Below are 144179 nucleotides of genomic sequence, written 5' to 3'. Positions count from 1 at the left end.
ATGTATTAAATTGATTGAATATTTACCAGGTACGCATACACGAAGGAGATGCACTGGCAGCATCTTAAGGATATCCGTGTGAATAAGCCAAGTGCAGTTGAATGGCTTGATCAGTTACCCAAAAAAATTGGGTACAATGCTTCGATGAGGGGGAAACATTGGGGACATATGACTAAAAATTTGACTGAGTTGATCAATTTCATGTTAGCACAAGATATTTGTCGGTATCATCGTTGGTTGAGGAGACACACTTCAAGACTGCAAAACCTTTTGCTATCAAGGGCTGACAAACTTAGGAAATGATCAATTTCAGCTCGCAGTATTTCGAAGTCGTCTCTGAGACAATGAATTGCGGTCAATAAGAATCAAATAAACACATTGTTAACAAATTCGACAGACATAGCCGCACCATTATTGTAACCCAAGCCCCACTTCAAACACCCAAACCACCTGAAAGGTTTAGGGTCATGTTACAATCCCAAAATTATGATAAACACTTATTGCGTTATCACGTAATGGCTGCCTATAAATCTGTCAATGTTGATCTCATACCATGTGTCGTAAAAGTTTTTAAGGGTTTCCTAGATTAACAATTATAGAAAACCAACAGGATCTTGAAACCTATGATTCTCACAAATAATATATGATAGATAAACAAAGCGTACCTTTCTCCATAACGAGGCTTCTCTCCGCTGCACTTTGATTTCTTGAAAGAGGAGAGAAACAATATTTCACTCCCTTGATTATTATTTTTGTCTCTCTATGTTTGTGATGGCTATAGATTAGAGAGAACACTTTTTTGTCAGGAAGGAGACCTTATTTCACGTTAGTAGGTATTAACCCCCTTTTATAATTACTACTCCCATCAAGTAGCAGTTACTTTTAGAAACTTCTCCCATTTAACCCAATTACAATTTAATCCTTAATTATTATTTATTTATTTATTATTCCCTACATAAGCCATATGCCCCTCACACGAGACATTAATTCTAACATTCTCCCATTTGACTCATGTGACATTACTAAACATTATGGACTAAATAAATAAATAGATTAAACTAACATAATGTGCATTAAAAATGACTAAACTATTATATACATTGAGTACATCATAATTTCATGATTAAGAATACGAGCCAATTTGAGTCATGGTGGTTGTCAATCACTTAATCGACATAGTCCCTTCCACGTACTACAAACTAGTCTTCTCCTTAATATGATCATTAGTTAGGAGTACATAATTGGTCCAACATAATGTCTTTATTCAAGAAAAAACTTGTTAACATTACTCTAATACAAATATGCATGCAAACATAGAGAATAGATAATCAGAAACATATTATAAATGAGCTCAAAGTGTCACTAAAATGCATAAGATAAATTACACTTAATGATCATCAATAACAATAATACTCATACTTTCAGCATGTTTTGTAAATGTCTTGGGCGATAATCCCTTATTCAAAGGGTCAACTATCATAAGATTTGTGCTAATATGTTCTATTGACACTCTTTGTTTTTGAACTTTTTCTTTCACGACAAAGTACTTTAATTCCATATGCTTAGCACCCTTATAGTACTTGTCGTTCTTAGAAAAATACTACCGTGGAGTTATCACAATACATTTTCAGTGGCTTAGCAATACTGTCGACAATTACAAGCCCTAAAATAAAGTTCCAAAGACAATTAGCCTGAATTGTAGCCTCAAAACATGCTACAAATTCAGCCTTCATGGTAGATGCAACAACAACAGACGCATTCAGAATTGCTTGCTTTTGTTCCATATCATTTCTAGAACATTGTGCGAGACTAAATTTGTCTCCTTTCTAAATTGGAATAGGTGATGTTGAACACCTTTCCATCCTAAATCTCTCTAGTACTTTATTGATATATGTTTTGAGATAAGCCTAACAATCCTTGTGATCTATTACGGAATATTTCTATCCCTATCACATAGCTTACCTCACCCATATCTTTCACTTCAATGTTGCTAGAGAGAAATTTCTTAGTCTCATGAAGAAGACCAAGATCGTTAATTGCAAGCAAGATATCATTAACATACAAAATTAATAAAATAACCTTGCTCCCACCAACCTTCAGATATATACACCAATCAACAATATTTTTCTTAAATCTAAAGGAAACAATGGTATCATTAAACTTTAAATACCATTGGCGGGAAGCTTGCTTAAGACCATATATTGATTTCTTTAATTTGCACATCATGTGGTGAAGAAGTGTCTTTATAATCAATGCCATCTTTCTGAGTAAATCCCTTAGCAACAAATCTAGCCTTGTAATGTTCAAGGTTGCCATGAGAGTCATGTTTAGTCTTGAAGACCCACTTACAACCAACTCTCTTACAACCCTTTGGCAATTCTACAAGGACCCAAACTCCATTATGTTTCATGGAATTTATCTCTTCTTTCATGGCATTTAACCACTTATCAGAATTATCACAACTTACAGTTTGTGAAAACGAAACTGGATCATCACCATTAATGCTTAAGTCTATTTTTGTTTCATGTAGGTATACCACATAGTCATTCGAAATAGTTGGTCTCCTTTCTGTTTGAGACCTCCTTAATGCTACTTCTCGTGGTTCTTCCATAATAGGTTCATTATGTATCATGGGCTCATTATTGTGTTATGCTTCTTCATTATTATTTGTAACAACAAATAAAGGAGCAATCACTTTATTGCTAGAGGCACAAGCTAAAGGGACTTGCACTATAACTTCTTTAATTTTCACTTCTCGTGGAACTGTACTCCCACTGATTTCACCATTTTCAATGAACCTTGTATTTCCAATTTCGACAATTCTCATACTATGATTAGGACAATAAAACATATACCCCTTTGACTTTTCTGGATAACCAATGAAATATCCACTGATTGTTCTTGCATCCAGTTTTCTTTCTTGCAGATTATAAATCCTTATTTCTTCCTGACAACCCTAAACATGCAGGTGCCTTATACTAGGTGTCCTATTTGTCCATAGTTCAAAAGGTGTCTTTGGAACTGCCTTACTAGGAACCCTATTCAACAAATACATGGCAATTTTCAAGGTATACATGCACAAAGATACAGGTAAAGTTGAATTGTTTAACATACTCCTAACCATATCCATTAAAGTTCTATTATGCCTTTTTGATATACCATTTTGTTGTGGTGTACCAGGCATTGTGGATTGCACACAAATGCCACGTTTCTGAAGAAGCTTAGCAAATGGACCTGGGTGTTGTCCAATTTCATCATATATTATGTAATACTCACCACCTCTATCAGATCTAATAATTTTCATCTTTCTATCTAATTGTCTTTCTACTTCATTCAAGTAAATTTCTAAGGTATCCACTGCCTAAGATTTCTCATGCAGTAAGTAGACATAACCGTAACGTGAATAGTCATCAATAAAGGTGATAAAGTATCTTTCCTTTCTGAAAGAATTAACATCAAAAGGTTCACAAATATCAGTATGCACAATTTCAAGAAGCTGAGTGCTTCTTGTAGCTCCTTTCTTTGTATGTTTTGTTTGTTTTCCCTTAATACAATCCACACAAATATTTAGATCCATAAAATCTAGATCAGAAAGAATTTCATTCTTTAATAATCTTTCCATCCTTTCTCTAGAAATGTGACCTAAACGTTTATGCCACGAGAAAGCAAATTGTTCATGCACCAAATTATGTTTAATGCCAACATCATGATGCAGAGTTAAAACGATTTTAGCATACATACCATCTAATTTCAATTTATATAAACCATCACAAAGAACACTAGTACCAATGAGATGATTATGTTTAAATAAACTGAAACATCCATTACCAAAATTAAAAGAGTATCCAGTAAATCTAAATGATGTTCAGTGTTGAGTTTTAAACAATAAGTCTCGACTGCTTCTAGTAGAGCTTTCACTCTATTCCCCATGAAGATAAAGTTCTCATTTGGGCTTATGGTTTGGATTGTAAGGAATCCCTACATAGTATTAGAAACATGAGTCGTACATCTAGAATCAATCTGCCATGTATTGTGGGGAACTTCAGTTAAGTTTGATTCAAAACATACATGAACATTAAGCTCACCTTTCTTTTCAAATCAAGACTTACACTTTAGGCAATCCTTCTAGAAGTGTCCAGATTTCCCATAAAATTGGCAATTATTGCCCTTTGATACATTCTTCTGGATTTGCAAAGAGTCGTCATCGATCTTTAATGACCCTTTGCCTTTATCATGCTTCTTCATAAATTTCTTTTCAGTTCCTTGATTCCCTTGGTGACTTACATAATGGACTGAGTGACTTCCTTGATTCTTAAGCCTCATTTATTCCTGAACTTACATATTATGCAATTCATGCATATTCCATTTATCTTTCATGGTATTATAGCTCATTCGGAATGAACCATACTTAGATGGTATTGAGTTCAAAATAAACTGAACAAGGAAGTTGTCATTCATAGTCATTCCCAAGGTCTTAAGTCTTGTTGCAATGTTCGTCATCTCAATGACATATTCATACATAGTACGTGAATCGTCAAACTTCATGGTGGTCAATATACTCATTAATGTCCCAACAAGAGACTTATCAACTGTTTGAAAGCGATCTCCCACTAATCCCATAAACTTTTTGACACTTTCAATTTTAGGGAGAGTTGTCTTAATACTGTCTGCAACAATCATTCTCATCAACATTAGGGTCAGTCTGTTAGATCTTTCCCAAGTTTCATAATGGACTTTCTCTTCATAATGAAATTCACATAAGTGTTTTGAGACATAAAACACATGTCATACATATGATTCGTTCAGATAATAGTCAATGTATATTAATGCTCTCCTTTGGGTGATATACCAACACACAACATACAAACATGATTATGCTAATAAAACTCTTAACATTATTTGACAATTAAATATGTACCAATTAGTAGTACCTATTACCTTTGGGTATATAAATAAAACCAATGATACACATAAATCTCTTACAATTATATTCATTAATTATAAGAACAACTAATCAACCTTTGGACGATCCATAAATGCCTTATAACAATGAATTTCAATGTATCCATAAACCAATAATCATATAATTTAACATCCATTATTCTATGAGTAATTGAAATAATCATTAATTTAGAATTAAATAACTTTATAAATTTGACCACTTTGGTGACTAACAAATTCATCATACATTCAATTCCAACCAAATTTGTAGCCTACACATACTTATTGCTATTAACAATTTATAGCCATTTTATTAATTTCATTTCAGGTCATAAAATAATACTCACATTTATTTTTCTTCTGCATTCAAGCATGTTCAAGCAAATATGTAGCATATACATATTTATTGCTACCGAAAATTTCAAAGCATTCACGTTAATTTAATTCCAAGACATAAATCTTCAATCCTTTAATGACATTCAACAATAATATTTGAAAAAAAAATGAGCATATGGATTGAGAATAGCAAAATGGAGGTTGGAATAACAATTACAAGAATAAATCCAATTACTTTTAAAGGTACATTGATGATAGAGAGAGGGATTTCGTTTTTTCTTACTTTTCCTTCAATTAAGATAAAAAAACAAAAAATGCACATGGCAGCAATCATACCGTGCCCATAACTCCATAACTGGATCTTCACGATTAAAATTCGTGAGCTAGATATGTTTTCATCCAAAGTATAAATAATTAAAGCTCCAAATAAAAGAATTCTTAAGGAATTCACATTCTGCAAATTCTCAAATGAATTTACGTGTACGTGATGTTCATATATCAATCAACATAAAATGCAGTAGTGGAAAACATTCACGTACTTGCATTGGAAAAACATATTATCAATAATTTTGATTTTAAAATTAGGGTTCATACAATTTGGGGAGAAATATCGTTAATGGAGAATCATAAATTCAACAGGATCTTAAAATCTATGATTCTCACAAATGATAGATAATAGATAAACAATGCGTACCTTCGTAATGAGACTTCTCTTGAAAGAGGAGAGAAACAAAATTTCACTTCCTTGACTATTTTTTTTTGTCTCTCTAGAGAGATTAGAACGAACACTTTTCTATCAGAAAAACGGACCTCATTTCATGTCAGTGGGTAACTATGATGCAATCTTCCCTAGGAAGGGACCAGTCACTAGAGCCATGAGCAAGAGGTTCCAAGAGGATTGGGCTAGAGCTGATGAAGAAGGCCCTAGGGTTCTCATGAACCTCAGGGTAGATTTCTGAGCCCATGGGCCAAGGTTGGGTCCAATTATCTTTGTACATATTAGACTAGGATGTTATTATATTTGGTCCTTGTATTTAGGGCTCCCTAGAAATATAGGATTTTCCAGCCCTTGTATTTTAGGGCACCTAGACTAGTTTTTGTATTAGGGGTAGTTTTATAATTTCACATGCACTAAGTGAATATTTGATGTGTGTGGTTGGAAATAAATTTAATTGAATTGGTAGAAGCCCAATAAATTTTAGAGGGGGAGGTGAGCATTTGCTTACTACACCCCATTGCCACATCATATAGTCACACATTGTGCATGTCCTTCATGCTTTACATGCCTCATGACACCTAAGCACACTTAGTGGAGAATCTTGGAATTGATCTTGGATTAGTGGGCTGAACCATCACTAAAATTCACTAATCATAATTAGTGAAATTTTGGCTCCACAAATTCAATTTCAAATTCAAGTGAAATTTGAATTGAAATTAAAATTTCCCTCCAATTTTGTGTGACACTTAGGCTATAAATAGAGGTCAAGTGTGTGCATTTTTTTTAACTTTGATCATTTGAATATTAAACTTCAGATTTTAGAGCTCCTTTAGAGCACAAAATTTCGTGCTCTTCTCTCCATCTCCCTTCATTCATCTCCTTCTTCCTCCAAGCTCTTATCCATGGCCTCCTATGGTGGTGAGCTTCTTGTAGACTCATCTTATCCTAGAAGTGGCGTCTCCTCTCTCTCTTCCTTCTCTATTCCGCTACCATTCATCTTCCAAGAAGCAAAGGAATCCATTGATGAAGAAGATCCTAGGCCTATGTCATACCCTAATTTCGTCCGGGGACCATTGTTTCGTGGCATGCAACCTTTGTTTGACCGCTTCGAGGTACTTGGCACCCTTTGTTGCACAATATGTGAAGTTCCGAAACATGCCGGAAATCAAAAGGAAGCATTGTTACGCAATCCGTGAAATTCCGTAACATGCCGAAAATCAAAATGGAGTATTGTTACGCAATTTGTGAGTTTCCGTAACATTTCGAAAGCTAAAAAAGGAGTAATTACATGACCCGTAAGGTTCCATAACCTTACGGAAAGAAAACAAGTATCGTTACGAAATTCGTAAAGTTTCGTAACGTTACGGAAAAAGAATCACCAAAAAAAGCAAAGGGGGTGTATTTAGTAAAAAAGGGGTGCAAATAGCAACCAGGCCCACTTGGGCCTTCCAGGATGTTCCTCCAGAAGGCGGTTGCTTCTGGATGAAGCAACCTGGCTCGCCTGGACGAGCTGGGTGGCAAGCTCCTCCCCTATTTTCCTATAAATAGAGGGAGGAGTGAAGAAGAAAGGGGTTTAACCTTCTTGGCATTTCGTAATCACTTAAAATTAGTGAGGAAAATTGTTTCCGTGAAGAAAATCCAAGCCGATGCACTTCCGTAACGTTTCCGTGGGTGATTTCGTGAAGATTTTCAACCGTTCTTTGTCGTTCGTCATTCGTTCTTCGTCGGTCTTCGGTCTTCAACCGGTAAGTTCCCGTAATTGAACTTTTCAATTTATTCTATGTACCCTTGGTGGTCCCCATTTGTTTCGGGTACTTTTATTTTCGTTTCATTTACTTTCCGTACCCCCTTTTGACGTGCTTCAGTCATTTACTTAAGTCATTTTCTCGCCTAATTAAAAAATAAAATAAATTTCCACCGATCATTTGATTTGTAATATCCGCTAGTTTCTGTTAAAATGAAATCCAACCGTTCGGTCATGCCGTAACCACGTTGGAAACCAAAAAGAGGTAAAATAATAATATAATAATCAAAAAATATCTTTTAGTAAAATAAACCAAAAAATCAATCGGACGTTTCTCTTTGGGATTTCTCTTTCTTAATTGAATTGACTAATAACTAAAGTGAAACTAAGGCTAAAATCAACTTGCAAAGTCAAGCTCGTCCGCAAAAAATCACTAAAAAGGATTTTAAGGTTCAATACCTCAGTTTTTCTTACCAAGTAAAAATGGATCATTTTTAAGGTCCAACGCCTTAAAAAGACCATATTCCAAGTAAAAAGAATCGCTTCATTCGCCCTTTAGAAAGAACTACGTAGGTTTGATTTTCTCTTCAATGAAGTGTATGTAGGAGCAAGAGCCCCGCTTTTGTCGACCTCAAAAATAAAAAAGAAATAAAGTTTAGGTACACAATTTCACTCAATTCTAAAATTAAGGTTGTTGTCCTTCGAGACAAACGTGAGAGGTGCTAATACCTTCCTCAAACGTAAATACAACTCCCAAATCTGGAATATTCTTCATGACTGGTTTCCTTCGGTTTTTTCGACGTTTTCCACAAATAAACGTTGGTGGCGACTCCGCGCATTTTCCTCCTTTGGAAGACGCACCTGTGAGCCTCGCCTCGCTCGCCTGCAAAAGGGTAGGTTGCGACAGTTGGCGACTCCACTGGGGACTGTTTTTGTGAGTTAGGCTTATTTTAGGAAAGTGTGGAATTGTGAAACTTTGTGTGTGCATTTTTTTGAACTGTGTAAATATAATAAATGTTGTCTTTTCCACATTTTTACACTACATTCTAAGCACCCACGGGTTTGAGTAAAAAGGGGCCCTATACCCGGGTTCATGGAAATCTAAGGAGTGGAGGTGAGTCTATGGTCATGCTAGGTCTCCGACTTGCTTGATAATAGTGAAACCTCGTCTAGAGCTTTCTCTCTTTATAATGTGTTGTCGCTGGTATTCCATATCGCCGCAATATTATTACCTTGAGTGATGATACCTCTAGAAAACAGCCATGTGAGATATGAATCGTTGGGAGTAGTTGTTAGAGACCCCTAGATATTATCCTATAGGTCCCCAAATAGGGGCATGGAGCAAACACACCCTGTGCCATTTGTTCTCATGCATTCTTCTGCGAATAGCACATAAATTATAGTTTTGCTGCATAGCTAGTGATATTTTGTCTCTTTAGAGTAATGCGTCACTTTTTAATGCATACGTTGGGCCGCCACAATGCCTAGAACGTAGTATTAAAATTATGGATCTTTTTCGGTCTCGTATGTGTAAATTCCCACTTGTTTTTCTTTTCTTTTCATGCATGCGCATTGCATCATTCATATCGGAGCCTTGATTCACCCCTTTTTTAGGTAAATGATGGGGACAAATCAAAACGGAAAAAGATTCTATCAAGTCAAGATTAAGGGCCTAGATGTCACCAGCCTTAAGGAGTTGGGACGGTTGATGGGACCCCTCCAAAGGCAAGCCTTCCGCAAAGTGTACGGAAAGATTTTAGATTTGACCACGGCAGAGGTATTTACGGAAGCCGTTGTATCCCTCGCCCAATACTATGACCAGTCGTTGAGATGCTTCACGTTTGGGGACTTCCAAATAGTGTTGACTATTGAAGAATTTGAGGAGATATTAGGATGCCCTCTTGGGGGAAGAAAACCGTATCATTTCTCCGGGTTTCTTCCCTCCTTGAGCAAGATTGCAGCTGTGGTCGAAGATTCGGCGAGAGAGTTGGATCGTATGAAGCAAACTCGAAACGACGTAGTGGGCCTACCGCGGAAAAACTTGGAAGGTAAGGCAAGGGATATGGCGAGTCAAGAAGAGTGGGTCCCGTTTGGGGATATACTAGCTTTGCTAATCTTTGGGGTTGTTCTCTTTCCGAACGTGAACGGTTTGGTGGACCTAGCCGCAATTGATGATTTCCTTGCATATCACCATAGCAAGGAAAGCCCAGTGGTAGCTATCTTGGTGGACTTATTTGATACATTTGACCGAAGGTGCGAGAAGAATAGCGCACGGATTATCTGTTGTTTACCTGCTCTTTGTGTGTGGTTGGTTTCGCACCTATTCCAACAAGACATAAGGCACCCGTGTCCGCTTCAAAGTTATCGCTCGTGCGTCGAAAAGAGAAGAGTAGATTGGGACCAATACTTGGTTGGGATAGAAGGCAGCACAATCAACTGGTTTCCTTGATGGAAGGAAGGAAAGGAGGGAGTTCTCTTCTCATGTGGGGACTACCCAAATGTTCCGTTGATAGGGATGAGGGGTTGTATTAGCTATAATCCTGCACTTGCCATAAGACAGTTAGGGTACCCCATGAGGGGAGCACCGACGAAAGAGAGCCTTTCGCCTTTCCTTGTCAGAGATTTCGGCGTGCAAAGTCTCAAGATTGTACAAAGAGTCCACAAGGCGTGGGAAAACCCGTTAAGGAAAGATAAAGAACTTAGGGGCATCCATAATGGCATCATCGGTGGTTATCATGAATGGCTAAGAGTTCATACACGAGGGTTAGATTGGCTCTCCAAGTTGAAAATTATTAACGAGGAGAACTTCGAAGCTCCGGAAGAGGATGAAGAAGTCCAAGCTCTAAAATCAGAGCTAGGAAAGGCAAGACTCGCCAATGAAAAATTCAAGTTAGTTGCTACAGACATCCGGAAAGAGTGTGCCAAATTACGAGAGGAAAATGCGGCTACCGCAAGAGCCCTCGAATGAAAAACCAAGAGGGATCGCAAGGAAGAGCATGGCCGAGATAAATTCCGAGGAGCTTTGTGGGGCAGCAACAATGAGCTCAAGCTCCGGAGAGAGGAAAGAGACCAGTCTCAAGTACATGGCATGGTCTTAAAGGAAGAGTTAGTTGCTTGCTTAAGATCCAAGAGGAGTTTGCCCCAACACTTAGAAGCCACGGAGCAAAGCATGCTAGCTATAATAGGGCAGTACAAAGAAGAGTTAAACCAGTCTTTGACCCATGAACAAAAACTAGTAGAGGACTTCGCACAAGCGTACGCCGAGAAGGAAGCAAGAGGGAGGGTGATTGATGCATTGCATTAAGAAGCAACCATGTTGATGGATAGGTTCACCTTGACCTTAAATGGAAGTCAAGACCTCCCGCGACTACTAGCCAAAGCAAAGGCCATCGCTGAAGTGTGTTCAGCCCCAGAGGAAATTCACAGGCTAATCAATTACTGTCAACACATGATAGATTTAATGGCCCATATAATTAGAAACCATTAGGTTCTGTTGTAACACTTTTGTATGATCTTGGCTAGATAAAAGCTTTTGTTCCTTTTTTATAAAAAGAGAAGTTCTAAAACTCATCACGTTGTCTAAAAAGCCTTGAGGTGGATCCAAGTGCTCTGATCATTCATTAGCATATTCATGTTTTGGTGGCATACTCACCACTATTTGTTTCTTTAGGGAACTCACCATAACTAAAAAAGCGCAAAGGCACCCCTATAACACTCGATCTAGAAGTAAGATGGATAACAAAGAGGGAGTGCAAGAATAGATGAAGGCCGACCTATCAGCCTTAAAAGATCAAATGGCTTCTATCACGGAGGTCATGCTAAAGCTTCAAAAAAACTATAGAAGATAATGCTACGGCGGCCGCTTCCAATACAGCTAGGAAAGCGGAATTGGTGCTACAGCCCGCAATAAACTTGGGCTGAGACAGAAATGCGACGGGTTTCAATCGGAGGTATAGTCCTCAAGCCTACCCTTAAGGTTTGCCTCCGGACTTCACTCCCCGTACCGCTCCAGAAGATTTGAGCCAAGCCCCTACCTTCGAGGGGCAGCTCCCTCCTCATGCCGACTATCCTCTGCAAGAAGATGATGAAGGAGATGCCCATTTAGGCCCTCTACTTCCCCTCAAGGATCCAGCCCCCCATGAGTTGCCCCAACCAAACATAGTCTGCCCCATCCCATCTCCATCCGCACCTGTTAAGGAACTCGTTCCCTTTGCAAAAGACAAGGGAAAGATTGATCTACTTGAAGAGAGGCTGAGAGCGGTAGAAGGCCTCGACAACTATCCGTTCTCGGATTTAGCGGATCTGTGTCTGGTACCTGACATCATCATTCCTCCCAAGTTTAAAGTACCAGATTTTGACAAATATAAAGGGACGACGTGTCCAAAAAGTCATCTTCGGATGTACTGCCGAAGGATGGAGGCATATTCTATGGACGAAAAGTTGTTAATGCACTTCTTTCAAGACAGCTTAGCCGGAGCAGCAGTGGCGTGGTACACCAATCTGGAAGCTCCTCAGATCCGGTCATGGAAAGACTTGGCAACTGCCTTCATTAGGCAGTACCAATACAACACGGATATGGCTCCTGATCGGAACCAACTTCAGAGCATGACCAAACGGGAACATGAGTCCATTAAAGAATATGCTCAAAGGTGGAGAGACCTAGCAGCCCAAGTCGTCCCGCCTATGACTGAAAGGGAAATGATCACGATTATGGTAGATACGTTGCCCACGTTCTACTACGAGAAGCTAATAGGATATATGCCGGCTAACTTTGCAGACCTCGTCTTCGCCGTAGAAAGAATCGAGTCCGGACTGAGGAAAGGCAAGTTTGAATATGCCTCCAGCGTTGCCCCCAACAACAATAGAAGAGCCCCAGTGGTGGGCACACGGAAAAAGGAAGGAGATACCCACGCGGTCACCACCGCCCCAACATGGATGAAAACGCCCCAAAATGCCCAAAACTCATACCAACATAACCACCCGAACTTTTCAATCCGAGCCGAAAGTTCCCTCCCAACTCAAGTGGAAGGGCCTCCCGCAACAGAAAAAATGCCTGCCAAACACACAGCTCTAGCCATTCCCCAGCCAGCCAATAATACAACTCCTGGCGCGAGCTATAACAATGCACGACGCCCCCTGAGAGACGAGTTCTCTCCTGTTCCCATGGCGTATTCCGAGTTGTGGCCCTCATTATTGGAAAATCATTTGGTAGTGGCCATACCCGGGAAGGTCTTCCAGCCACCATACCCCAAGTGGTACAACTCAAATGCCACATGCGCATACCATAGTGGAGCCCCCGAACACAACATTGACTCTTGCCTGCCATTCAAGTATAAGGTGCAACACCTAATAAATGCCGACTGGCTATCATTCCAAGAGGAGGGCCCCAACATTTAAACCAATCCACTAGCCAGTCATGGAGGAGCTAGCATGAACTCCATCGAAAAGGATAGGCCGTCAGGGTCAAAAAGATTAGAAGATGTGGCTACATCTAGACGCTTCATCTACCAGTCGCTGCAGACAACATGCATGGTCTCTTGTGGCGGAGGCGAAAGTGATGAATGTCTGTTTCATCTTGGGGAATCAAACGACATGGAAACCTGCCCCATGGTGGAAGAGTTACTTCGAAGGCTCATGGACTGGGGGCAGCTCGAAGTGTCCGAGGGAGATAGGGAAGAACCGCAAATTTGCATGCAGTCGGAAGAAAGGAGGGTTCCCCCAACCCCCAAAGCCCTAGTAATATGTTTCACTAGGAATGTGACCGGATCCAGGCCCATGTACCCCCCGACAGCGCCCAAGCCAACGCCATTTTCCAATCAAAGCAATAAGGCCGTTCCATGGAAGTATACCCCTCCCACTTTTGGAGAAAGGGCTGCAACCGAGGCTGACTCCTTGTCAGCCATGGTGACCAACATTACCGGCCTTAGTGGCGTAACCCGCAGTGGCCGGGTGTTCGCTCCCCCTCACTCGGCGGAATTGCCCTCCAAGGGGAAAGCACCCATGATCCAAGAGCCCGCAGACGTGGCCACACCCTCAAAAGAAGTGGATCCTCTGGTGGTAAAAGGAGTTGAAAAGAAAGAAGGTCTTCAAGGAAAGGCGGTGACCTTGGAAGAGGCTCATGAGTTCCTTCGTCTCATCCAACAAAGTGAGTTTAAAGTAGTTGAGCAACTGAATAAAACTTCGGCAATGATCTCTTTGCTCGAACTGCTCATAAACTCTGAGCCTCATCGTGCACTATTGGTAAAGGTCCTCAACGAAGCCCACGTAGCACACGACATCTCAGTCGAGGGTTTTGAAGGCATTGTTAATCATATAACTACCAATAACTACATTGTGTTCGCGGAAGAAGAGATTCCCATCGAGGGGAGAGGGCACAACAAAGCTCTACATGTGTCTGTCAGATGCATGGACCATGTCGTCGCTAAGGTGCTCATCGACAATGGTTCAAGTTTAAATGTGATGCCAAAGACCACCTTGGAGAAACTTCCTTTTAATGCGTCACGTCTAAAACCAAGTTCGATAGTAGTACGAGCCTTTGACGGTAGTCAGCGGGAGGTGATGGGGGAAATCGACATCCCCATTCAGATAGGCCCCCACACTTGCAATGTGGTTTTTCAAGTGATGGACATAAATCCCGCCTACAGCTGCCTTTTGGGGAGACCTTGGATTCACACGCTAGGAGTGGTCCCTTCGACGCTTCACCAGAAATTGAAATTCGTGGTTGGTTGACTGTTGGTAATAGTGTCGGGCGAAGAATATATGTTGGTAAGCTGCCCCTCCTCCGCACCATATGTAGAAGCAGCGGAGGAATCATTGGAAACAACTTTCCAATCCTTCGAGGTGGTGAGTTGTGCCTCTGTGGAAACGAGTCCGTTGCTACCTTGTCTCTCTAATGTAGCCCTAATGGTGGCACGGGTGATGCTCAGGCATGGTTATGAGCCCGGAATGGGTCTGGGCAAGGACAGCCACGGGAATGCCGATGTGGTCAACATTAGGGGGAACTCGTACAAATATGGGTTGGGGTATGAACCCAGGAAACCGGGAAGAAGGAATGCACCGTCAAGACTCCGGGCAGATAGGGCATGGCCCGGCCATGTTAGCCAGTGTTTCACAAGTGTCGGGATAATGTTCGAGGAAGAGGTGGCGGCAATAGGAGAGGAATCTCTACAAGATCCGCCAAGTTTCGTGCGACCATGCCATCCCAATTCCCAAGTAGGGAACTGGTGCGTGATGAGTCAGTCGGAAGTCTATACCGCTAATTCAATGTAATTAGAGGCTATAGATTCCTTTCTCTTTTGTTTTGTGAAACCTACCTTATTAAATAACAAAGAGATCTTGTTTCATCTATTCTTGCGATTCCACCTTTTTTCATATCATTTTACATGTTTTTGTTTTTTGTCTTGACTGGTATAGATGTGAGGGTCGATTCTTTGAGGATCCTAACAACGAGGGTTTGATAATCGATTTTGACCGAGAAGTAAGTCAAACAATAAACGAAGAAGAGGAAGAGGACATCCTTTCACCAGAGTTGGAGAGGTTGATCGCTCAGGAAGAATGCGAAATGAAGCCTCACCAAGAGGAAATCGAACTGATAAACATAGAGACCGGGGGGGGGGAAAGAAAGAAGTGAAAGTAGGAACCAGTATGACTGCACCTATCCGCCAAGGTTTGATAACCCTTCTTGAAGAATATCAAGACATCTTTGCATGGTCGTACCAAGACATGCTAGGTTTGGACCTCGACATTGTGCAGCATAAGTTGCCATTGAATCCTGGGTCTTCCCCGGTTAAGCAAAAACTATGAAGGATGAGACCCGAAATGTCTTTGAAAATTAAAGAAGAAGTGAGAAAGCAGTTTGATGCGGGTTTCTTGGCTGTAGCTCGATACCCGGAGTGGGTAGCCAACATTGTCCCGGTCCCAAAAAAGGACGGCAAAGTACTAATGTGCATAGACTATCGGGACTTAAACCGAGCCAGTCCTAAAGACAATTTTCCCTTGCCACACATTGATATACTGGTAGATAATACAGCCAAGTTCGCCCTTTTCTCCTTTATGGATGGTTTCTCAGGGTATAATCAGATAAAGATGGCACCCGAAGATGTGGAGAAGACTACTTTCGTCACCCTATGGGGAACGTTCTGCTACAAAGTGATGGCCTTCAGGCTGAAAAATGCTGGGGCAACCTATCAGCGTGCCATGGTAGCGTTGTTCCATGACATGATGCATAAAGAGATAGAAGTCTATGTAGATGACATGATTGCCAAATCTTGGACCGAGGACGAACACCTCGTCAATCTGCGTAAGTTGTTTGGAAGGCTGCGGAAATACCAACTGAAACTAAACCCCGCCAAGTGCACCTTCGGGGTGAAATCGGGGAAGTTATTGGGATTTATCGTGAGCCAGAAAGGGATAGAGATAGATCCCGAGAAAGTGAAGGCCATTCTTGAAATGCCAGAACCACGCACGGAGAAGCAAGTTCGAGGTTTCCTGGGCAGGTTGAATTACATCGCGAGATTTATCTCGCAACTCACCCCTACCTGCGAGCCCATCTTCAAACTATTGCGTAAGAACCAGGTGGTCCTGGGGAACACTGACTGCCAAGAGGCCTTTGAAAAAATCAAACAGAGCCTCGCGAATCCCCCAGTGCTCATGCCACCTATAACAGGAAGACCTCTTTTCCTGTACATGACTGTGTTAGATGAGTCTATGGGGTGCGTGTTGGGTTAGCACGATGACTCTGGGAAAAAGGAACAAGCCATTTACTATTTAAGCAAGAAGTTTACCGCCTGTGAGATGAATTACTCAATGTTGGAAAGGACGTGTTGCGCCTTGGTATGGATGTCACATCGTCTTAGGTAGTACATGCTCAGTCATACCATGTGGCTTATTTCCAAAATGGATCCCGTGAAATACATCTTTGAGAAACCGGCCCTCACGGGACGAATCGCTAGGTGGTAGGTACTACTATCTGAATTCGATATTGTGTACTGACAATGGCACCAATCTGAATAACAAAATGATGCAGGAAATGTGCGGGGATTTCAAGATCCAGCATCATAACTCCACCCCTTATCGGCCAAAGATGAACGGGGCTGTGGAGGCTGCAAATAAAAATATTAAGAAGATTATTTAGAAGATGACGGTGTCATACAAAGATTGGCATAAGATGTTGCCTTTTTCCCTACATGGATATCGAACCTCGATACGAACTTCTACTGGGGCAACGTCGTATTCCTTGGTTTATGGGATGGAAGCGGTACTCCTATTTGAGGTAGAGGTCCCTTCCCAGAAGATACTAGCGGAATCGAGCCTAGAAGAATCAGAGTGGGCTCAAACACACTACGACCAACTCAACCTTATTGAAGGTAAGCGTTTGACGGCCATCAGCCATGGGCACCTGTATCAACAAAGGATAAAGAACGCATTCGACAAGAAGGTACACCCGCGCAAGTTCAATCAGGGGGACCTTGTCCTGAAAAAGATATCCCACGCTGTTAAAGATAATCAAGGGAAGTGGGCCCCGAATTACGAAGGACCTTTCGCTGTGAAAAAGGCTTTTTCTTGGGGGGTTTGGTGCTCACCAACATGGATGGCGAGGAGCTACCCTTGGCCGTGAACTCCGATGTCGTTAAGCGATATTACGCTTGAAATCTGGGGCAATGGAGGAAACCGCTACATGTTCTTTTTATTTTTGTGTTTGTGTTCTTTTTGGTTTCCTCCAGGGATTCCTGTCCGCCGTAATTGTCTCATCACAGTTATTTAAAAGAAGAGAACATGGGTCTGAGGCTTCAGTCCTCACTTTGGTTTTAAACCATGTTCAGTTTGTAAATAACTTGAGCCCTTTCGCTCAGTTCATGGGGTACCACAAGCGCTTAATTAAAACTGAACCTAACCAGCTTTCACTAAGAGGATTATTGCATTTGAAAACATTCATGCATACACATACGCATGCATATTTTGTGATAACAGGGGCAGAATCGTCTTAGGCAACAGTCAGAGGTCGAGACAAGAATTTATTTTGCCCCAGATATCAAGATCGGGCTCGCACGATGAAAAGACCATGTTGAGACACAACCTTAAGCTACTTTGAGCCTTGGCCGATGAAAAGAATCCTCATCCTTTCCCCCGAAGAAAATGACAGCAGAATCTCCTCAAGGGAGAGCGAATAACGAATGCTAAAACCCGAATTCCTAATCAACGATCGGAAAGGAAGAAATGAAAAGAAAGAAAAGATAAGAAAAAGAAGGATTCCCGGTCGAAGATCGGAAGAAAGTTAAAAGGAAAAGATCGGAGGAAAAAAGAATAATTCTCGATCACTAATGGAAAGCAAGAAAGAGGACAGGAGATCTTCGGACCAAATAAATTTTCGGTGAGGTAAATAACCGCCGACAAAGGGAAAACCCATTTTTAAAGTGGTTCTTCCTTTGGGATTGCCATTCAAAGTCGCTCTCAACTGGCGATATCCCGCCCCACCTAAACAAAGAGGAAAAGATCGAAACACCCAGCTTCCTCTCCAAAACACTACCTTCGAGAAAATCCTATTGATCCGTGATCGTGCGTGTGATCTTTTGGTTCGATAGGAAATCATGTGCAAAATAAAGTCATGGTGCAATTATGGTTTGGGATTAGGGTAAAACACTTGCCTGTGTGAGCTTTTATACACTATGAGTGAGTTTATTCCCAGTTTCAATTTGACCCGATGTTTCCCCTGAATGTTCATTTAAAAGCTAAATGTTGACATCCTGCCCTTCATTTTTGGTTACAAGGAAAATTACTTTTGGCACGGGTATATTGTTTCTCTAAGATATGGTGCTCTTGCGAATGATTTATTTTTCCTTGCTAAAGCATGTTCTCCTTTTTAGGTGAAAAAACCCGGTGGACCATTCGGTCCTGCCAACAAATCTTATCCGGAGCCCCATGAATTGATTGTCATTCATGCATCCTCCACCATCGAGTCTGGCGCCCCACGAATTGATTGCCTAGCGCTGTTTGTCTATCCTCCACCCTCAAATCTTATTCGGAGCCCCATGAATTGATTGTCATTCATGCATTCTCCACCATCGAGTCTGGAGCCCCACGAATTGATTGCCTAGCGCTGTTCGTCTATCCTCCACCCTCAAATCTTATTCGGAGACCCATGAATTGATTGCCAAGCGTTGTTCATGCGTCCTCCACCATCGAGTCTGGAGCCCCACGAATTGATTGCCTAGCGCTGTTCGTCTATCCTCCACCCTCAAATCTTATCCGAAGCCCCATGAATTGATTGTCATTCATGCATCCTCCACCATCGAGTCTGGAGCCCCACGAATTGATTGCCTAGCGTTGTTCGTCTATCCTCCACCCTCAAATCTTATCTGGAGCCCCATGAATTGATTGCCTAGCGCTGTTCATGCGTCCTCCACCATCGAGTCTGGAGCCCCACGAATTGATTGCCTAGCGCTGTTCGTCTATCCTCCACCCTCAAATTTTATCTGGAGCCCCATGAATTGATTGTCATTCATGCATCCTCCACCATCGAGTCTGGAGGCCCACGAATTGATTGCCTAGCGCTGTTCGTCTATCCTCTACCCTCAAATCTTATATGGAGCCCCATGAATTGATTGCCTAGCACTGTTCGTCTATCCTCCACCCTCAAATTTCATCCGGAGCCCCATGAATTGATTGCCTAGCACTGTTCGTCTATCCTCCACCCTCAAATTTCATCCGAAGCCCCATGAATTGATTTTCATTCATACATCCTCCACCATCGAGTCTGGAGCCCCACGAATTGATTGCCTAGCGCTGTTCGTCTATCCTCCACCCTCAAATCTTATCCGGAGCCCCATGAATTGATTGTCATTCATGTGTCCTCCACCATCAAGTCCGGAGCCCCACGAATTGATTGCCTAGTGCTGTCCATGTATCCTCCATCGTCCTATTCGGAGCCCCATGAATTGATTGCCTAGCGCTGTTTATGTGTCCTACATTATCAAGCGGGGAGCCTCCGGTGACTGGGAAATATGGTTTTTTGTTATTTTCCCGATCGGTTCCTTCGCCAAACATGTGTATATTATGTTATTGGTGTTTTTGTTGTTTGTGTTTGCTTTGTGTTGTGCAGAGAAAGAAGAAGGGGAGACGGGAGTCGTCATAGACTAATCACGAAAAGGACGAAGACGGACGAAATCAGTGTTTTATCTTTGCTTTCCTCTTATCTCCGATAAAAGGTAAGTAAATAGGGGCAACTGTCATACCCTAATTTCGTCCGGGGACCATTGTTTCATGGCATGTAACCTTTGTTTGACCACTTCGAGGTACTTGGCACCCTTTGTTGCACAATACGTGAAGTTCCGAGACATGCCAGAAATCAAAAGGAAGCATTGTTACGCAATCCGTGAAATTTCGTAACATGCCAGAAATCAAAAGGGAGTATTGTTACGCAATCCGTGAAATTTCGTAACATGCCGGAAATCAAAAGGGAGTATTGTTACGCAATCCGTAACATTCCGAAAGCTAAAAAAGGAGTAACTACATGACCCGTAAGGTTCCGTAACCTTACGGAAAGAAAACAAGTATCGTTACGAAATTCGTAAAGTTTCGTAACGTTACGGAAAAAGAATCACCAAAAAAAGCAAAGGGGGTGTATTTAGTAAAAAAGTGGGTGCAAATAGAAACCAGGCCCACTTGGGCCTTCCAGGATGTTCCTCTAGAAGGCGGTTGCTTCTGGAGGAAGTAACCTGGCTCGCCTGGGCGAGCTGGGTGGCAAGCTCCTCCCCTATTTTCCTATAAATAGAGGGAGGAGTGAATAAGGGGTTTAGCCTTCTTGGCATTTCGTAATCACTTAAAATTAGTGAGGAAAATTGTTTCCATGAAGAAAATCTATGTCGAGACGCTTACATAACGTTTCCGTGGGTGATTTTGCGAAGATTTTCAACCGTTCTTCGTCGTTCATTGTTCGTTCTTCGTCGTTCTTCGGTCTTCAACCGGTAAGTTCCCGAAATCAAACTTTTCAATTCATTCTATGTACCCTTGGTGGTCCCAATTTGTTTCGCGTACTTTAATTTTCGTTTCATTTACTTTCCGTACCCCCTTTTGACGTGCTTCAGTCATTTACTTAAGTCATTTCCTCGCCTAATTAAAAAATAAAATAAATTTCCACCGATCATTTGATTTGTAATATCCGCTAGTTTCTGTTAAAATGAAATCTGACCGTTCGGTCATGCCGTAACCACGTTGGAAACCAAAAAGAGGTAAAATAATAATATAATAATCAAAAAATATCTTTTAGTAAAATAAACCAAAAAATCAATCGGACTTTTCTCTTTGGGATTTCTCTTTCTTAATTGAATTGACTAATAACTAAAGTGAAACTAAGGCTAAAATCAACTCGCAAAGTCAAGCTCGTCCGCAAAAAATCACTAAAAAGGATTTTAAGGTTCAATACCTCAGTTTTTCTTACCAAGTAAAAATGGATCATTTTTAAGGTCCAACGCCTTAAAAAGACCACATTCCAAGTAAAAAGAATCGCTTGATTCGCCCTTTAGAAAGAACTACGTAGGTCTAATTTCCTCTTCGATAGAGGGTACGTAGGAGCAAGAGCCCCGCTTTTGTCGACCTCAAAAATAAAAAAGAAATAAAAGTTTAGGTACACAATTTCACACAATTCTAAAATTAAGGTTGTTGTCCTTCGAGACAAACGTGAGAGGTGCTAATACCTTCCTCAAACGTAAATATAACTCCCGAATCTGGAATATTCTTCATGACCGGTTTCCTTCGGTTTTTCCGACGTTTTCCACAAATAAACGTTGGTGGAGACTCCGCGCATTTTCCTCCTTTGGAAGACGCACCCATGAGCCTCGCCTCACTCGCCCGCAAAAGGGTAGGTTGTGACAGCCTACAAGCTCCAATGGAGCTTACATCATGTGATATCAGGAGCATCTTCATCTAGGTGATGTTCTTTTGCTTCCTCTATCTTTTTGTTCAGTGAATTCTCTTTAATTCCTTGTTCTTTATCTTATTCTCCATGTATATCCTCCATTGTCCTATGGTTTGGTGCTATTTAGAGTAGATTAAAAAAAATAAATCAATTAAATCTTAGATCTACACTTGTTCTTGCATTTCTATGGTTCAAATTTTGTAGATCTACTCTTGAATCACGTTTTTGTGTTAATTTTAGGTTCTATCATTTTTCTTTCATAATATTCTTGTGCTGAACCTTAGATCTAAATTTTCTTCCAAAATATTGATTAGAAACAAAAAACACAAAAATCTAAGTGTAAATCAATTAATCCATGTTGTCTTAGAGTCATGTTTAGTCATAGTAATTGTCATATTATGTTCTAAGTTTGTGTTGAATTTTTATTTTGTTGATTGAGTTCTAGATACATTTGTTCATGTATTCTTGTCATTCTTAGCCTATCTTTTGAATTTTGAGTCTAATTCATGCATGTTATTTAGTTCATAACATGTTCTAAATCAATTCCTAGAAGTAGTTTTGTTGTTGAACTCTTTTTTTTCTTGTTTTCTAAGTTCCTACATGATGCCTATGATGAAGTTGAGTTGTGGTGCTGAGTTGTGGCTGGATTTGTGAATCAAATAAGTCTTAAGATCTCTTGAATTATTTTATTCAAGATAATTGAGCATAAGCAAACACAAATTGTAACTATCCAAGCCTTAAGCAACATAAACACTACTCTTGATTTCTAGGTTGAAATCGCTGGTGCTGGCAGCTTGAACATACAAACTTGTATAAATTACTGGGAATTGGTCACTAAGTTTTTTGAGCATAAATTTTTACTTAATTTTCTAGACATCTGGACCAAAATTATAAAAAAAGAACCAAGCGATTTGGATAAAAGGGAAAAATAAGAAAAATCACACAAATTGGTAGAAAAATCAGTGTCTAGGAAAAAAAAAGTGAAAGGGAAGTGTGCTTGTTGTTTTGGCTCAAAATTTGTTCTATAATTGGTGCCTATTTTATACCAATCCTAGTTCTGAAATTTCAATTGAAAATTATTGTGAAAACAAGTGCCAAAACTAGAGGTTTCTTGAGTCTTTTTTTTTTTTAGTTTTTCTACTCTACTCCAGAGCCATTCTAGGTTTATCTTTGAGTCTCAGCTTACTTTTGTGTGCTTTTCATTGCTTTAATTGTTGAATAATCCTTGAAAATTTGTCTTGTTGAAACTCTATTGGTTTAGCTTTCATTTCATTTTTTTTGGTCTTTGGTTATTGCTTGTCTCTTTGTTTCCTTGCTTGTGAGTTGCCATATAGGGAATTGGAAAGGAGGATTGGTGTCATACCTTGAAGAATTTGAGTCAAGAAGCAAGGGACCATCCACCTTAAGAGCTATTGGACTAAGAAGCACTCCAAATTGAGTGAAACACCAAAGAGAGAATAGCCACCACAATTGAGGACTTTTTTTTTGTAATTTTGTAATTGGCAATTTGCTTTGCTTTCAAATTTTGTAACAAAAAGGCCTTTCATTGGAAGTAAGTTAGGAGCCTCCAATAGGTCACCCTACTTCCATTTGTGTGTAATAATTTTAGGCAATTTTCCATTAGGATAGTGAGTGTTTTGTTGGGAACCTTAAATGAGGTCATCCAAACACTCTTAGCAACCGCCTAGTTTGCATTTCTTGCACTTTAATTTCTTGCTTACTTTCATAGCTTATTTCCTTTACCCTTCATTGTCAAACCGCCTAGATAGCTTGCCTTTTACCAATTAGTTTTTACCTTATCTTTCACACCTCTTTTAGTGTTTATTTTGACTAGTTTCAACCATAGTTTCTTTTACCTTTTGTTTTCAAACCCCCAACAAGAAAGAACCATAATTTAGGAACCAACATGAGTCTTCATTCTTCATCTAGTGTTAATGGTGAGGGTTCTACTCCTAAGGACCCCTTGTATAAGATATTAGATGAGTTGAGATCCCTTAAGTTGTGGAAAGAAAAACAAGAGAGAAAAGAAAAAGGTAAAAAAAGAGTGGAAGAAATAAGTCAAGATGAAAGAGAGGAAGAAAGAAGAAAAATAATGAAAGAAATGAAAAGAGAAAAGCATGCCTCCTATAGTAGTCATGACTCTTGCAAGAGTTTAAGTGAAGAACTTAGCAACTATTTTAGAGGGTGCCATAGTTCACATACTAAACATCCCTCCCAAAGAAGAGAAAAGGAAATAAGGCCTCAAGAGGTTAACATTAGCCTCCCATATTTCCATGGAAAAGATAATGTTGAGGCCTACTTAGATTGGGAAATGAAGGTTGAACAACTCTTTGCTTGCCATCATATTAGCGAAGAAAGAAAAGTTCCATTGGCTACCCTTAGTTTTAAAGGGTATGCTCTCTATTGGTGGACTTCCCTTGTTAGGGAACGTAGGATTCATGGGGATCCTCCAATAGAGTATTGGAATGATCTTAAGAGTGCCCTTAGGAAGAGGCACATTCCCTCCTACTACGAAAGGGAGCTTATGGACAAGTTCCAAAGGCTTAGACAAGGGAGTATGAGTGTTGAAGAATATAGACAACAAATGGAACTACTCCTTTTAAGAGCTGGACTTAGGGAGGAGGAAAAAACAAGCATAGCTAGGTTCCTTAGTGGGCTTAATATGGAAGTAAGGGATAAGGTTGAACTCCTTCCATATAAGGACCTAGATGAGTTAGTCCAACTTTGTATAAGAGAGGAGCAACAACTTAAAAGAAAGTCTTCTTCAAAATCTTATGGCTCTCACTCTTATCCAAGGAAGGACCAAGCCCATGGAATTTTAGGGGCTGCACCTTTAAAACCCAAGGAAGATAAGAGTAAGACCATAGAGAAATACACCCCTAAGACTAGTTCCCAAGAAAGGACTAGCAACATTAAATGCTTCAAATGTCTTGGGAGAGGTCACATTGTCTCTCAATGCCCCACAAAGAAAACCATGATCATGAGGGGTCAAGACATTTATAGTAGTCAAGAGGAGACTACTTCTTGCCCTTCCTCTAGTGGAAGTGAAGATGAAGTAAAAGGGAAAGAGTCTAGTGAGGAAGTCTACCCCCATGAAGAAGGTGACCTCTTAATGGTTAGAAGGCTCCTTGGAGGTCAATCTTGTGATCTATCTCAATCCCAAAGAGAGAGCATCTTTCATACAAGATGCAAAATTTTAGATAAAACTTGTTCTCTCATTGTGGATAGTGGATCTTGTTGAAATTGTTGTAGCACAAGATTAGTTTCCAAGTTGAACCTCACTATCATTCCCCACCCAAAACCTTATAAACTTCAATGGCTCAATGAGCAAGGGGAAATGATAGTTAACCAACAAGTGAAGGTACCTTTTTCCATTAGGACATATAAGGATGAAGTTAATTGTCATATAGTTCCCATGGAGGCAGGGCATATTCTTTTAGGAAGGCCATGACAATTTGATAGGAAGATCATTTACAATGGCCTAACTAATGAGATTACGCTCACCCATCTCGGCACTAAATTTGTGTTGCATCCTCAAACACCTTCACAGGTGGCCAAAGATCAACTAACTATGAAAGATAAGAGGGATGAGGAAGAAAAACTAGAAAAACAAAAGAAAAAGAAGGATAGTAAGGCTTTGTCTTCAAAGGCCAAGGGGAAGGAAAAAGAGGAAAAGGATTCCTCCAAGAAGATTGTTAAGAAGGAAAATCATTTTGCAACAAAAGGTGATATTAAAAGAGCACTCCTTCTTAAACAATCTTTCTACCTTCTCCTATCAAGGGAAACATCCCTTAGCACTGCCACAATTCCTACATTTGAGACCTTACCCCAAAAGGTACAAGAACTCTTACATGAATTTAGTGATATATTTCCCAAAGAGATACCCCCTAGGCTACCTCCTTTAAGGGGAATAGAACACCAAATAGATCTAGTCCCAGGAGCAAGTCTTCCTAATAGGCCAGCCTATAGGACTAACCCTCAGGAGACTAAGGAGATAGAGTCTCAGGTTAAAGAATTGTTGGAGAAGGGTTGGGTCCAAGAGAGCCTAAGCCCAAGTGTTGTGCCAGTGTTGTTGGTGCCCAAAAAGGATGGTACGTGGAGAATGTGTACAGATTGTAGGACCATGAACAGCATCACTGTAAAGTATAGGCACCCCATTCCTAGACTTGATTATTTGCTTGATGAGTTGCATGGTGCCAATATATTTTCAAAAATTGATCTTAAAAGTGGTTATCACCAAATCAGGATGAAAAAGGGTGATGAGTGGAAAACCGCTTTCAAGACCAAGTTTGGTTTGTATGAATGGCTAGTGATGCCTTTTGGCCTCACTAATGCACCAAGCACCTTTATGAGGCTTATGCATCATGTCTTAAGGGATTTCATAGGTAGATTTGTAGTTGTTTATTTTGATGATATTTTAGTGTACAGTAGGAGCCTAGATGATCACTTAGGACATCTCAGGCAAGTTCTTTCAGCCCTTAGGAAAAACACCCTCTATGCAAATATAGAGAAGTGTGCCTTTTGTGTAGATAATATAGTTTTCTTAGGTTTTGTAGTTGGAAGAAATGGGGTCCAAGTGGACCCTGAGAAAATCAAGGTCATCCAAGAATGGCCCACCCCAAAAAGTGTGGGAGATATTAGGAGCTTCCATGGGTTAGCAAGGTTCTATAGAAGGTTTGTTCCTAATTTCTCTACAATTGCATCACCTCTCAATGAGCTGGTGAAGAAGAATGTGGCATTTACCTGGGTGAAAAACAAGAGCAAGCCTTTGCTTTGCTCAAACAAAAGCTTACTAAGGCACCTGTTCTAGCTCTTCCTGACTTTTCTAAAACTTTTGAGCTAGAATGTGATGTCTCTGGAGTGGGAGTTGGAGTTGTATTGTTACAAGGGGGGCACCATATTGCTTATTTTAGTGAAAAACTTCATAGTGGCACCCTTAACTACCCCACCTATGATAAAGAGCTTTATGCCTTAATAAGAGCCCTCCAAACTTGGGAACATTACCTTGTTTCCAAGGAATTTGTAATTCATAGTGATCATCAATCACTTAAGTACATTAGAGGGCAAAGCAAGTTAAACAAGAGGCATGCAAAATGGGTAGAGTACCTAGAGCAATTTCCATATGTTATCAAATACAAAGAGGGAAAAACAAATGTGGTAGCTGATGCCTTCTCTAGGAGACACACATTGTTTTGCTCCCTAGGAGCTCAAATTTTAGGATTTGATAATATTAGGGACTTGTATACTTTAGATGAACATTTCTCTCCCATTTATGAGAGTTGTAGGGAAAAGGCCCAAGATGGATTCTATTTGGTTGAGGGGTATTTGTTCAAAGAGGGAAAGCTTTGCATACCCCAAGGATCCATTAGGAAATTACTTGTGAAAGAGAGCCATGAGGGTGGGCTCATGGGCCACTTTGGGATAGACAAGACCCTTGTCTTACTCAAAGAAAAGTTTTATTGGCCCCATATGAAGAAAGATGCCCATAAGCATTGCACTAGGTGTGTGGCTTGTTTACAAGCCAAGTCTAGGGTAATGCCTCATGGGCTATACACACCCTTACCCATCCCTTCTACACCTTGGGTAGACATTAGTATGGACTTTGTCCTTGGGCTTCCTAGAACCCAAAGAGGTGTAGAATCTATCTTTGTGGTGGTGGATAGGTTTAGCAAGATGGCACACTTTATATCATGCCACAAGGTGGATGATGCTTCCGACATCTCAAAACTCTTTTTCAAGGAAGTTGTGAGACTCCATGGTTTGCCTAGGACCATTGCGTCAGATAGAGATGCTAAGTTCCTTAGCCACTTCTGGAAAACCTTATGGGCTAAGCTAGGAACTAAACTTCCTTTCTCTACCACTTGTCATCCACAAACAGATGGGCAAATAGAGGTAGTGAATAGGTCTTTATCCACCCTTTTAAGGGCTCTTCTGAAAGGCAACCATAAGACTTGGGATGAGTATCTTCCTCATGTAGAATTTGCCTACAACAGGGGGGTTCATAGAACCACCAAGCAGTCCCCTTTTGAGGTTGTCTATGGGTTCAATCCCCTAACACCGTTAGACCTCATTCCCATCCCACTAGACACTTCTTTTATACATAAAGAAGGGGAATCTAGGTCAGAATTTGTAAAGAAGTTGCATGAGAGGGTTAAGAACCAAATAGAGAACCAAACAAAGGTGTATTCAACTATAGGCAATAGAGGAAGAAAAGAGCTAGTTCTTAATGAGGGTGACTGGGTTTGGCTCCATCTTAGGAAGGATAGATTCCCTACAAAAAGGAAATCCAAGCTTAGCCCTAGAGGGGATGGACCTTATCAGGTTTTGGAGAGGATCAATAACAATGCCTATAGGTTGGACCTCCCAGATGAGTATGGAGTCAGCACCACTTTTAACATTTCTGATTTAATTCCTTTTGCAGGTGGAGCTGATATTGAGGAGGAGGAACTAACAGATTTGAGCTCAAATCCTCTTCAAGGGGAAGGGGATGATGCAATCCTCCCTAGGAAGGGACCAGTTACTAGAGCCATGAGCAAGAGGCTCCAAGAGGATTGAGCTAGAGCTGCTGAAGAAGGCCCTAAGGTTCTCATGAACCTCAGGGTAGATTTTTGAGCCCATGGGCCAAGGTTGGGTCCAATTATCTTTGTACATATTAGACTAGGATGTCATTATATTTGGTCCTTGTATTTAGGGCTCCCTAGAAATATAGGATTTTTTAGCCCTTGTATTTTAGGGCACCTAGACTAGTTTTTGTATTAGGAGTAGTTTTGTAATTTCACATGCACTAAGTGAATATTTGATGTGTGTGGTTGGAAATAAATTTAATTGAATTGGTAGAAGCCTAATCCAATTAAATTTTAGAGGGGGAGGTGAGCATTTACTTACTACACCCCATTGCCACATCATATAATCATACTTTGTGCATGTCCTTCATGCTTTACATGCTTATGACACCTAAGCACACTTAGTGAAGAATCTTGGAATTGATCTTGGATTAGTGGGCTGAACCATAACTAAAATTCACTAATCATAATTAGTAAAATTTTGGCTCCAAAGTTTGGCTCCACAAATTCAATTTCAAATTCAAGTGAAATTTGAATTGAAATTCAAATTTCCCTCCAATTTTGTGTGACACTTTGGCTATAAATAGATGTCAAGTGTGTGCATTTTTTTTAACTTTGATCATTTGAATATTAAACTTCAGATTTCAGAGCTCCTTTAGAGTACAAAATTTCGTGTTCTTCTCTCCCTCTCCCTTCATTCATCTTCTTCTTCCTCCAAGCTCTTATCCATGGCCTCCTATGGTGGTGAGCTTCTTCTAGACTCATCTTCTCCTTGAAGTGGCGTCACCTGTCTCTATTCCTTCTCTATTCCGCTGCCATTCATCTCTTAAGAAGCAAAGGAATCCATTGATGAAAAAGATCCTAGGCCTACAAGCTCCAATGGAGCTTACATCAAACTACTGCTCCCATCAACTATCATTTACTTTTAGAAACTTCTCTTATTTAATCCAATTATAATTTAATCATTAATCATTAATTATTTATTTATTAGTCCCTACGTAAGTCACATGCCTATCACATGAGACATTAATTCTAACATGTGCCACCGTTATTTACTTTATAGAACATTTTGCGCATGTCTAAGACGACAACTCCATTGGTTTCCACATGAATTAATGTGGGCAAGAATATGCCAGAGATAAGTGGGGTCCTCATCCAAAGAGAATGAGGGATGCAAAGGATTGTTCGGTTTCATTCCTACTTAGATGAATGAAGAAGGGAATGAACAAGATACTAGAAAAAGTATGAAATCTACCGACAACAAGGCCAAAAAATTATCCTAACATACCTTCATCTTCAGTTTTTTCCTAAAACAACTATTATTGTTTATAAATTTTATTAATGATGTAATATATTCTTCTATAAATAAATTGTTCAATAAAAAATATTATCATTTAAAAAAATAAATGACATAAAAAATTATATTTAATAAAATAATAATATTAAAAGTTTTAATTATTTTATTAACGCAAAAAAATATTAAAAAAACAATTTAATAATTATTTTAAATAAAAATTATAATTTTAACTAAAAAAGTTTAAAATTATTTTTTTAAATTTTAAGAAAATTATACCACCATTACAAAGAGGTGCATGAATTAACTTTTGAAAGTGATGTATATTGAGAACATATAGGAGAAAAGGAGGTGCATTTGACGAAAAATTCTAAATAATGACTATTTATCCTAATTTTTAAGGTGCAGATTTTTTGTGGTTGATTTTCAACGGTCCAAGATCCTAATTGATGTCTCTTTATTAAACCTCTAAAGTTAGTTAGCCACATGCAACACGTGGGATTCAGGATTTTGATCTTTAGCGTAGACATAGTCACGTAGTAGCGTCCATTGTTGTGCCGTACAGTACTCCATCAATATTTGATCGATAGCTATGAATTAAAAAAAAAATTACAACATATATGATCCACTTGGTTGGAAGAAAAGAAAATAATAAAAAAAGAAAAAACTAAAAATTTGAATTGGAAAGAAAATGAAATTTTTAAATTTTGTTTATAAAGGTTAACTTTTCTTTTCTTTTCAATCAACAAACAAATATTTCATTATTGGCGTTTTTTAAAAAAAAAATTCACCTATTTTCTCTCCAACAAGACACGGGGATAATTTTTTTGATGTTCTTACCACCCATACTTTTGGGTTGAATATAATAATTACCTTTTAAGAAATGTTTATTTTAAGGTAAAATAAATATATGTATGACTGATTAACAATTTATACGTACCAATCATTGGCTAGTGCGTATTCCAACAATAGTTGATACCCATCACCTGTTTTAAAGCAATGATTAAAAAGATGAAGGTAAAAATAATAATAATAAAAAGGTAAGAAGAAGGTTACGAGCTAGATTGAAGTTCCCATGTGTGCTTTAATCTTTATATTGCTACCAGTTTGTGAACATATCGTACTCTTATTTGGTAGGGAATATTTGTGCATTTGTATCAAGATATAGTCTCCATGCATCCGTCGAATGAGTCTTTCTTAATTTTGGAAAGAGCTAGCTAGTAGGTATAGTCACATCATTATGACCAAGAAAAAGACCCTCAATTAATGTGATTTTACATTTTTTAACATGGCAGGAGTAATTTAGTTAACTTAATTTTTTAGTAAATTATATTTTTTATTCTCGAATTTTTCAATTTTTATGGTTTGTCTTTTAACTTTTTGAAGATTGGTTTTGGTACTCAATTTTTTTCGTCTAATATTTTGATCCTTCGGCCACTAAGTCATCATGTAACATTACTTTTATTATTATTTTAATTTATTATGTTTTCAAATAGTTAAAAATTCTTAGGAATTGTTTATCCAGAATTAACAAAACAAGTCACATTTTGACTTGCAAAAAGATCCAAATTATTCTCTTGATTCAGGAAACGAAGTAGGATGTGCGAGCATGCATTTTTTGTCGTCCTGATTAGAGGAAGAAAAACCCTCAATTTACTTTGCAAACCATTGAGCAATGAGGGAGAAATCAAGAAAAAAAAAAAACGAAGAAGAACCCTTTGGGTTTGTGCAACAGTGTCGTGAATGGTCTTTTTGCAATTACTCTGTCATTTTTTTAACAAAAATACACATTTAGCATGAGTTTTTTTTTTCAAAATCATGCAATCTACAAAAGCCCTCAATAATTTTTGAAAATTGTTGAGCAATGAAGGAGAAATAGAAAAAAAAAAAACGAAGAAAAATAGCTCGCGTCTGGGTAGCAATTTCGCGAATCATCTTTTTGCAATTACTTTGTCGTTTTTGAACAAAATTACATGTTTAGTTTTAAGCATGGATTTTGCTCCAAATCATGCAATCTACGTAAGCTCTCAATAATCTCATATAAATTATGAAATTTATTTTAATGTAATGTTTCTTGAAGACACTATCAAATAAAGAAATTTTAAAATTATTTTTATAAAAGGTCTTGAAGACCTTATTTTTTATAAAACGTCCCGAAAATCTTATGAAAAAAATAAATTTAGAATTTTTTTTCCACAAGAAGTGAAAAGAAAAGATTATTCCTTTCTTATTTCATTATATATACTTTTTGTTTGGTAGAATATTTATGTTCTATTTATATAACTATGAAATTCATCATTTAAAAGTTTTGAAGATTCTGTCCAAAGAAAGAAATTTTAAAAATATTTTTTTCATTGGAAGTGGAAAAATATTTATATTTTTATCCTTACCTGAAGTGAGAAAGTAGTGTGGAAAGTGAATAAAATAACTTTCTTTTAAATCTTCCATGATATATTTTCATATGATTTTTGGGTTTCTTATAGTAAGAAAAAAATTGGAATTAGTGACATTTTTAGAATATTTTTTCGCCAAAAGTGAGAAAATAATACAAAAAGAAACATTAAAGAATAATATTTCTCTCCGAAAGTGTAAAAATAATGGTAAAAAAAGGAGAAAGGGAGAAATTTTTTCTCTTCAATAAGGTGAATAAAAAAATATTAGTTCTTTCACTAGAAATGACAAAACAATACAAAAAGTGAAAAGAAAGGAATGTTCTTGAAAGGCTTTTGGCTTATATATGAAAATAGTTTTTATTTTTTTATTTATGTTGATTCACATATATTCATTGTCCTTCCCACTATTAAAATAAATAATTTTGGCTTAAAAGGTTTCGTGACTTAGTAATTAATAACGCAAGTCTATATATATGAATTTTATATCATTTGATTGTTTGATTGAATTGACAAATTAGCATATTAGGAACATATAATGCAGTGCTTTTGTATATGATATTCTTGAATATTCATAAGTGTATTTTGATGATTTATAATTGATTTTCAAGTTTATATATGAAAATGATGCCTTTTATTTTATTATTATCTATTATTATAATACAGTTAGATCAATATCGTAGAATGTATATTTCATATTAATTTAAGAAAAATATTGATATCGATGAGATGTTTATTCTGAAAAATTGTACGCTTGTTATTTTGATTATTATTTTGAGCAATTCTAATTCTAAATTTAAATATTTGCAAAATTGTGTATATATTTTGAGATATAAAAAACTTCGTACCCCATTGCCCAGAGGCTCTTCGCTATGCGAGATATATTATTAAAAAATTTTGATTATGCTATTTTCATATCTTTAATGTGCTTTTGTAGTAACAATATTAAGGAAAAAAAATTTAAGAAACATTTGAAATTTATTTCTTATATACTCATGAAAAAATGGTATGAAATTTATATGAAAAATCTGTAAATTTAACAAGTACTGATCTAAACATGCAAATTAAGTTAAATGGCATATTCAGATCAAACAGCAGAAATTAAATATTATGAGCGTACCTCCAGCCATTGCAAATCGAATGCAAAGCGGCGCATACACGAACCTGAAGACAACTTTGTTCTTCCATACCCTTACTCGCTTTGAATAGATGGTGTATTTTTTCTGAATAGAGAAGTGGGTTTGGTGATACAAAACTGAGAACACCTCATCCTATTTATAGAGTCTGTCTATCACAGAGCTCAACTAACTTGTTATCAGAACAGAAGTTAAGTACGTGAGATAAAGGATGGGTACGTGATTTGTTACTGAAGGTGGTTGCAAATATGTTACAAAGATATGGGTTGGATGTGGATGAAAAATGGATCAGATTTAGAAATAACAAAATTTTCCAAAATAATATAATGGGAATAAAAATTGGAACGTGGAACGTGGGCTTCCAACAAAATCATGACTCATTTGATTGATATTGTTTCATTCCTTAAAGTGAATGACACATGTATTTTTATAAAATAATTGTTTGAATGTTTTATTTTTATTTTATTCATTAATATTTATTATAGGTGTAATTAACATTGATTGTAAATCATGAAGATTTTGATGATGTCAAAAAGATCAAGCCTTGGATAATGAGCTTCATCATAAAAAAGGGGGAGAATGTGGATCATGCATTATTTTGATGATGTCGAAAAGAAATCACTTGATTGCCATCATCAAAAAGGGGGAGAATGTGAATATATGTATACATGATTTTGATGATGTTAAAGATAAGCGCTTCTTAAGTTTGATCCAAGTCAAGAATTCATAAATTCAAAAAATAACTCCCAAGAATCACAACTCTTTAGAAAATAACTCCTGAGAGTCACATCTATTCAAGAGATTTTTGAATGGTCATCAAAGGCCTATAAATAGGTGACTTGGGACACAAAATTCAATGAGAGAGAGTTTTTCTTGTTCAAAATGTCTTATCCTCTCAAAAGGAAATGAGAGAGATTCCAAGAGAACTTCATTGCCAAATGCTCCTTCAAAAGAAACTCTTGGGCAAACACTTGCAAATCCATTAAGAGTTTTTCCATGGACTTCAATTGTAATATTCTTCTCTTCAAGAGAGAATTCTTCTTTCTTTCTTCTCATTCAAAGAGATTGATTAAGGCACTGAGGGTCTCTTAAGTTGTAAGGATTCTTGAACACAAGGGATGGGTTGTTCCTGTGTAGTACAAAGGGAAAGGAAAATCTCAAGTGGATTGCTTGAGTACTAGACGTAGGCACGGACTTTGCCGAACCAGTATAAAAATTGTGTTTGCATTCTCTCTTCCCTTATCTCATTTATTTTGTTGCAATTAATTTTGTCTTTCATGTTTAAAGAACATTATTAAATTGATTGTTGTTCTTCTGCATTCTAAGTCTATCCCTCTTAAGTTATTGAGGCCGCTGGTCTAATAAGTGGTATCAGAGCAGGATTCTTGTCTAAAGTTTAAAAACTTCAAGAATAGATATGGCCTCATCCAACTTTCCATTTCCTGAGGGAAAATCTATTAATAGGCCTTTCATGTTCAATGGTGAGAAGGTTATCATTATTGGAAAACCCGAATGCAGATCTTTAAAGAAGCTATAGATTTAAAGATATGGGAAGCCATTAAATTTGATTTCTTTATTCCTACAATGGTAGAGAGAAATGCAACTACATAAAAAAAAACTAGAGAAGAAAGAAGATGATGATGAAAAAAGAAAGAAGAAGATTCCTCCTTAGCCCCAAAATGCTGAATGTGATCAATCTGGGCACATGAGATTTAATTGTCCTGTCTTCAAAAGAAGAATGAAAAATCTGACAAGAGGAATTTCAAAGAGAAGAAAGAAAAGAAAGGATACATTACTTGAGAAGATAATGTCATAAATTCTTCAAGTGATTCAGAGAATAAACTCATAAGTCTGGGTATCATAATGAAAGACTATGAAAATGGAGAAGAACTAACTCGATACATTGATAGCAATTTCTCCAAACACATGACATGCATAAAAGTTTATTCATATTTCTCCCCAAGATAAGTGGATATGTGATTTATGAAGACAACAAACAAAAGCCACATTTCTCCCCAAGAAAAGTGAATATGTGATTTATGGAGACAACAAAGGTCACTTGATCAACAAGCCCAACAAGTGATATCAAATGATACCAACAGGTCACTTGTCTTTGATTACTTTTGATGCTTGTTTTCTACTTGAGTTTAGATTGTCCTTGATGATTGTGATTGAATTTGATTGATTGTGTTTGATGACTGATTGATTGATGTGTTTCTTTTTGCTTGATTGATATTCAATGTTTGTTAGTTTTATTGATTGATTATATTTTATATTTGATTAATTGTGTTTGATGATTGTTCTTGATTGAGTTTTGATTGTCTTTGATGGTTGTTCTTGATTGAGTTTTTGATTGTCTTTAAAGAATCTATTAAACTTTTCAAATTAGTTTCATATTTTAAGAAAACTATTTCAAATTTATAAAAGGAAATTTTGAAATTGAAATTTGAAATTAAAATTTGGAAGTTGGAACTTCTACTGAAAGTTGGAAGTTGGAAGTTGGAAATGGAAGTTATTGGAAGTTCAAAGTTGAAAATGAAAGTTGGAATGGGAAGTTACTGGAAGTTGAAGTTGAAAGTTGGAAGTTGGAAGTTGAAATTTAAAATTTGAAAATTGAAATTTGAAATTTAAAATTTAAATATTTTTTAATAGAAATTATTGTGCATAGTAAGTTGATTGTCAATTTAATTAATTTGATTTGAAATTTTTGATGATTGATGTGTTATTGTACATTTTTTTGCTTGATTAATATTGAATAATTGTTTTAATGTCTTTTGGTATCACTTGATTCTCATACATTGCAACAAGTGATACCATTTTTCTCCTCTCTATTCATAATTTTTTTTTATGTTGACAAAGGGGGAGAGATAGATAAAAGATATATGAAATCTTTATGAGACAATTTTTTATATATGAAATCTTCATCTGTCTCATATAAGCAATCATTGCAAAACAAAGGGGGAGTAAAACTATATACAAATAGATATTTTTTTGTTGTTGTTGCTCCTAACCTACAGGTGGTTGTCATCATAAAAAAAAGGGAGAATGTAAATCATGAAGATTTTGATGATGTCAAAAAGATCAAGCCTTGGATAATGAGCGTCATCATAAAAAAGGGGGAGAATGTGGATCATGCATTATTTTGATGATGTCGAAAAGAAATCACTTGATTGTCATCATAAAAAAAGGGGAGAACGTGAATATATGTATACATGATTTTGATGATGCTAAAGATATAAATAGGTGACTTGGGACACAAAATTCAACGAGAGAGAGTTTTTCTTGTTCAAAATGTCTTATCCTCTCAAAAGGAAATGAGAGAGATTCCAAGAGAACTTCATTGCCAAATGCTCCTTCAAAAGAAACTCTTGGGCAAACACTTGCAAATCCATTAAGAGTTTTTCCATGGACTTCAATTGTAATATCCTTCTCTTCAAGAGAGAATTCTTCTTTCTTTCTTCTCATTCAAAGAGATTGATTAAGGCACTGAGGGTCTCTTAAGTTGTAAGGATTCTTGAACACAAGGGATGGGTTGTTCCTATGTGGTACAAAGGGAAAGGAAAATCTCAAGTGGGTTGCTTGAGTACTAGATGTAGGCACGGACTTTGCCGAACTAGTATAAAAATTGTGTTTGCATTCTCTCTTCCCTTATCTCATTTATTTTGTTGCAATTAATTTTGTCTTTCATGTTTAAAGAACATTATTAAATTGATTGTTGTTCTTCTGCATTCTAAGTCTATCCCTCTTAAGTTTTTGAGGCCGCTGGTCTAACATTGATTACTTATAATTTAAATGTTTTATGTGGATTAGTTTTGGATGATCTTCTATCATTGTTTGTTTTGATTATCATGAACATAATTGATAATATAGTACCAGAAACATAGACATTGTTGTGCCTGTTTGTCCGCATTTTTATTTTGCCATCATATTTGTTTTACTAAAATTGATATATTTTAACAATTATTTTATTATACATGACTTAAGCAATATGAAAAGAACTTTAATAGCAAGTGTCTTGAATCCATGTTTAGTTTTGGGCTTTGCCCCCACTCCATGAAGAAAATACAAAAATTAAGAGTCATTTAGGTGTAAAAAGATATTTTGTAATTGTATTTCTAAAAGATTGTATAAAAATGTAAAAACAAAATATAATAAAAAATGTGTTTTATGTTTCTTATATAATTTTTTGTAAACAAAAAATAAAGTGAAAATAAAATTACATTTTTATAATTAAAAGAAAATATAAAAAAATAAAGTGAAAGCAGCCAAAGTGTAAGATGAATGAAGAAGAACCAAGGATCAATAGTTTGGAGGATGTTAAAAGAGGATTAGAAACTCCATGGTCAAAATTAAAGAGGAAAAATAAACATGAACTGTCTTCTCTATTTGCCAATTTTTTTTAAGAAGTCACTATTAGAAAATACACATTCAACATCGGTTATTTATGGGATTCTACATCAATTTTAAAACTGATGTTGAAAGTACAGATGTTGAATGTATGATTGTTAACATCGGTTTTTCAAAACTGATGTTAACATAAAAAAGATAACATCAGTTTTCTAAATAACCGATGTTATATACAAAGAACTACAACAAAATAAGTGTATGCATGATGAACGTTGACATCTCAAAAACCGATGTCAAGGTTCATCATGCATACACTTATTTTGCTGTATCGGTTATTTACAAATAACCGATGTTAACCCGATGTTAATGTACACAGGTTAACATCGGTTATTTATAAATAACATATGTTAAGGTGCATGTTGACATCGATTTTTATAAATAACTGATGTTGTTTACTTTATTAACATCGGTTTTTGTTAATAACCGATGTTGTTTTCAAGTTTTTTTTATATAAACTTTCTGTTTTTACAATAAACCCAAAATTGTACATGTAAAATGCAATTTCAGATCCAATTCACACTAAATAAACATTTTACTCTGCTTTCAAGCAGTTTTAATCACACAATAAACATTGAATAATTGATTTATCATAAACAACTATCAACAAATGAATTCAATGTCCAAATTACATAGGAAATGTCAAAAATGTTAAACCAAAGTAAACTAAGCTAAACTTAATGTTCCTAAATCCTAGCTCTGATCTCTAACTCAGAGATAATACTGTGCCCACTGGATCCGCAGCGCCTTTAATCTCTCTGGCTCCAATGGTCTAGCATTGTTAAAATACTGCAAGATAAAATAAATGATAATAAGTTAATAATGTAATACAAATTATAAAAAATCAAATTTGTTTGAAATAAATGTACCGTTTCCCAATTATTCCTAAAACTTCCTAAAATGATGGTGGACATCCAGTGCATGACATAATAGTCGCACTTAGTACTTCCTTTTTGTTTATTACACTAAATACATAATGAAATTTGAATATTAATTAAACAATTAGTGTACAGACAGATAAGAAGTATATATAAGTGGAAGTTTTATATATGTAAATGGCGTACCTTGACGACAATCCACCTAGCAGGAGCCTTTGATTTAGGCTGTGGAGCATCATCAAGACCTTTTAAAGCATTGTTCCAGGCGAGTAACAATTAAAAAGTGGTGTTGTTAAGGTATTTGAATGAAAATGCATTGAAAAAAATACTGACCTGTTAATTATTCCCTTGAGGTAGTTGTCTGGCTTATTATGCAATGAACAAAACCATACAACTAGGTGTTCCTTGGGCAGAATGACCACCATCTGCTAGTGTCTGCTACTGTGGGGATGAATATGGGTTAGTATATCAGTAAACATTAATTAAATTCAGTTATTTTGTGTGACTTACCCATCCAGTTAGGCTCTAAGATAGACATCGCGTTTTGAACTCTGCATCCAACTCTTTATGTAACTTTCAGTCTTAAACTGCGATTGCCCAGACCTCTGAATGGACTGTGGCTCGAGGAATCCATAGATATCAGAATTCTACGCTCGCATACTTGTTTCAGTCAGATGCCTATTTATGTTAAGTCAAAGTTAAATACTTATGAATTGAAAGCAATAAGTTAGGTCCCAATTTTTAATAACAAGGACATACCCAAAATTGTGCTAACTACAAAGATATCAAACTTATGAGTCACACTATGAAGCTATGGGAAAAGGTGATAGAGCATAGATTAAGAGAAGAAGCAACAATTGCCGAGAACGAATTTGTTGACACAGTAACAGCAACTGCTAGTGTTCAATTCATTAGGAACCTAACAGAGGAATAGTAATTCAGCTACTGAGCTTTTACTTTTACTTTCCTTTCTTCTAGTAAGCTTGAGAGACTGATGTAGTGTGGTAAAAAAAGTCATTCTAAACATATGGCTGAAGCTTGAAAATTGTTTGCAGCTTCTTGTGTGTTCACATTGTTTGTGAGTATACGATGTTGTTCAATAATATTGCCTCTATTCAATCTGTAGAAGCGGTTAGAGTCCCTAACAGAAGCACAAAAACAAGCACTGCTTGAAGAAGTTGAGGAAGAGAACAATCACTAGCTAGAGGTATGCAGGGGAAATGGAGTAGCTTGTGTGTGTATATACACTAAAATGATGTTTTCCCAAAGTAATTGAAATAGAAATTTCAATCTATATGGACTAGCTCAGAAAGGTTTTAGCTATGTTTTCTTCAATTTTCTCAGACAAAAGGATCAGACTTCAAAAACCTTAGTGTTATGCTCACAAAAAATTCCAGATGGAAGCAACTATGTAAGATATGTCGAAAATGCTTTTAAGTTCTAGGTCCCTTATTTTCAACAATAACATTTTTTTCCTACTAGCTTTACCCATTTATATGCTACAAATTACACCGAAATCTATTTTCAATTTCTTCTACTCCTTCTAATTTGTTTTTTGTGTAAATTTTAGGTAACCTGCAGTGTCAAAGACAAACTTATGACAAATATTGACTGAGACTTACTTTCAGTTAGTCAAATGTGTAAGCATCCAGCATAGACTAGATCTAAATTGTTTCACTATTATATCTCGTCAAAAACAACCCAAGACTACATTTAATATACATCATAAAGATTTACCATTCACTAGAAGAATTACAAGAGACTAATACTATATCCTGAATTGAGTGACCCTATAATACAAAGTTATCCTGAATGACCAATTTTGCAGTGATTAGGAAAATGGTTCTTGATGCTTTATTCTTTTAATTTTATATTACTAACACACCATTTCGTTGATTTTTGCTGAAGTAAAATAGTTTGGCAGTCCAGAGCAATTTTTACACAAGCACGTAGTCATTAAGTATAATTAATTAAATCTAATTTCTATGTACCAAAAAAGGTCTAATTGGAGTGTTTCGTTCCATGTATATAACGTTTTCAATAGAACATATTTTCAAGCAGATGCTAGAATTGCTCAACATACATAGTCAGTGTTAGTGACATACGCTACATCAAACAGGAAGTGCAAATTCTCATAAATAACCTCAAGTAAAGGAAGAATGTTACTAACAATAACAAGTAACAAGTGTAGACAGACATATCACATAGTAACTCATAACTGTATCCTTAACTATGGTTGATAAAGGAAGCAACTCGATCAAGTAAGGAAACAACATTGTCACAATCCGGATTCAACAAATGAAACACGTGTCCCTCTCCCATTGCCTCTATAACCTCCGCAACACTGTTCCACTCACACTTCTCGAGCAATTCCTTGTAATACCAACCCGTATCTATCAGCAAATCATTCTCAGAAACTAATTTTAAAGACCTAGCATACCTAACCTAGGTTAGTTCTAAAAACTATTTTGAATTGAACTAAACCGATAACTAAATTCAACAAGGCAAACACAGGCACAAAAATAGGTGGACAACGTACCATATGAATTAGTAAATGCTGGGTTCAACCATTTTTCTATCATGCAACGAAAATAAATGTTTCAGGGACAGTGTGGTACTTACCTTTGATGGAAACTTCACTGGTAGGTGAGCTCCAGGGTCACTGTAAACACAAACCCAAAAAGGCACAGTGTAGCTGAGGTCCAGGGTCACTGTAAACACAAAGCCACAAAAAGCATTGAATCCCTAGGAGGGTGAAATAATCAATCTCGAAGACAAACAATTAAGATGCTATTTTAGCTTAAAATTTGTAGCAAAAATCAGAAAGGCAGCTTGCAACGAAAACCATTCAAACAAAGGAAGAAGCAGACGTCACTCGAAGCGAAGCAGGGTGCTCACTCACACTCTACAATGGGGGAAATCACGACACGATTTATGACTAGAAAGCACAGAAAGAAGCAGGTTTGCCCACATACCTAAATCGCGACAGTGACGAACACGAACTCGAATGGGAATTGCTGCAAACTCAAACTCAAACTCCAACACGAACTCGAACACGAACACCAACTCGAACGGGAACTATGCGAACTCCAACTCGAACACCAACGGGAATGACAACTTCTGGAGGACAAATAACCTAAGCGATGAGGAAGAAATGGAGAAAGAGTTTTTGTTACTGAACGCATGGAGGGAAAATGGATTTTCGGGGTTTTAGTACTTATGAAAGGGACAACATTGGTTTTTTAAACAAAACCGATGTTAAGTAGTTCATGTCAACATCGGTGTTTTAAAAAACTGATGTTAACTAGTGGATGTTAACATCGGTTATTTAAAAAACCGATGTTAACATTGCCACCGCATTTGTGTTAACATCGGTTTTGTATAAAACCGATGTTAATAAACTAATCTTAATTACAAGTATGCCACCGTGCTTTTGTTAACATCGGTTTTTTCGGAAACCGATGTTAACCTGCCGATGTTAAATGTATATTTTTTAGTAGTGAGTGGAAAAACTAACTTACCTGTGACTTGGGATAGATATGAGAAAAAACATAGATCAAACTCAACCACAAAGGAGAAGTTTCAAAAAAAGAAAAGAAAGAGGGATAGAAGTTTGAAGGAAGTGGGATGAGTTCCATGGTTATGTCATAGTGCCATTTCACACCAAAATAAATTAAATTACAATAAGTTAATAATCTAAATTCTAGCACAATCCCATATTAATTTTCCTTAAAGCTTGGACCAAGAGGTTGAACCCTTTCCACTTAAGCACCACCTCCATTTGAAGAGAAATTTGAATTCATGATAAGATGATGGGCTATTTTACTTGCTATGTTATTTGAAATGAAAACTACATACAAAAAATAATTGGAGATAATAAATGGTCAAAGCCACCACTGCCAAATAACTTTGTCCTCGTCGCTTGTGTCTTTATTGGGCATCAATCCCATAGATGATGTTGATCTTGAGAAACTTCCATTGTTGACTATGACAAACAAATTGAATTACATAAATGGGATTCAATTTCACATGTACAACCCAAAATAAAAAACTTTGGGAAATAAAAGAAAAAGAAAAATTAGAAAAACTCCACCAAAACCCTTGCTTGTATTCCCCACAATTTCCACTCCTTCCCCTATGTCAAATCTCACCCTGCAGTGTCTAGTAAACAGATTGAGTGATGAAAAAACATGTTTAATTTAATTTAAGAGATAAGGGAGATTAATTTTAAAGATAAGGATCGTTACTTAATTTCAAGTATAAGAATGATCTAGAGATAAGTATATAACAAACTAACTTTTGGTTAAATAAGAAAAAAATGGTTCTTCATATAAACAAAATCAGAAAAAAATAAAAAGTTAAAATTTGGGAAAATAAAACATGAAAAAATAAAGGGGATAAAGATGAAGCAAAATAGAGGGGCTGGTGCAGAAATAAAAGAAAAAAGACATACATTAATATGAAAGACTCCATCTCAATTACAAATGAATCGAAGGAAGATAGTATAATTTAAAGATAAATATTCAACAACAAAAAGGACATGACGAAGAATAAATGTTTAAGAAAATAAAAGGAAAATTAATCTCAGAATTTCGAGCAGCTTCTCAAAATTGTAGTAGACTCAAAATACAAAAGATAGATGTTTAGTTGTTCGTGTAGGGAAGGGAGGTGCACTTACGATGGTTACAAATCATAACAACCTATGTTTATTAGTGTTAAAAAATGCAAAACAAAAACAACAACAATATCATAGTCTTCAACATTGTTTCTTGCATTTTAAATTTAAAAATAAAACATCTATAACAATAGGGAAATTCTTTGGTTAGTTCCAATTCTTGGAATGTAGAAAGAGAAAAAATGATTTCAACTTGAGGCCGTGAATGCTTTATTGTGGGTGGTATGTTGCAGTGAGTTGGAAGAAAAAGGAAAGGCAAGGAATTTAAAAGCTAGATAGAGAAACACGAGGAAGTAGTTACAAAATAAAAAAAGATGGGGGAGTGTTTAGTTACCAAATACCAAAAGGTGAGGAACATGCAATTATTTAGTTTTCGAGCATTGTTTCAACAAATTGTAAGTTACAAATTTAGGCATCACTCAAAGAGGATAACGTATAAGTTTGTTATGACATTTGAGGGTAAAAGTATCCAAAAAAGTGGAGACCAAGCAGAAGGTATCCCTTTTATCTATTGTTACAGATTAAAAGAAATATGGATTTGTTTTAAAATTGTGTATCACACATGATTGATTTCATATAGTTTGATAGCTTTTACAAGTATTAAAGTTGCAATGTTTTTCTTTGAATAATTATATTGGTTTATAAATATGTATACATGGTATGCGACGTGTGCCTTTTATAGTGAGCAATATCAAGAAGTATAAAAAATAGTTTGAAATATATTTTTTATGTCTCGTTAATAGTACTACATGTTTATTAGTAAAATTGAAAAACATACGATTGTAAACCAAAAGCCACCACTAGAAAATATGCATTTAACATCAACTATATGCAAAATCAATGTTAAATAATGCACAATGGCATTTTTGTAAATAAATGAACATTGTTAACATCGGTTTTGTTATAACCGATGTTATTTAATGCTCGTTAACATCAATTTTATGAAAATCAATGTTGTGTAATGCTTGACAACTTTGATTTTAACAAAACCTATGTTGTTCAATGCACTTTAACAATGTTTGTTTTTTTAAAAAAAACCAATGTTGTTCTTTTTTTTCTAAAACTTACTCACACTCATTCTATTCTATTTACTCTCTAAACCCGACCTACTCATCTCTTCATGTTCTTTCATCTTCTTCTCGCGCCTAACCCAAACCTCAACACCCCGTCATTGTCGCCTAATGACGCGTTGTCCTCTGCCTTTATCACCCAAACTTCCCCCTCTGGCCTTTTCGTCCTCATCAACGGTGCCACTGGCTTCGTCGACCCTTATGTCTCCCTCTCCCTCGAGCATCATGGCGGTGACGTCCTCGGCCTTGACAACTTCAACTGCTACTATGAACCTGCCAATGCCTCCTTGACTATGTTGACATCTTTGTCATTGACACTGAACTCAATGATGCCACCCTCCTTTGCTTGCTCTTTGGCGTCGTCCTCATCACCCATGAAGGACATTCTCAAAGGGAAACATATTACGATATTTAAGTCTCCTGATAGGGGAACTGGGATGAGGGATTTCACCTACATTAACAATCATATAGGGTTTTTAATTTGGGGAATACTCCCCTTGTACCTGTGAGTGAGCTTCTGGAAATTATGGAGAAGCTTCTTAAGGTGAAGGCCAAGAAGAAAGTGCTTCCAATGCCTATAAAAGAAGATGTAAAGTTCACTTATGCTAATATTAGTTTGGCTCACAGGGACCTGAAAAAGATGATGGGACCCACATACCAAAAAGGGGACGGGAGTGAATTGGTTTTCAAAACAAAACAAACTTTTAAAACTAGAGTCACAAAAAAACTTCTTTTATGCGGATCGTATCACAAAACTTTGATAAAACAAACATAAACAATATTGAATCAATCACCCTTTACACAAGATCCTTTGTTAAAGTTCTTTCCTTCAAAAAGATATGTTCTTGAACCTTTAGTAAGCTGATTAAGACCATAATGAGAAAGAGAGATAAGATCAAGAGAAGAAGTACACAAATTTTTATACTGGTTCACTCCCTATGACTAGAGAAGCTAATCCAGTTATCTAATCCAAACCTGAATTGGATTTTCACTATGCATATAGAATTATTATAAGCAATCATAAGTAATCTCAGCTCCTACCCCAGAAAAAGAGACTTAGGCACCCAACACTAGGGTCCTTTGCGTAAGAGCCTAAGAGAAACTCACCCTTAGCCTAAACTAGAAACACTTATTCTAGCATGTCTTCAGAAATTCATGCACAACCAAGTAATGTGTAAAACTATACACGAAAAACTAGAGTGAAGATAGACACAACCTGATCAATCCTTTTCGCAAACCCTTGCTTTGACTGAAAGAGGTGTTTTCTTGAACTCAAGAAAGTATCACAACTCACTTATCACAAAACATCTTCATAATCAAAAGATTAGAAGTTGTGAGTCATTATTTCTAAGCATTTTTCTTCTCTTATTTCTTTAAATAATATCAACACGTGACTCAAGCTCACTCAGAAGTTCATTTCATTGTATTTTGAAGAGAACAAAAGGTAACTATTTATAAAGAAAATAATTATAACTGCCTGTAATCGATTAAATCTACAATGTAATTGATTATTTCAATGAACTAATCAATTAGATTATCTTTTCAATTGATTAAAGTATTCTTCCCAAAAATTGGAAACAACTCAAGAACAATGTAATCAATTAGATCCTCAAAGTAATCGATTAAAGTCTTCTTGTATACTTCTTAAACACTTATAGAAAGAGGAGCAATCGATATTGATTAAAGTAGAGACTCCTGAATAAATTAGTTGTTGTCTCAAAAACAACTATGTAATCGATTATGATAAGCTTGTATTCGGTTAAACTGATATGAGACATAACTCTGCAAGCTTAAACAACTTGTGTAATCGATTACTGTAAGGTTGTAATCGATTAAAACAAAGAGTTTTTCCTTCTGAAGATTTTTCCAACTTTAGAAATTTTCTTCTAACTCACACATGATGATGCATGATGCACAAATGATATGATATAGACTAATAAGATGCAACATACAAGATAAAACTTCTTCAAGTTTCAAGGCTAAGTCTTCATATTGCTCCTTCTATCACTAACAATCTCCCCCTTATTGGCTTTGATGATGCCAAACTTGAATAGGCCATTCAGTGTATTTGGAGGGTCTAAGTCTTAAGAGTAGAGATTTGCTTTTCTTAGTCAATTTTGAAAATTCTTAAACACTTAAGAGAAGATCAATTCATATCATCATCATCATTATCAAGTGCAATATATATCTATCTTAATGATGCAAATGCTAATGTAGTGTATTCTCCCCTTTTCCACAAAACAATATGCTAGTCCTCCCCCTTTTGGCATTAGCAAGGCTAAAAAGTTTAAACTATACACAAAATCAAACTACAAACAAAATTTGAAGGGAAATAAAACCTTACATTACAACTTTACAAATTTAATCATAAAACATTACAACTTTAATCATAGAACTACTGAACAAAATCATAACTTTTATCAAACAAAGACAAACAAACATAACATAACAAAACAGAACAAACCATCAAACAATAGGAACAAGCACATAAACATAACTAAGCTTCATCTTCATCTGGGTTAAGGAGGTTACCAAGGGTTGGCCTAGTTTCTATGTTTTCAAGCCGAGTAGTAATGTTTTCTAAAGTACTATGAATGTCAACTGAGTGCTCTTGATGGAGGTGAAGCATGACATCCATTTTTTTAATCACAAGAGACTCAAAAGGACCCCATTGGTGTGCAGGCTCTTGCGGAGCTTTAGCTTCAACTTCTCCTTCCCTTTGATATCCATGTTTCCTGCTGCTGGTGGCTCTCTAGCCATAATCCACTCATGGTCAACAAACCTCATCCCAATCTTCTAGAGATGCCTTTCGGTGATCTCACTAGACGCTTTGGTGAAATCTACTACCTCATTAGATACATCAACATTGAAATAGTTAATGAATCTTGAGGCAAGCACAACATACAAAAACTCATAATCAACTAACCGACGACTCTTCAACATTATGTCTTCATTCAAAAGTACCAATTTCATCTTGATACCAGATTTAAGACAATACACAATGTGCAGATCATCGTCAGTTACCTGTGCATGATTGCTTGACCTCGGAGTGAGAATGTAGGTTATGAGGTACACGAGCATTCTCTCTTCTGTTGTTAGACCACCTACATCTATTGTGTTGATAGATATGCTTGTTTTTGTAGTGTATAACATTTATCCCTCCACATATCATGCACTTTGTTTTTACATAGAACAAATTAAACCTTTTTTATTTTACTTCCTATGACTTGATGGCAAGGGAGGAGTTTTAAAACTTTGTTTATATTTAGACTAGTCAATATTGTTGTTGTTACAATATATTGACAAAAATCACAAATAATGCTTGGTTTCAACCAAGCATTATTTGTAACTTGTTCAACTGCAAATTCATTATTGTAACTTTCATAAAATGTTGTGAGCTATATATATATATATGCAAAAGTGACATTTTTTATATATTGTAGAAGGAAATTAGCGATCAATTAGAAAGGAAACTATCCTTACCTAAGATCATTTTAATTAATTTTACAACTGTGATTGGCTTGATTCTTCTCTCAACTACCATCACATGTGTTTACTTGAGGAAATGGGGACAGGCCAAACCTCAAGGTAACCTAACTTGTATAATAGTGAGAGATATGTGAGAGACTTGATTGAATCCAATAGGTCCAAAGAAGATGATGCACGGGCCATAGATATTCCATTTAATCTCTCTACCACATTATATTAGTTATGTTCTTAAGGTAGTGATTTGCACAAGAAAGAAGCTAGATGGCAGATGAGAGAAGCCGCATTGGTTCTATTCTTAAGTTAGTGTGGCTATAAGATTTGGTATTTCTAAAAAAGAAGTATAACTAATTATCTGTGCTACTAAAGTGCATTCTTACTTCCATTTTCTTACTCAAAGACTTTTCTTCTTTCTAGTGTTAGTGTTTGTCTACTATGTATGTGCCCTCATTCTTGTTTAATTTTTGCATTTTGATTTCAGAGAGTAATCCAAACACTCCAACAAGTATCATTTGCTATTATTTGTCAATGCAGGTGTACTAGTCCCTTATTCTCAAGGAACTTTCAGTTTCCTTTGTTCAACCTCCCAAGTTCATTTTAGATACTTCTGACCTTTCTAAACATTTTGGTAGTTAGCTTCCCGGTTCTGTCCTCAACATTGTTGATTATTGTGTGCAACCTAGTTCACACCCCTGCAAACTAGATGATAGTTTAGCCATTATTTGGAAAGCTAAAGATTTTGTTGATTCCAAGGTTGATCAAATCATGCTTAAGCAACTCCGAAAACAAGTGATGTAAGCCATTCAGCTCACCTTGCAATTGTAGTAAGACAAGGTGATGATGCTATCAAGCTTTCACGAGAAACTGTGCATGGAACATGAGCTTGTTGTTCCTTGGTGACCTAGGTTCTTATATTTTATTTTTGTTTTAGTTGTTCAAACTTTTTTTAAATATTCATTTATTTGTAATGCATATGAGATACTCTTTACCGTTTTCAAATAAAAGAAGAAGCACCATTCGAGAAGGTAATGAAATAGGTACAAGAATGGGGAATAAGATGTCCTCTTAGGGGAAATCTAAAAAATAAGAACAGATGGGAAGGAATATTAACTAAACAAACCTTAGGAATCTCGACATGTCCAATAAAGGGGAATTAGTTACCTTGATTTAGTATAACTAAAAAATGTTCCATAATTTGCATTAACTATATGATTTTCCGCGGTTTATGATTTGTAGACTTATCTCTTTTTTTAGTGCAATGTTTTCATGAAGAAAAACATCATTCATCATAAAATGATACTCCTTTCCAAAATTGGCTGCAAAACCCATCTTGTCAGACTATTGTATGTGTAGATTATTGTAATTACTATAGAACTGTTTTTCATTTAAAGATGTATGTGATTCTTTTTTTTATTTATAAATTGGTTACATAAGAGTGTTTAACCTTGTGTGTCTTGTGATGACGAATTGACAGAATTGTGCATTTAATGTACTTCTTTTCCAAGATTTTTAATCTAATAAATTTATCTTGAGGATTGCAACTGCTTTAAATTTCTTTATAAATACAAAAAAGAGGTGCATATTTGATGAAGAAAAACAGTCTTTAAAGTATTACTCCTAAATATCCACAGTATGTCTTTCTCTCTTAAAGTAGTATCTATTTATCTTTGTAAAAAGAAAAAAAAGTAACTATTTTATCTCATTACTTGACTTATACTAGTATCATTCTAACAGTTTTAATTAGAATACATATCTGTTTTATTTATTATTTAATTAGAAATATGATCCCAGTGCATTTTTATGTCTTTTCTTTTTAAAACATGCACCTCTTTTTGTATTTATAAAGAAATTTAAACCAATCAGATTGAAGACAAATTCAATCCCAGCTTGATTAGTATATAATAATTTTTCGGAGAAACACTTAATTTAATTAATTGACATAAAATCACTTAATTTATAGGGAAACACTTAACATTTTAAATCTATTTAGGGGGACAAACAATTTAGGGAAAAATACTCTAACATTTTTTTATCTATTATTATAATAATCATAATATAAGTACATTTTTATTAAATATTTTATTTTATCTAAAAGTATGAATATTATTTAAATAAAGTAAAAGGATTAACAAATATTAGATAAAATTTATTATAATAATAAAAGAAAAATTACTTATCTTAAATCACTATCTGGATATTTGTTGCTCTCAGCATGTCACTCGCTCATTGACCGTCGCTCAAGGCTTTCTCTCACCGGCGTGGCCCCTTTTTGTAGCCACCGTTGATGTCACTCAAGGCTCTCTGGTCAGCGTCCTGGCTCGGTCAGTTGGTCAGTGCTCATCTCTGCTTTTTCTCCTTGTTAAGGATTTGTGTTTGATTCTCTTAATTGAACGCCTAAGGATGATGGATTTATGTTTTAAGCTATTTTTTGCTTTCTATTCATAGTTGCAGAAAAAATGACAGATCTTTTAATCACAACACTTTAGACGTATTAGAACTCCTAAGTTAAAAACTTTTATCTCTTGGTGTTGATGGCTATAATCTAGATATTGTTCTGTTTTTGGTCCATTATAGTTTGCGGTGTTCCTCCAAGGTTTTGATCTTAATCCATTACAAACTAGACAACCTAATAATATCTGTTGCTTTGAGGTACTTTTTTCTATGAATATGCTAAATCCAAGCAATTGGACTCTGATATATTAAATAGAGAACTGATACTTATTATCATAAAATTAGCCAATGTAAACTGAACAAAACATGTACAATTGAATATAACATGTTGAAATATAGAAGCTCTCAACTTCGATAGATGAAAACTCAAAACCTCCCTTTCCAATTACTTTCCTGTTGTCGTTCCTTTATTTTTGGGATTGTATTTTCTGTTTCATGAGAGATTTCTTTATGGTGTAAGGAGCTGGATCCATTCCTTTAATTTACTCATGTATTCTTTATTGTTGTTAATGATTGCTTTTGGAAATGTTGTTAGCATGTGGTTTTCACTTGTATAGGTCAAGTCACACAAGTTATGTAGCAGAACTTGATCTATTTTGGGATCTAAACCCTGGGCAAGCGTCACCGACAACAACAACAACAACCATGGGTTACTTTGACCTCAACATCCCCTACCCTGAACCTTCCCTTGCCAACAAGGCCACCGAGCAAGGTAACTATATCTCCACACCTCTTTTGGGATAATCTAGATTCCGAAGTGTGATTGGATATAATCCCTTATTTTGTGTCCATACATATTTGACGTTGCCAAAGGAACACAAAATGACAAATGAGATGGTTTTTTGATATTGGACTATTAAATTGTTATCTAATTTATTTATTTTTGAAAATGAGTCAAAATTAGAAAGGAATAAAAGGAAAGAAATGTGTATTTGTGTTTATGTGATATCTGTATCTTATATTAATAACTCATGCAACAATCAAGCAAGTGGTAATATTGATATTGAAGATGTTGATTCAACTAATGCATGCTATGGAGGAACAACTACTTTGTTCAAGTGTGTGAATTGGGTGAATAGTAGCTCATGGGATGGAGATTATGGACTTATTATATGTACAAACATTATGGTATGTTTGCTACAGATTTACTACTTAATGCATAAGGAAATTTCAATTCTTATATTTTATCCATTTTTTTAATTTGTATTGATTAATCTATTTCTGTATAAACACATTAATTTTTTTTAATTTATAGATTAATCTATTTTTGTATTAAACTGTGCAATTTGAAGATTATTATTATTATTATTATTATTATTACATTTTTGCAAAAAATAATACCAGTTGGTCAAAAACTGATGTTATAAAGGCACATTCAACATTGGTTTTCCTAAAATCGATGTTATATACAATATTCAACATCGATTTTTTTAAAAGTAATGGAGAAAACACTTCAGAATACACAATCTTGGTCATATTTCTACACCAGTTTTAGCCAAAATCGATGTAGATAATGATTTTCAACATTGATTTTAAAATTGATGTTGAAAATGCCTACTTTCAACGATGGCCATTTCAACATTGGTTCTAGAACTGAAGTTGAAACTCCTCCAGAACCGATGTTAAATCCCTTTTATGTAGTAGTGAGTTTTCAAAACAAAATAAGTTTGTTATTTGACATGAATGGTTTGGCCATTCCGGTTTATTATGACGTGAAAAGTAGTTAAAAATTCATGTAAACACTCATCAAAGAGTGAAAATAATCTTCAGTTCAATAATTTTCCATGTACTACTTGTTCCCAAGAGAAGTTATAAATAAGATCATCACAAAAAATTGAGGATGAATTCCTTAAATTTTTGGAATGGATGCCAGGCGATATTTGTGAATCTATATACCAATCATGTGAATCATTTACATATTTTAAGGTTTAAATTTGATGCATTAACCAGATGACCACATGTTTTTTTGTTGTCAACTTGCAACCAAAAGTTTGGGAGATTGTTAGCTCAAGAAAATCTGTCTTCATAATGTTAGTGAGGTTGCTTACGACAGGACGACGAAAGCAAAAATAAATAAGTAAAAGCACGTTCGTCTCCTTGGGAGAAAAAGAGTGGAGTTGCCACCAATGTTTATCTGAGGAAAACGTTAGAAAACCAAAAAAGAGGTCTGCGAATTTTGAAAATAAGGGTTCAGAAGTTGTTTACGCATGGGGAAGGTATTAGCACCCTACACGTCCGTCACAAGTGGCAACAACCTTTAATCGAGTGTGCACAACGTGACTTTAAAATTATTTATTTTTCCAAGGGCGGTAAATTGCTTTTATTACATTATTTTATTATATATATATTTTTTTCGAGTCGATAAGGGTGTTGCCCTTGCTCTTATGTATCCCCAGGTGTGATGAGGAAATCAAAGTTACATAGTTCTTCAAATTTAATTTTTTGTGTGTTAAATTGATTTTGTTTTTTGAAAGATTTATTTTATTTGTGAACAAGGAGTCGTTAAGGCGTTGGACCTTAAAACGACGTTTTAAATTTTGAAACACGGAGAGAATTGTTAAGGTGTTGGACCTTGAAATGATCTCAAGTGATATTTGATAAAAGAAGTTTGGTTGTGGATTGATTTCCTGTATTTTTTTTTTGTTTATTAGTCTCTATTTTTATAAAAGAAAAGAAAATGATTTCACGACACTAGTGGTCGGCTAGAATTTAACCTTACAAATAAAAATGAAATTACCAACGACAAAGGGGAGAAGATGAATACATACATAATATCAGAGAGGACCCATAAGGGTACATGGATTACATTCAACCCTTAGGAAAAGAAAAGAAAAGGAAGAAGAACTAACCCACTGTTGCACAGGGTACAAGGCTAGCAAGAGAAGCGACGTAGGGAATGATCCTTGGTTTGTTTTGGCAGCGCCTTGTGTCATACCCTAATTTCGTCCGGGGACCTTTGCTCGATGACGTGCGACCATTCTTTGGTCCTCGTGAGGTGCTTGGCACCCATCATTAGGCGATTTGTGAAATTCCAGGACATGCCGAAAAACCAAAAAAAGTATTGATGCACAATCCGTAAGTTTCCGTGACACACCGGAAATCAAATGGAAGCATCGTTGCATAATTAAGTGAGGTTCCGTAACATTCCGTAAGTCAAAAAGGGGATGATTATGTAATCCGCAAGGTTCCGTAACATTACGGAAAGAAAACAAGTATCGTTACGAAATTCGTAAGTTTCCGTAACTTTACGAAAAAAGAATCACCAAAAAACAGTAGAGGGGGGTGTACTTAGTAAAAATGGGGGTGCAAATAGCACCCAGGCCCACTTGGGCCCTCTGGAATATTCCTCCAGAAGGCGGTTGCTTCTGGAGGAAGCAACCCTGCTCGCCTGGGCGAGCTGAGCTCGCCTGGGCGAGCTGGGCGGCAACCAGCTCCCCTATTTTGCTATAAATAGGGGAGGAATGCAAGAAGGAAGGGGTTCAGCCCCTTAGGCACTTCTCTCTCTTTCGAATTTGCTTGGAAAAATTGTTTCCGTGAAGAAAATCTAAGCCGAGGCGCTTCCGAAACGTTTCCGTAACGTTTTCCGTGAGGAATCTCGCAAAGCTTTCAACCGTTCTTCGACGTTCTTCATCGTTCTTCGATCTTCAACGGGTAAGTACCTCGAACCAAGCTTTTCGATTCATTCTATGTACCCGTAGTGGTCCACATTGTGTTTCGTGCATTTTTATTCTCGTTTTGTTTACTTTTTATACCCCCTCTTGACGTGCTTAAGCCATTTTACTTAAGTCATTTCTCGCTTAACTTAAAAATAAAATAAATTTCCATCGAACGTTTGAATTGTATTATCCGTTAACTTCGGTTAAAATAAATTCTGACCGTTCGGTCGTGCCGTAACCACGTTGGAAATCAAAAAGAGGTAAAAAATAATATAATAATAAAAAAAAAACATCTTTTAGTAAAATAAAGCAGAAAATCAATCGGACGTTTTCTCTTTGGGATTTCTCATTCTTAATCGAATTGATTAATAACTAAAGTGAAACTAAGGCTAAAATCAACTCGCCTAGTCAAGCTCGTCCACAAAAATAGGCTTTTGAAGTTTGTCATTTCAATTTCTCACTAAGTAAAATGGATCATTTTTAAGGTCCAACGCCTTAAAATGATCACCACTTAAGTAAAAAAGAATCACTTGATAAGCAAGAACTACGTAGGTCTGATTTCCTCATCACAATTGAGGATACGTAGGAGCAAAAGCCCCGCTTTTGTCGACCACCCCAAGAGATCGTTAATGGTCCAACGCCTTAACGTTTCTCTCCTTTCAAAATCAAAAGACCGTTTAATGGTCCAACACCTTAAATGACCTTTTGTTCAAATAAAAACATATTTTGCAAAAAAGACAAAAACAAACTTAACCAAACACTTTGTTCCGAAAGAACTACGTAGGTCTGATTTCCTCATCGCAAATTGAGGAATACGTAGGAGCAAAGGGAAACACCCTTGTCGACCACAAAAAGAGAAAAATATAAAAAGGGTATAAAGGATATAAGGACATAAAAGGGAACGTAAAAAATCAAAGTCATGTTTGCACATTCGATTAAAGGCTGCCGTCCCTTGGGACGGACGTGTGGGGTGCTAATACCTTCCCCGTGCGTAAATACAACTCCCGAACCTTTCACTAAAAAGTTCGTAGATCGCGTCTTTTCCAGTTTTTTCCGACGTTTTCCTCAAATAAACGTTGGTGGCGACTCCGCGCGTATTCCTTTCGTGGAACACGCATCCCGCGAGTCTCGCGTCGCCCTCCCGCCGAAGGGTAGGTTGCGACAGTTGGCGACTCCACTGGGGATTGTTTTTAGAGAGTTAGGCCATTTAATTTTGTGCAATGTTTTACCGTGACTTACCCCTTTGTTGGTTTCCTTTCATTATCTTCTTGTGTATATAAACTCCTTGTTGCTTTTAGTGCGTTTTAAATGTATGCATGAAGTAAATATTTATTCATTTGATGCACACAAACACCAACACTATTTGCACACACTGTGAGTGAAAAAGGGCCCTATACCCGGGTTCATGGGAGCATAAGGAGTGGAGGTGAATCTGTGATCATGCTAGGTCTCCGACTTGCTTGATTACAGTGAACCCTCATCTAGAGCTTTTCTCTTTGAAAACCTATTGTTGCTAGTAGTCCCTACTGCTACAATATGTTCTTCAAAGGGGATGATACCTCTAGAAACCATCAAGAGAGATATAACTACCTTGGGGATTATTGCTAAAAGCCTAGTTAGTTCTCTCCCTTATAGGTCCCTTAAATAGGGGCACGAAGCAAACACGCTGCGTGCCATTTTTTACACTGCCATGCATGAGTATCATATACCCTTTTGCTTATGTTCGGTAAATATTGTCATACTGTGCACATTCCCGCATTGTGTCTTTTGCATAGGCATTGCATATGGGTTCTGTCTTGATCCCTACTGTAAACAAATCAACGGAGGGTCCGTGTCGCCTTCTTAAAAAACGTACGTTGGGGCATTTCGCTACCCCTAGACGTCGTATCTAAGAAGGGGACAAATTCCCCGGACCCCCGCATTCCTAGATTGCATCTGTGTCATATGCATTCCATCACGCATTCATCCATTCCACCCATGAGATATCGGAGTTTTGATTTGCACCAGCTTTTATCTCACTTTAGTAAGCATGGGAACAAATCAAACCGGCAAGAGGTTCTACCAAGTCAAGGTCAAAAGCCCAGATACCACCAGCATCAAGGAATTAGGGCGGTTGATGGAACCCCTCCAAATGCAAGCCTTCCGCAAGACTTACGGAAAGATCTTAGGGTTGACCGTAGCCGAGGTGTCCATAGAAGCCATTGCATCACTTACCCAATACTACGACCAGCCTTTGAGGTGCTTCACATTCGGGGACTTCCAATTAGTACCAACCATTGAAGAATTTGAGGAAATTCTAGGATGTCCTCTCGGGGGAAGAAAACCATATCTTTCCTCCGGGTGTCTCCCCTCTTTGAGCAGAATTGCAACTGTGGTCAAGGATTCAGCAAGAGGTTTGGACCGCATAAAACAGACTCGGAACGGCATAGCGGGCCTACCACAGAAGTACCTAGAAGACAAGGCGAGGGGTATGGCCAATCAAGGAGACTGGGTCCCGTTTATGGATGTGTTAGCTTTGCTAATTTTTGGGGTCGTCCTCTTTCCAAACGTGGATGGTTTGGTAGACCTAGCAGCAATTGACGCTTTCCTTGCCTACCACCATAGCAAGGAAAGTCCGGTGGTAGCTGTCTTGGCAGATCTATTTGATACATTTGACCGAAGGTGCGAAAAAAGTAGCGCACGGATCATCTGTTGCTTACCCGCCCTCTGTGTTTGGTTGGTTTCACACTTATTCCAACAAGACACGAGACATCCATGTCCGCTCCTGAGCCATCGCTCGTGTACTGAAAAGAGGAGAATAGATTGGGACCAGCTTTTGGCCGAGATAGGAGGTAGAACAATCAGTTGGTTCCCCCGATGGAAGGAAGGAAAAGAAGGAGTCCTTTTCTCATGTGGAAGATACCCAAACATTCCGCTGGTAGGAACGAGGGGTTGTATTAACTACAATCCCACGCTCGCTATAAGACAACTAGGGTACCCCATGAGGGGAGCACCGACGGAAGAAAGCATGTCTCCTTTCCTTGTGAGGGATCTCGGAGCACAAAATTCCAAGACTATACAAAGAATCCATAAGGCATGGGAAACTCCGTTAAGGAAAGATCAAGAGCTTAGAGGCATTCGTAATGGCACCATTGGTGGGTACCACGAATGGCTGAAAGTTCATATACGAGGTTTAGATTGGCTCGCCAAGTTAAAAGTCGTCAGCGAAGAGAGTTTTGAAGCACCGGAAGAGGACGAAGAAGTCCAAGCTCTCAAAAGCGAGTTAGGAAAGGCAAAACTTGCCAAGGAGAAGTTCAAGTTGGCCGCTACACACGTTCGGAAGGAGTGTGCCGGTTTACGGGAAGAGAATGCAATTACCGCAAGAGCCCTTGAACAAGAGACCAAGAGGGCTCGCAAGGAAGAGTATGGCCGGAACAAATTTCGCGGAGCTCTATGGGGTAGCAATAGTGAACTCAAGTTGCGAAAGGAAGAAAGGGACCAGTCGCGAGCGCATAGCATGGTTTTGAAAGAGGAGTTAGTTGCCTGTTCAAGGTCCAAAAGAAGCTTGTCTCAGCATTTATGCGAGACGGAGACCAACATGCTAGCTATCATCGCCAAGTACCAAGAAGAGTTAGGTCTAGCCGCGGCCCACGAGCATAGGATTGCGGACGAATATGCCCAAGTATACGCGGAAAAAGAGGCTAGAGGAAGGGTGATCGACTTTTTACACCAAGAGGCAACCATGTGGATGGATCGGTTTGCTCTTACCTTGAACGGGAGTCAAGAACTTCCCCGATTGTTAGCCAAGGCCAAAGCGATGGCAGACACCTACTCCGCCCCCGAAGAGATTCACGGGCTTCTCGGCTATTGTCAGCATATGATAGACTTAATGGCCCACATAATTAGAAATCGTTAGGAAACTTGTATGGTCTCTCAGACCTTGACTAGATACGACTTCCTTTTTTGAAATAAAATGAGTTGGTCCCATGTTTCTACTCCAAAAAGCTTGTGCAAATCAAATCACTCCTACATTTTATCTCTAGCATGCATTGTATGTTGGTCTCGTCCTTTGTCACGGGAAGCCGGAAGGTCCATATCACCTTCTTAATTGTACACATGGGGCACTGCGCCCCCAAATGCGCGAGTAAGAAGAGATAATTTTCCGGGCTCTCGTGTCCGTAAAATGCATTCATATCATGCATCGCATAAGCATCTCTTCATAACATCATAATGGACATATCCTGCATTTGTCCGTTATCATATTCCAGCCTCACATTTTGCATGAGTCATGGCATCATCATGCATATGCGTTCAACAAACTTTTTGATCTGCAAAATTGCATACCATTTGTTTTCATGTTTGCTCATCCTTGTGTTTTCCTCTACAAAACAAAAACAAAGAAGGGGGAAGCGTGAAACTTCACACTACATTCTTAGTTTCATGTGTTAGGAGCCAACCATGTTGGGATCATAAACCCGTTTCACTTAAAAACAAAATAATTGAACATGGTACCTAATGCATGGTTAACTAGGAAATGGTGTTTCTTCGGGCATCTCAATTTCATAATTACATTTTCCATGCATAAGCTTAAAGTATGCCCGAGTCATTCATCCCTATGAGATGTTGTTGAAGTATTGGCAATCAGAATTGCCATTCCTTGGATTATAGGGTTGAACCAAGCTCATGCTTTTACAAAAAGGTTCATCAAGTCAAGTTGAAATATGGAAGTAACCGTCTTGCAAAATTGGGGCAAAAGATGAATCGAGTCACATCAATGCTTCGTCTACTTCCAAACATATTTAGGATTATTGATGTCCTTGTTACTTCCAGTTTCACCTTGACAAAGATGTCATGGACCATGTTGAAAATCTAAATTGATTCAACCCCATATCCAGCGTAAATATTCGCAATACTTCGACTGTACATCATTCGCATGCATCCATGCTTTTCATTGGTTGCATTGCTCATTGCATTCTTTCCTTGAAAAATAAAATAAAATAAAATAAAATGAACTTATCAAAAAGAAAAGGAAACGCTTTACGACGCCCTTACCGAACTCGTGCTAGAGCTAGAATAATGGGTGAAGTAGAGGAGATACAAGAGAAGACGAAGGCCGACATGGAGGCCATTAAAGAGAAAATGGCCACAATGATGGAGGCCATGATGAGCGTGAAGAAGATAATGGAAGCCAATGCGGTTGCAATTGCCGCTACCAGCGTTGTTGCTAAGGTGAACCCGACGTCCCCATCCGGCCTCAAGCAAATGAATCATCCAACCTCAAATATGGTAGGCAAAGATTTAGGAAGTACGGGCGGCCCCCATGATGTGCAAATTCAAAACGAGCACGCCTTCCCGTCATATGGCTTGCCTCTCAACTATACGCCACCCAATGTGGCGTACACTCCCAATAAGAATGTCAATAACTCCACTCCTATACCCATTGAAAGCTAGCAACCCCAAACTGATCATGCACATGTCTCTTAAACCGTGGAAGAGACCCATGAAATTCCCCACCACAATCTAGCTGACTTCGAGCCTTGGCTCGGATATGCCACTGAAGGGCAAGCAGTTGGTGGTATACCCTTTGAAAACACTTTGGAGAGCCCTCAGTTTCGCCCACAACCACAACCATTGCATTTTTGCGGTGGGAAGAGCCCCTCCTGCTATGGCCGAAAAGGGAAAGACGGATCATCTAAAGGAAAGGCTCAGGGCCATTGAAGGAGGTGAAGATTATGCCTTTGCTAACCTAGAAAAGTTGTTCCTAATACCCAAACATGGTCATTCCCAAGTTCAAGGTGCTGGACTTTGACAAGTACAAGGGGACTACTTGTCTCAAGAACCATCTAAAGATGTATTGTCAGAAGATGGGGGAATACGCAAAAGATGAGGAATTGCTGATACATTCCTTCCAAGAAAGTCTTACTGGGGTAGCTGTTACCTGGTACACTAACTTGGAACCTTCCCGAGTCCATTCTTGGAAGGACCTAATGGTTGCCTTTGTTAGGCAGTATCAGTACAATTTTGATATGGTTCCGGATAGGATTCAACTACAGAACATGTGCAAAAAGGGGGACGGATCATTCAAAGAACACGCCCAAAAGGTGGAGGGATCTGGCGGCCCAGGTGGTACCCCCAATAATGGAAAGGGAAACGATAATCGTGATGGTAGACACATTATCGGTACTCTACTATGAAAAGATGGTGGGCTGCGCACCCTCAAAGCTTTGCAGATTTGGTCTTCGCCAGTGAAAGGATCAATGTGGGTCCAAAAAGAGGCAAATTTGATCATCCTACTAGGACGACTGAGAAAACTGGGGCAAATAAAGAGGGTGAGAAAGAGGGAGAAACCCATGCTGTGACTGCCATTCCTATACGGCCAAGTTTCCCACCAACCCAACAATGTCATTACTCAGCCAATAACAAACCTCCTCCTTACCCACCACCCAGTTATCCACAAAGGCCATCCCTAAATCAACCACAAAGTCTGTCTACCGCACTTCCAATGACGAAGACCACTTTTAGCACAAACAAAAAAAACACCAACAAAAAGGAATTTTGCAGCAAAAAGCCTGTAGGGTTCACCCCAAATTCCGTTGTCATATGCTAAACTTGATCCCATATCTACTTGATAATTCAATGGTAGCCATAACCCTAGCCAAGGTTCATCAACCTCCGTTTCTCCAAGAATACGACTCGAACGCAACGTGTGCTTGTCACGGAGAAGCCCCGGGGCGTTCCATTGAGCATTGTAGGGCTCTGAAGCGTAAGGTGCAAGGCCTAATTGATACGGGCTGGCTGAAATTTGAGGAGAATCGCTTGTTGAATCCTAACATTAACAAGCAACACCATACATGGGGCAATTCTGGAAGCTGTTGTTATGACTCATCAGGATTTTCAAGTTTATGCCATAAACCACAGTTACAATGTTAAATGATATGGATAAAATGGACATCCTCTCACGAACACATCTTTGCTTATTCAACTTCCACCGGAATGTGAGTGTAAGCCATTGGTCTGTTTGCTCAAGCAACCTGCGCTCCTGAGTGTTGACTTCCAAGACCGTTCAATCAGAGATTACTCATCTTGCACGTTGGTGGGGGTGCCGTAAAACAACGAGTAAAGTTCAAAACAAACAAGTTTCAAAATAAAATAAAATAAAAGTGTTCAAAAAAAAAAAAAAAAAAAAAACATTTGATTGACTGTGCTTTCAAGACGTTCATGTGACCTCATTTTATCATCCTGGAAAGTTTGTCTTTTTAGAGAGAAGTGAGTTATCAAGAATAGGATGTTGGACAAATGGCTTCAGTAACCTTGAGAAGAAGAGGGGATTGAATTAAGATACGAATATTATTCCCCAATTAAACTTTCACTCTCTCTTTTCGGATTAACAATGCACATAGGGACAACCCTTCCCTTGTGTTCAAGAATCCCCTACAACAAGAGACCCACGGTCTCTTAATCCCTTTTCAGAAATAAGAAGAAGAGAAGAAGAGGTCTCTCGTAAAAGAGGTAGATTGTAAAATGAAGATCAATAAAAAATTCCTTATTGAATAAGCAAGTGGTTGACCAAGGAATCTTTTTGAGAGGATAAGACATTTCAGTTCAGAAAAACTCTTGATCTTTCGAGAGGATAAAACTGTTTGGGCAATGAAAACTCTCTTTAAAACATTTGAATGGCCATTCATAAAACATTTGAATAGATATGTCTCTTGGAAATTATTTTCTGAAAATCCCCTCTGGTAATCAATTACAAGACTTATGTAAACGATTACAGGTTTTAAAAATTTGAATTAAAACATTTTCAACTGCTGGTAATCGATTACCAGAGAGCAAATCTCAATTTGAAATGATAGAATTCTTTGGTCAAACCTTTTGTTTTTCAATTTGGAAACTTCTTCCTATGATTCTAGAGATCAAATTGATCATATATCTTGATTTCTTGTCTCGAATAAAACTTGGAAGCACTTGATCCTTTGGCATCATTAAGACATCAAAACATCTTGCTTCTACATATGAGTCATTTGACTTAATCCATCAACTGAAAGATCCTTCAACTATTTCTCGTCCTTGGAAAATTCTTTTTGCAAGAATCAACTGCTTCTTTCATTCTTCCTCACTACGAGGTCGTGAAAACAAGACAACACTTGGTACCTCTAAGCCCTACACTGGGGCAACGAAAGGCACCATGCAAAAACCTCAAGCGAACCTAGGGGCAGATTAGCAGTTCTCACCCAATAGGTTCCCTCCTACAAGGTCATGACGAAAGGCAACGATTGGTACCTCAAAGCCTTACACTGGGGCAATGAGGGGCACCGTGCATGAGCCTCAAGTGAACATAGGGGCCGATCAAAAGTTCACACCCGTCGATGTTTTTAAACAAGAAAAAAAAGGGGAGACAAACCCTAGGATTTCGATGGATTGATTAAACATCAAATGGCTCCATTGCCGTCACTCCAAAACGGTCAAGTGACTAAATCAAACAGAACATACACTCTGAGGGAGTTCCTGGAGAGATTTGCAAAAAGATAGGATGAGGTTGCATGAATTATCACCTCTTTCAAAAGGACAGTCAATCTGTGTTTTCCAAAAAAATTAAATCAAAATCAAAATCACAAAATAGGGAAAGAATGTCATGAACATTGTACAACTTTCCATTACATTGCATTGTTTCATATGAAGTCCGCATTTACCAAATTTCACGACAAAGGTTGCATGCATCTGCATCCCTAAAAATCATGTTAACTGCATAGATTTCCTACATCTAATGTCCAAATCTTGTGGATTTGGGATGACCGGTCCTCTCGATGAGTCGATCTCTTGCTTTCTCATAAGGGTGGACCCTTGGGTACTAGTTACCCTCACCGTTGAGAGGACTACACGTCCTCACCATCAGAGGGCTGCACGCCCTTACCTCCAGAGGACTACATGTCCTCGCCCTGAGAGGGCTACACGCCCTCACCTTGGGTACTAGTTACCCTCACCGTCAGAGGACTACACGTCCTCGCCTTGAGAGGACTACACGTCCTCAGCACCAGAGGGCTGCACGCCCTCACCTCCAGAGGACTATAAGTCCTCGCCTTGAGAGGGCTACACGCCCTCACCTTGGGTACTAGTTACCCTCACCGTTCAGAGGACTACACGTCCTCGCCTTGAGAGGACTACACGTCCTCACCACCAGAGGGCTGCACGCCCTCACCTCCAGAGGACTATAAGTCCTCGCCTTGAGAGGGCTACACGCCCTCACCTTGGGTACTAGTTACCCTCACCGTTGAGAGGACTACACGTCCTCGCCTTGAGAGGACTACACGTCCTCACCATCAGAGGGCTGCACGCCCTCACCTCCAGAGGACTACATGTCCTCGCCTTGAGAGGGCTGCACGCCCTCACCTTGGGTACTAGTTACCCTCACCGTCAGAGGACTACACGTCCTCGCCTTGAGAGGACTACACGTCCTCACCATCAGAGGGCTGCACGCCCTTACCTCCAGAGGACTACATGTCCTCGCCTTGAGAGGGCTACACGCCCTCACCTTGGGTACTACTTACCCTCACCGTCAGAGGACTACACGTCCTCGCCTTGAGAGGACTACACGTCCTCACCACCAGAGGGCTGCACGCCCTCACCTCCAGAGGACTATAAGTCCTCGCCTTGAGAGGGCTACACGCCCTCACCTTGGGTACTAGTTACCTTCACCTTCAGAGGACTACACGTCCTCGCCTTCAAAGGGTCATGTACCTTCAACTTCAGAGGACTACACGTCCTCGCCGTCAAAGGGTCATGTGCCTTCACCTTTGTAGGGCTACACGCCCTCACCTTCAGAGGACTACACGTCCTCACCTTTAGAGGACTACACGTCCTCGCCATCAGAGGACTACATGTTCCCCATTTTCAAAGGGGGGCATGCCCTCACCTTTAGAGGATTGCACGTCCTTGCCATCATAGGACTACACTCCCTCGCCTTCGAAAGGCGACACGTCCTGAACTTCAGAGGGCTACACGCCCTCGCCTTTAGAGGACTACGCGTCCTCACTTTCAGTGGGCTCCATATCCACACCTTAAGATAATTTAAGGTCCTCTGTCCTTAAATGCTTAACCGAGACTTGCACTCCCGGTTAAGGGACCAGTAGTTTCCTTTTAACGGTTCCGGGGCCACCCCCTAATATTGGAGGAGGGCCAACTGTGCGAGCACAACTAGAAAGGGAGGCTATCACACTGCTACTATGCATACTGGGGCAAGATTTCACCCGTGCCGCTGCAAAGAGACGAGTGCGGATCATGCGCACCAACATGACCACTCTTACATAGATGACATTGCTACTTAGCAATATTCTGCCCAGCGACCGCATGCCAATCTCCCCCTGCAAAAGTATCAGTTGGTCTGTGTCGTCCCGACATGGGTAAGTATGCATATGGTTCAACTGATTTCTGATACCTTCTATTGTTTGCAGGGATCGCACCCACAAAGACACCCAGTGGACCTGAAGAAGTCCAACAGGGCCCTAGGGTTTCCAGCTCTGGTTACGGGCCTCTATCGGCCCTATAGGGCGCTCGTCCCCCAAGCAAGCTCATGCCATCATGACATAGGTAAATATGCACCTCCCCCAACTGATTTCTGATGTCATCTATTGTTTGCAGGGATTGTGCCCGCAAGACACCTAGTGGACCCGAAGAAGGCCAACAGTGTCTTGGAGTTGCCAGCTCTAAATACGGGTCTCTATCAGTTCAAGGGAGTGCCTGTTGCCCCCAGCAGGGTCATCAGGCCCCCTACCAATCGAGTTTTCATCTAGAAGTGTTGCGCCCCCAGGCAGGCGCAGGGCGAGACACCACAGCAGCATTGGGATGGACGGTAGCGGGCAATAGACACACCGCCATCACCACTAAAGTTCACCTCAGCTCATCTATAAAAAAGTTAGAGCGTTGCCTACGACACATGGCCGACCAATAGGCAACCAAGTCCAAAGCCAAAGGTAAGCAAAGTACTAGGTCAGTGACCGACAAGTCATAAGGCGTCCAGCTAAAGACGTTAAAGAAGCGCTACTAGGAGGCAACCTAGTACCTTTTGAATCTATGCTTGTTATTTGATCACTTTTCATAGTAGGACACACCTAGTTGCTCATGATCCTAGGAATTTAAATAAAACGAGCACAAGCTCGGAAGGTAGTCATACCTTACAAAACATATATATGTATGTTTAGGTAGAAAGATACCTTAGATATGCATGTATGTAAACAAAAAATACTTCACAAAATATATATGTATGTTTAGGTAGAAAGATACCTTGGATATGCATGTATACAGCAAAAATACCTTACAAAACATATATATGTATGTTTAGGTAGCAAGATACCTTGGATATGCATGTATATAGCAAAATACCTCATGAAAAAAAAAGAGAAGAAAAAAAAAAAAAACAAACAAGAAAAAGAAATAAACAAATGATCATGATAAAAATAAAAATAGAAAAGAAAAAATGAAATGAATGAAATGGAAAAGAGAACAAAAAAGAAAAAGAAGAAAGCAAGTAAGGAAAAAGGTGGAAAAAGAGAAAATAAGTTGTCTAGCTAAAAACCAACATGCTTTTGAAAAGAGACGATTTCCAACTTTTCTTTGAAAAAATTCATTCATTGATCATAACTAGTTTTTGAAAAAAATGTGTATACACCTGAAGGGTGAATGCTGTGAAGATTTTCCCAGACGCCCGAAATGGACTCGGATGAATGCACAAATTGATAAAAGAACATATTTTGGAAACGTTGGGTTGACTAAAATAGAGGAAATGAATCCTGAACCCTAGCATCACATGACCATAAAGATTTGACACTTGAGTCTCCGCATAGGTGCATGCATGACCAGTTTTGCATAAAGTTTCTAAATCATCATTTTTGCATTTGTGTCATGGAAATAATGTGGGGCATCCCTTTTTATCCTTGAACCAAACCAAACCCTGACATGTATCATGTCTAGCCATTCTACAAGCCTTGAGCCAAAATCCTGACTCACCATAATCCTTACCCTCGGAAGCAAAAAAGAAAAGAAGGAAAATTTCCAATCAAAGAGAAAGTCAAAAAAAAAAAAAAAAAAAAAAAGAGGGAAGAAAAAGAAGAAAAAGGAAGGAAAGAAAGTTCTTGATCAAAGAAACTAGAAGAAATGTGCAGAAAGGTCTTTTAACCAGACAATATCTGAACAATACAGAATTGTCACCGAATGAACAAAAAGAAGGAAAGGAATCCACGACCTAAAATGGTCTTCTCCCTTTGATTACCAACCGAAATCCCGTGCGCTAGCGACCTTTTTTTCTCGCCCCGCACTAAACAAAAACAGAAAAAGAAAAAAAGCCAGAAAAATCAAAAGCCAAAAACACACAAAAGCCGAAAGAAGAAACCACCAAAAGAACCCGTTCCCAAGGGAAGCCCTGTTGATCCATGATCACGCGTGTAATTTTTGATTTGATAGGAAATAATTTGCAAAGTCAAGTCATGACATATCTATGGTTCGGAATTAGGATGAAACACTTACCTGTGCGAGATTGATACACTTTGAGTGGATTTCTTCTATTTTTGTCGAACCCAGTGTTTCCTCTAAATGATCATTTAGAAACGAAATGCTAACATCCAAAATCTCATTTATGGTTATGGGAGATTTCATCAGCAGACTCTCCTTCCCCGGTAGACGCATTGTTTTTCACTCAAAAAAAAGAGAGCATATGCTGCTCTAAATCAGTTGGAATATTTGTCTCTTTGCTAAAGCATGTTTGCATTTTAGCGAAGAAAACACTGAGACTCTTCCAAGTCTCACAAGTTATCCAGAACTACGTAGGTCTGAATTCCTCATTGGAGGATACGTAGGAGCAAGAGCCTCGCTTTTGTCGACCACACCGCCTTTTGTTGCCATGACTCAAGAGCTGGTAGCCCACGGAGATACCTTACGGTTATCCGCACCCTTTTTGTCATCCAGAGGTGGCGGGCCCGATGACAAGCAGAGACCAAGTTTGGTCATTCTGCACCCATGATACGCGGAGATACCTTATGGTTATTCGCACCCTTTTGTCATCCAGAGGCGGCGGGCCCGATGACAAGCAGAGACCAAGTTTGGTCATTCTGCACCCATGATACGCGGAGATACCTTATGGTTATTCGCACCCTTTTGTCATCCAGAGGCGGCGGGCCCGATGACAAGCAGAGACCAAGTTTGGTCATTCTGCACCCATGATACGCGGAGATACCTTATGGTTATTCGCACCCTTTTGTCATCCAGAGGCGGCGGGCCCGATGACAAGCAGAGACCAAGTTTGGTCATTCTGCACCCATGATACGCGGAGATACCTTATGGTTATTCGCACCCTTTTGTCATCCAGAGGCGGCGGGCCCGATGACAAGCAGAGACCAAGTTTGGTCATTCTGCACCCATGATACGCGGAGATACCTTATGGTTATTCGCACCCTTTTGTCATCCAGAGGCGGCGGGCCCGATGACAAGCAGAGACCAAGTTTGGTCATTCTGCACCCATGATACGCGGAGATACCTTATGGTTATTCGCACCCTTTTGTCATCCAGAGGCGGCGGGCCCGATGACAAGCAGAGACCAAGTTTGGTCATTCTGCACCCATGATACGCGGAGATACCTTATGGTTATTCGCACCCTTTTGTCATCCAGAGGCGGCGGGCCCGATGACAAGCAGAGACCAAGTTTGGTCATTCTGCACCCATGATACGCGGAGATACCTTATGGTTATTCGCACCCTTTTGTCATCCAGAGGCGGCGGGCCCGATGACAAGCAGAGACCAAGTTTGGTCATTCTGCACCCATGATACGCGGAGATACCTTATGGTTATTCGCACCCTTTTGTCATCCAGAGGCGGCGGGCCCGATGACAAGCAGAGACCAAGTTTGGTCATTCTGCACCCATGATACGCGGAGATGCCTTATGGTTATTCGCACCCTTTTGTCATCCAGAGGCGGCGGGCCCGATGACAAGCAGAGACCAAGTTTGGTCATTCTGCACCCATGATACGCGGAGATACCTTATGGTTATTCGCACCCTTTTGTCATCCAGAGGCGGCGGGCCCGATGACAAGCAGAGACCAAGTTTGGTCATTCTGCACCCTTGTATCATCCAGAGGCGGCGGGCCCGATGATACGCGGAGATACCTTACGGTTATTCGCACCCTTTTGTCATCCAGAGGCGGCGGGCCCGATGACAAGCAGAGACCAAGTTTGGTCATTCTGCACCCTTGTATCATCCAGAGGCGGCGGGCCCGATGATACGCGGAAATACCCGAGTGGTTATCCGTATAAACATTCTTTTGCTATCTGTAAGACAGAACGCTTGATAGCATGCAGGGACTGACATAGTCTTCTGCACCTTTTGTTCCTCCGGGAACAACAAGTCATTTACATGCGGAAATTTCATGGTCGCCCGCGACTCTCGTCAACCGAGAGGAGCCAAATTAGTGTCATACGTTGATTTTCGGGGACCTTCGCTTGATGACATGCGACCATTCTTTGGTCCTTGTGAGGTGCTTGGCACCCATCATTAGGCAATTTGTGAAATTTTGGGAACAACAAATCATTTGCATGTGGAGATTTTATGGTCCCCCGCGACTCTCGCCAAATCGAGAGGAACGAAATTAGTGTCTTATCTTTACTTTCCTTTTATCTCCAATAAAAGACAAGTAAAGAGGGGCAACTGTCATACCCTAATTTCGTCCGGGGACCTTTGCTCGATGACGTGCGACCATTCTTTGGTCCTCGTGAGGTGCTTGGCACCCATCATTAGGCGATTTGTGAAATTCCAGGACATGCCGAAAAACCAAAAAAAGTATTGATGCACAATCCGTAAGTTTCCGTGACACACCGGAAATCAAATGGAAGCATCGTTGCATAATTAAGTGAGGTTCCGTAACATTCCGTAAGTCAAAAAGGGGATGATTATGTAATCCGCAAGGTTCCGTAACATTACGGAAAGAAAACAAGTATCGTTACGAAATTCGTAAGTTTCCGTAACTTTACGAAAAAAGAATCACCAAAAAACAGCAGAGGGGGGTGTACTTAGTAAAAATGGGGGTGCAAATAGCACCCAGGCCCACTTGGGCCCTCTGGAATATTCCTCCAGAAGGCGGTTGCTTCTGGAGGAAGCAACCCTGCTCGCCTGGGCGAGCTGGGCGGCAACCACCTCCCCTATTTTGCTATAAATAGGGGAGGAATGCAAGAAGGAAGGGGTTCAGCCCCTTAGGCACTTCTCTCTCTTTCGAATTTGCTTGGAAAAATTGTTTCCGTGAAGAAAATCTAAGCCGAGGCGCTTCCGAAACGTTTCCGTAACGTTTTCCGTGAGGAATCTCGCAAAGCTTTCAACCGTTCTTCGACGTTCTTCATTCGTTCTTCATCGTTCTTCGATCTTCAACGGGTAAGTACCTCGAACCAAGCTTTTCGATTCATTCTATGTACCCGTAGTGGTCCACATTGTGTTTCGTGCATTTTTATTCTTGTTTTGTTTACTTTTTATACCCCCTCTTGACGTGCTTAAGCCATTTTACTTAAGTCATTTCTCGCTTAACTTAAAAATAAAATAAATTTCCATCGAACGTTTGAATTGTATTATCCGTTAACTTCGGTTAAAATAAATTCCGACCGTTCGGTCGTGCCGTAACCACGTTGGAAATCAAAAAGAGGTAAAAAATAATATAATAATAAAAAAAAAAAACATCTTTTAGTAAAATAAAGCAGAAAATCAATCGGACGTTTTCTCTTTGGGATTTCTCATTCTTAATCGAATTGATTAATAACTAAAGTGAAACTAAGGCTAAAATCAACTCGCCTAGTCAAGCTCGTCCACAAAAATAGGCTTTTGAAGTTTGTCATTTCAATTTCTCACTAAGTAAAATGGATCATTTTTAAGGTCCAACGCCTTAAAATGATCACCACTTAAGTAAAAAAGAATCACTTGATAAGCAAGAACTACGTAGGTCTGATTTCCTCATCACAATTGAGGATACGTAGGAGCAAAAGCCCCGCTTTTGTCGACCACCCCAAGAGATCGTTAATGGTCCAACGCCTTAACGTTTCTCTCCTTTCAAAATCAAAAGACCGTTTAATGGTCCAACACCTTAAATGACCTTTTGTTCAAATAAAAACATATTTTGCAAAAAAGACAAAAACAAACTTAACCAAACACTTTGTTCCGAAAGAACTACGTAGGTCTGATTTCCTCATCGCAAATTGAGGAATACGTAGGAGCAAAGGGAAACACCCTTGTCGACCACAAAAAGAGAAAAATATAAAAAGGGTATAAAGGATATAAGGACATAAAAGGGAACGTAAAAAATCAAAGTCATGTTTGCACATTCGATTAAAGGCTGCCGTCCCTTGGGACGGACGTGTGGGGTGCTAATACCTTCCCCGTGCGTAAATACAACTCCCGAACCTTTCACTAAAAAGTTCGTAGATCGCGTCTTTTCCGGTTTTTTCCGACGTTTTCCTCAAATAAACGTTGGTGGCGACTCCGCGCGTATTCCTTTCGTGGAACACGCATCCCGCGAGTCTCGCGTCGCCCTCCCGCCGAAGGGTAGGTTGCGACACCTTGGCTTCGCTTTTCTTCTTTTTCCTTCCTCTCTCTTTTTCTTTCTTCCTCTCTAAAATTTTTAAACCACCAAAACTCTTCCCCTGCATAGCTGTTTATAGAAAAAGCCATTTGGGGTAGGACCAGCTCGCTCAAGCGAGCTGGTTGCTTCATCCTAAAGGTATTAGCTCGCCCAGGCGAGTTGGTTGCTTAAGGCTGAAGGTATTTCATGGCCAAGGCGAGCCAGATGCTATCCTGGGCGAGCTAGGGTCCTGAAAATTCTAGAAAATGACCATTTTGCCCTCTCCTGGTGGCTTTCGTTTCTGGAACTGACAAGCAACCATCAAAACTATGTGTGACCCCTTGGCCTTGTGCTGTAACCAGTGTCAAATGAAAAAAGCATTCCCCGGACAAAATTAGGGTCTAGCATTTGCCCCTATTTACTTATCTTTTATTGAAAATAAAAAGTAAGTAAAGATAAGGAACCTAATTTCATACGAGCGATCTTGCTATTCAAAACCAGACACTAGATATAACAAAAGAAGTGAAATCGACAAAACAAACAGACATTAAAGTCCTATAACACCAAACAGAGGACCTTGAAGTCCTATAAAACGTAAAATGGAGGACATATAAGTCCTGTAGAGCATAAAAGTAAAGGACATTGAAGTCTTGAAAGCATCAAACAGAATACATTGTAGTCTTGTGAAATATAAAGCAGAGGATATTGAAGTCTCTGAAAGCATAAAAAACTAAAGACGTTGAAGTCTTTGAAAGCATAAAAGACTAAAGACATTGTAGTCTTTGCAAGCATAAAAGACATAAGACATTGAAGTCTTTGAAAGCATAAAAGACTAAAGACATTGTAGTTTTTGAAAGCGTAAAAGACCGAAGACATTGAAGTCTTTGGAAATGTAAATGACCGAAGACATTGAAGTCTTTGAAAGCGTAAAAGACTAAAGACATTGTAGCCTTTGGAAATGTAAAAGACCAAAGACATTGAAGTCTTTGAAAGCGTAAAAGACTGAAGACATTATAGTCTTTGGAAATGTAAAAGATTGAAGACATTGGAGTCTTTGAAAATGTAAAAGACTAAAGACATTGTAGTATTTGAAAATGTAAAAGACTGAAGACATTGAAGTCCTTGGAAATCTAAAAGACTAAAGACATTGAAGTCTTTGAAAATGTAAAAGACTAAAGACATTATAGTCTTTGAAATGTAAAAGACTGAAGACCTTGAAGTCTTTAAAAATAATGTAAAAGAATGAAGACATTGAAGTCTTTGAAAATGTAAAAGACTGAAGACATTGTAGTCTTTGAAAATGTAAAAGACTAAAGACATTGAAGTCTTTGAAAATGTAAAAGACTGAAGACATTGTAGTCTTTGAAGATGTAAAACACTGAAGACATTGAAGTCTTTGAAAATATAAAAGACTGAAGACATTGTAGTCTTTGAAAATGTAAATGACTGAAGACATTGTAGTGTTTGAAAATATAAAAGATTGAAGACATTGTAGTCTTTGAAAATGTAAAAGACTAAAGACATTGTAGTCTTTGAAATCATAAAGCAAAAGACATTGTAGTCCTGAAATCATAAAACCGAAGACATTGTAGTCTTTTAAAATGTAAAAGACTGAAGACATTGTAGTCTTTGAAATCATAAAGCAAAAGACATTGTAGTCTTGGAATCATAAAACCGAAGACATTGTAGTCTTTTGAAACATAAAGCAAAGGACGTTGAGTCCTATGAAAAAGGACGTTGAGTCCTATGAATCATGCAATCAGATTTTGGAAATTGGTATATAATGAGCAATCTATGGACTCATAGCCTGATGTGAAACATGAGTTTTGGGATGCATGGACATGCAAACTTCGCCCTAAAATGAAGTTAATGCAGGTTTTGTAAGCAACAATGCAATGCAATGGAAAATTGTGCAATCTTCATGACATTCTTTCCTCTTTTGGTGATCTTAATTTTGTTTTCTTTTTTTCTCTCTTTTTTTTTCTTTCTTTTTTTTTTTGTGTAAATAAAACACAGATTGACTGTCACTTTCTAAAAGACGTGATAACTCATGCAACCTCATCCTATCTTTAGCAAATTTCTTCGGGGACTCCTTAGAGTGTATGTTTTGATTTAATCACTTGACAATTTTGGGTGACGACAGTGGAGCTGTTTGACATTTAATCAATCAACTGAAATATCGATCCTAGGGTTCGTCCCTTTCTTTAATTATCGTGTAAAAACTTTGATTATTCTACATAGCAAGAAAATATATGGCTTTGGGACCGATCGCATGCACCTTTGAAGGATGACAATGGATTGTTATACTTTAGAATATGACCAAGTGAAACTTTCTTGATTTAAGGTCATAGAGTGATGCCAAGGGTCTGTCGATCCTGCTGAAACTTGATGACATGGGCTAGTCCTGAAAGAATTATACAACAAAGGCCACCCTTGGATTCAAAAGGAATCCTAAGGAGTCTGCATGAGCGACTCACATCAGATGTACCTAACTATCACAATTGTCTCTGGGCATCCTCCATGAACTCCTGGTCGGATGAGTTTCCTCCTCAATTGTGCAAGTGCTAGCCTTGAGGTTTTTTTTATTACAAGCGTATGGGTTCCATTCCAAAATCCAAACTCAAAAGAAAAATTAGTCATTCCTTGATCCACATGGAGTTTATTAGGCTTGTGACGTGGTCAGAGGGTAAGAGGGCTATGAAAAAAAAAGGATCAGAGAGGCTCAAAGAGTGTTTAAGGGTTACATTGAGTAAGATCCTCGAGAGCCTTGCTTGTATTTTTATTCATTTCAACCTTTTGAGTTGGGCTATACCCCATTCTCTTTATACATTAATCTTTTATTGCACTTTTGTGCCTTTCTTGTAAAATTTGGAGATCTTTTGCCTCTTTTTTTTTCTTCACCCACCTTTGGCGGATTTTTTTTGTTGCCAACTTCATGCATGTGTTGTTTGCATTGCTCTTCCCACCGATTTAGCGGTGGTTTCTACTCGGGGTTTCTATTTTGTTTTTAGAAAACAAACATGCTTTGGCTTGGAGGGGTAGCAAGGGATAAATTAGTGTTTGGGATGTTGAAACATGACCATGTGTCATTTCAAATCTTGACTAGATACTTTTATAGTTTGGATTTTGGGACCAAACCTCTGATAAACACACTCCTTATTCTTTCTTCTTTTTATTTTTTATTACCCTAATTTTTTCCTAGGCTGCCCTTTTAGGTTTTCAACCTACCGGGTGAGAACTTCTTATCTGCCACTAGGTCTGCTTGAGGCTCATGCATGGTACCTCTCATTGTCCGGGTGTAGGGCTCTAAGGTATCTATCGTTGTCTTTTGTTATGAACTTGTAGCAAGGAAAAATGAAAGAAACTGTGCAAGTTCTTGAAAATGAATTTTTAAGGACGAGAAATATTTAAAGGATTTTCAATTGATAGATTAAGTCGAATGACTCTTGTTCTTGACAACTCACTTTTCTCTCAAAAAGACAACTTTTAAGAATGATAAAATGAGGTCACATGAATGTCTATACTTCTTATTTTTTATTTGAAACACAGTCAATCAAACATTTTTTTTTCTTTTTTTTGAACTTTACTCGTCGTTTATGGCACCCCCACCAAACGTGTAGAACGAGCAATTTCTTATTGAATAGACTTAGAGATCAATTCAGGAGCGCAAGTCACTTGAGCAAACAAGCCAACGATGTACATTCACATTTTAGTGAATGTTAAATAAATATGCAAAGATGTAATTGTGAGAGAATGAGTGACAAGGACATCAAATTTATCCATATTTAGCATTGTGACTGTTGTTTGCAGTAATGGCATAAACTTGAAAATCCTAATGAGTCGTTGGAGACATCTAATAACAACCTTCAAATTGCCCCAAGTATCATTCTAGTATCGCTCGACAACGTCATAATTCACAAGCAATTGTCCTCCTCGAATTTTAGCCAGCCTGTGTCAATTAGACTTTACACTTTATGTTTCAGGGTCATACAATGCTCAATGGAATGCCCTGGAACTCCTCCATGATAAGTACATGTTGCATTCGAGTTGTATTCTCGCGAAAATGGAGGTTGAGGAATCTTCGCTGGGATTATGGCTTGCATTATATAGTAGATATGGGAGTAAGTTAGCATACGACACCGGAATTGGGGTGAATTCTACAGGCTTCTTTTTTGGAAAATTCCTTCCTTGGTTGGTGTTTTGGTTAGTATTAAGGGTGGTGTTTGGCCTCGGATGTGCAGCAGGTGGGTTTTATGGTCGATTTAGGGGCAACCTTTGTGGATGATTGGGTGTTCTTGGCTAGTAGGGTGATGGCTAATGAGAAGGATTGTTATTGGTTGAGTATTGATATTGCTGAGCTAGTGGGAAATTTGGCCATGTAGGAACGACAATCACATCATGGGTTTCTCCCTCCTTCTTATTCTCTCCATTTGCCCTAGGCTTCCTATTCATGAAAGCAGCATAATCAAAATTTCCTCTTCTCAGACCCACGTGGATCCTCTTGCCAGCAAACACTAAATCTGCAAAACTTGAAGGCATGTAACCCACCACCTTTTCATAGTAGAACACAGGTAATGTGTCTACTATCATTTCCCTTTCCATCATTGGGGGTGCTACTTGAGCCGCTAGATCCCTCCATTTTTGGGCGTATTCTTTGAAAGATTCTTGCTCCCTTTTACACATGTTCTGTAGCTACATTCTATCTGGGGCCATATCAGAATTGTATTGATATTGCCAGAGGAAGGCAGCCATTAGGTCTTTCCAGGAATGGTCCTATGAAGATTTCAGATTGGTGTACCAAGTGATAGCCGCCCCAATCAGACTCTCTTGAAAAAAATGCATCAAGAGTTTTCCATCATTCACGTATGCCCCCATTTTCTTGTAGTACATGTTTAGGTGATTCTTGAGGCAAGTAGTCCCCTTGTACTTATCAAAATTCGGCACCTCGAACTTCAGGGGTATGACGACGTCTGGCACTAGGCACAACTCTGCCATATCAGCAAAAGCGTAATGTCTACCTCCTTCAATGACCCTCAACCTTTCCTCTATATGATCAAATTTCTCCCTTTCCACCATAGCAGGAGGCCCTTCTCCCATCGCAAAATGTAAGGGTTGGGGTTGTGGGAGATATTGAGGCCCCCCCAAAGCGTTTGGCAAGGGTGCACTAAAAAATGTCTCCCCCTCAGTGGCATATCCGAGGTGAGGCTTGAAGTCGACTAGAGTGTGGCCTCGGGGTACTTCATGTGTCTCCCCTATGGGTTGAGAGATATGTGCATGATTAGATTGGGGTTGTTGGCTCTTAACGGGTATGGGTGTGGAGTTGTCAACATTCTCATCGGGAGTGTGTACAACATTGGGTGGTGTATAGTTAGGAGGCAATCCACATGGTGGGAAGGAATGGTTGTTCTGAATCGGCACAAAATAGGGGTCGCCCGCACTTTCCAACTCTTCGCCTCCCTGACCTACCATATCCGAGGCTAGATGATTTACTTGATTGTAGCCAGGTGGGTGAGTCGAGTCCACCTTTGCGGCGGTACTTGCGGCAACAACTGTAGCCGTATTGACCTCCATCATTTTTCTCATACTCATCATGGCTTCCATCAGTGTGGTCATTTTCTCTTTTATGGCCTCCATGTCGGCCTTCATTTGTTCCTATACCTTCTCTATTTCACTCATCACTTTAGCTTTGGCACGTGTTCGGTAAGGGCGACATAAAGCGCGTTCTTTCCTTTTGATTACAATGATTACATATTTGATTTCAAGGAAAAAATGCAATGAGAAATGCAACCAATGTGAAAAGAAAAATAAGCATGGATGTGTGTGAACAATACATTGTTAAAGTATTGCAAATTTTACATAGGACATTCAGTAGAACATAGGGTCGAATCAATTCAGATTTTCATTAAAACAACATTGTTCATTACATCTTGTCAAAGTCAAAGTGCAACTGGAAATAAAACATGAACATCAACAGTCTCTAATTTTGAAAATTATTTAGCTCAATCATGTGTTGGCAGTAGCCAAAGAAGCTATGTAAACTCGATCCATCTTTTGCCCCAACTTTTGCAAGTTGGTTACTTCCATACTTGACCTTGACTTGATGAAAACCTTTTCTTAAAAGCATGTGCTTGGTTCGACCCCATAATCCAAGGAATAGAAATTTTGATTGTCAATACTTCGACAACCTATCATAGATATGAATGATTAGGGCATACTTATGCTATGCATGACAAATGTAATTATGAGATCGACATAAGATGCCCGAAGAACCATTTTTCCTAGTTAACAATGCATTAGGTACCATGTTCACATGATTTTCAATCATTTTTCAAGACAAATAAGTGTATAATCCCAACATTTTTTTTATAGCTATCATCATGGTACCCAACACAAGTAATTAAGAATGTAGTGTAAAATTTCACGCTTCATTGTGGCTTTCTTTTTGTTCTTTTTGTTTTTTTTTTTTTGCTTTTTTTTTTTGCAAAGGAAAATGTAGGGCATGAGCAACTATGTGTCAGGATCATGCATGAGTGAACATAGCATGGGAACGATGAAAATAGAATGTATGTAATTGGTAGAACAAAAAGCATGCTAAATGAAGATGTATGATAATGCAATGACTTATGCAAATGCAACGCATGAATATGATAAATGATAAATGTAGGAATGATATGTCCATTATGATGTCATGAAGAGATACATGATGAAATTAAGGAACAAGCTAGAGTGAGTTTGCTCTGTGCCTCTAATTCAGGAACCTAATGGAAAGGATCCAAAAGTCCACTTCTAGAGACAACTCCCAAGGTTACTTTCGTGTAACCTTACTGGTCTCTAGAGATATCATCCTCTTAGATAATACATTGTGGTGATATGGACTATCAGTGACAATGAATCACCAAAAGAGGAAAACTCTAGATGAGGCTTCACTGCTATCAAGCGAGTCGGAGACCCAACATGACCACAAATCAACCTCCACTCTCCATGGCTCACATAGACCCAGTATATGGTCCAACATCTAAAGGTGTGTGAAAAAAGTGTAGGTGTCATGTGTGAACAGAGCAACCTAAGTGATGTAGCTCCTATGTGGAGCTTGTAGGCCTTGTATCTTCATCAATGGATTGAAGTTTATTTTCTTTATTTTGAATTTTTATTGTAATTTTATTCAAGACTAATATTATTGGTTGTTGGTTTGCTTAGAAATATGTAATAGCCGCTAACTTGATATAATTTATGCCATTAAGAGTTCAATTACTAGTAAAAACTCTTGGCATGCCTTATGACAACTATATGTATCTCACAATTTTATCAATGAGGAGACTTAGATTAAGATGAAATCAGAATATAGTTTTTAAAAGTTGATGTTGCATTTTGAGTTTAACATGTTGGATCGAGTCGCCTCAGAATAATTAAGAGGGGGGTTGAATTAATTATTCCTAAACCTTTACCAATTAAAAAATTACTCTTTTAAGGCTTTTACTAAATTGTTAAGAGAATGAGGAGTAGAAGAGAATCTTAACAGATAATAAAAGTGGAAATTAAATGCACAGCAGAAAGTAAAAGAGTAGGGAAGAAGGAAACAAACACACAAGAGTTTTTATACTGGTTCGGTAACAACTCGTGCCTACATCCAGTCCCCAAGCGACCTGCGATCCTTGAGATTTCTTTCAACCTTGTAAAAATCCTTTTACAAGCAAAGATCCACAAGGGATGTATCCTCCCTTGTTCTCTTTGAACCTAGTGGATGTACCCTCCACTAAAACTGATCCACAAGAGATGTACCCTCTCTTGTTCTCAGTCAAACCCAAGTAGATGTACCCTCTACTTGTACCACAAAGGATGTATCCTCCAATGTGTTGAGACAAAGATCTCAGGCTGTTAAATCTTTGATACTTTGTGAATGGGGATACAAAAGAATTCTCAGGCAGTTAGTCCTTTGAGCACTTTTGTATAAGGGAATGGGAAGAATCAAAAGAATTCTCAGACTGTGTCGTTTTGAATTCTTTGACAAGGGAGAAGGGAGACACAAAAGAATTTAGGCGGTTAGTCCTTTGTTCTTTTGGAAAAGGGAGATGAGAGACACAAAAAGAATTCAGGTGGTTAGTCCTTGGCGAATTCCTTTTGGCAAAGGGAGAAGAGAATGAAAAGATGAATAGCACAAGTTTTCAAGGTTTAGAAAACCAGAAAACTTTGGAAAGCTTATGGTACAAAGAAGAAAAGGAAGAAGTTCAAAGAGTTTCAAGGCTTGTAAAGGATGGATCAAATGAATGTGAAAGTATTGAATTGATTGAATTAAAAATGCAAAACAAAACCTTACTTTTATAGACTCTTCATGTCTGGTCAAGAAGACCATTTAGAAGAGTTATAACTTTTAGAAAAACTTAAAACCAATTTGAAAAAGTCAAAAACCTTTTGAAGAGTTACATCTTTTGATTTATTCAGAAACAGTCACTGGTAATCGTTTACCAAATTAGTGTAATCGATTACACAAAGCTTTTGTGTGAAAGGATGTGACTCTTCACATTTGAATTTGAATTTTCAACGTTCAAAGGCACTGGTAATCAATTACCAAAATATTGTAATCGATTACAGCTTTTTGAAAATAATTGGAACGTTGTAAATTCAATTTGAAAACTTTTTCAAAACAATTTTGCTACTGGTAATCGATTACAACAATCTGGTAATCGATTACCAGAGAGTAAAAACTCTTTGGAAAAAGGTTTTATCAAAAACTCATCTGCTATTCAAAGTTTTTGAAAAACTTTTTAATACTTATCTTGATTGAGTCTTCTCTTCATTCTTGAATCTTGATCTTGATTTGAACCTTGAATCTTCATTCTTGTCTTTAGACTTTCTTCTTGATTCTTATCTTGAACTCTTGAATAATTCTTGATTCACTTGAGTTGTTCTTTGGTTGATCTTTGAGCCTTTTGTCATCACCTTTGTCATCATCTTTTGTTATCATCATTGTTATCATCAAAACACCTTTGAATCACCTTTGATTCACAATGAAGCTTTGCTTCTACAATCTCCCCCTTTTTGATGATGACAACTTCTGAAATCAAGAAACACACACACACTTTTTCCTAGTCGACCACTCTCATAAATTCTCCCCCTTTGTTTTTGAATTTATGCTTGTCTTAAAATTAAATTGATTACTCATGTGAGTTCTTGATTTATCCCCATTTCTCTCCCCCTTTGGCATCAACAAAAATCCATAGTGCGTATCAAACTTAAAGTATACAAATATAGCTTAAACATTCATGAAAAAATATCAACCAAACCATGAAGCAAGAATCATGAAGTAACAATCATAAATAGACTAACTATAAAATCCATATAGTCAAATACCATACTTAATGTTTGTTCAAACATACTATGCAAATAGGAAATAATAAATTGTTCAAATACCATAGTAATACAGCCAAAATACAAGGCTGGAAATGAAAGTAGTAATAATTTTTAAAATATAATTCTAAGATGATGGAGGCGGCGGTGGTGGAAGATCGAAGCTCGACCGGATGTAAGATACATCTTCTTCAACCTTTGTCATCCTTGACTCCATTTCATTGAAGCGCATATCCACTTGCAATTCTAAAGTATCAAACCTCTCACCAGCAAAGGTTTGAAGACTATCAGACCTTTCCATAATATTCGAAAGAAGGGATGAATCTTCTCCTTCATGTCCTTCTTCACCAACATTTCTAGCACCCTTCTTCACCCAAGAGCCATCATGCTCCTTTATATAACCAAAGGATGCTATGACTGAAGCGCCTATAAGGAATGATCTCTTGATTGGAACATAAGGTTTATAATCAAGAGGGATGTTGAAATGTTGAAGGAAAAGGGTAATAAGATGAGGATAAGGCAAAGGGGCATTCAATCGCAATGCCTTATGCATGCGATATCTAACAAGGTCTACCCAATCAATTTGTAAACCTTTATGAAAGGCCCACATGACAATGGATTCTTCTTCAGAAACCTGAGCAAGGTTTGAAGATCTAGGGAGTAAGATGCGAACAATAAGGTAATGGAGGATGCGGCTCTCAAAAGCCAATGAACCGGCAAGAAGTCTTCCGGTCATATCTGCTTGGTTGGTGCAAACCAACCGGCGGGCATCATGCACAGAGAAATCAAATTTCCATTCATCAATCAGTGCACCCTCAAAAGGTACACCTTCTGTAATGACCCGCCTCGTCGCTACGGTATCCACACTTTAATATTCGATGATTTCAATTTTTTTTTATAAAAAGAACTTCCTTAATTTTTGATTATGAAAATAGAAGTGATTTTGTTACAACATAAATTCATCCAACAACACGTCATTACTTAAGTGAATATGCATAATTACATAGAAACAATAATTCGGTACACATCATACACATAATGAAAATTAAATATGTTCATATATATAATTAAAATCCCAGTTTTACATCTTTAACTCAACAAAATAAAACTTAAAAACCAACTACGGAGGAGTTGATTACAAAACACAACTCTCTCCCAAAATAACGCCAACGTCATCACGTCGGCTCGACGGCTCCTCACCAGAATCTTACTCCCTACACCCTGCCACTATCATTCTGCTCCCACGAACAAGGTTCGTGATCATCACAGGTATCAACCACACGATACAAAATTGCAAGGGTGAGTTTATTATAAAAGAGCCAATACCAATTCCAAATAACCACAATTAGCAAGGAACATAGGCAAACATGATAAGCATACACAACAATCATTATTCAACACTCATATCCAACAAATATTCATCATTCACATCCAACAATTACTCATCATCCATCCATGGACCCAATCAAGACTGCACAGAATGATGCATGCACCTAACTCAACACTCAGATGCAATGTGGTACGTACCAACAACAACCAAATCTCAGGAAATAGCCTAAGCGTGTCCACACGACACTCTCACTTAGGGAACTATGCTGAGTTTGTCGAGACCACCCGGTTGTGCACGTAACAGCCCCCCTCCCATAGGTGATCAGCCTGGGAGCCCAAAGGTGTTCCCTACCAGGTGACAACCCCCTAGTACAAAGTACACTTGGCCACAGTTACTCTATTTCCTGTGTCGTATGAGCTATGATCACGGCCAAAAGTAAGTGCCAAAGACCATGGACCAATTAAAGCGCCTAAGCATCCCCTTAAGAATCCTTAGATTCTCTAACCACGCTAGTTACCCACGTCTGGGCCATCCGACAAGGTCAGTGCACTCTACCCCCCATGACATACACTTCATACGACGTATGATCATGGCCAAAAGCTAGTGCCAAAGACCCTGGAAGGTCAGTGCACAGTGCCCCCCATGATCATACACAACATCCAACGTATGAACGTGGCCAAAAGCTAGTGCCAAAGACCCTGAAAGGTCAGTGCACAGTGCCCACCACGAACATACACAACATGCACATGCCAATGCATTTCCAACATCAATCAACAAATCCTATTTCCATGTCATTCACAACATAAATATCATCTCATCTCAATGACGTTATCAACAACAACAACAACAACCTCATTTCATATTCACATATTCATCAATAATAACAATTCATGTTGACATGGTCTTTATTAACAACGTCATCTCAAATCAATATCATCATAATTATCCTTATCATCACATATCAATTAAAATCCTCAATAGAAACATCAACAACAATTCAAACAAACACAACAATATCATTTCCACACGCACGGTCTTCAAACAACACATTTCAAACAACCAAAACAATATCATTCATCACAATACATACATATATATATATATATATATATATATATATATATATATATATATATATATATATATATCGCATCCCATTAGTTAAAACGTAATTTGCTTTGAAGAAAAATCAGCATGCAACAGGGATAGGCAGATATCCTCATAGCTAGGTTCCCTGACCCTAACTATGGTGTTAAAACGGTAAATTTTATAATAAACTCCCCTTACGTATCGTGTGCTACCCCGCGGATTCCTCGTTGCGTCACTTGAAGATTCCTTTTTGTCCTTGCTCGTCGATTCCACACAAGCCTCTACCGTGCCAAAATGAAGGAGACTTAGTATGGATTTCAGAAAACAAAGCTAGTAATAGTGCTTTGTGTCAAACACCCACATCACTACATGAAAGAGCTGAGAGCATTTTGGGTTTTACAAAGGAACGTCATTTGAAAATTCCGACCACGCCAATGTGACCGGGGTTCAGTGTAGGTTACGAAAATAACATGCATTTTATGAAAGGATAACGTTTACAAAGTCTCTTTCTCTAAGGTTTTTCAAAGCAAGCATAAGACATGCAATGGCGGTTCCTCTCGGTGTGGGTTTTCAATGGAGAACAATGATGGTTTGTGGTGGCTAATGGTGGCTGTGGGTGATGGGGAAAGTTCTTGGAACTTTAGAAATGGCTTTTGGAAGAAAGAAAGAAGAAGAAATGACGTTTTTCCTAAGCTACACGAAAGCAAAGGCTGAAATGCTTAAATAAGAGATGCTCTCGGGAACGGAAGCTTCTAGCACACTGCAGATATCTTCTCAAAGATCCCAACGGTCAGATCATGGAAAAGTATCTTGCGAAGTTGAAAACCAAATTTCGAGAAGATCCAACGGTTAACGAAGGTTGGACAGCGTTTTTTCCGAGGCAGCTTCATGTAGTTTTCTCTAGAAGCTTCATTAAGAGGCTTCCTCTAGAAGCTTCATTAAGAGACTTCTGGCGCACTCCAGATATCTTCTCAAAGATCCCAACGGTAAGATCATGGAAAATTGTCCTGTGAAGTTGAAGACCAAATTTTGAGAAGATCCAACGGTAAGATCATGGAAAATTGTCCTGTGAAGTTGAAGACCAAATTTTGAGAAGATCCAACGGTTAACAAAGACTGGGAAGCGTTTTTGCCGAGGCAGCTTCATGTAGCTTTCTCTAGAAGCTTCATTAAGAGGCTTCCTCCAGAAGCTTCCTCGTGGCTTCTTTGAGAAGCTTTATCAAGAGGCTTCTTTGAGAATATAGATCCTTATCTATCCACACCTCTCTATTAACTAAATTAACTTCCTTAAAAATAATTACGGATGAAAATAACGCAACAAATAATCAAACATCAAGCATAATTACATATATATATATATATATATATATATATATATCAGGGTGTTACACCTTCACTAGGCAATTTTGTTAAGTCATAAAATAGGGATTGGTTAATGACCATCTTAATCCCATAAACTTCAGACATTAGGGTACCTTCATGTATTTCTAAATTAGAATAGAAAGCTTTGACTAATTCAGAATAGACAGGTAATTTCAGAGACATGAATGGAATAAGATTGGAGTTTTCAAATGCTTGGAAGCATTCAAAATTCTCATTTGAGAAGAACTCTATATCAATGAATTTTGGGTCTACAATGGAACGAGAGGAAAAGAGGTTTGTGTACCATATACGCTGTTCCTTTGATGAGAATAATGATCCAGAGGGAATGGAGGAAGGAATTGGGGCTTCCTGTGACCCTGAATGCCGCTGACTCTGACTCGAGGTTCCTTTCCGCTTTTTCGATGGCTCCGCCATTTGAGGAGTTTTTTTTTTTCGGGATTTCAATCGGTTCAAATGATAGAGTTTGAAAAAAGATGAAGTTTGGGCTTTGTGGGGGAGTGATTTGGACAAGAATTGAGTGAGATATGGCTGGAAGAAAAATTGGGGGCGAGGGTTTTCGAGAGAGAGAAAGGTTGCAGGTTTCAGAATTTGAAATTTGAATATATAGGTGCAGGGACGCATCGTAATCGATTACACAAATATGGTAATTGATTACCAGAGAGCAACTTTGCCAGAAATAACTGCTTGTAATCGATTACACTATTATGGTAATCGATTACCAGTGGTTATTTTAGCTAGAAAACAAAAACAGAAGGCTTTATAGGAGAGAAGAAGTTTTGAGTTACTATCAAAGTATTTTTTATGAAAACTATATTTGAAAATACTTTATGAATAATTTTAAATCATGTAATTTACATATCATGTCATGCAAAAATATTTAAAACATGAACATAATCAATTTTTATAAAAAAAAAAACAAACAAAACACAAGTATGAAGAATATTGATTTTACTTAAATATATGAATGAATATTTCATGCAAATAAAATGAAATCAATCAAGCAAATATACTCATGATTTCAAACAATAAAAAAACAAACAAATAAAGAATTGTTAGTCATCATAATCAAATTGTTTGAATAAAAATTTCAATTTTAAGAGAAATTTTAATAAGATAATGGTTTTGATATTACCTTTTTCAGGATTGAAGTGTCTAGATCTTCAAATATGAGGATCATGCTTTTTCTCCTTATTTTTCATCCTTGAGAGACGTTCTCGTCACTTTCATAATCTTTGGTTAGAAGATTAATCTCCAATAATGGTAACCTTTACCATTGAAAATGGGTGGTCTGTGAATAGAATTTCCTTCAGGAAACAAGGGATTTGAGGAGGCCATTCTACAAGAAACCTGCTCTGATACAACTTGTTGGATCGAGTGGCCTCAGAATAATTAAGAAGGGGGGGTTGAATTATGTATTCTAAAACCTTTACCAATTAAAAAATTACTCTTTTAAGGCTTTTACTAAATTGTTAAGAGAATGAGGAGTAGGAGAGAATCTTAACAGAAAGTAAAAGCAGAAATTAAATGCACAGCGGAAAGTAAAAGAGTAGGGAAGAAGGAAACAAACACACAAGAGTTTTTATACTGGTTCGGTAACAACTCGTGCCTACATCCAGTCCCTAAGCGACCTGAGGTCCTTGAGATTTCTTTCAACCTTGTAAAAATCCTTTTACAAGCAAAGATCCACAAGGGATGTACCCTCCCTTGTTCTCTTTGAACCTAGTGGATGTACCCTCCACTAGAACTGATCCCCAAGAGATGTACCCTCTCTTGTTCTCAGTCAAACCCAAGTAGATGTACCCTCTACTTGTACCACAAAGGATGCACCCTCCAATGTGTTGAGGCAAAGATCTCAGGCTGTTAAACCTTTGATACTTTGTGAATGGGGATACAAAAGAATTCTCAGGCGGTTAGTCCTTTGAACACTTTTGTATAAGGGAATGGGAAGAATCAAAAGAATTCTCAGACTGTGTCGTTTTGAATTCTTTGACAAGGGAGAAGGGAGACACAAAAGAATTCAGGCGGTTAGTCCTTTATTCTTTTGGAAAAGGGAGATGAGAGACACAAAAAGAATTCAGGCGGTTAGTCCTTGGTGAATTCTTTTTGGCAAAGGGAGAAGAGAATGAAAAGATGAATAGCACAAGTTTTCAAGGTTTAGAAAACCAGAAAACTTTGGAAAGCTTTTGGTACAAAGAAGAAGAAGAAGTTCAAAGAGTTTCAAGGCTTGTAAAGGATTGATCAAATGAATGTGAAAGTATTGAATTGATTGAATTAAAAATGCAAAACAAAACCTTGCTTTTATAGACTCTTCATGTCTGGTCAAGAAGACCATTTAGAAGAGTTATAACTTTTAGAAAAACATAAAACCAATTTGAAAAAGTCAAAAACCTTTTGAAGAGTTACATCTTTTGATTTATTCAGAAACAATCACTAATAATCAATTACCAAATTAGTGTAATCGATTACACAAAGCTTTTGTGTGAAAGGATGTGACTCTTTACATTTGAATTTGAATTTTCAACATTCAAAGGCACTGGTAATCGATTACCAAAACATTGTAATCAATTACAACTTTTTGAAAATAATTGGAATGTTGTAAATTCAATTTGAAAACTTTTTCAAAATAATTTTGCTACTGGTAATCGATTGCAACAATCTGGTAATCGATTACCAGAGAGTAAAAACTCTTTGGTAAAAGGTTTTGTCAAAAACTCATGTGCTATTCAAAGTTTTTGAAAAACTTTTTAATACTTATCTTGATTGAGTCTTCTCTTCATTCTTGAATCTTGATCTTGATTCTTGAGATCTTTGAACCTTGAATCTTCATTCTTGTCTCTAGACTTTCTTCTTGATTCTTATCTTGAACTCTTGAATTGTTCTTGATTCACTTGAGTTGTTCTTTGATTGATCTTTGAGCTTTTTGTCATCACCTTTGTCATCATCTTTTGTTATCTTCATTGTTATCATCAAAACACCTTTGAATCACCTTTGATTCACCATGAAGCTTTGCTTCTACATAACATTGGTTTTTGAAAAACCGATGTTATTAATCATCAAACAACATCAGTTTTAATAAAAAAACCAATTGTTATCTTGAACTCTTGAATTGTTCTTGATTCACTTGAGTTGTTCTTTGATTGATCTTTGAGATTTTTGTCATCACCTTTGTCATCATCTTTTGTTATCTTCATTGTTATCATCAAAACACCTTTGAATCACCTTTGATTCACCATGAAGCTTTGCTTCTACATAACATTGGTTTTTGAAAAACCGATGTTATTAATCATCAAACAACATCAGTTTTAATAAAAAAACCAATGTTAATGATCTCTATTTACGAGTATGCCACTGTGTTTTTTTAACATCAATTTTGATAAAACCAGTGTTAAAATGACGTTGTTAAAAGCACTTTTTCTAGTAGTGCTGGCACTATAAATACACAACACAATAATAGTCTTATGCATAACATTTGAGTTGTTGAACCAAATCAGTTAAAGTCATGGTCACCTCCAACATCTCTATTGTTCTCTCCCTCTCCCTAGCCTTCTTTCTGGTGCTACTCACCAAGGAAAACTCAACTGGCACTGTTTCCTTCACCTTCAACAATTTCTCCAAAGGGAAACCTGATGCAATCCTACCCCGCAAGGGCATTGGATAGAAAAACTCCAAGTAGATTGGGCCAGAGATGCAAGAGAAGGCCCTAGGATTCTTATGAGCCTTAGGGTAGATTTCGGGCCCATGGGCTAAGTACGAGCCCACTTATCTTTGTAAATATTAAATTAAGGTTTTATTATTTTTGGGCCTTGTATTTAGGACTCCATAATGTAGGTAGGGTACCCTAGAAATATAGGATTTTTTAGCCCTTGTATTTTAGGGCACCTAGACTAGTTTTTGTATTAGGGGTAGTTTTGTAATTTCACATGCACTAAGTGGATATTTGATGTGTGTGGTTGGAAATAAATTTAATTGAATTGGTAGAAGCCCAATCCAATTAAATTTTAGAGGGGGAGGTGAGCATTTGCTTACTACACCCCATTGCCACATCATATAGTCACACTTTGTGCATGTCCTTCATGCTTTTCATGCCTCATGACACCTAAGCACACTTAGTGGAGAATCTTGGAATTGATCTTGGATTAGTGGGCTGAACCATAACTAAAATTCACTAATCATAATTAGTGAAATTTTGGCTCCAAAGTTTGGCTCCACAAATTCAATTTCAAATTCAAGTGAAATTTGAATTTCCCTCCAATTTTGTGTGACACTTAGGCTATAAATAGAGGTCATGTGTGTGCATTTTTTTCAACTTTGATCATTTGAATATTAAACTTCAGATTTCAAAGCTCATTTGGAGCACAAAATTTCGTGCTCTTCTCTCCCTCTCCCTTCATTCATCTCCTTCTTCCTCCAAGCCCTTATCCATGGCCTCCTATGGTGGTGGGCTTCTTCTAGACTCATCTTCTCCTTGAAGTGGTGTCTCCTCTCTCTCTTCCTTTCTCCATTCCACTGCCTTTCATCTTCCAAGAAGCAAAGGAATCCATTGATGAAGAAGATCCTAGGCCTACAAGCTCCAATGGAGCTTACATCATGTTCCCTCCCCCTTGAAAAGGATTTGACCTCAAATCCCGAGGTTCTTGAAACTCTGGGCTTTTTTCCTTAACACCTGTAAAAAGAACAAAAACATATGTATTAGTGGTGTTTAGTATGTTGAAGTAAGGTAAGGTCTGAAAACTCATTTCCTGGGCATCTTCCCATGAAGGAACATGGTTCCTCACCAACTCAATGAGTGGTGCTACAAGTATAGAAAAATATGGGGCAAACCTTTTGTAAAAGTTTGTTAAGTCTTGGAAGCCCCAAATTTTTCTTACACTTGGTGGAGCGGGCCACTCAGGAATGACCTTTATTCTATTAGGGTTCATGGGAACCCCTTGATCACAATTTAAAAAATTAAGAAAAGTAAAGCAATAGAACATACCTTTTTCTGTATTTTCATGTTGATTATGAGTGCCTAAGTTTGTATTGAAAATCATGAAGATGTTGGGTGCACGAGTGATTTTACAAAAGAGTGTTGCACCACCCAAAACATTCATCACACCACCTATTTTAGGGATTTGGTGCCTAATAATACCTATTTTGGGCACCAACAAAGCACAAGGATTTAATCTCTTGCGAACCAAACCCTCATCCAACAACTCCTTTACTTGAGGAATAAACTCAAGCCTAAGAGATGTGGCAATGCTAACAAGTGTCTTTTTACAAAGGAGAAAATGTGGAGGTTGTCTAAGAAGGGAAATTTCTTTAATATTTGTCTTTATTTCAAAATGTCTTTCCTTTTAAGCTAACCTCTTGGAAGAGACACTTACCTCCTTACACTCCTCCTTAACCATTAAAGGTTGTCCTTCTTCTTGGGGGTAGATCTCTTCACTAGATTCTTCCCCTTTTGCTTCTTCACTTTTACTAGAGGAAGGTGAAGTAGTAGCCTCATCTTGGCTACTATAAATGTCTTGCCCCCTCATAATCATGATTTTCTTGGTGGGGCATTGAGAAGTAATGTGTCCTCTTCCAAGACATTTAAAGCACTTCATGGAGCTAGTCTTCTCTTGCATACTAGCCTTAAGGGGTTGCTTTTCTATTGTCTTTCCCTTATCATCTTTGGGCTTAGAAGGTCTCACCCCTAAGATTCCTTGACCTTGGTCTTTCTTTGGATAAGAGTGAGAGCCATAAGATTTTGAAGTAGACTTCCTTTTAAGTTGTTGCTCTATCCTTATTTCCCAATCTAAATTAGCCTTTACATTGTCCTTCCCATGGAAGTATAGGAGTTTAATGTTAACCTCTTGAGGCTTTCTTTCATTTTCTCTCCTATGGGAGTGAGGTCTAAGATGTGACCTATGCCTTCCTTCATAATAGTCACGAAGTTCTTCACTTAGGCTCTTGCATGAGTTATGACTACTATAGGAGACATGTTTTTCTCTTTGCATTTCTTTCATTATTTTTCTTCTTTCTTCCTCTCTTATTTTCTCTCTTTCATCTTGACTTATTTCTTCCACTCTTTTTTTACCTTTTTCTTTTCTCTCTTGTTTTTCTTTCCACAACTTAAGGGATCTCAACTCATCTAATATCTTATACAAGGGGTCCTTAGGAGTAGAACCCTCACCATTAACACTAGATGAAGAATGAAGACTCATGTTGGTTCCTAAGTTATGGTTTTTTCTTGTTGGGGGTTTGAAAACAAAAGGTAAAATAAACTATGGTTGAAACTAGCCAAAATAAACACTAAAAGAGGTATGAAAGATAAGGTAAAAACTAATTGGTAAAAGGCAAGCTATCTAGGCGGTTTGACAATGGAGGGTAAAGGAAATAAGCTATGAAAGTAAGCAAGAAATTAAAGTGCAAGAAATCCAAACTAGGCGGATCCAAAGAGTGTTTGGATGACCTCATTTAAGGTTCCCAACAAAACACTCACTATCCTAAGGGAAAATTGCCTAAAATTATTACACACAAATGGAAGTAGGGTGACCTATTGGAGGCTCACAACTTACTTCCAATGAAAGGCCTTTTTGTTACTAAATTTGAAAGCAAAACAAATTGCCAATTACAAAATTACAACAAAAAAAAGTCCTCAATTGAGGTGGCTATTCTCTCTTTAGTATTTCACTCAATTTGGAGTGCTTCTTAGTCCAATAGCTCTTAAGGTGGTTGGCCCCTTGCTTCTTGACTCAAATTCTTCAAGATATGGCACCAATCCTCTTTTCCAATTCCCTATATGACAACTCACAAGCAAGGAAACAAAGAGACAAGCAATAACCAAAGACCAAAAAAAATGAAATGAAAGCTAAACCAATAGAGTTTTAACAAGACAAATTTCCAAGGATTATTCAACAATTAAAGCAATGAAAAGCACAAAAAAGCAAGCTAGGACTCAAAGAGAAACCTAGAATGGCTCTAGAGTAGAGTAGAAAATCTCTAAAAAAAAAAGACTCAAGAAACCTCTAGTTTTGGCACTTGTTTTCACAATAATTTTCAATTGAAATTTCAGAACTAGGATTGGTATAAAATAGGCACCAATCATAGAACAAATTTTGAGCCAAAACAACAAGCACACTTTCCTTTCACTTTTCTTTTTTTTTTTCCTGGACACTGATTTTTCTGCCAACTTGTGAGATTTTTATTATTTTTTCCTTTAATCCAAATCGCTTGGTTCTTTTTTTTTATAATTTTGGTACAGATGTCTAGAAAATTCAGTAAAATTTTCAGCTCAAAACACGTGGTGACCAATTCCTAGTAATTTATACAAGTTTGTATGTTCAAGCTGCCAGCACCAGCGATTTCAACCTAGAAATCAAGAGTAGTGTTTATGTTGCTTAAGGCTTGGATAGTTACAATTTGTGTTTGCTTATGCTAAATTATCTTGAATAACACAATTAAAGAGAGCTTAAGACTTATTTTGATTCACAAATCCAGCCACAACTCAGCACCACAACTCAACTTCATCATAGGCATCATGTAGGAAACTTAGAAAGCAAAAAAAAAGTTCAAGAACAAGACTACTTCTAGGAATTGATTTAGAACATGCTATGAACTAAATAACATGCATGAATTAGACTCAAAATTATAAAGATAGGCTAAGAATGACAAGAATACATGAAAAAATGTATCTAGAATTCAATCAACAAAATAAAATTCAACACAAACTTAGAACATAATGTGACAATTACTATGACTAAACATGACTCTAAGACAACATGGATTAAGTGATTTACACTTAGATTTTTGTGTTTTTTTTTTCTAATCAATATTTTGGAACAAAATTTAGATCTAAAGGTTCAGCACAAGAATATTATGAATGAAAATTGATAGAACCTAAAATCAACACAAAAACAAGATTCAAGAGTAGATCTACAAAATTTTGAACCATAGAAATGCAAGAACAAGTGTAGATCTAAGATTTAATCGGTTTATTTTTTTTAATCAACTCTAAACAGCACCAAACCACAAGACGATGGAGGATATACATGGAGAATAAGATGAAGAACAAGGAATTAAAGAGAATTCACCGAACAAAAAGATAGAGGAAGCAAAAGAACATCACCTAGATGAAGATGCTCTTGATACCACATGGTGTAAGCTCCATTGGAGCTTGTAGGCCTAGGATCTTCTTCATCAATGGATTCCTTTGCTTCTTGGAAGATGAATGGCAGCAGAATGGAGAAAGGAAGAGAGAGAGGAGACGCCACTTCAAGGAGAAGATGAGTCCAGAAGAAGCTCACCACCATAGGAGGCCATGGATAAGAGCTTGGAGGAAGAAGGAGATGAATGAAGGGAGAGGGAGAGAAGAGCATGAAATTTTGTGCTCCAAATGAGCTTTGAAATCTGAAGTTTAATATTCAAATGATCAAAGTTGAAAAAAATGCACACACATGACCTCTATTTATAGCCTAAGTGTCACACAAAATTGGAGGGAAATTCAAATTTCACTTGAATTTGAAATTGAATTTGTGGAGCCAAACTTTGGAGCCAAAATTTCACTAATTATGATTAGTGAATTTTAGTTATGGTTCAGCACACTAATCCAAGATCAATTCCAAGATTCTCCACTAAGTGTGCTTAGGTGTTATGAGGCATGAAAAGCATGAAGGACATGCACAAAGTGTGACTATATGATGTGGCAATGGGGTGTAGTAAGCAAATGCTCACCTCCCCCTCTAAAATTTAATTGGATTGAGCTTCTACCAATTCAATTAAATTTATTTCCAACCACACACATCAAATATCCACTTAGTGCATGTGAAATTACAAAACTACCCCTAATACAAAAACTAGTCTAGGTGCCCTAAAATACAAGGGCTGAAAAATCCTATATTTCTAGGGTACCCTACCTACATTATGGAGCCCTAAATACAAGGCCCAAAAATAATGAAACCTTAATTTAATATTTACAAAGATAAGTGGGCTCGTACTTAGCCCATGGGCCCGAAATCTACCCTAAGGCTCATAAGAATCCTAGGGCCTTCTCTTGCATCTCTGACCCAATCTACTTGGAGTTTTTCTATCCAATGCCCTTGCGGGGTAGGATTGCATCAAAACCAAACCTTATCCTCCAAGGTGAAACTGTTGTATCTTGGTTCGAAGAGTTATGACTTACCAAAGTTGGCAACAATGACGTGCCAACATTGCAATCTCTCAGTCATACCTTCTACGCTTCCCCAATCCAGATTTGGGACAGGAAAATGGGCAAGGTAGCAATCTAGGCTACATCATTTACATGCAACATTTCTGCGCCCAATAAATACATTGCAGACAGGCTTGCTTTCTTCTTAGCACTTGTTGGGTCTCAGCCCCAATCCAATAGAGAGTATCTTGGTCTTTTTAGCAACACCACAATATTTGTTCAAACCATGGCAGTTGAGTTCGACACTTTTTCAATGAAAAAGTGGGATCCTATAGAGTAACACATTGGCATTGATGTGAACTTGATCCAGTCCATCAAAATAGCGTTGTGGGACTTCGTCAATGGGAAAGTTGTAAGAATTAATGTCTCATGTGAGAGGCATGTGACTTATGTAGGGACTAATAAACAAATAATTAATAATTAAGGAATAAATTGTAATTGGGTTAAATTGGAGTTGTTTCTAAAGATAACTATTATTTGATGGGAGTAGTGTTTATAAAGGGGTTAATCCCACTAACGTGAAACAAGGTCCTTTTCCTGATATAAAAGTGTTCTCTCAAAACCTCTAGCCATCACAAACATAGAGATATAGAAAGAACAATCAAGGGAATGAAATCTTGTTTCTATCCTCTTTCAAGGAATCAAAGTGCAATGGAGAGAAGTCTTATTATGGAGAAAGGTACATAATGTTTATCTATTATTTGTGAGAATCATATATTTCAAAATCCTACTAGTTTCCTATTATTGTTAATTTTGGGAAACCTTAAGATTTACATGTGGTACCAGAGCATGTGTTATGAAATTTATGATTCTCCAAGAATGATTTATTTTCTCCCCAAATTTCATGAACCCTAATTATGAAATTTAGGGATTTCTATTCCACTGCATTTATTACTTTTATTAATCAAAATTACGTAATTGGATTTGATTGATATTATGTAACCAAGAATGCTTTAATTTGCTTGATTCTTTTTCAATTGCATTTTGGAAAAAGGTTTATTGGCTTTTGAAATTAAAAGTCGTGTGCTACTATTTTTGTATCTAATTTGTGTGCGTGAATTGGCTTCCTCTTGAGCTCTACTTGATGTTTATCATGGGTGACAATGTTTTGTTTGTTGAGTTTGTATAATAAACTAAATTAATAACATTGGAAGATGGAAGCATATATTTTGTTTGAATGATGAATTGAAGGAAAGTAATAGAAACTGAATAGGCTTTTTGTTTGAATGAAAAAAGCCATAACATGATTAAAAAAATATAAAAATTATTGGCTATAATATGAATGAATGGTATATGACATGGAATTAAATTAACGTGAATGCTTTGAAGTTGTTGGTAGCAGTAAGTAAGTGTAGGCCGTATATTTGTTTGAAATTAAGTGTATGATGGATTTGTTAGTCACCAAAGTGGCCAAGTCTAGAAGATTATTTAATTCCAAATTAATGATTATTTCAATTATTCATAGAATAATGGATGCTAAATTATATGATTATTGGTTTATAGGTACATTGAATTCATAGTTATAAGGAATTTATGGATCCCCCAAAGATTGATTAGTTGTTCTTATAATCAATGAATATAGTTGCAGGTAATTTCTGTGTACCATTAGTTTATTTATATAGCCAAAGGTAATAGGTACTACTAATTGGTCCATATTTAATTGCCAAATAATGTTAAGAGTTTTATTAGCATCATCATGTTTGTATGTTGTGTGTTGGTGTATCACCTAAAGGAGAGCATTAATATACATTGATTGTTATCTAAATGAATTATATGTATGACATGTGTTTTATGTCTCAAAACACTTATGTGAATTCTATTATGCAGTACATGTTCCCAATTCAGTGAATTCTCGTGTATCATTCGTGCCAATTTTTAATGTGCTTAACTTCTCTTATTGGAATGAGCAAGTCCAGTTTCACCTCGGTGTAATGGATCTTGATCTTGCTATATTGGAGGAGAAGTCTGCTACTATTACTGATGCTAGTAGCAATGAAGAGAAAGTCCATTATAAAACTTGGGAAAGATATAACAGACTTAGCCTAATGTTCTTGAGAATGACTATTGCAGACAATATTAAGACAAATCTCCCTAAGACCGATAGTGCTAAAGAGTTTATGAGGTTACTGGGAAAGTGCTCTCAAATAGTTGATAAGTCTCTTCCTGGGACATTAATGGGTACACTAACCACCATGAAGTTTAATGGTTCACGTACTATGCATAAGCATGCTATTGAGATGATAAACATTTCAGTAAGACTTAAGACCTTATAAATGGCTATGAATGAGAATTTCCTTATTTAGTTTATTTTGAACCATTACCATCTGAGTATGGCCCGTTCCAAATGAGCTATAATACCATGATAGATAAATGGAATATGCATGAATTGCGCAGTATGTTAGTTTAGGAAGGAACGAGGCTTAAGAATCAAGGAAGTCACTCAATCCATTATGTAAGCCACCAAGGGAATCAAGGAGTTGGAAAGAAATTTGTGAAGAAGCATGATAAAGGCAAAAGACCGTTAAAGATTAATGAAGACTCTTTACAAATCTAGAAGAAGGCATGAAAGAGTGATAATTGCCATTTTATGGGAAATCTGGACACTTCTAGAAGGATTGCCCAAAGCATAAGTCTTGGTTCGAAAAGAAAGGTGAGCTTAATGCTTACGTATGTTTCAAATCAAATTTAACTAAAGTTTGCCATAATACATGGTGGATTGATTTTGGATGTATAACTCATGTTTCTAATACTGTGTAGGGATTCCTTACAATCCATACCATAAGCCTAAATGAGAAGTTGGTTTTCATGGGGAATAGAGTGAAAGCTCCAGTAGAAGTAGTTAGGACTTATCGTTTAAAACTCAACACTGGACGTAAGTTAGATTTACTGACAACTCTTTATGTACCTGGTTTACATAGGAATTTAGTTTCATTATCTAAACTTGATGTTACTGGATACTCTTTTAATTTTGCTAATGAATGTTTCAATTTATTTTAGCATAATCATCTTGTTGGTATTGGTGCTTTTTGTGATGGTTTATATAAATTGAAATTAGATGGTTTATATGTTGAAATCATTTTAACTCTACATCACAATGTTGGCACTAAACATAGTTTAGTGAATGAACAATCTACTTTCTTGTGGCATAAACATTTAGGTCACATTTCAAGAGAATGCATAAAAAGATTAATAAAGAATGAAATTCTTACTGATTTTCATTTTTACATATCTAAATAATTGTGTGGATTGTATTAAGGAAAAACAAACAAAGCATACAAAGAAAGAAGCTACAAGAAGCACTCAGCTTCTTAAAATTGTGCATACTTATATTTGTGGGCATTTTGGTGTTAATTCTTTCAAAAAGGAAAGATACTTTATCACCTTTATTGATGACAATTCACATTATGGTTATGTCTACTTTATTGATGAAATTTACTTGAATGAAGTAGAAAGGTAATTAGATAAAAAGGTGAGAGTTGTTAGTTCTGATAGAAGTGGTGAGTATTACGGCAAATACGATGAATCTGGTCAACACCCAGGTTCATTTGCTAAACTCCTTGATAAACGTGGCATTTGTGCGCAATACACCACACCTGGTACACCACAACAAAATGATGTATTAGAAAGGCGTAATAGAACTTTAATGGATATGGTTAGAATTATGTTAAGAAATTCAACTTTACCAGTATCTTTGTGGATGTATGCCTTGAAAATTGCCATGTATTTGTTGAATAGGATTCCTAGTAAGGAAGTTCCAAAGACACATTTTGAACTGTGGACGAATAGGACACCTAGTATAAGGCAACTGCATGTTTGGGGTTGCTAGACAGAAATAAGAGTCTATAATCCACAAGAAAGAAATTTGGATGCACGAATAATCAGTGGATATTTAATTGGTTATCCAGAAAAGTCAAAGGGGTATGTGTTTTATTATTCTGATCATATATAATATGATAATTGCCAAAACTAACAATGCAAGGTTCATTGAAAATGGTGAAATCAATGGGAGTATAGTTCCATGAGATGTGAAAATTAAAGAAGTTAGAGTGCAAGTCCTTTTAACTTGTGCCTTTAGTAGTAAGGTGATTGCTCCTTCAATTGTTGTTCCAAACAACAATATATGAAGAAGAACAACACAATAATGAGCCCATGATACATAATGAATTTATTATGGAAGAACCACAAGAAGTAGCATTAAGGAGGTCTTAAAGAGAAATGAAATCAGCTATTTCGATTGACTATGTGGTATACCTACATGAAACATAAACAGACTTGAACATTAATGATATAACGATTCAGTTTCATTTTCTCAAGCTGTAAGTTGTGATAATTATGAGAAGTGGTTAGATGCCATGAAAGAAGAGCTAAATTCCATGGAACATAATGGTGTTTGGGACCTTGTAGAATTGCCAAAGGGTTGTAAGAGAGTTGGTTGTAAGTGGGTCTTGAAGACTAAATGTGACTTTTATGGGAACCTTGAACGTTACAAGGCTAGACTTGTTGCTAATGGATTTACTCAAAAAGATGACATTGATTATAAAGATACATTTTCATCGGTCTCACGAAAGGATTCTTTTAGGATTATCATGGCATTAGTAGCCCATTATGACTTGGAGCTACATCAGATGGATGTGAAAACTGCCTTTCTTAATGGAGATTTAGAGAAATCAATATACGGTTTTAAGAAAGCTTCTCGCCAATGGTATTTCAAGTTTAATGATACCATTGCTTCCTTTGGATTTAAGGAAAATATTATTGATCGATGTATATATCTGAAGGTCAGTGGGAGTAAGGTTATTTTTTTAATTATGTATGTTGATGATATCTTGCTTGAACCTAATAATCTTGGTCTTCTTTATGAGACTAAGAAGTTTCTCTCTAGCAACTTTGAAATGATAGATGTGGGTGAGGCAAGCTATGTGATAGGGATAGAAATATTCCGAAATAGATCACAAGGATTGTTAGGCTTGTCTCAGAAAATGTATATCAATAAAGTACTAGAGAGATTCAGGATGGAAAAGTGCTCAGCATTACTCGTTCCAATTCAGAAAGGAGACAAATTTAGTTTTGCGTAATGTCCTAAAAATGATCTAGAACAAAAACAAATGGAAGCAATTTCATATGCATTAGTTGTTGGGAGTATTATGTATGCTCAGATCTATACTTGACCAAACATAAACTTTGCATCTGGAATGTTAGGAAGATATCAAAGTAATCCAGGAATAGAACATTGGAAAGATGCAAAGAAGGTTCTAAGATACTTACAGGGAACAAAAGATCACATGCTTACATATAGCAGATCTGATCACCTTGAGGTGTTTGGTTATTCAGACTTAGACTTTGTATATGAGAAAATCCACTCTAGACTATGTATTTCTTTTAGTTGGAGGAGTAGTATCGCGGAAGAGTGCAAAGCAATTAGTTGTTGTTGCATATACCATGGAAGCTGAATTTGTAGCATGTTTTGAGGCTACAATTCAGGCTAATTGGTTGCAGAAATTTATTTCAGGGCTTGAAATTGTTGATAGTATTGCTAGGCCGCTGAAAATGTATTGTGATAACTCCACAACATTATTTTTTTCCTAAGAACGATAAGTACTCTAAGGGTGCTATGCATATGGGATAGAAGTACTTTATCATGAAGGAAGATGTTCAAAAACAACGAGTGTCAATAGAACATATTAGCACAAACATTATGATAGTTGACCTTTTAACAAAGGGATTACTACTCAAGACTTATAGAACATGTTAAAAATATGGGTATTGAATGTAATTTACCTTATGCATTTTATTGACACATTGAGCTCATTTATGATATGTTTATAATTACATATTCTCTATGTTTGTATGCATATTTGTATTAGAGTAATATTAACAGGTTTTGTCTTGATTAAAGTCATTACGTTTGACCAATTATGTACTCCTAACTAATTGTCATATTAAGGAGAAGACTAATTTGTAGTACATGGAAGAGACTATGTCGATTAAGTGATGTACAACCGCCATGACTCGAATTGATTGTTATTCTTAATCATGAAATTATGATGCACCCAATGTATAAAATGATTTAGTCATTTTAATGCGCATTATGTTAGTTTAATCTATTTATTTATTTAGCCCATAATGTTTGGTAATGTCACATGAGCCAAGTGGTAGAATGTAAGAATTAATGTCTCATGTGAGAGGCATGTGACTTATGTAGGGAGTAATAAATAAATAATTAATAATTAAGTACTAAATTGTAATTGAGTTAAATTAGAATAGTTTCTAGATATAACTATTATTCGATAAGAGTAGTGGTAATAAAGTGGTTAATACCACTGACGTGAAACAAGCCCTGTTGGATCAAGTGGCCTCAGAATAATTAAGAAAGAGGGGTTGAATTAATTATTCCTAAACCTTTACTAATTAAAAATTACTCTTCTAAGACTTTTACTTATGTTGTTAAGAGAATATGGAGTAGAAGAGAAACTTAACAGAAAGTAAAAGCGGAAAGTAAAAGAGTAGGGAAGAAGGAAACAAACACACAAGAGTTTTTATACTGGTTCGACAACAACCTGTGCCTACATCCAGTCCCCAAGTGACCTGCAGTCCTTGAGATTTCTTTCAACCCTGTAAAAATCCTTTTACAAGGAAAGATCCACAAGGGATGTACCCTCCCTTGTTCTCTTTGCAACCCTAGTGAATGTACCCTCCACTAGAACTGATCCACAAGAGATGTACCCTCTCTTGTTCTCAGTCTAACCCAAGTAGATGTACCCTCTACTTGTACCACAAAGGATGTACCCTCCAATGTGTTAAGACAAAGATCTCAGGCTATTAAACCTTTGATACTTTGTGAATGGGGATACAAAAGAATTCTCAGACGGTTAGTCCTTTGAACACTTTTGTATTAGGAAAAGGGAAGAATCAAAAGAATTCTCAGACTGTGTCGTTTTGAATTCTTTGACAACGGAGAAGGGAGACACAAAAGAATTCAGGTGGTTAGTCCTTTGCTCTTTTGGAAAAGGGAGAAGAGAGACACAAAAAGAATTCAGGCGGTTAGTCCTTGGCGAATTCTTTTTGGCAAAGGGAGAAGAGAATGAAAAGATGAATAGGACAAGTTTTCAAGGTTTAGAAAACCATAAAACTTTAGAAAGCTTTTGGTACAAAGAAGAAGAAGAAGTTAAAAGAGATTTAAGGCTTGTAAAGGATTGCAAGAGATTGATTGGAAAAGTATTCAAGATTGTTGAAATGCAAAACAAAGCCTTGCTTTTATAGACTCTTCATGTCTGGTCAAGACAACCATTAGAAGAGTTATGACTTTTAGAAAAACTTAAAAACCAATTTGAAAAAGTCAAAACTATTTGAAGAGTTACAACTTTTGATTTTATTCAGAAACAATTACTGGTATTCGATTACCAAATCAGTGTGTAATCGATTACACAAAGCTTTTATGTGAAAGATGTGACTCTTCACATTTGAATTTGAATTTCAATGTTCAAAGGCACTGGTAATCGATTACCAAAACATTGTAATCGATTACAACTTTTTGAAATTAATTGGAACGTTGTAACTTCAATTTGAAAACTTTTTCAAAACAATTTTGCTACTGGTAATCGATTACAACAATCTGGTAATCGATTACCAGAGAGTAAAAACTCTTTGGTAAACATGTTTTGAGAAAAATCATGTGCTACTCAATTTTTGAGAAAAACTTTTCATACTTATCTTGATTAAGCCTTCTCTTGATTCTTGAATCTTGATCTTGATTCTTGAGATCTTGAACCTTGAATCTTGATTCTTGACTCTAAACTTTCTTCTTGAGTCTTGAATTCTTCTTGATTCTTATCTTGAACTCTTGAATTGTTTTTGATTCACTTGAGTTGTTCTTTGATTGATCTTTGATTCACTTGAGTTGTTCTTTGATTGATCTTTGAGCTTTTTGTCATCTCCTTTGTCATCATCTTTTGTTATCATCATTGTTATGATCAAAACACCTTTGAATCACCTTTGATTCACCATGAAGCTTTGCTTCTACAATCTCCCCTTTTTTGATGATGACAACTTCTGAAATCAAGAAACACACACACACACACACACACTTTTTCCTAGTCAATCACTCACATAAATTCTCCCCCTTTGTTTTTGAATTTATGCTTCTCTTAAGATTAAGATGATTACTCATGTGAGTTCTTGATTTAATTCCTATTTCTCTCCCACTTTGGTATTCTCAAAAAGCCAAAGTGTGTAACAAGTATAAGACAAACATATACTATTAATCATTCACAAGGCATACATTGATGAATATAAACCAATCATGAAAAAATATAAACTAATCATGAAGCAAGAAACATGACTAGATCAAATATATAGAAAAATCACATAGTCATATAACATAATTCATAATTGTTCAATCATACCATGCAAATAAAGGAAATACTAATTTGTTCAAATGTCATAATAATATAGCCAAATACACGAGAATAGAAAACAATCAAACAAGATATCATAACCATTCATCACACTAGAAATATAATACTTCATAAAATGTCATATAATCCAAAAAGTCATTCATAATAACCAAATAAAAGTACATACCACTAATCATATATCATCAAAATAATTGAGTTTAAAACTCATAACCATAAACAACCAAGAGCAAGTAAATATAATCATCATGTTCAATCATACTAATCAAATAATAAAAGAAATACTAAGTATTCAAATGTCATAAAAACATACCCAAATACAAGGATTAGAAACAAAATATAATCATTAAACAAGAAAAGAGAAGCTTATAGAAATCAAACGCGATAGTAAATTATCCTCACATTATAATAGAAGCATATGTGTATAAATAACAAATAAGTCATAAGTCATCAAAACACAAATCATTTGTCTAAGTTACTTGCATCTAGAAATCCTAATTCTCTTCTAATGGTGTAGAAAGAGTCTTTGGTTAGTGGTTTTGTGAAGATGTCTGCAAGTTGGTTTTTAGTATCTACAAAATTTTAAAAATACAGTCACTTTTTTTTAAGACTAAGTGCTAATTGACAACCAACACTTACCAAGATGAGTTTTTATTAACATAGAAGGTTCTATCATATCAAAATAATTTTATTTGAAATACAATATAATAATTTTGAAAAGCATAAAAAATATTTTGAACAATCAATCAAGTAATTCAAACATATCAAACAAGAATTATACAAGGATTGAAGGATATAGATCACGGGCATTATCAAACATTCAGATTTGTTAAAGATAATTTAAAAAGTTAGAAAGTTCAAAGAACTTAGTCAATCATGTAATCATTATTTTCTCTGAAACCTACATGCTCAATATCTTTATCATGCTCATGCTTGATAACACTTTATATATGAAAATTCTTATAAGAATAAATAAATATAACATAATGGATTTTGAAAAACTTTATGAATGAACCTTAAGTAAGTAATTCACATGTCATATTAAAAATTATGCAAGAATCATACAAGAGATATAAAACCATACATAACCATTAATAAATGACTAATCACATATCACATAAAAAATCATGCATAATCATTTTAAAAATATATATTATCAAAATAATCAACATAACTTTTTAAATATAAAAAAAATCATAATAACTCTCAAACACAATCAATCATTAAACATTTCAAATTTAATTAAATTTAATTAACAATTGACTAACTATGCACAATAATTTCTATTTAAAAAATTTCAAATTTCAAATTTTTAAATTTCAAATTTTAAATTTTAAATTTCAAATTTCAACTTCCAGTAACTTCCTTTTTCAACTTCCAACTTCCAATAACTTCCATTTCCATTTTCAACTTTCAACTTCCAGTAACTTCCATTTTTCAACTTCCAACTTCCATTTTCAACTTTCAAATTCCAATAACTTTCAAATTTTAATTTTCAAACTTCCAATAACTTCCATATTTTAATTTTCAAACTTCCAACTACTTGGACACAATTATGAAAGACAAAAAATTAATCATGTATATTGAAATTCTTTTAAACTAAATATATTTAATTAATCATGATAAATTTTAACATAATCAAATAATTTTTGGTCTTATCTTCAATTTATAATAAGTCTGTTCTACTGTAATTGATTACACATAGTGGTAATCAATTACTAGAGAATTAAATACTAAATTTTAAGTATCAAATAACAATCATCAACACATATCATGGTAATTATTTACTTAATTCAATTATTCTATCATGTCAAAACAAACAAAACATAAGCAATTCAAGCATTAATCAATTTAAACAAAATTCAATTTATCATATATATTCAAAATTAAAACTAAATATAGTTAATCAAACATTGTAAACACAATCAAACAATTTCAACAATTATTTTCTATTAGCCACACAAATAACTTAATTGAAAATACTAATCATACCTTAATTCATAGAGATGGCTCAGATGTTACCTCTTTTGAGATTTTACTAATATTGTTGTCGCCGTATGTAACATGTCCATTTTTCTGAACATCCACTGTCGATGTACTACTTCTTCCTTACAGATTCTTCTTTGTTGTTCTCATGAGATTTTGTCATGAGACACAAGTTGACTTGGTCTTCATCTTGATCTTGGAATAACCTGTTCCTGAAAATACTTTTGAAAAACAAAGAATCTAAAGAGGCCATTTATCTTGAAGTGGTTAGACTTTCTACAAGAAACCTGCTCTGATACTACTTGTTGGATCAAGTGGCCTTAGAATAATTAAGAAGGGGAGGTTGAATTAATTATTCCTAAACCTTTACTAATTAAAAATTACTCTTCTAAGGCTTTTACTTATGTTGTTAAGAGAATATGGAGTAGAAGAGAAACTTAACAGAAAATAAAAGCGGAAATTAAATGCATAGCGGAAAGTAAAAGAGAAGGGAAGAAGGAAACAAACACGCAAGAGATTTTATACTGGTTCGGCAACAACCCGTGCCTACATCCAGTCCCCAAGCGACCTGTGGTCCTTCAGATTTCTTTCAACCCTATAAAATCCTTTTACAAGCAAAGATCCACAAGGGACTTACCCTCCCTTGTTCTCTTTGAAACCCTAGTGGATGTACCCTCCACTAGAACTGATCCACAAGAAATGTATCCTCTCTTGTTTTCAGTCAAACCCAAGTAGATGTACCCTCTACTTGTACCCTCCAATGTGTTAAGACAAAGATCTCAGGCTGTTAAACCTTTGATACTTTGTGAATGGGGATACAAAAGAATTCTCAGGCGGTTAGTCCTTTGAACACTTTTGTATTAGGGAAAGGGAAGAATCAAAAGAATTCTTAGACTGTGTCATTTTGAATTCTTTGACAACGGAGAAGGGAGACACAAAAGAATTCAGGCGGTTAGTCCTTTGTTCTTTTGGAAAAGGGAGAAGAGAGACACAAAAAGAATTCAGGCGGTTAGTCCTTGGCGAATTCTTTTTGGCAAAGGGAGAAGAGAATGAAAAGATGAATAGGACAAGTTTTCAAGGTTTAGAAAACCAGAAAACTTTAGAAAGCTTTTGGTACAAAGAAGAAGAAGACGTTAAAAGAGATTCAAGGCTTGTAAAGGATTGTAAGAGATTGATTGGAAAAGTATTCAAGATTGTTGAAATGCAAAACAAAGCCTTGCTTTTATAGACTCTTCATTTCTGGTCAAGACAACCATTAGAAGAGTTATGACTTTTAGAAAAACTTAAAAACCAATTTGAAAAAGTCAAAAACTATTTGAAGAGTTACATCTTTAGATTTTATTCAGAAACAATCACTGGTAATCGATTACCAAATCAATGTAATCGATTTCACAAAGCTTTTATGTGAAAGGATGTGACTCTTCACATTTGAATTTGAATTTCAATGTTCAAAGGCACTGGTAATCGATTACCAAAACATTGTAATCGATTACAGCTTTTTGAAATTAATTGGAACGTTGTAAATTCAATTTGAAAACTTTTTCAAAACAATTTTGCTACTGGTAATCGATTACCAGAGAGTAAAAACTCTTTGGTAAACATGTTTTGAGAAAAATCATGTGCTACTCAATTTTTGAGAAAAACTTTTCATACTTATCTTGATTAAGCCTTCTCTTGATTCTTGAATCTTGAGTCTTGAATCTTGATCTTGATTCTTGAGATCTTGAACCTTGAATCTTGATTCTTGACTCTAAACTTTCTTCTTGAGTCTTGAATTCTTCTTGATTCTTATCTTGAACTCTTGAATTGTTCTTGATTCACTTGAGTTGTTCTTTGATTGATCTTGGATTCACTTGAGTTGTTCTTTGATTGATCTTTGTGCTTTTTGTCATCTCCTTTGTCATCATCTTTTGTTATCATCATTGTTATCATCAAAACACCTTTGATTCACCATGAAGCTTTGCTTCTACAAGGCCTTCTTCCTCACATAAAAGTGTTCTTTCAAAATCCCTAGCCATCACGAACATAGAGAGACAAAAAGAACAATCAAGGGAGCAGAGTCTTGTTTCTCTCCTTTATCAAGGAATCAAAGGGCACCGGAGAGAAGTCTCGTCATGGGGAGAGGTACACAATATTTATCTATTATTTGTGTGAATTACATATTTCAAGATCCCACTGGTTTTCTATAATTATTAATTTTGGGAACCCTCAAGATTTACACAAGTGGCCAAGATTCTAGTTACCTATGATGCTTCCACAAAAGGATAAAAGGTGTTCAAAACACATAGCGGACTAAAAATGATCTATTTTGCATCTAAATTATATTTAAATAGATGACATATTAAATGTGTACCTATTGATAAGCTGTTGAAGCATAACAATTTTCTTCAATAATGTGAATATTCCATATGTATCCACACTGAGACTATAATCTCTATTTGTCAACAACTTTGGCAGGTGGAACAATAATTGGTGTTATGAGAGAATGAGAAGAGAAGTGATAACTGGTTTCTTCAACGTGCAGTCTAGGGATGTATTTATAGCACGTCGAAGATAACATATTTGTGATAAAATCAAAACAACTATCTTATCTTGTAAGCCATTTTAAAAATATTGTTTCTTGTTATTTTCTCTTGCTAACCATTTAACAATTTGAAATTAGAAATAATAATTGACCAAGTCCAACTTGTGTGTAACAACTTTTCAAACCAAATTCCAAACATAAAATCTTTCTGTTTGTTTTTTTTCTTTCACCAAATATTTATAATATTTATATTTTCAGTGCTAGTAAAAAATATAATAATATTCCACTTAGGAAATTAATTAATCATTTGACCATATTAAATTCTCTTATTTAATACCAAGTTTTTAATATATTAATCAAGGTAGACATTTAGAAACACTCCTTAACGTATAGATAGCATGAAGTAGTGTTTTACTTTCAAGAACCATTAGAAGAATAGTATAATATTTTTTTTCCATCTTTTCATCTCTGGGTTAACTCTAGAGTATGATATTACCGTCAAACTCTTTTTTTGAGTTAACTTATAATGACTTAAGAAACTCATTTCTTTGTTCATTTAATTTTCGTGGTCATGATTAATTTTATTCATAGAGCTCAAACTCATTACCAAGAGTTGATGATTTTTTCCTTGATTAATCATTAATTCTACGGGTATTTAATCATATCCAATATTCATTCAACAAGTGCTCTGAAGCATTAGGTGTCTGGAATCAAAACATAACTAATAACCTGTTAATTACTATGGCAATCTCATGTCAAAGAAAACTATTAAACCTCTTCTTGAGAATCTTCTATTGACAATTTATGGTAAATTTAACCATTAGAAAATTTCAATTGAATCAGTTTAATGATCACATTCACATGTGACTTATATATATATATATATATATATATATTAATAAATGAGATCCATTAATATTTATCCAATAAATACTATCACATATATATTAATCTATTTGGATTATTGATGTTGTGAATCATGCATGTTTTGATGATGTTGAAAAGAAATCACATGATTTTGCTGATGCCAAAGAAGAATCAAACAAGGTTGTTTCAAAGGATAAACATTGCGTCAAGATTAATACAAGGTCGCTTCAACAAGCGAAGCCTTGCTTCATGATTAACTAAAGATCAAGCCTTGCCTCTAAACAAAGTGTTCCCAAGACATCCAAGGCTCTGGTAATCGATTACCAGGCAGTGTAATTGATTACCAAAAGATAGTTTTGAAAAAAAAAAGCTTTTAAAAAAGGGTTTTGAATTTGAATTTTGAACCTGTAATCGATTACCAGATGTTTGTAATCAATTACCAGCAACGAAACTCTTGAAATTCAAAAGTCATGACCCTTCAAAATATAACTGTGTAATCGATTACCAGTGAAAAAAATTCAGAAAAAGCTTTTGAAAAGACATATCTCTTCAAATCATTATGAAAAGGCATGAAGGGCCTATATATGTGTGTGTTTGATTTCAAAAATCAAGAGAGAGATATTCCAAGATAACTTCATTGTCAAATGCTATCTCAACAACTCTTGGGCAAACACTTGCAAAACTATTGAAAGTTCATCCAGGAACTTCAAATTGTATTATCCACTCTAAAGGAGAGAAATCTTTCTATTCTTCTTAGAAAGTCAATTGTAATTAAGAGACTGACTGTCTCTTGAATTGTGAGTTTCCTGAACACAAGGGAAAAGGATTCCTTGGGTGTTCAAAAGTTGTAAAAAGGATTTTTACAAAGATAGTGGAAAATCTCAAGTGGGTTGCTTGAGGACTAGATGTAGGCACTGGAAGTGGCCGAACTTGTATAAATCAAGTTTGCATTTCTCTCTTCCCTTATCACATTTATGTTATTGCAATCAATTTTGTCTTGCATGTTTTAAAGAACATTATTAAATTGATTGTTGCTTCTTCTTCTGCATTCTAGGCCTATCATTTAGAAGGGGATTAAAAGTTTGTTAGTGGGAAATTTTGAAACTTAATTCACCCCTCTTAAGTTATTGAGGCCACATGTCCAACAAGTGGTATCAGAGCAGGAATCTTGTTTAAAGTTTAAAAACTTCAAGAATAATTATGGCCTCTTTTAACTTTCCATTTTCTGAGGGAAATTCTAGTAATCGAGCCTCTTGTTTTCAATGGAGATCAAACATCAATCCAAAGAAGAAGGAGAAAATTCCTCCTTAGCCCCAAAATGCTATGAATGCGATCAACCTGTGCACTTGAGATTTGATTTTGATGTCTTTAAAAGAAGAATGAAAAAATCTGACAAGAGAAATTTCAAAGAAAAGAAAGCATACATCACTTGGGAAGATAATGACATGAATTCTTCAAGTGATTCAGAAAATGAAATCATAAATCTGGGTCTCATGGCCAAATACTATGAAAACGAAGAAGAGGTAATGTCCCCTAACTATGACTTATATATTTCTTTTGATGAACTCCAAGATGCATTCAATGATTTGCATAAAGAATCTGTTAAACTTGCCAAATTAGTTTCATATTCTAAGAAAACTATTTCAAGTTTAGAAAAGGAAATTTTGAATTTGAAATTTGAAATTAGAAATTTGAAATTGGAAGTTGGAAGTTGGAAGTTGGAAGTTGAAATTTGAAATTGAAATTAAAATTTGAAGATTTAAAAATTGTTATTGCCAAATTTACTCTTGTTACTAGTTTTACTGCTTTTATTGTGGTAATAAAGAAAAATCATAGTGCATCAACATGCTATATTAGAAACAATGGTAATAGCATTGGAAAAATGATGAGTTTCATTACTCAAAACTAACATACAAGGACCCAAGAAAATTTGGGTACCAAAATCAAAATATGATTATATGAATGAATGACTCTTTGAAGCAAAGTTGATACACTAATAGCGGTTGCTCCAAACACATGGCGGGAGATGCATCAAAATTTATTCATATTTCTCCCAAAGATAGTGAATATGTGATCTATGGAGACCACAAACAAAGGCCACTTGATCAACAAGCCCAACAAGTGGTATCAAATGATACCAAAAGGTCACTTGTCTTTGATTGATTACTTTTTGATTATTTTTGCCTATGATTGTTAACTTTTGATTGAGTTTTGATGCTTGTTTTCTGCTTGAGTTTTGATTGTCCTTGATGATTATGATTGATAGTTATGTTGATTGTTTTTTATGATTACTTTTGATGATTGTTTTTGATTGAGTTTTGATTGTCTTTGATGATTGTTTTTTATTGAGTTTTTGATTGTCTATGATGATTGTGTTTGAGAGTTATTTTGATTGTCTTTGATGATTGATTTTTATGATTGTGTTTGAAGGTTATGTTGATTATCGATAACTTTTGATGATTGCTTTTGATTGAGTTTTTTATTGTCTATAATGATTGTGTTTGAGAGTTATGATTGTCTTTGATGATTATATTTGAAGGTTATGTTGATTATTGATAACTTTTGATGATTGTTTTTTTATTATTATATACTTTGCTTGTTTTATACTGGATATATATATTTTGTGGGTGCAAAATAGTTTGTTTTAATGTCTTTTGGTATCACTTGACTCTCATGCATTACAACAAGTGGTAACATTTTCTTTTAGGCCATGAAATGATACTTGTACAGTACAACATTCTCTACTCTTTTAATTCATTATAAATTGCTGAATGGTTTTCTCCTCTCTTCTCATGACTTTTTTTTATGTTGACAAAGGGGAAGAGATAGATAAAAGATAAGATAGTAAGGGAAATTATCTATTCTTTATGAGACAGCTTTTTATATATGAAATCTATGAAATCTTCAACTGTCTCATATAAGCAATCATTGCAAAATCAAGGGGGAGTAAACTATATACAAATAGATATTTTTTTGTTGCTCCTAGCCTACAGATGGTTTGTCATCATCAAAAAGGGGGAGAATGTAAATCATGCAGGTTTTGATGATGTCAAAAAGAATTTTCTTGATACTAAGTGTCATCATCAAAAAGGGGGAGAATGTGAATCATGCATGTTTTGACGATGTCGAAAAGAAATCACTTGATAATGATTGTCATCATCAAAAAGGGGGAGAATGTGAATGTATGAATACATGATTTTGATGATGCAAAAGAAGAATCAAACAAGGTTGTTTCAAAGGATAAACATTGCTTCAAGATTAATACAAGGTTGCTTCAACAAACAAAGTCTTGCTTCAAGATTAACTAAAGATCAAGCCTGGTCTCAAAACAAAGTGTTTCCAAGACATCCAAGGCTCTGGTAATCGATTACCAGGAAGTGTAATCGATTACCAGAAGACAGTTTAAAAAAAACTTGTAAAAAAGGGTTTTGAATTTGAATTTTGAACCTGTAATCAATTACCAGATGTTGTAATCGATTACTAGCAATGAAACTCTTGAATTCAAATTCAAAAGTCATGACCCTTCAAAATATAACTGTGTATTCGATTACCAGAAACCTATAATCGATTACCAGTGAAAAAAATTCAGAAAAAAAGCTTTTTGAAAAGACACATCTCTTCAAACCATTTTGAAAAGGCACGAAGGGCCTATATATGTGTGTGTCTGATTTCAAAAAGCAAGAGAGAGATATTCCAAGAGAACTTCATTGTCAAATTCTATCTCAACAGCTCTTGGACAAACACTTGCAAATCTATTGAGAGTTCATCCAGGAACTTCAAATTTTATTATCCACTCTAAAGGAGAGAAATCTTTCTGTTCTTCTCAGAAAGTCAATTGTAATTAAGAGACTGATTGTCTCTTGAATTGTGAGTTTCCTGAACACAAGGGAAAGGGATTCCTTGGGTGTTTTGAAGTTGTAAAATTGTTTTTACAAAGATAGTGGAAAATCTCAAGTAGGTTGCTTGAGAACTGGACGTAGGCACAGGAAGTGGCCGAACTAGTATAAATCGAGTTTGCATTTCTCTCTTCCCTTATCTCATTTATGTTATTGCAATAAATTTTGTCTTACATGCTTTAAAGAACATTGTTAAATTGATTGTTGCTTCTTCTTCTGCATTCTGAGTCTATCATTTAGAAGGAGGTTAAAAGTTTTACAAAGATAGTGGAAAATCTCAAGTAGGTTGCTTGAGAACTGGACGTAGGCACAGGAAGTGGCCGAACTAGTATAAATCGAGTTTGAATTTCTCTCTTCCCTTATCTCATTTATGTTATTGCAATCAATTTCGTCTTACATGCTTTAAAGAACATTTTTAAATTGATTGTTGCTTCTTCTTCTGCATTCTGAGTCTATCATTTAGAAGGAGGTTAAAAGTTTGTTAGTGGGAAATTTTGGAACTTAATTCAACCCATCTTAAGTTATTGAGGCCACATGTCCAACAGATGTCTTATTTACAATAATCTTATGACCAAGAACAATTTAAATTAAAATTAAAAAAACTTGTTTCTCATTATCATAATCTCTATTATAATAACAAGTCTTTAATTTTAATTAAGAACATTATCAAATGGACTATTTAATCTAAGAGTGAAATATGATAATGATAACAAAATAATATTTTATTATTAAAACTAGAATTGATTACATGATGACTTGAATGGTGGACATACAAATTTATTCCCAAGATCCACAAGCCTGTTGGTTGCTTCACAAAGAGCAAGCTATATCCTCTCCGAGACAGTGAACTTGGAGAATGCTCGGGTTAGTATTGGGTTCTCGGCCAGCACAGGAGTAGCGTTTGCCAACTACATTGAAACGCATGACGTGTTTTCTTGATCTTTTGATTCCAAGTTCTCAGATGGTAGCAGCAGTAATGCTTTGGATCATGCAAGCTTTATGTTGAATCAGGCCATCTAGATTCCAACTTCTTAGTCACTTGTGACAAAAGAAAATCGTAATAATAACCCTCTAGCTAGCTTACTAGGGATTAGTGCTACTAATAATAATGTTTATCTGTCACAATGAAATATTATCTTAATGTGATTTGCTCCATCGTACTTCATGCCACATGTTTATCCAAGTCTCTATTTCGATGTTGATAATTTATAATATACTAAAAGAAAAAAATTGAGTTATCTTAACTTATATTAATCATGACATTATATAATTAAATAATACAATTAATGAAATACTACATATATAATTATAATTAAGGAATATTTTAATATAAATAATATCAATATAAATATAACATCATGTTAAACATAACATCAATTATTAAGTAATTAAAGGATTGAAGTTATATTTTTCATACATAATTATTTCAAAATCATACTATTAACAAAATGACATTGGAATAAATTGGATTGATTAAATTTAACCCAAATATTTTTTTAAAAAATGGATATGAACTTGATAATGATTAGTAAAATGAGATGAGTTAAACAAACTACCATATATGATGTAAATGTTTTAGTTAATTCAAATGGAGTTAGTGTGTGTCTGGCTTTAGGTCACGTAATACTTTATCCTCATTGGTCCAAAATACTAGTTTCTACATTTTAATTCAAAATTGATGTAAAAATATAGAGAACTTGCATCTTCAATATGTGTTTGAGCACACACTTAAGCAAACAATTAAGAAAAAATTGATTGGCTCTTGTTCTATGCACAAGGAAGAAGCAGAGGAAGAGTAGCACTTGTTGCACGAGACATTTGTGTGGACAAAGGACTAACGTAAGTATCAAAGTATGAATCATCATCTTCAACATTAACACCAATTGTTTTCCCGTTTAGAACCAGTGACCACCTTTCATCACAAGGGTCTTGAACATAAAATACCTGTTTAGCTTGTTCAGCTATGATGAATGGGTGATGTGTCATCATTTTCTCCTATTTTTTAACCCTTTTTGTCACCATTTTAATTACTAATTAGCCTTAATTGTCAAATTAATTATGCAGTTTTATCATTTGGGCCTATTGGACTAATTTTGTGTTTTTAATTTAATTTCAGGAGAATTATAAGCAATTGGGCTTGAATCCCGAATTGGGCTTGGACTTGAAGAGAGCAGACAATTTTATCAAATCTTATCTTATCTAGATAAAATCTTATCTTATCTAGATTTTATCTAATCTAGATATTATTTCATCTAGATCTTATCTTATCCAGATTTTATTTCGTCTAGATTTTATTTTATCAAATCTTATCTTATCTTGCCTAGATTTTATTTTATTTATGGGCTTGGACTTAAAACAGATTTGTAAGCTTTGGGGCTAAAACTATATAACAACACCAAGGTTCTAGTTTTAGGCTCTCTCTCCTATTTCATTTTTAGTTTTAGGCTTCTCTTCTTCTTTTAGACACTTTTTCATTTTGGAGAGCAAGAATATATTTAAGTTTTGCGATTCTAGTTTTTACTATTCATGTAGCAATAAAATTTTGTTTGCTGCTTCAATATGCAATTTTGTTCTCTACTGATTAATGGAAGGCTAAGTCTCCAGCGTTGTTTTCTCTTGAGGATCAAGCACAACTTTCTTTGAGGTTCTATTATTACTATTAAATTCTGATCAATTTTTCCACTTCACCAATTACTCTGTATTTGTTGCTATTAATCCATGCATGCTTAGTGCTTGATTGATTGTCTTTGCGCTTAATTTACGTTCATGCTTAATGATCATTCATGATTAATTGGTGTATGTGTTGCTTAATCACATAATGAATGCCTTATGTTAAATTTTGCTTAGTAATTTAATTTAGGGTTGGATTAAGTGGTTGAACTGATAAAGGATAAATTCTCGTAACCTAGGATAAGAGACTTGCTTGTTAATCAATGGGAAACAATGTGTTTTAATTATGATATTTTCTAATTCAATTTTACTCGCTGTTTAATTTATAAAAACAAACAAACTCCCCCCCCAATTTGTTACTGTTTTATTACTATCTGTTATGAACGTTTGGTTGACCATTGCTCGTTGGGAGACGACCTAGGATCACTTCCTAGATACTGCATTTTTAATGTTTATTTGATTTGGGTATGTCCTCGATCAAATTTGGTGTCGTTGCTGGGGAGTAGTGGTCCAAAGGTTCATAATAGCTAGTGATTCGTGTTTTATGTTTAGTTGTTTTACGTTTACTTCTTTTGTTTAGTGTGTTTGTGTCGTGTTAGTGTGGTATTAGTATGTTGTGTTAGTGCGTTGTTCTGTTTTATTTGATGTCCTGTTTTGCAATTTAGTAGTACCCCTTGTTCAGCGTTTTCCCTATTTCAGTTTTATGTTTTGCTGTGAATAGTGCTTATCGACGAAATTAGAGACTGATTCTGTGTTACTATTCACACAGCATTACATTAGCGACTGAATTAGCGACGACTGTTTACAATTTAATTGACATTTATTGTTTTGATGGTTAGGGTTATTATTTTTGGCTGAATTTTTGTGTGGTAGGTTCTTTTGATTCATATTTTGTGTGAAAAATACCTGGAACACTTGGTGTGGCTGGATTTGAGAGATTCAAAAAAATTTGAGAACTTCTGTTTAGCAAAACTTCAAATGACCATAACTTTTGCTCCAAGTATTAGAATAACTATTATTATATATACATTTAGGGTAGAAAAAAATTTCCCATATTGTGGCAGCTCGCTAATTCCGATTGGGGACTCCCAAACTCCAAAAATCAGCCATTCACTAAGTTTTTTTTTAAGTATTATTGTCCTATTTTTCTAAACTTTGCTTAGGTAGTTTTCATAGTTCGACTTTGAATTTTTGTTTGAATATTTTTGTGCTATCTTTTCATGATTTTAGGGTGTTCCTCACAAAATTTCAGCTTATTTTGATATCGTTTGAGTATAGCTATAGTTTTACCCCCTTGTTAGGTACTGTTGAGAAACACATTATTTGTTGCATATAGTGCATGGCTAGGGGCAATCCAGGTGATTTACAACCCTTTGATCCTGAAATAGATAGAACCTTTCATAGATTAGTTAGGCATAGTGTGCATCCTGGTCATTGTAGAAGCAAGCTTCATGATGAATCAAGATTAATTCAAAGAAGTTTTGATGATAACAAAAGTGATGACAAAAAGCTCAAAGGTCAAGAATACTTCATGATAACAAAGATGATGATCTCAAGAATCAAAGAATAAGTTCAAGATGCTCAAGATTGAATCAAGAACACTTCAAGTTTCAAGAGGAAATTTGATTTCAAGAATCAAGAATCAAGATTCAAGGTTCAAGCTTCCAAGAATCAAGATCAAGATTCAAGACTCAAGATTCAAGAATCAAGAGAAGAATTAATCAAGATAAGTATTAAAAAGTTTTTTCAAAAACTGAGTAGCACATGGATTTTTCTCAAAACATGTTTACCAAAGAGTTTTTACTCTCTGGTAATCGATTACCAGATTGTTGTAATCGATTACCAGTAAGCAAAATGGTTTCCAAAAAGTTTTCAACTGAATTTACGACGTTCCAATTGATTTCAAAAAGCTGTAATCGATTACAATGTTTTGGTAATCGATTACCAGTGTGCTTGAACGTTGAAATTCAAATTCAAAAGTGAAGAGTCACATTCTTTCACAAAAAAGCTTTGTGTAATCGATTACACTGATTTGGTAATCGACTACCAGTGATAGTTTCTGAACAAATCAAAAGATGTAACTCTTCAAATAGTTTTTTACTTTTTCAAATTGGTTTTAAGTTTTTCTAAAAGTCATGACTCTTCTAATGGTTCTCTTGACCAGACATGAAGAGTCTATAAAAGCAAGGCTTTGTTTTGCATTTCATTCATTCAATTAATCATTCTACACATCAATCTTTTCAAATTGATTCTTTACACAAGCAATTTTTCCACTTTGATTTCTGAGTCTCTTCGAACTTTTTCTTCTTCTTCCTTTTGCCAAAAAAGCTTTCCAAAGTTTTCTGGTTTTCTAAACCTTGAAAACTCGTGCTATTCATTCTTTTCATCTCTTCTCCCTTTGCCTAAAAGAATTCGCCAAGGACTAACCGCCTGAATTCTTTTTGTGTCTCTCTTCTCCCTTTTCCAAAAGAACAAAGGACTAACCGCCTGAATTCTTTTGTGTCTCCCTTCTCCCTTGTCAAAGAATTCAAAATGACACAGTGTGAGAATTCTTTTGATTCTTCCCTTTCCCATATACAAAAGATTTCATTGGACTAACCGCTTGAGAATTGTTTTGTATCCCCATTCACAAAGTTTCAAAGGTTTAACCGCCTGAGATCTTTGTCTTAACACATTGGAGGGTACATCCTTTGTGGTACAAGTAGAGGGTACATCTACTTGGGTTTGACTGAGAACAAGAGAGGGTACATCTCTTGTGGATCACTTCTAGTGAAGGGTACATCCACTAGGTTGTTCAAAGAGAACAAGGGAGGGTACATCCCTTGTGGATCTTTGCTTGTAAAGGAATTTTACAAGGTTGAAAAGAAATCTCAAGGACCGCAGGTCGCTTGGGGACTGGATGTAGGCATGGGTTGTTGCCGAACCAGTATAAAAACTCTTGTGTGTTTTTCTCCTTTTTCCCTACTCTTTTAATTTCCACTGTGCATTTTAATTTCCGCTTTTACTTTTGGTCAAGTTTCTCTTCTACTCCTTATTCACTTAACAACATAGTAAAAGCCTTAGAAGAGTAAATTTTTAATTAGTAAAGGTTTAGGAATAATTAATTCAACCCCCCTTCTTAATTATTCTGAGGCCACTCGATCCAACAGTCATTCTATGCATTTTAAGCATTCTGAGCATTCTGTTGAGGGTGATTCTGAATATTTTGATTTTGAGAATTCCACTACTAATTTTTATACTGAGAACATGGCTCAACCTCCACCTCATGAGAGGACTCTTAGGGAGATGGCTGCACCTAATTTCACTTATGAAAGCTTGTGTATTCAATATCCTGATGAGGGTGTTCCATACGTTCTCAAGATTGGACTAATACATTTGCTGCCCAAGTTCCATGGTCTTGCAGGTGAAGATCCTTATAAGAATCTTAAGGAGTTCCATATTGTTTGTTCCACCATGAAGCCCCCTGATGTCCAAGAAGATCCTATCTTTCTAAAGGCTTTTCCTCATTCTCTGGAGGGAGTGGCAAAAGATTGGCTATACTACCTTGCTCCCAGGTCTATTTTCAGCTGGGATGACCTTAAGAGGGTGTTCTTGGAGAAATTCTACCCTACATCTAGGACCACTGCCATCAGAAAAGACATTTCAGGCATTAGGCAACTTAGTGGAGAAAGCTTATATGAGTACTGGGAAAGATTCAAGAAATTGTGTGCAAGTTGTCCTCACCACTAGATTTCTGAGCAACTCCTTCTTCAATATTTCTATGAGGGACTTAGCAACATGGATAGGAGTATGATTGATGCTGCCAATGGTGGAGCTCTTGGTGATATGCCCCTGCTGAGGATAGGAATTTGATTGAGAAGATGGCTTCCAACTCCCAACAATTCAGTGCAAGAAATGATGCTATTGTTCTTAGAGGAGTCCATGAGGTGGCCACGGATTCATCTTCATCTATTGAAAATAAAAAGCTTGAAGGAAAACTTTATGCCTTGGTCAACCTAGTAACTCATCTTGCCATGAATCAGAAATCTACACCTGTTGCAAGAGTCTGTGGTCTATGTTCTTCTGCAGATCACCATTCAGATCTTTGTCCTTCTTTGCAGCAATCTGGAGTCAATGAGCAACCTGAAGCTTATGCTGCAAACATTTATAATAGACCTCCTCAGCAGCAAAACCAACAACAATAGAATAATCATGACCTTTCAAGCAATAGATACAATCCAGGTTGGAGGAATCATCCAAATCTAGGATGGACAAGTCCTCCACAACAACAACAGTCTATCCCTCCTTTTCAGAATGCTGCTGGTCCAAGCAAGCCATATGTTCCTCCTCCAATGCAGCAATAGCAGCAACAACAACAAAGACAACAAGCAACTGAGGCCCCTCCTCAACCTTCCTTAAAAGAGTTAGTGAGGCAAATGACCATCCAGAATATGCAATTTCAGCAAGAGACAAGAGCCTCCATTCAAAGTCTGACAAATCAGATAGGGCAGATGGCTACTTAGATGAATCAAGCTCAATCCCAAAATTCTGACAAATTGCCTTCACAAACTGTGCAGAATCCAAAAAATGTGAGTGCCATCACCTTGAGGTCTGGCAACCAAATTCAAGTGCCTCCAACAGTAGTAGCACCTGCATCTGAACCTGTCAAGCTTCATTCTACATCTGAAAAAGAGGATGAGATAGTTGCACAAAAGAGAAAGCTTCTTAACAAAAAATTTCATGCAGGTGGACCTTCTTCTAGTAATTATGACTTACAACAGCCTCTTATCCCTCTTCCATTCCCACCTAGAGCAATTCCAAACAGAAAGATGGAAGAAGCAGAAAAAGAGATCTTGAAGACCTTCAGGAAAGTAGAGGTGAACATACCTCTACTCGATGCCATCAAGCAGATTCCAAGATACACCAAGTTTCTAAAGGAGTTATGCACCCACAAAAGGAAGCTCATAGGCAATGAAAGGATTAACATGGGTAGAAATGTGTCAGCATTGATAGGTAAATTTGTTCCTCACATTCCTGAGAAATGTAAGGACCCAAGTATTTTCTGTATACCTTGCATTATTGGGAATAGTAAATTTGAGAATGCCATGCTAGATCTAGGAGCATCAGTTAGTGTCATGCCTCTGTCCATTTTCAATTCTTTATCTCTTGGACCTTTGCAATCTACAGATGTAGTGATTCATTTGGCAAATAGAAGTGTTGCTTACCCCACAGGTTTCATAGAGGATGTGCTGGTTCGGGTTGGTGAACTTATTTTTCCTGTGGATTTTTATGTTCTTAATATGGAAGAGGGATTTTCCCATGGTTCAGTTCCAATTATTTTAGGCAGGCCATTTATGAAAACAGCCCGAACCAAGATAGATGTTTATGCTGGCACATTGTCTATGGAATTTGGTGATATTGTTGTTCATTTTAACATTCTTGATGCCATGAAACATCCATCTGAGGATCATTCTATTTTTTGTGCTGAGATAATTGATCATATTGTTGATAATTATATGTTTGATTTTGATTTTGTTCTTTATGGTAGGAAACATCCATTTTATTTGATCTGCATACTCGTCATTCCTTATGCATTGAATCTAAATCTGAGTTTGAATTTGATCTTGTGTCTGATTTTTATGCTAAGAATGAATCTGAATTTGAGTCTAGTTCTGATTTTCTGGGTGTTGTACCTCTTGATGTTAATTTTTTAGAGTCAGAATGCACTAACCATGTTGCAGGAAGTACATATACTTCTGACTTGCTTTATGAGGTACAGGCTGAGGAACCTTCTTCTTCTCCTACCATGGTTCCTCCCACTGTTCAGCCACCACCCACACCAGAGTTGAAGCCCTTACTAGCAAACCTCAAATATGCTTACTTGGAGGACAAGGAAAAATTTCCGGTGATCATCTCTGCCTCCCTTGCTGCTGAGCAAGAGGAGAAGTTGTTGCTAGTTCTCAAGAAGCACAACAAAGCCATTGAATGGACTTTAGCAGACATTCCTGGTATTAGACCATCTACCTGCATGCCTAGGATACTGTTAGAGGATGAAGCTAAGCCAGTGAGGCAGCCACAGCGGCGACTCAACCCCGTCATTCTAGATATGGTGAAAAAGGAAGTGACCAAGCTCTTGCAAGTTGGAATCATCTACCCCATTTCTAACAGCTAGTGGGTGAGTCCAATCCAAGTGGTTCCTAAGAAGACAGGCCTCACAGTGGTCAAGAATGAAAATGATGAGCTTATCCCCACAAGAGTGCAAAACAGCTGGTGAGTCTGCATTGATTATAGGAGGCTGAACCAGGTAACCAGAAAAAATCATTTTCCCTTGCCTTTCATTGATCAAATGCTTGAGCGCTTGGCAGGTAAGTCTCATTACTATTTTCTTGATGGTTTTTCTGGTTATCTACAAATTCATATTGCTCCTGAGGATCAAGAAAAGACCACATTCACCTATCCCTTTGACACTTTTGCCTATAGGAGGATGCCCTTTGGCCTAAGCAACGCCCCTGGTACCTTCCAGCGGTGTATGCTTAGCATTTTCAGTGATTTTTTAAAGAGTTGCATATAGGTGTTTATGGATGATTTTACTATTTATGGATCCTCTTTTGATACATGTTTGGATAGTATGGATAGAGTTCTTAGTAGATGCATTGAAACTAACTTTGTGCTGAATTTTGAAAAATGTCACTTCATGGTAGAACAAGGTATAGTTTTAGGGCATATCATTTCCAGTAGGGGCATAGAGGTAGATCCTACAAAAATAAATGTTATTTCACAATTGCCTTACCCCTCTTGCGTGCGAGAGGTTCATTATTTTCTTGGTCATGCAAGGTTTTATAGGCACTTTATCAAGGATTTTAGCAAAGTGGCCCTTCCACTATCCAGTCTGCTGCAAAAGGAGGTGGAGTTTGATTTTGATGACCGGTGCAAAGAGGCTTTTGATTGCCTCAAGCGTGCGGTGACTACCACCCTTATCATTCAGGCACCTAATTGGACAACCCCATTTGAGCTAATGTTCGATGCATCCAATTATGCATTGGGGGCTGTCCTTGCTCAAAAGATCTCCTTACTTCACCCTACTTCTCTTCCGCCATGACTTAGGGAGTTTTCTTTCTTCTGTCTCCTTCTTTACTTTTATTGCACTGGTCCAAATTGTATTGATTGCTTTGATTGTTCTTGATCTTATGATTGTGCTACATTGAGGACAATGTGTTGTTTAAGTGTGAGAGGGGGAGAAAATTGTTCTTTAATTTTGTTGGGTATTCTAGTTTAATTTTATTAGGTTTTCTAGTTTAAGTTTGTTAGGTTCTAGGTTAATTTTGTTATTTTGGTTTTATGTTTGTGTACAACATTGCATGTTCCTCTTTGAATTTTGGGTTATGTACAGGTAATGGGTAATTGTTTTTGAAATAGGAGTTTCTTGGCATTTTGTGAATTGAAATCCTTGTTTTTCTCTACATGTCAAGTTAGTTTTGAAGGTTCGAATTGAAAGTGATAGATTTACCCTTGGTGAGAATTTGAGCCATCATCATCTATTTTATTCGGTGTGTTTTGCCCCATTGATTGCTTGCACAATAGCCTTGGCTTGACTCTTGTTGATACTTCTTGCTTCACATGCATGTTGGGAGATGATTTTGGCATTTTATTCTTACAAGCCTCTAGCCAAATGAGCCTACCCTAAATTAATTCCTTTGATAGCCCCTTTGAGCCTATGTTCCCCTTTCTTTTTTTTGAGCTCATTACAAGCCTTAAGTGAAAAACCATGATTTCACCCTACCCTTAAGGAATTTTGGAGCTTTGGAATTGTTTTGGAAAAAGTGTGAGGGGGGGGGGGGGTATGTTTCATTGGATGATATATTTTTGTTGGCCATGCTTGATGATGTATTTTGGCCATGCTTGATGTATATACATATATTGCATAATCGTTGCTTTATTTTTCAAATGCTTTCAATTGCTACTGTTTTGTTCACGTTAAAAAAAAAGAAGAAATAAGAAAAAGAATGAAGTTGAATAAATGAGGTCTTGGTTTGAAGACTTGGATTGGTTTAAGGACTTGGTTGATTTTGTTTTGGGTTTACTTTTTAATTTTGGTTTTGGGGTTTACTTCTTTTTCTTACTTCCCACTTATTCCCCATTGCTCCTCTGTTCCTTTGGGTTTTAGCTACTATCCCATACTTTCATCTACCTTGTCCTTGGCCCCATTACAACCTTAAAAGACCTTTTGATCCTCATGTGCATGTGTTTGTGATGTGGTTGTCAATTTTAGAGTCTTGCCAAGTCTATGTGGTGTTTGTTTTCATGGGTGCTTTGAGAGTAAACAGTAGCCTAGACACTTGAGAGATAGAGTGCATATCTTGTGAGGCTTTATCACTTTTCATTCTTGAGCTGATTGACTATTTTTCCATGTTTGAGATGCTTGGATGATTTTCATGACGACCTTGATTCTTTAACTCTTTACGTGTTGGATGTTACCCATTCTTTTCATTCCTTGAGATTCATTGAGAAATATGTAATTGTTGTTGTGTCTGTTTCTCTTTAATGTCTTTGGTTTTGTCCCTTGCTTTGTTTTTTTTTTTATTTTGCCCAGGAGTGCAAAAAGCTAAGTGTGAGGGGATTTGATGTGTCATCATTTTCTCCTATTTCTTAACCCTTTTAGTCACCATTTTAATTACTGATTAGCCTTAATTGTCAAATTAATTATGCAGTTTTATCATTTGGGCTTATTGGACTAATTTTGTGTTTTTAATTTAATTTCAGGAGAATTATAGGCAATTGGGCTTGAATCCGGAATTGGGCTTGGACTTAAAGAGAGTAGACAATTTTATCAAATCTTATCTTATCTAGATTTTATCTAATCTAGATATTATTTCATCTAGATATTTTCTTATCTTATCTTATCTAGATTTTATTTCGTCTAGATTTTATTTTATCAAATCTTATCTTATCTTGTCTAGATTTTATTTTATTTATGGGCTTGGACTTAAAACATATTTGTAAGCTTTGGGGCTGAAACTATATAACAGCTTCAAGGTTCTAGTTTTAGGCTCTCTCTCCTTTTTCGTTTTTAGTTTTAGGCTTCTCTTCTTCTTTTAGACAATTTTTCGTTTTGGAGAGAAAGAATAAATTTAGGTTTTGCGATTCCAGTTTTTACTATTCACATAGCAATAAAATTTCGTTTGCTACTTCAATCTGCAATTTTGTTCTCTACTGATTAATGGAAGACTAAGTCTCCAGCATTGTTTTCTCTTGAGGATCAAGCACAACTTTCTTTGAGGTTCTATTTTACTATTAAATTCTGATCAGTTTTTCCACTTCACCAATTACTCTGTATTTGTTGCTATTAATCCATGCATGCTTAGTGCTTGATTGATTGTCTCTGTGCTTAATTTACGTTCATGCTTAATGATCGTTCATGATTAATTGGTGTATGTGTTGCTTAATCACATAATGAATGCCTTATGTTAAATTTCGCTTAGTAATTTAATTTAGGGTTGGATTAAGTGGTTGAACTGATAAAGGATAAATTCTTGTGACCTAGGATAAGAGACTTGCTTGTTAATCAAGGAGAAACAACGTGTTTTAATTATGACATTTTCTAATTCAATTTTACTCGCTGTTTAATTTACAAAAACAAACAACCCCCCCTCCCCCCAATTCGTTACTGTTTTATTACTATCTGTTATGAACGTTTGGTTGACCATTGCTCGTTGGGAGACGACCTAGGATCACTTCCTAGATACTGCATTTTTAATGTTTATTTGATTCGGGTACGACCTCGATCAATGTGTCATTCTAGTAAGTGAGTTTCTTATGATCTACCAATGTAAATCCCACATCATTTGTCCGTACATCAATATTGTTGTCAACCCACTAACATTTGAAAACACAGACAATGAATTTCACATAGGTAAGCTTCTAGATTTCTTCAACAAAACCAAAGTAAGACATGGAAGCTACACAGGGATTGTCATCATGTACACTAACAAAGTGTTGAGATTCAGCCCTTAGGGTAACCCCACTGTTTTGCATTGTACTTTTCTCATCTTGGGCTTTTGTATAGAAGGAATACTTGTTTATATCGTATCCTTGCCAAGTTATAACTTTTCTTTTAGGCCCATCTGCTAGCTTTCTTAATGTTTCATAAGCATTATCATCAGCAAAGATTGTATCTTTAAACCAATCCAGGAAAGTCTTGTTATGCTCTTTCAAGACCCAGTTCTTCGACCTTTTTGGATTATTTTCCTTCACTAAACCTTCATGGTGAAGTATGTATGGAAAAACTTCATTACTGTTATTCAATACATACAAATGAGCTTGTTGCAAATCTACATGCAATCTTCTTGAACCCTTACTTCTCACCCTTTTGTCATGCCGAGACTCGGGAAGCCCAACAGGTTTTGCTTTTTCAATGTACTCTGAACAAAATTCAATGGTTTCTTCTGCAATGTACCTTTCCATAATAGATGCTTCCAGACGGTGTAGATTCTTTGTATACCCTTTGAAGATCTTCATGTATCGCTCAACCGGGTACATCCATCCCAAATAAATAGGACCACAACATTTGATTTCTCTGACCAAATGAACAGCTATGTGCACGATGATGTCGAAGAAAGCAGGAGGAAAATACATCTCCAACTGACACAATATAATAGCAGCCTTGTTTTCTAGCTCATCTAACTTCACAGGATCAAGGACTTTGCTACATATGGCATTGAAGAATAAGCACAACCGAGTTATGGCAAGCCTAACTTTGTTAGGGAAAATGTCTCGTATAGCCACGACTAAAAATTGTTGCATCAAGACGTGGCAATCATGAGACTTTAAGCCTACCAACTCAAGATCTTTCAATCGCACAAGGCTCTTAATATTTGAAGAGTATCCTTATGGAACTTTGACCTGGCACAAACACTGACAAAAACTTATCTTCTACTTTCTGGAGAAAGTATGGCAAGCTGGAGGCAATTATATTTTTTTACCATCAGACCTTGAATGTAACTGTGATCGTATACCCATCTCATCTAGATCTTGACAAGTATTCAAACCATAGGTCGTCTTGTCTTGAATGTTAAGGAGTGTCCCAATGACACTATCACATACATTTTTCTCCACATGCATAACATCAATACAATGTCTAACATCTAGATCAGACTAGTACAAAAGATCAAACAAAATTGACCTTTTCTTTCATATGCAAGTCTTACTTTTTTCCTTTTTTTGGGTCTTTCCAAACATATTATTCAGGTTTTGAACCCACTAGAAGACCTAGTCACCAATTAACAGTATCGGCGTAGTTTCATGCTCTTTGATCGAGGCCGTACCCGAATCAAATAAACATGAAAATGCAGTAACTAGGAAGTGATCCTAGGTCGTTTCCCAACGAGCAGTGACAAACCAAATGTTCATAATATACTTGCAGTAACAGTAATGATTGGGGGGGGGGGGGAGGTTGTTTGTTTTGTGATTAAAGAGCAGAACAAGTAAACTGGAATACGAAACTACTAATATTAAAAACGGGTTGTTTCCTCTGATTCAGAAGCCATTCTCTTATCTTGGGTTATTGAGAATTCGTCCCTAACAATCAACCACTTAATCCAACCCTATTTCAATTTACTAAGCGAAAATCAACTTAGGGTTTTCAATACGTGATTAGGCACCACATACACCAGTTAGCCCTTCGTCCATTAAGCATGAACGCAAGTTAGGCTCAGAGGCAATTAATCGAACACGAAGCGTGCACTGATTAATATTCACGAATTTGGGATACTGGTGAAGGGAGAACTGCCAGGAAACCACATTACAAGCGAAACCTCAAAGAGAGTTGGGCTTCGTCCTCAAAAGGAAACAACACCAGAAAATCTAGCCTTCCATGGATTCAAACAGAAAACGCAAATGAAACATGAAGTAGAAACGTAAATAAATAGAAACGTAAATGAACAGAAATGTAAATGGAACAGAAACGTAAATGAGAGTAGAAGAAGAAGCAAGAACGAAATTGTAATTAGAAGTAGAAAACGTAAAATTGCATTACGTGAACAGTAGCATCAAAGCAGAAAAAATGAAAACCCTAAAACAAAAGCTCTGAATAATGAATAGCATAACAGAATAGCCTTGCACGAATCCCAAGGCTGCTATTTAAAAAGAGTCACTCAAAGTCACTGGGCCCTATTACAATACTCTGGCCCAAAATGAAATAAACACTGAACAACATAAAATAAAATTGCGAAATTTCCTAATTAACTAAGGTAAGCGCTGCTTAATTTGCCATCTTCAAGTCCATAACCAAAATCCGGATTAAGCCCAATGTTTCATTAATTCCTGAAATTAGATTAAAAACATCAAATTAGCTAAATGAGCCCAAATAATAAAACTGCCTGATTAATTGACAATTAAGACCAATCAGTAATTAAAATGGTGCAAAAAGGGTTTAGAAAATAGAAGAAAATGATGGCACATCACTCTTGATTTCCATTAAATGCTTTTTTCAATCGCCGATAAGGGTGATGAGGTTTTAGAAAATGTTGATGCCTAGTGTGGACTGTTTTTCTATCATGCTTTAGTTGTATGTAGCTTGTGTCTTCTTCACAGATGGGGCAAGCACGATGACCCTTAACACTGTACCCGCTGAAATTCCCATATGCTGGAAAGTCATTAATGGTACAAAAAACCATTGCACGCAAATGAAAAGTCTCATTTCAAAAACACTAAAACCCCCTAATCCCACAACTTTGTCAAGTCTTCAATCAAGGGACTGAGATAAACATCAATGTCATTTCCTGGCTGTCTTGGGCCAAATATCATCATAGACAACATCATGTATTTTCGCTTCATGCACAACCAAGGAGGAAATTTGTAAATTACTAGCAAAACTAGCCACGAACTGTGTTGAGTGCTTTAACTACCATATGGATTCATTCCATCAGTGGCTAGTCCAAGCATAAGATTTCTTGCCTCTTTGCCAAAACCCAGATACAAATGATCAATCTTCTTCCACTAGGAGGAATCAACCGGATGACAGATCATTCCATTGTAGTTTCTCCCATTTGCATGCCATGTAAGGTCTTTTGTGTTGTCTCCATTAGCAAACAAATGCTTAAACCTTGGAATGATTGGAAGATACCACAACACCTTCACTGGGGGCCCTTCTTTGAGTTTTTGTCACTACTACACTCGTCATCGTCCTTCACTTTGTACCATGATACCCCACACCTAGAGAATTTATGCATTTCTTGAAACTCATGTCTGTAAAGTATGCAGTCATTAGGGCAAGCATGAATCTTATAATACTCCATACCCATCGGACATAGTATCTTCTTGGCCTGAGAGTAACTTTTTGGCAACATGTTTTCCTCTAGAAGCATATCTTGAACTACTAGAAGTAGTGAACTAAAGCTTTTGTCACTCCACCCATATCTGGCCTTCACATTAACCAGACTTAACATCGATCAAGGAATTCTTGCACCCCGGATACAAAGGCTTCTTTGAATCAATTTCCAATGTATCATACATAGGGGCATGTGCTTGTTGAAAAGACTCTTATCCAAGATCATGAATCATATCCTTCAAGCAATCTCCCATTTGTACATCAAACGGTTCAGATTGGGACCCACTCTGCATGTCTGTCAATTCACCTTGCCATATCCACATTGTATAATTCTTCTTAATCCTAACTCACAACAGATGCTCCAATATGTCATCGAGTATTTTCTATCTCCCGTTCAAACAATTTATGCATGGACAAAAAAAATTTCCCGTTTTCATTCGGTCGACTTCTGTCTAAAGCAATTTTTAGGAACTGTTCCACACCTTCGTCATACACAGGGCCTATGCGACTTTCCTTCATCCAACTTCGATCCATCTAAATAATAACTTTGTGATACTCCAAAAGTTATTCGATGCATGAATCTCACTTTTTCATTTAAGGTGTGGTCCTATCCCATTCAGGAAGACATTTTTATGGTAGATTCATACGTCAAGGTTAAGCTTGTTTTGTTAAATTTGAAGAAATTTCGGCAGCATTTTGCATTGGTCTCTAAGTACACAACATGAAAGTTGTAACATTAATTCCCCAACAATCAAGTATACACTCAGAGAACAACTAGAAATGCATTGTTTCAAAATTCATTCAAATTCAACAAAATAATCTTAACCTTAATGCATGAATCTACCATAAAAATATGACTTTTCCCAAACTGTCCAAACGGAAAATTCAAGATTCAATACAATGATTAATGCAAACTGTCCACAAGAATCATTGTATTCAATCTCAAATGGGAATCTAAGGTTCACTCATGATGAAAAAAATTTGTATATAAAGCAAAGTACATTAATGACAAACAACAACATACAAAAACATTCATAACAAAAATAAGCATCAAAAGTTTATGAAAAACTTTCGTACCTGTGATGATGATCAGTATAGTGTCTAGCAATGAATGTCGTGATCATGATGCAAACAACAAGACAAATAGTGCCTACAAATTAAATATTTCAATGCTAAGTGAGATATAACATAAACTTGGATATATCAAGTAAAATTTGATCATATATATATAACTATGAATTTAAGGCACAAAATCCACCTAAATTTATTAAAGTACATTTTAGGAGATACATTTTACAACAAATATCATTTACAAAATCCACCTAAATTTATTAAAGTACCTAAATTTATTAAAGTACATAAACTTGGGTTGTCACATTTTATGGGAATATGGTCTAATACAATCCCATAAACAGATAGTTGTTGTTTCATCCACAAGATCTGTGCACAACAACTACCAGCAGAGATGTACTCTGTTTCGGCTGTGGATAATGCTACACTATTTTGCTGCTTGTTGTGCCAAGAAACAAGAGTAGACACTATGAACTGACATGTACCACTAGTGCTCTTCCTATCAGTTTTAGATCCGGAAAAATTTGAATCTGAGTATCCTATTAAATTGCATAAAGAATTCTTAGGGTACCATAATCATAGGTTAATAGTTCCTAAGAGATATCTTATGATTCTTTTTACTGCAGTTAGATGTGAAAACTTTGGATTTGATTGGAATCTTGCACACATGCACACACTAAACATAATATCTAGCCTACTTGCAGATAAGTAAAGTAGAGATCTAATCATACCTCTATATTGCTTTTCATCAACGGGTTGATCGGACTCATCTTTGTTAAGGTAGCAACCAGTGCTTATAGGAGTAGTCAAGTGTTTTGAGTTTTCCATTTTGAATCTCTTGATGAGTTCCTTGCAATATTTTGCTTTGTTGACAAAGATCCCATCATTTGTTTGTTTGATTTGTATTCCAAGAAAGTAATTTAACTCACCCATCATGGACATCTCAAACTCACTTTGCATGTCAATAGAAAATTCCTTGCACAAAGATTCATTAGTAGATCCAAAGATTATATCATCAACATAAATTTGTACCAATAAGATATCATTATCCTTCTTCTTTATGAATAAGGTGGTATCTACCTTTCCTCGAATGAAATTCTTTTCTAATTGGAATTTACTTAATCTTTCATACCAAGCCCTAGGTTCTTGTTTTAACCCATAAAGTGTTTTCTTTAATCTATAGACATGATCTAATTTTTGTGAGTCTTCAAACCCGGAAGGTTGTTTTACATATACCTCTTCTTGGATTAGACCATTTAGGAAGGTACTCTTGACATCCATTTGATATAGTTTAAAGTTCATAATAGATGGATAAGCTAAAAGCATCTTAATGGCTTCTAATCTAGCTACAAGTGCAAAGGTTTCCTCATAGTCTATCCCTTCTTCTTGGTCTTCACTGGGGGCCCTTCTTTGAGTTTTTGTCACTACTACACTCGTCATCGTCCTTCACTTTGTACCATGATACCCCACACCTAGAGAATTTATGCATTTCTTGAAACTCATGTCTGTAAAGTATGCAGTCATTAGGGCAAGCATGAATCTTATAATACTCCATACCCATCGGACATAGTATCTTCTTGGCCTGAGAGTAACTTTTTGGCAACATGTTTTCCTCTAGAAGCATATCTTGAACTACTAGAAGTAGTGAACTAAAGCTTTTGTCACTCCACCCATATCTGGCCTTCACATTAACCAGACTTAACATCGCTCAAGGAATTCTTGCACCCCGGATACAAAGGCTTCTTTGAATCAATTTCCAATGTATCATACATAGGGGCATGTGCTTGTTGAAAAGACTCTTATCCAAGATCATGAATCATATCCTTCAAGCAATCTCCCATTTGTACATCAAACGGTTCAGATTGGGACCCACTCTGCATGTCTGTCAATTCACCTTGCCATATCCATATTGTATAATTCTTCTTAATCCTAACTCACAACAGATGCTCCAATATGTCATCGAGTATTTTCTATCTCCCGTTCAAACAATTTATGCATGGACAAAAAAAATTTCCCGTTTTCATTCGGTCGACTTCTGTCTAAAGCAATTTTTAGGAACTGTTCCACACCTTCGTCATACACAGGGCCTATGCGACTTTCCTTCATCCAACTTCGATCCATCTAAATAATAACTTTGTGATACTCCAAAAGTTATTCGATGCATGAATCTCACTTTTTCATTTAAGGTGTGGTCCTATCCCATTCAGGAAGACATTTTTATGGTAGATTCATACGTCAAGGTTAAGCTTGTTTTGTTAAATTTGAAGAAATTTCGGCAGCATTTTGCATTGGTCTCTAAGTACACAACATGAAAGTTGTAACATTAATTCCCCAACAATCAAGTATACACTCAGAGAACAACTAGAAATGCATTGTTTCAAAATTCATTCAAATTCAACAAAATAATCTTAACCTTAATGCATGAATCTACCATAAAAATATGACTTTTCCCAAACTGTCCAAACGGAAAATTCAAGATTCAATACAATGATTAATGCAAACTGTCCACAAGAATCATTGTATTCAATCTCAAATGGGAATCTAAGGTTCACTCATGATGAAAAAATTTTGTATATAAAGCAAAGTACATTAATGACAAACAACAACATACAAAAACATTCATAACAAAAATAAGCATCAAAAGTTTATGAAAAACTTTCGTACCTGTGATGATGATCAGTATAGTGTCTAGCAATGAATGTCGTGATCATGATGCAAACAACAAGACAAATAGTGCCTACAAATTAAATATTTCAATGCTAAGTGAGATATAACATAAACTTGGATATATCAAGTAAAATTTGATCATATATATATAACTATGAATTTAAGGCACAAAATCCACCTAAATTTATTAAAGTACATTTTAGGAGATACATTTTACAACAAATATCATTTACAAAATCCACCTAAATTTATTAAAGTACCTAAATTTATTAAAGTACATAAACTTGGGTTGTCACATTTTATGGGAATATGGTCTAATACAATCCCATAAACAGATAGTTGTTGTTTCATCCACAAGATCTGTGCACAACAACTACCAGCAGAGATGTACTCTGTTTCGGCTGTGGATAATGCTACACTATTTTGCTGCTTGTTGTGCCAAGAAACAAGAGTAGACACTATGAACTGACATGTACCACTAGTGCTCTTCCTATCAGTTTTAGATCCGGAAAAATTTGAATCTGAGTATCCTATTAAATTGCATAAAGAATTCTTAGGGTACCATAATCATAGGTTAATAGTTCCTAAGAGATATCTTATGATTCTTTTTACTGCAGTTAGATGTGAAAACTTTGGATTTGATTGGAATCTTGCACACATGCACACACTAAACATAATATCTAGCCTACTTGCAGATAAGTAAAGTAGAGATCTAATCATACCTCTATATTGCTTTTCATCAACGGGTTGATCGGACTCATCTTTGTTAAGGTAGCAACCAGTGCTTATAGGAGTAGTCAAGTGTTTTGAGTTTTCCATTTTGAATCTCTTGATGAGTTCCTTGCAATATTTTGCTTTGTTGACAAAGATCCCATCATTTGTTTGTTTGATTTGTATTCCAAGAAAGTAATTTAACTCACCCATCATGGACATCTCAAACTCACTTTGCATGTCAATAGAAAATTCCTTGCACAAAGATTCATTAGTAGATCCAAAGATTATATCATCAACATAAATTTGTACCAATAAGATATCATTATCCTTCTTCTTTATGAATAAGGTGGTATCTACCTTTCCTCGAATGAAATTCTTTTCTAATTGGAATTTACTTAATCTTTCATACCAAGCCCTAGGTTCTTGTTTTAACCCATAAAGTGTTTTCTTTAATCTATAGACATGATCTAATTTTTGTGAGTCTTCAAACCCGGAAGGTTGTTTTACATATACCTCTTCTTGGATTAGACCATTTAGGAAGGTACTCTTGACATCCATTTGATATAGTTTAAAGTTCATAATAGATGGATAAGCTAAAAGCATCTTAATGGCTTCTAATCTAGCTACAAGTGCAAAGGTTTCCTCATAGTCTATCCCTTCTTCTTGGTTGTACCCTTTTGCAACTAGTCTAGCTTTATTTCTAATTACTATACCATTTTCATCTAGTTTATTTCTAAATACCCATTTTGTTCCTATAATGGGGTAGTTATGTGGTTTCTCAACTAGTTCCCAAACATTATTTCTCTCAAATTGATTTAACTCTTCTTGCATAGCAACTATCAATTGATCATCTATTATGGCTTCTTTAAAGTTTTTAGGTTCTATCATAGAAACAAATTCCATGTTATTGCATAAATCTTTGAGAGAGTGTCTAGTTGTTACCCCTTTTGAGATATCTTCGATGATATTGTCAAGAGGATGATTTCTTGAGGTTTTCCATTCTTTGGGAAGATCATCATTTTCTTGAGCTATGTCATCTTGAACATCCTTGTTTTCTTCATTTCTCTTCCTTTTTAGATTCCTTTCTTGATTGTGCATATCTTCCAAAGAATCTGCAATATCATCAAGAAACTCCTTTCTTAGAGAGGTAATATTAGTTTCATCAAAAGAAACATGTATTGATTCCTCAATTGTCATGGTTGTTTTGTTGTATGTCCTAAAGGCTTTGCTATGTAGGGAATAACCAAGAAAGATGCCCTCATCCGCCTTAGCATCAAATTTACCTAGGCTTTTCTTTGCCATTGTTTAGGACAAAACATTTACATCCAAAAACATGTAAATAAGCAATGTTTGGTTTTCTATTGTTAAACAGTTCATATGGGGTTTTCTTAAGAATGGGTCTTATTAAGGCTCTATTCATAATATAACATGTGGTGTTGACAGCTTCAGCCCAAAAATATTTTGGGAGTGGAGTATCATTTAAGAGAGTTCTAGCTATTTCTTCTAAAGATCTATTTTTCCTTTCTACTACACTGTTTTGTTGGGGTGTCCTAGGTGCAGAAAAATTGTGTTCTATGCCATGTTCATCACAAAACATTTCAAAATCCTTGTTTTCAAATTCACTTCCATGATCACTTCCAATTGAGATAATTTCTTGTTTTGGATGACTTTGGCAAGTCTCATAAATGCATGAAATGCATCATTTTTGTGAGTAAGAAATAAAGTCCAAGTATACCTAGTGTCATACCCTAATTTCGTCTGGGGACCATCTGTTTGTTGGGATGTGACCCTCGCTTGACCACTTTGAGATACTTGACACCCATCGTTAGGCAATCCGTAAAGTTCCGTAACATTCCCGAAGCTAAAGAAGGGATGATTGCGTAATTCGTAAGGTTTCGTGACATTACGGAAAGAAAACAAGTATCATTACGTAATTCGTAAAGTTCCGTAACATTACGGAAAAAGAATCGGCAAAAAAGGGCAAAGGGGGTGTATTTAGTAAACAGAGGGTACAAATAGCAATCAGGCCCACTTGGGCCTTCCAGGATCTTCCAACAGAAGGCGGTGCCTTCTGGTGGAAGCAACCTAGCTCGCCTGGGCGAGCTGGGTGGCAACCACCTCCCTCTTTTCCCCTATAAATAGGGGAAAGAGGGCAGAACATAAATGTTCAACCCTCCTGGTATTTGAGAATCACTTAAAATTAGTGAGAAAAATTGTTTCCATGAAGAAAATCCAAGCCGAGGTGCTTCTGTAACGCTTCCAAGACGTTTCCGTGGGCGATTTCGCGAAGGTTTTCCACCGTTCTTCATCGTTGTTCGTTCGTTCTTCGTCGTTCTTCAGTCTTCAACTGGTAAGTTCCCGAAATCGAACTTTTCAATTCATTCTATATACCCTTAGTGGTCCCCATTTGTTTCGCATGCTTTTATTTTTATTCCATTTACTTTCCGTACCCCCTTTTGACGTGCTTTAGTCATTTATTAAAGTTACTTTCTCGCCTAATCAAAAAATAAAATAAATTTCCACCGTTCATTTGAATTGTAATATCTTTTAATTTCTGTTAAAATGAAATCCGACCATTCTGTCATGCCGTAACCACATTTAAAACCAAAAAGAGGCAAAATAATAATATAATAACAAAAAAATATCTTTTAATAAAAATATTAAAAAAAAATCAATCGGACGTTTTTCTTTGGGATTTTTCTTTCTTTATCGAATTGACTAATAACCAAAGTGAAACTAAGGCTAAAATCAATTCATAAATCAAGCTTTTGTCATCACCTAAAAAAGCCATTTTTAAGGTCCAACGCCTTAAAATGGTCTTTTCCGCTTTTATTGGTTAAACGTGGGTTTCTAAAAGCCTAAAATCAACACGTAGCCTTGTCACCTCTTTCAAAAAAAACAAGAGATCATTAATGGTCTAACGCCTTAATGTTTTCTCTCCTTTCAAAAGAATCGAAAGATTGTTTAATGGTCCAACGCCTTAAATAACCTTTCATTCAATCAAAATACATCTTGCAAAAAAGGATAAAAATAATTTAACCAATGTTTAGTTCTCAAAGAACTACGTAGGTCTGATTTCCTTATCACAATTGAGGAATACGTAGGAGCAAGGGAAACACCCTTGTCGACCACAAAAAGATAAAAAATACAAAAAGGTATAAAAAGACATAAAAACGTAAAAAAAAGGGAAAATAAAACAATTTGAAGACATCTTTGCACACTCAATTAAAGGCTGTCGTCCCTTGTGACGGACGCGTGGGGTGCTAATACCTTCCTCGTGTGTAAATACAACTCCCAAACCTTTCACTTGAAATTCGTAGACCAAGTCTTTTTTCGGTTTTTTCGACGTTTTCCTCGAATAAACGTTGGTGGTGACTCCACGCGTTTTCCTTCCTTGGAAGATGCACCCGTGAGTCTCGCGTCGCCCTCCCGCCTAAGGGTAGGTTGAGAGAGTTGGCAACTCCACTGAGGACCATTGTTAGAGAGTTAGGCCAATCAATCAATGTGCTTTCTTTACTATGACTTCCCTTTTGTTCTTTTTCTTTGTCTTTTTTTTTCTTATGTTCTTGTGTATATAAACCCTTTTGATGCTTTTAGTGTGTTTTAAAATGTATGCATGAGGTAAATATTTATTCATTTGAAGCACACAAACACCAACACTATTTGCACACACGGTGAGTTGAAAAAGGGCCCTATACTCGGGTTCATGGGAACATAAGGAGTGGAGGTGAATCTGTGATCATGCTAGGTCTCCGACTAGCTTGATTACAGTGAATCCTCATCTAGAGTTTTTCTCTTTGATAACATATTGTTGATAGTGGTCCCTACTACTGCAATATGTTCTTCGAAGGGGATGATACCTCTAGAGACCATCAAGAGAGATATGACCACTAAAAGCCCTTTAAGCTCCTTCCCATGTAGGTCCCTAAAATAGGGGCACGAAGCAAACACGTTGCGTGTCATTTTCCATACTGCCATGCATGTAGTCAAATGTCGTGTACCCCTTTGATTATGTTTGTTTGTGGATAGTGTCGTACTATGTACATTCCCATGTTGTGCCTTATCATGCACGGGTTTCATCTTGATCCCCTCTCTTTGGCAAACCAACGGAAGGTCCGTGTCACCTTCTTAAATACATACGTCGTGCACCGTGTTACCCCAAGACGTTGTATCTAAGAAGGAGACAATTTCCCGGGCTCCCGTATTCATAAATTGCATCTGTGTCATATGCATTTCTTTATGCATTCATCCATTCCACCCATGATAGATGTCGGAGTTTTGATTCACACTGGGTTTTGTTTCACTTTAGTAAAACATGGGAACAAATCAAACTGGAAAAAGGTTTTATCAAGTTAAGATTAAGGGCCTAGATATCACCAACATTAAGGAGTTGGGGCGGTTGATGAGACCTCTCCAAATGCAAGCCTTCTGCAAGGCGTACGGAAAGATTTTAGATTTGATCATAGCAGAGATATCCACGGAAGCCGTTGTATCACTCACGTTTGGAGACTTCCAATTAGTACTGACTGTTGAAAAATTTGAGGAGATTCTAGGATGTCCTCTTGGGGGAAGGAAACCGTATCTTTTCTCCGGGTTTCTTCCCTTCTTGAGCAAGATTGCAGTTGTGGTCAGGGATTCGGCAAGAGAGTTGGATCGTGTAAAGCAAACTCGAAACGACGTAGTGGGCCTACCACGGAAGTACTTAGAAGGCAAGGCAAGGGATATGGCGAATCAAGAGAAGTGGGTCCTGTTTTTGGACATATTAGCATTGCTAATCTTTGGGGTTGTCCTCTTTCCAAACGTGGACGGTTTGGTGGACCAAGCCGCAATTGACGCTTTCCTTGCATATCACCATAGAAAAGAAAGCCCGGTGGTAGCTGTCTTGGTGAACTTATTTGATACATTTGACTGAAGGTGCGAGAAGAGTAGCACACGGATCATCTGTTGCTTGCCTGCTCTTTGTGTATGGTTGGTTTCGCACCTGTTCCAGCAAGACATAAGGCATCCATGTCCGCTCCGAAGCCATTGCTCGTGTGTCAAAAAGAGAAGAGTAGATTGGGACCAACTCTTGGCTGGGATAGGAGGTAGAACAATCAGCTGGTTTCCTTGATGGAAGGAAGGAAGGGAGGGAGTCATTTTCTCATGTGGGGAGTACCCAAACATTCCGTTGATAGGGACGAGGGGTTGTATTAACTACAATCCTACACTTGCTATAGGACAGTTAAGGTACCCCATGAGGGGAGCACCGGTTGAAGAGAGCCTCTCTCCTTTCCTTGTGAGAGATTTCGGTGCGCAAAGTTTCAAGATTATACAAACAGTCCATAAGGCGTAGGAAAGCCCGTTAAGGAAAGATAAAGAAATTAGGGGCATTCGTAATGGCATCATCGGTGGTTATCATGAATGGCTGAAAGTTCGTACACGAGGGTTAGATTGGCTCTCCAAGTTAAAGATTATTGACAAAGAAAGCTTCGAAGCTCTAGAAGAGGATGAAGAAGTCCGAGCTCTAAAAACAGAACTAGGAAAAGCAAGACTTGCCAAAGAAAAATTCAAGTTGGTCGCTACAGACGTCCGAAAAGAGTGTGTCGGGTTACAAGAAGAAAATACAGCTAACGCAAAAGCCCTTCAACAAGAAACCAAGAGGGCTCGCAAGGAAGAGCATGGCCGTGACAAATTTCGTGGAGCTTTATGGGGCAGCAACAGTGAGCTCAAGCTTCGAAGGGAAGAGAGAGACCAATCACGAGCACATAACATGGTCTTGAAAGAGGAGTCAGCTGCTTGCTCAAGGTCCAAAAGAAGCTTGTCTCAGCGTTTATGCGAGACAGAGACCAACATGTTAGCCATCATCAGCAAGTACCAAGAAGAGCTAAATCTAGCCACGGCCCACGAGCATAAAGTGGCGGACGAGTATGCCCAAGTGTACGCGGAAAAGGAGGCTAGAGGAAGGGTGATCGACTCATTACATCAAGAGGCAACAATGTGGATGGACCGATTTGATCTTACTTTGAACGGGAGTCAAGAACTTCCCCGATTGCTAGCCAAGGCCAAAGCAATGGCGGACACCTACTCCGCCCCCGAGGAGATCCACGGAGTTCTCAGCTATTGTCAACATATGATAGACTTAATGGCCCATATAATTAGAAACCGCTAGGAAGTTTGTATTGTCGCTCATATCTTGACTAGTTATAACTTTCTGAATGAAATTAGTTTATCCCACGTTTTTACTCCAAAAATCAGTGCGAATCAAGTTACTCTGGCATTGTATCTCTAGCATGCATTCATTTTTGTTTACCTACTCCTCACGTTTGGTTTTTTAGGAAAAAATGCCATAACTAAATGCACCCCAAGGCATCCCTATCGCACCAGATCCAAATCTAGGACAATGGGTGACCAAGAGGAGACACAGGAACAGATGAAAGCCGACGTGTCGGCTTTGAAAAAGCAAATGGCTTCCACGATGGAGGCCATGTTAGGAATGAGACAACTCATGGAGAATAACGTGGCCACCGCTGCCGCTGTTAGTTCGGCTACCAAAGCAGACCCAACTCTCCCAGCTACCGTGCACCATTCTCTCCCAAACACGGTAGGACGAGAAAAGAGCACACTCGGGCACATCAGCAACCCCCATTTGGGATACAACTAGGTGGCTTACCCTTATGGATTACCACCTAATTACACGCCACCAATTATGCGTGATGACGCGGGTCATGTCCGTTCCCCCATCCTTGAAGGGGGGCCTCCTCGACAGCCCGACGAGGTTCACGAGGATCATCGAGAGTATGCCCAAGGGGACGTTGATTTCTACCCCCCGGTCCCCGTCGAGGGGCCGGCGCCCAACACATTGCCTCAGCACAACCTCACAGCACAACCAATATTCTTGTCCACAAAAGGACCACCCCCGGCGGCGGAGGAAAGAAGGAAACTCGATCTCATCGAGGAGAGATTGAGAGCTGTTGAAGGCTTAGGAGACTATCCGTTCACGGACATGGCAGATCTTTTCTTGGTACCGGACGTCGTCATCCCCCCAAAATTCAAGGTACCTGATTTCGACAAGTACAAAGGGACGACTTGTCCTAAGAACCATCTCAATGTGTATTGTCGCAAGATGAGGGCGCATTCTAGGGATGAAAAGTTGTTAATGCACTTTTTCCAAGATAGCTTGGCTGGAGCCACGGTCATTTGGTACACTAATCTGGAAGCTTCCCGCATCCGTACTTGGAAGGATCCGAATACTGCCTTCCTTAGGCAATATCGTGAGACCTTTAAAAAGTATGCTCAGTGGTGGAGAGACCTGGTAGCACAAGTGGCCCCTCCCATGGTCGAAAGGGAGATGATTACCATGATGGTAGACACCTTGCCAGTGTTTTGCTATGAGAAGTTGGTAGGCTACATGCCTTCTAGTTTCGCGGACTTGGTATTCGCTGGGGAGAGAATCGAAGTAGGTTTGAAGAGAGGGAAGTTCGATTACATCTCCTCCACAAGTACCAATGCTAGGAGGATCGGAGCAACTAGGGCAAAAAGGAAGGAAGGAGATACCCATGCCGTCACTTTGGCGCCCGCATGGGTCAAGCCACCACAGACCTCTCATGGTACCCATCAGTAGGCGCAACATCACCCGAGCTTCTCAGCTCGCGCCGGGAACTTTACCAATTCAGCACCCGTACACCCTAGAGCACCTGCCCCCATCCAGAGGGAGGCCCCCCAAGCTCCGGCTCTAACCACGACTCGCCCGGCCGGCAATGCCCCCTTTGGCATCGATTCCAACATGATGAAGAACTTTCCCTCGTGGCCAATTCCAGAATTCACCCTGATCCCAATGACGTACGAAGACCTCTTGCGGTCCCTCATCGCCAACCAGATGGCTGTGATATCTCCCGGGAATATCTACCAACCTCTTTTCCCAAAGTGGTATGACCCTGACGCAACTTGCGCATACCATGGGAAAACCCCGGGCCACTCCACCGAAAAATGCATGGCCCTTAAATACAAGGTCCAACATTTGATAGACGTCGGATGGCTGATGTTTCAAGAGGACCGGCCCAACGTGAAAAGGAACCCGCTCGCCAATCATGGAGGGGGAGCAGTTAATGTCGTCGAGTCGGGTAGGCCGTGCAGGTCCAAGCCTTTGAAGAACGTGACGACCTCCAGGAGGTTTATCTACAAGGCCCTACAAAAGGGGGGCGTAATTCCCCACGGTGGGCATGAAGAGGATTCCTGTTTGTTGCATCCCGGCGACCTACATAACATGGAAACATGTTTAGCAGTGGAGGACCTTTTGCAACAGATGATAGATCGAGGCCGGCTGGAAGTCGGCGATGAGGGGAGTGAAGAGCAACATATATGTATGCAGTCCGTAGATGAGAGAAGTTTTGGAAGGCCTAAGCCTTTGGTGGTATATTTCACCAGAGACGCAACTCCCCAAATGCCCCAATACCCCTCGGTAGTTAAACCTGTTTTGTTTCCATACCGAAACAGCCACGCAGTTCCGTGGAGGTATACGTCTCCAAGCGAAAGGAAGGAAGAGGCCACCGACATCAGCTCGTTGTCAGCCAAAGTGACCAATATCACCGGGCTAAGCGGTGTGACCCGCAGCGGTTGCGTGTTTGCACCCCTTGACCTACCGACACAACCCGCAAACGATAAAGGGAAGGCAAAAATAACGGAAGGACAAAATGACAAAATGATCCCCACTTCGAGCGAGGATATTCCAGTGAAAGGTCTTCCGGAGAAAAAGGATGGCTGTGGCAAGAAAGAAGTATCGTTAGAGGAGGCAGGCGAGTTCCTCCGCATTATTCAGCAAAGCGAGTTCAAGGTCATTGAGCAGCTCAACAAAACCCCGGCCAGGGTCTCTCTTTTGGAACTGCTCATGAGCTTTGAGCCTCATCGGGCCTTGCTAGTAAAGGTCTTGAACAAAGCTCATGTAGCCCAAGACATCTCTGTAGAAGGCTTTGGAAGACTCGTCAATAACATCACCGCCAACAACTATCTCGCCTTTGCTAAAGAAGAAATCCCTGCCGAGGGGAGAGGGCATAACAGGGCTTTGCATGTATCAGTCAAATGCATGGACCACATCGTGGCCAAGGTGCTCATCGATAACGGTTCCAGTTTAAACGTAATGCCCAAAAGCACGTTGGAGAAATTACCGTTTAACGCTTCCCATCTAAAGCCAAGTTCATGGTGGTTCGTGCCTTCAACGGCACCCGCCGAGAGGTTAGGGGAGAGATCGACCTCCCTGTACATATAGGCCCCCATACCTGTCAGGTTACCTTTCAAATAATGGATATTAACCCGGCTTACAACTGTCTTTTGGGATGCCCGTGGATCCACTCGGTGGGAGTCGTTCCCTCTACACTCCACCAAAAACTGAAGTTTGTAGTAGAAAGGCATTTGGTTATTGTGTCGGGGGAGCAAGACATCTTGGTAAGTTGCCCCTCCTCTATGCCATATGTGGAGGCCGCGGAGGAGTCATTAGAAACAACCTTCCAATCTTTTGAGGTAGTAAGCATTACCTCCATAGATTCCTTCTCTGGGAAGCCTTGCCTGTCCGGTACGACAATGATGGTGGCCCGGGTGATGTTGGGGAATGGTTACGAGCCCAGAATGGGTTTAAGCAAGAACAATGGTGGCAAAACCAGCCTGATAAGCACCAGAGGAAATCATGGGAAGTTTGGGTTAGGCTATAAACCCACACAGGCGGACATAAGAAAAAGTTTTGCGGGAAGGAAGAGCGGAAGCCAAGGCTCGCAATTGGGACGGAAAGTCGAAGGGGGCCCGCCCTACCAAATCAATGGGAGCTTTATAAGCGTGGGTCTAGGACACGAAGGCCAAGTCGTTGCGATATGCAAAGATGATTCTCCGAGTGGGTCGGATTTGGTACGACCATGCCCTCCTGGTTTCTGACTAGGAAATTGGCGAGTGGAGGAGCGCCCGGACATTTACGCGACAAGCATAATGTAACCCTTTGTGGCTTTTAAACTCTACGGTTGGGCCTAGGCTTCAGAGTTTCCTTTTGTTAAGGCATTATGTCTTTTGTTCCTAAATTTATAATATAAAGATCTTTCTTCATCTGTTCCTACGTCTCTACCCATTCTCATTCATTTGCATGCTTATTTCTTTACGTTTAAAACGCCAGATCCGACGACGAGTCCCTCGAAGGTACTAATACCTGAGACCCGACCATCGATTTCAAGCAAGAAACAGATCAGACGGAGGGTGAAGAGGACAAAGATGTGGGAATTCCCCCGGAGTTGGAGAAGATAGTCGCCCATGAGGACCAAGAGATAGGGCCTCATCAAGAAGAGACAGAACTAGTGGACTTAGGAACCGACAGTGTGAAAAAGAAAGTAAAGATAGGCATGGGTATGGTCGCACCCATCCGTGAAGAATTGATAGCTCTGCTAAAAGACTACCAAGACATCTTTGCTTGGTCGTACCAAGATATGCCCGATTTGAGTTCTGGCATCGTACAACACAGATTACCTCTAAATCCTGAGTGTTCCCCGGTTAAACAAAAACTGAGGAGGATGAAGCCCGAGACATCCTTGAAAATAAAAGAAGAGGTAAAGAAACAATTTGACGTTGGTTTTTTGGTTGTCGCTCGGTACCCAGAATGGGTTGCCAACATTGTACCAGTCCCTAAGAAGGATGGGAAGGTGCGAATGTGTGTGGATTATCGGGACCTGAATCGAGCCAGTCCCAAAGACATTTTTCCTTTGCCGCACATCGATATCCTCATGGATAATATGTCCAATTTCGATTTGTTTTCCTTCATGGATGGGTTCTCCGGTTACAATCAGATAAAGATGGCGCCGGAGGATATGGAAAAAACTACCTTCGTCACCCTATGGGGGACGTTCTGTTATAAGGTGATGTTCTTTGGACTCAAGAACGCCGAGGCAACTTATCAACGGGCTATGGTGGCTTTGTTCCACAATATGATGCACCGAGAAATCGAGGTCTATGTGGACGACATAATTGCCAAGTCTAAGACCGAGGAGGAATACCTTGTCAACCTGCAAAAGTTGTTCGAAAGGCTTAGGAAATATCAATTGAGGTTAAACCCCGCTAAGTGCACCTTTGGGGTCAAGTCAGGGAAGTTGCTAGGTTTCATCGTAAGCCAGAAAGGGATAGAGGTGGACCCCAAAAAGGTGAAAGCCATCCTTGAGATGCCAGAACCTCGTACCGAGAGGCAGGTCCAAGGTTTCCTGGGACGTTTGAATTATATTGCCAAATTCATATCACAGCTCACCACTAACTGTGAGCCATTGTTCAAACTCTTACGCAAAAACCAATCCGTCCGCTGGAACGAGGATTGTCAAGAGGCATTTGGAAGGATCAAAAAGTGTCTCATAAACCCTCCTGTGCTTATGCCATCGGTGCCCAGAAGACCTCTCATCTTGTATATGAAAATTTTGGACGAGTCGATGGGATGTATGCTGGGGCAACATGACGAGTCCGGGAAGAGAGAGCGCGCTGTCTACTACTTGAGTAAGAAGTTCACGGCCTGTGAAATGAACTACTCCCTACTCGAAAGAACGTGTTGTGCTTTAGTCTGGGCGCCCCACCATCTAAGACAATACATGTTGAGCCATACCACCTGGTTGATATCCAAGATGGACCCGGTTAAGTACATCTTTAAAAAGCCTGCTCTCACAGGGCGGATCGCCCGGCGGCAGGTTTTGCTATCCGAGTTCGACATAGTCTACGTCACCCAAAAGGCGATAAAAGGAAGCGCCTTGGCAGATTATTTGGCTCAGCAACCTCTCAATGACTATCAACCCATGCATCCCGAATTCCTGGATGAGGACATCATGGCCTTGTTTGAGGAAAAGCTAGACGAGGACCAGGACAAGTGGATCGTATGGTTTGATGGAGCGTCAAACGTTCTAGGCCATGACGTTGGAGCAGTATTGTTCTCTCTGGACAATTAATGTATACCTTTCACAGCCAGGCTAGGGTTTGACTGCACCAACAATATGGCTGAGTATGAAGCGTGTGCCCTGGCCATCCAGGCGGCAATTGACTCCAATGTCAAGCTACTCAAGGTGTACGAGGACTCAGCACTAGTGATCCACCAGCTGAGAGGGGAATGGGAAACTAGAGACCCCAAGTTGATACCCTACCAAGCCTATGTCAAGGAATTGGCTGGTTCCTTTGATGAGATCTCATTCCATCACGTTCCCCGAGAGGAAAATCAAATGGCGGATGCGCTCGCCACTTTGGCATCCATGTTCCAGCTAACACCGCACGTGGACCTACCGTACATTGAGTTCTGGTGTCATGGCAGACCCGCACATTGTTGTCAGGTGGAAGAGGAACTGGACGATAAGCCTTGGTATTTCGATATCAAGCGATACGTTGAAAGCAAAGAGTACCCATTGGAGGCTTCCGACAACGACAAAAGGACATTGAGGAGATTGGAGGCCGGTTTCTTCATGAGTGAAAGCATACTATACAAAAGAAACCATGACATGACCCTCCTGCGATGCGTGGATGCCAAAGAGGCGAACCACATGATCGAGGAAGTCCACGAGGGTTCGTTTGGAATGCACGCCAATGGGCATGCTATGGCCAGGAAGATCCTTAGAGCAGGTTATTACTGACTCACCATGGAAAGCGATTTCTACACCCATGTAAGGAAATGCCATAAATGTCAAGCGTTCACGGACAATGTCAATGTTCCGCCACATCCTCTGAATGTTATGTCCGCCCCTTGGCCTTTTTCCATGTGGGGGATAGACGTCATAGGGGCCATCGAACCCAAGGCTTCGAACGGTCATCGCTTCATTCTCATGGCGATAGATTATTTCACCAAATGGGTCGAAGCGGCTTCCTACACCAATGTCACAAGGAGTGTGGTGGTCAGATTCATAAAGAGGGATTTGATTTGTCGGTACGGACTCCCTAGGAAGATCATTACTGACAATGGCACCAATCTGAATAACAAGATGATGGGGGAAATGTGCAAGGAGTTTAAAATCCAACATCACAATTCCACGCCCTACCGACCAAAGATGAATAGAGCCATGGAAGCAACCAATAAGAATATTAAGAAAATTATTCAGAAGATGACAGTGTCATACAAAGATTGGCATGAGATGTTGCCTTTTGCCCTGCATGGGTACCGAACCTCGGTATGAACTTCTATTGGGGCAACACCGTACTCCTTGGTTTATGGGATGGAAGCGGTACTCCCGTTTGAGGTAGAGGTCCCTTCCCAGAGGATACTAGCGGAATCGGGCCTAGAAGAATCAGAGTGGGCTCAAACACGCTACGACCAACTCAACCTTATTGAAGGTAAGCATTCGACGGCCATGAGCCATGGGCGCCTGTATCAACAAAGGATGAAGAACGTGTTCGACAAGAAGGTGCGCTTGCGCAAGTTCCATGAGGGGGACCTTGTGCTGAAAAAGGTGTCCCATGCTGTTAAAGATAATCGAGGGAAGTGGGCCCCGAACTACGAAGGGCCTTTCGTTGTAAAAAGGGCTTTCTCTGAAGGAGCCCTGGTTCTCACCAACATGGATGGCGAGGAGCTACCTTCACCTGTG

At 37.4% G+C, this 144179-nt stretch overlaps 1 protein-coding gene, 1 long non-coding RNA gene, 1 other non-coding gene and 1 pseudogene across 3 annotated transcripts; 3 read left to right on the top strand and 1 right to left on the bottom strand.

Annotated features, from left to right (window-relative positions):
* The first annotated feature begins 49747 nt into the window (after positions 1-49747).
* LOC114370784 lies at positions 49748-51198 on the top strand. The gene is made up of 2 exons (XR_003657922.1): positions 49748-49876; positions 50556-51198. It is a non-coding gene; the product is annotated as an uncharacterized LOC114370784 (long non-coding RNA).
* A 35582-nt stretch (positions 51199-86780) lies between these two features.
* LOC114371568 lies at positions 86781-92806 on the top strand (annotated as a pseudogene).
* A 1394-nt stretch (positions 92807-94200) lies between these two features.
* LOC114369780 lies at positions 94201-95523 on the top strand. Its single transcript, XM_028327036.1, has 2 exons — positions 94201-95176; positions 95284-95523. Exons 1-2 carry the CDS (start codon positions 95114-95116, stop codon positions 95521-95523), a joined length of 303 nt encoding a protein of 100 aa, XP_028182837.1. The 5' UTR covers positions 94201-95113.
* A 20981-nt stretch (positions 95524-116504) lies between these two features.
* On the bottom strand, positions 116505-116611 carry LOC114372713. Its single transcript, XR_003658282.1, has one exon. It is a non-coding gene; the product is annotated as a small nucleolar RNA R71 (small nucleolar RNA).
* Between the last annotated feature and the right edge of the window lie 27568 nt (positions 116612-144179).

The sequence above is a fragment of the Glycine soja genome, chromosome 10 (genome assembly GCF_004193775.1).
Source record: "Glycine soja cultivar W05 chromosome 10, ASM419377v2, whole genome shotgun sequence".
Lineage (NCBI taxonomy): Eukaryota > Viridiplantae > Streptophyta > Magnoliopsida > Fabales > Fabaceae > Glycine > Glycine soja.
The sequence above is the reverse complement of the archived record's forward strand: the minus strand, read 5'-3'. Positions and strand labels throughout refer to the sequence as shown.

Excerpts from the sequence above, each read along its gene's own strand:
- LOC114369780 (XM_028327036.1), top strand. The coding sequence starts at position 95,114 with ATGGGAAATCTGGACACTTCTAGAAGGATTGCCCAAAGCATAAGTCTT. Across the intron at positions 95,177-95,283 it reads GTCTTGGTTCGAAAAGAAAG|GGATTCCTTACAATCCATAC; the intron begins GTGAGCTTAATG and ends AATACTGTGTAG.